Here is a 144179-nt window from a genome sequence, read left to right on the forward strand (position 1 = left end):
CTGTGGGAGAGACGGAGGAGATTGTTGATACCCACTGAAAGTCATGACTGCTTCATAATGATCACAGTCCTTGATCAGGCCGACTGATAAGGAAGGACTGTATTGTCTGAAGAATTCCTCTCATGGAAAGTCACTTGAATGATGTCACTGTGTCATGGCATGTTAGAGATAGCATCCCACGACAGTTCTCTTTGAGATGTGTGGTGTCTTGCAGCTCTCTGTCTAACGGTTCCAAATTACTCAGAAGATGCTGCACTAACCCACCAAGGCACAAGAAATTGAGGACGACTGATTGCCATGAGTAAACGTAGCCTTCCACTGATATCTTGGTATTTTGCCCATCTCTAATCTGTCAGAGAGGTACAGTAGAGGTATTGTATTGGTGGGTACCATACAGTAGTTTTACTGGCTTCATCATGGCCAACATTACAACACCAATTCAGGCCCCCATTGAAGGGAAATGAGAGCTGGCCACTAGATGTTGGTGTCCTTGTATCCAGGGTTGGGAAGTCTACCACCCACACTGTCTCCGAGCTTTGCTCCACTGATCCCCGTCAGCTACTGTCAGCCATCAGATAAGCTGGGTAACAGCGCTCCATCTATGGGGCAGGGTGGGGATGGACAACAGGGCCCAGTGATGTTCAGACAATGCCATGTTGCTCTGATGTCTCATTGTCTTCCCCACCAATCTGAGCTGTTGCCTGGAGTGGCCTCAAACAGAGATGACAGGCACAACTTACTAACACTGAGGCAGGTCATGTTCTTATTGTCCCTGGCCTGAGTTAGAGCCAAAAGGGGCAGCACTGCAGGAATGATGGGAGACTCTCTTTGCAAACCCTAACCCTAGACTGGAAATTCATTATACCTCCAGCCGTAACACCAACCCTAGCTCTAACCCTACACTGGTAATACATTGTATTTACAGCCGTAAGTAATACTAACCTTAACCGTAAAGACGTTGCCGGAGAAGATGGCTGACATTTTACTTGCTCCTAACCAATTGTGATTTTATGTTTGTTTTTTTGCATTTGCTTGTAACTTATTTTTTTACTTATTTTGTACATAGTGATGCTGCTACCATCTCTTATGACCAAAAATATATTCTGGACATCAGAACAGCAATTACTCACCACGAACTGGCAGAAGCTATGACGTGAACGACATACGGCTTTCCCGGGAACAGGCCCAAATCCCCGTCATTTGCGTGAGAGGACGGAGGTTGGGCAGACTTCTGAGAATTCGTACGTGATCAAATAAACCACCCTGCCTTCCGTTCTTCTAGCTAACATGCAATCATTGGAAAATAAAATTGACGACCTAAGAGGAAGATTACACTACCAACGGGACATCAAAAACTGTAATATCTTATGCTTCACAGAGTCATGGCTGAACGACAACATTATCAACATACAGCTTGCTGGTTATATGCTGTATTGGCAGGATAAAATCACGATATGCATCACGATATGCAACTTTTCAGGGAAGGCAGCAACCAATATACACAGTCAGTTAGGAAAGCTAAGGCTAGCTTTTTCAAACAGAAATGTACATCCTGTAGCACTAATTCCAGTGTTTGGTACACTGTAAAGTCCATGGAGAAAAAGAGCACCTCCTCCCTGCTGCCCACTGCACTGAGGCTAGGAAACACTGTCACCCCCGATAAATCTACGATAATCGATCATTTCAATAAGCATTTTTCTATGGCTGGCCACACTTTCCACCTGGCTACCCCTACCACGGTCAACAGCTCTACACCCCCCACAGCAACTTGTCCAAGCCCCCCTCCCGCTTCTCCTTCTCCCAAATCCAGACAGCGGATGTTCTGAAAGAGCTGAAAAATCTGGATCCCTACAAATCAGCTGGGCTAGACAATCTGGACCCTCTCTTTCTAAAATTATCCGCCGCAATTGTTGCAACCCCTATTACTAGCCTGTTCAAAAAGCTTCTGCGATCATCCCCCTCTTTAAGGAGGGAGACACTCCAGACCCAAAATGTTATAGACCTATATCCATCCTGCCTTGCCTTTTTAAAATCTTCGAAAGCCATGTTAACAAACAGATCACCGACCATTTCGAATCCCACAGTGTCCCTTCCTCTGGATGGTTGAGCTAACGTAGGCCAATGCGATTAGCGTGATGTTGTAAGTAACAGCAAAAAATTCCCAGGAAATAGACATATCTGATATTGGCAGAAAGCTTAAATTCTTGTTAATCTAACTGCACTGTCTAATTTACAGTAGCTATTACAGTGAAATAATGCCATGCTATTGTTTGAGGAGAGTGCATAATTTTGAACATGAAAAGTTATTAATAAACATATTAGGGGCATTTGAGCAGTCTTAATACAACATTTTTAACAGAAATTAAATGGTTCATTGGATCAGTCTAAAACTTTGCCCATACACTGCTGCCATCTAGTGGACACAATCTATATTGTACATGGGCTGGAATAATACATTATGGCCTTTCTCTTGCATTTCAAAGATGATGGTACAAAAAAATACAAAAGAACGGTTGTTTTTTTCTTTGTATTATGTTTTACCAGATCTATTCTGTTATATTATCCTACATTCCTTTCACATTTCCAAAAAGTTCAAAGTGTTTCGTTTCAAATGGTACCAATAATATGCATATTATTGCTTCAGGGCCTGAGGGCCAAACATACCCTCGTAAAACTGACTATCCTACCGATCCTTGACTTCGGTGATGTCATTTACAAAATAGCCTCCAACACTCTACTCAGCAAATTGGATGTAGTCTATCACAGTGCCATCCGTTTTGTCACCAAAGCCCCATATACAACCCATCACCACGGCGTGTATGCTCTCGTCGGCTGGCCCTCACTACATATTCATCGCCAAATCCACTGGCTCCAGGTCATCAATAAGTCTTTGCTAGGTAAAGCCCCACCTTATCTCAGCTCACTGGTCACCATAGCAACACCCACCCGTAGCACGCGCTCCACCTCCTTTGGCCGTCTTTCCTTCCATTTCTCTGCTGCCAAGGACTGGAACGAATTGCAAAGATCACTGAAGCTGGAGTCTTACATCTCCCACTCTAACTTTAAGCATCATCTGTCAGATCAGCTTACCGATCACTGTACCTGTACACAGCCCATCTGTAAATAGCACACCCAACTACCTCATCCCCATATTGTTTTTTTTTTGCACCCCAGTATCTCTACTTGTGTATCACTCCAGTGTTAATGCTAAATTGTAATTATTTCGCCTCTATGGCCTATTTATTGCCGTACCTCCCTAATCTTACTACATTTTCACACACTGTACATAGACTTTTTCTATTGTGTTATTGACTGTATGTTTGTTTATCCAATGTGTAACTCTATGTTGTTGTTTTTTTCGCACTGCTTTGCTTTATCTTGGCCTGGTCGCAGTTGTAAATTAGATCTTGTTCTCAACTGGCCTACCTGGTTAAATAAGGTGAAATCATTTTTTTTAAACTGCCAGGTATGGCAACTGCTTGGACTCCGACTGCAAGGCACTACAGAGGGTAGTGCGTACGATCCTACACATCACTGGGGCCAAGCTTCCTGCCATCCAGGACCCCTATACCAGGCGGTGTCAGAGGAAGGCCCTAAAAATTGTCAAAGACTACAGTCACCCCAGTCATAGACTGTTCTCTCTGCTACTGCACAACAAGCGGTACCGGAGTGCCAAGTCTAGGTCCAAGAGGCTTCTTAACAGCTTCTACCCACAAGCCATAAGACTGCTGAACATATAATCATGGCTACCGAGACTATTTGCATTGCCCCCTCTTTTACGCTGCTGCCACTCTCTGTTATTATAGTTACTATAATAACTCTACCTACATGTACATACTACCTCAATTATCTTGACTGTGCCCGCACACATTGACTCTGTACCGGTACCCCCTGTATATAGTCTCGCTATTGTTATTTTACTGCTGCTCTTTAACTACTTGTTACTTTTATTTCATATTCTTATTTGTGTTTTTTAAACTGTATTGTTGGTTAGGGGCTTGTAAGTAATTATTTCACTCTAAGGTCTGTTGTATTCGGCGTGAGCGACAAACACAATTTGATTAGATATGAAATTATCAATTTATGTAAGTGTCATATTGTTTTTACATCTGCATGGATGTTGCTACAGTTATTTAAATGTTGTATCTAGCTACCTCCTTCATCTCTTTAAGGGCTCTATTTAATTAACATCGCAGTTCAGCTTGACAGCATGATGTACATTTAAAGGCAATGTTCCTGCTTTAGTGGAGACCAGTGGAGGCTGGTGGGAGGAGCTATAGGAGGATAGGCTCATTAAAATGGCTGGAATGGAATTAATGAAACGGTACCAAACACATGGAAACCACGTTCCATTTATTCCATTCCAGCCATTATTACACAGAGCCCAGATCACAGAGCCGGTGATCTATAAATCTCAAAAATTGAAGTCACCTGCCCTTCAGCAGTCCAATAGTGTGCCCCACAACCGATCGTGTTCTTCCGTGCTGTCAAATTGTTGCGCATTTCCTCTGCTGTTCTGGGATTGGCAAAGCGAGTGAGAAGCTACGTTTTCAGTGGATAGCCCGGTCACCGAATAGGGTTAAACCATTGTGTTACATTATTTTTTGCCGAGAAGCCATCCGCCTTCACTCTCACCAGCTTCAAGACGCAAGGCTACTCTGCTCTGGCGCAGAATGAATGAGTCGTGCGTAGACCCTGGCCACTTTGAGCATACTTTGAGTAGTTGCATTGAACGGAAATTCCTCCTGTTAACATATACATGTTCACCTACATGTAACCGATGTGAAATGGCTAGCTAGTTAGCGGTGGTGCGCGCTAATAGCGTTTCAATCGGTAACGAAGTAGTTGTCAACTGATGAGCCTATCCTCCTGGGAAATTAACGCGCGCGCCTGTTCATCGGCTGTAAATGGGAAACGAATGTATCTCGTGGACAATAATGGGAGAATCGCCTCGATCACTCAATCACTTGTGGCAGGATGCGGCTGAGATATCACTAATTTCCCTCTGGAATGTCCCAAGTAGCAAGGAATCCCAGAGTGGACAGTAGGCTACTTGGACAGATATGGCATGATTGCAGCGTGTCTTCCTTTCCAGACTAGGGGCTAAATCCGTGCACAAATCTAACAGAACATTTCCTGGGAGACGATAGCGATCATCATGCGCAAAAAAAAGGCATTCACGTCTCTGAAAACTCTCTCCCTTCTAAAAGCACGGTTTTCAATATCTTCCAATTACGCAAGAACATGGTTACCTTTTATTTCATTTTACACTCTTTTTTACAGAACATGCACCCTGTTTTAATTCAAAATACCTTGCAATTAATTCCTCACACCTTTAATTGATAATTCCTAACAAATTGTTCATGAAGCTAATGCAAAGTTTACAACAGGCTTGGACGCATATGCGTCCCAAACTGCAATACCCCTACATAACCAGCAGAAAAATCACTTACGTCAAGTCTAGAATTTGCATAGAGATAAAATCATGTTCACGTCAAAGTAAGGTTTTATAAATAACTTATTGTAAGTGGTTTTCTGCGTAAGTCATACTTAAGATCAAAAAATTGTAAATCCGTTTTATAAATGAGGCCCCAGCTCTACAGATTGAATAGAGCCCTAAATCTGAAATAGCAATGTTTACACCGGTGTCTTTATTTACAGTATTCATCCCATACCCACACACTTCTAATTCTGAAAAGGGAAAGCATACCTGTGATGGGGGACACCCTGGTACTAGTTTCATGTTTTTATACAGTACCCAAGACCACTCTGAGTTAATTTGACCATTGGAAATCAGGCTACTGCGTAAATACTGCAATACAGGTTTGATTGAATAGAGCAGTAAGTGTGCTGATCCGAGAGAGGCACACAGCGAGCTGATAGTAGGAACAGCCTCAGTATTCATCTTACACTGTTCATCTCCTCATCTCCCTCCTCATCTATTGAGTCCCACCCATGTGGCTCAGTTGACAGAGCATGGCACTTGCAACACTAGGGTTGTGGGTTCAATTGATGTGGGAGACCAGTACAAAAATGTGCTTTGGATAAGACCCTCTGCTAAATTACTACAATGTAAATGTCTTTCCTCCTAGGGTTCTGTCTTAGATAATAATAGAGCATCGCTGTCAGTGATGCCCTTGTCTGCCACAAATGGCTAGTAGCTCATCATACTCTCTCTGAGGAAGCTTGGAACATTTAATCCCAAAAGGTCTGAGTGATATTTAAAATATAATATGGACACATCAGAATAAAAGTACACCATTCCATTCTTTATAAATATAGAGCTTTAATTTATTAGTCAGCAACAACAATGGAAAGGGAAGAGAAAGTAATTTACACAAGTCATTACAATAACGTCAGCTCTGTCTGTGCATTTAATCTTTTTTCAGAAAGTCTTAACCGAGCAGAACAAAACAAAAACACTCCAAAAGTAAAGACACATCTTAAAAATCCTTTTTTTGTTTGTTGCTGCAACACCCTGTTTTCAACTAGAGGAGAGTAACAGGGGCTGACTGGTTTTATTCTGGGAATGAATAGTATTCTATAGTGAAGAGTGGAAGGGCGAGCATGTCAATATCTGTAGGTACATTACACATAGTAGTTCTCATCCATTCAGTTTTTCTCTGTGCCACTGAGGCTGTCCCTCAGACCTTGGCTGAAGTTGACCCTACTGTACACTGGAAGAACAGAAAAACTTCAACATCGTTTTTTTGTTTGTTTTATAATTACAGTACAAATACATACTCATGCACACAATGAAAAGCCAGCTTCCCAAATATTTTGGTTAGTAAGTGTCACAACATTGTTCAATGCTCTGTTCTGTAAGGGCATGTTTATTTTTGTACATGTAAAGCCAAACTCACCAATAAATGAAAATAGATGGCTCCTAGTCAGAACAAAATGGCTGCTTAGTAAAAGGGATCTGGGCATCGCACCATCTCAAGCTGAATTGTGCTTTTGTTTTTGTCAACCAAAATAAAACGTATTTGGCCAAAGTGTGCTAGGTTTGGCCCTGGCCAATGTTTTGAATATCTAATACATTCCATAAGATTCAAGTCAATCTTTTAAAGATAAGAGAATAATGCCCTTTGTTCCAAAACCTTGACCCTTCCTTTACTGTCCCTCACACTCAATCCCATTGGATATTTAGATAAACCAAAGAAAGCCTTAGAATGTTTATTTGATAAGTATCTATGGTGTTTGTTTCTTTTTTACTTGACCATTTTCACAACTTAGTTTACCACAATTGAGCGGCTCAAAGGTAAGATTTGAATCCTTTTTTTCATCCTTTTGTTAAAATATCTATTTGATTGACCTGGCCATTCAATAACAATCATAGTGTCAACCTTCGCACTCACACAAATATGAATTGCCTTGGAAAAATTTGATATACTGATACCTACCCTGATCGTGGCCATGTAGAGCTGTTTTCATGCATACTGTAGGATACATAGCAACACAGCATTTAGTACAACTGGTTTGCCTGAGACAAAGGCATATACTGTATAGTGAGGAATAACAAATTAAGCCAGAAATAAAAACCATCAACCTATTTAGGGAGCCAATAAAATAGCATGGGTATTAAATATAGTCATTTAGACACCAGGTTCACAGGGATAGCTATCCAATGAGTGGAGGAATTTGTGCATCCTCTGCCATTGAACTTGCCCCCGAATCCCCCCTTCACTAAAACACTTGTAAACATTGGACAATAAATTGTGCCTTCCTGTATTATACTTATGCTAAAATGTTTATTCTATTCTACTGAGATATTTATTTTATGTTCGTATTCTTATCTTTAATATTTTCTTAATGTTGTTGCACTGTCGAGAAGGAACCTGCAAGTAAGCATTTGGTTGGATGGTGTATACCATGTGTATCCCGTACATAAGACAAATAAAACTTGAAACTTAAAGTGAGGAGTCTTTGTCCTTATGCAGTGATGGTGAGGTTACTCTATGTTCAAACAATTCCTGGCGAGCCCTTAATTTGAGTATTGAATTTCTGTCAAAGCAAACAACAGGCAAGATAGATATATCTCCATCTACCCCAGCCCTCAGTTAATTTCTCTGTTTATAATGACACCTTTCAGTTCACAATGAACAGCCTTTACATGCCAGTTTACACATTCCAAACAGAGGTGTCAATGTCGAAAGATGGAAAGATGAAGAATTTTGTAATGACAGTAATAACAATAATACAATTAATAACAATAATAACAACAACATTTGCCCAAAAGGTACCTATACACAAAGAGCATTTTTCTATAAGTACAAAGAAATCCACTGAATGATTCTATATACAACTTACAATAAATACTGTGTATCATATACTGTATTGTTCAAAGGGATGTGGGGTGTGTTTGTATGCCTCTTGTTTTTTACCACTTCTGTGTATTTTATTTGTGTTTTTAGATTTCTTTCACCTAGTCACTCTCTTAAGTTGAGTCTTTCCCAGTTTCCAAAGAGTGCCATTGAGGTTTGGGAGAGTTAAGGGACCCCTCATGTCTCCACCTCCTCCTCTCCCTCGCTGTGATGTCGGCGGTTGCGTGGTTTCTTCTGCTCCTTGAGTTCTTTCGTGTCTTTGCCCTTGATGGCTCCCATCATTGAGTCTCCCAGCTGCCAGTAGTCCTCACAGTACTGGTTGATGAGGCCCATCTCTGGCTGGCTCAGGATGGTCAGCAGGTCCTTGTACTGACCCGCGCTGGGCGGAGACGGCCCCAGCCCCCCACCCTCCACCGGGAGGTTGTTGACGGCTCGGCTGGACAGGACCACTAGCTGCAGCTTGACCAGCGTGTGTTTGAAGTTCTTCTCTGTGGCCGTGCACTGGTACACCCCGGAGTCTGAGGGCAGGAGAGAACGCAGCAGCAGACCCTGCTCTGTCTTCAGTACCCGCCCGTCAGAGCGCATCTGAGAGAGTGAGAGAGAGAATCTGAAGTCAAATGTATACTGTTTGCTTCTCTCCCCAACCAAGGAGGGCCTACAGCAGCATCTTCTGCACAGATTCTGTCAGACCTGGACCCTGACAGTAAATCTCAGAAAGACAAAAAATAATAGTATTCCAAAAAAAGTTACACTTGCCAGGACCACAAATACAAATTCCATCTAGCCACCGTTACCCTAGAGCACACAAAAAAATTATACATACCTCGGCCTAAACATCAGCGCCACAGGTAACTTCCACAAAGAAGGGCATTCTATGCCATCAAAAGGAACATAAAATTCCACATACCAATTAGGATCTGGCAAAAAATACTTTAATCAATTATGGAACCCATTGCCCTTTATGGTTGTGAGGTCTGGGGTCCGCTTACCAACCAAGAATTCAGAAAATGGGACAAACACCAAATTGAGACTGCATGCAGAATTCTTCAAAAATATTCTCAGTGTACAACGTAAAACACCAAATAATGCATGCAAAGCGGAAATAGGCTGATACCCGCTATTAATCAAAATCCAGAAAAGAGATGCTAAATTCTATAACCACCTTAAAGGAAGCGATTCCCAAACCTTCCATAACAAAGCCATCAGCTACAGAGAAATTAACCTGGAGAAGAGCCCCCTAAGAAAGCTGGTCCTGGGGCTCTATTCACAAACACAAACAGACCCCACAGAGCCCCAGGACAGCAACACAATTAGACCAAACCAAATCATGAGAAAACAGAAATATAATTACTTGACACATTGGAAAGTATTTACAAAAAAAACTGAGCAAACTAGAATTCTATTTGGCCCTAAACAGAGAGTACACAGTGGCAGAATACCTGACCATTAGTGAGTGACCCAAAATTAAGGAAATCTTTGACTATGTACAGACAGTGAGCAGAGCCTTGCCATTGAGAAAGGCTGCCGAAGGCAGACCTGGCTCTCAAGAGAAGACAGGCTATGTGCACACTGCCCACAAAATGAGGTGGAAACTAAGCTGCACTTCCTAACCTGCCAAATGTATGACCATATTAGGGACACATATTTCCCTGATTACACAGACCAACAAAGAATTCAAAAACAAATCCAACTCCCATATCTTGTGGGTGAAATACCACAGTGTGCAATCACAGCAGCAAGATATGTGACCTGTTGCCACAAGAAAAGGGCAACCAGTGAAGAACAAACACCATTGTAAATATATTTTATATTTTATATTTATGTATTTTTATTTGTACTTTAACTATTTGCACATCATTACAACACTGTATGTCTTTATTATTTTAGAACTTTTGTACGTGTAACGTTTACCGTGAATTTTTTATTGTTTATTATTTATTTCACTTATGCTTATGCTGTTCTTATGCTGTTTTATGTATGGGCCCATCCTTTGGATAATGGGAAAGTTTGGGCTTTACCATGCCAGGTTGAAGACCAACCACCTGGTTGTCATGTCTGGATGGATGTTGTCTCTTTATCACAGTAATACATCAATAGACTGACAACAGTAATACATCAATAGACTGACAACAGTAATACATCAACAGATTTCAGCTATCAGATGAAACATACAGCAGCCTGACAAAGACTCTTCACCATCATTATGTAACAGAATGAGAAGTGCTGTCGACAGAGAGGAACATCACGTCCTTCTAGAGAGATTTACTCCTAAACCTATAAACTCCCTGTCAGAGAGGTGATGTATGGTTCAAGTTAACTTAGTTCATGGTATCCCTTAATATGTCTGAGTATAAAGTTAAATTGTGCAGAAAGTATACCTGTAGATCTCAACAGTGTTTTGGGAAGAATACTAGTTTGAGTGATATTGCTTACCTCTTTACGGCGGTCACTGTTGTCCCTTTGCAGGTGCCACTTGATGGCGGCATGAGGTGAACGGGCCTGGCACTCCAGGAAGGTGCTGCTGCCCTCCACCCCATACTGCACCATTTCCAGGGTGTTCTTATTAGCTGAGAATGAAAGACACCATGGCAACCATAGATTCAGTATCAAGTCCCACAAAGACCAAAAATCCAAAAGAGCAATGTTTTATTTATATCTATTTGAAGAAAATGCTGGCATGTGGGGCCTCCCGAGATGCGCAGCAGTCTAAGGCACTGCATCACAGTGCTTGAGGCATTCTACAGACCGAGGTTCGATCCCAGGCTGTGTCACAAATGGCCGTGACCGGGAGTCCCAAAGGGCGGTGCACAATTGGCCAGCATCATCCAGGATAGGGGAATGTATGGCCGGGGGGGGGGGCTTTACTTTGCTCATAGCGCTCTAGCGACACCTTGTGGCTGGCCCGGGCGCCTGCAGGCTGACTCAGGTGGTCAGTTGAACGGTGTTTCCTCCGACACAATGGTGCAGCTGGCTTCCGGGTTAAGTGGGGAGGTGTTAAGAAGTGAGGTTTGGCAGGCCATGTTTCGAGGATGCATGACTTGACCTTCACCTCTACTGAGCCCATTGGGGAGTTGCAGAGTTGAGACAAGATCGTAATTGGGTCACAATTGGATATCACAAAATTGGGGAGAATTTTCTACAAATGCTGGCATGTGATGGCATAAATTAAGTCAGTCCTCTCAAAATGAATGAGATTAATTCACCGCCACTGAAAATCTCTAACCCATCCACCCACTAGAACTGGCAAATACTGGTCTTACCATTGGAGTTGAAGCCCCTGCACTGACGGATGGGATTCCCGTACTTGACGTCCTGCCTTCGGCTGCGTCTAAAGGGGTCAGACCAGTATTCCCGAATAAGAGAAGAGAATAAATTACCAAGCAAATGCAAAGCCATTCAACAATCCACCGAGCCAGTCAAAAATCCATACAGCCATAAAACTTTGCATATATTCATTCAACAACCTATAGAGCCATCCAATAACATATAGAGTTAGTCAACAATCTAAAGAGCCATTAAACAACCTATAGAATGAGTGAACAACCAAAAAGCCATTCAACAACCTATAGAATCAATCAACAACCTATAAAGCCATTCAAAAACCTATAGAGCCTTTCAACAACCTAAAGAGCCAGTCAACGACCTACTGCAGAAAGCCATTCAACAACCTAAAGAACCATTCAACAACCTACAGAGCCAGTCAACGACCTACTGCAGAAAGCCATTCAACAACCTAAAGAACCATTCAACAACCTAAAGAGCCAGTCAACGACCTACTGCAGAAAGCCATTCAACAACCTAAAGAACCATTCAACAACCTAAAGAGCCAGTCAACGACCTACTGCAGAAAGCCATTCAACAACCTAAAGAACCATTCAACAACCTAAAGAGCCAGTCAACAACCTACTGCAGAAAGCCATTCAACAACCTAAAGAGCCATTCAACAACCTAAAGAGCCAGTCAACGACCTACTGCAGAAAGCCATTCAACAACCTAAAGAACCATTCAACAACCTACAGAGCCAGTCAACGACCTACTGTAAGGAGGCACTCAACAATTTATACAGCCAGTCAACAATCCATGGAGCCATTCAACAATCTACACAGCTAGTCAACAATTTATAGAGCCAGCTAACAAAGTATAGAGCCAGTCAACAATATATAGAGCCAGTCAAAAATCTACAGAGCCAGTCAAAAAAAATATAAAGCAAGTCAACAATGTATAGAGCCAGTCAACAATGTATAGAGCCAGTCAAAACTCTATGGAGCCAGTCAACAGTGTATAGAGCCAGTCAACAATCTATGGAGCCAGTCAACAATCTATAGAGCCAGTCAACAATCTATGGAGCCAATCAAAAATATATGGAGCCAGTCAAAAATCTATGGAGCCAGTCAACAATCTATGGAGCCAATCAAAAATATATGGAGCCAGTCAACAATCTATGGAGCCAGTCAACAATCTATGGAGCCAATCAAAAATATATGGAGCCAGTCAACAATCTATGGAGCCAATCAACAACCTATAGAGTCAGTCAACATTGTATAGAGCCAGTAAACAATCTACAGAAACAGTCAACAAGATATCCAGCTAGTCATCAATGTATAGAGCCAATCAAAAATTTATAGAGCCAGTCAAAAATGTATAGAGCCAGTCAAAAATCTCTAGAGCCAGTCAACAATGTATAGAGCCAGTCAAAAATCTCTAGAGCCAGTCAACAATGTATAGAGCCAGTCAACAATCTATTGAGCCAGTCAAAAATCTATAGAGCAAGTCAACAATGTATAGAGCCACTCAACAATCTATAGAGCCAGTCAACAATGTATAGAGCCAGCCAACAATGTATAGAGCCAGCCAACAATCTAAACAGCTAGTCAACAATGTATAAATCCAGTCAACAATGTATAAATCCAGTCAACAATCTATAGAGCCAGTCAACACTGTATAAATCCAGTCATCAATCTATAGAGCCAGTCAACAATGTATAGAGCCAGTCAGAAATCTATAGAGCCAGTCAACAATGTATAGAACCAGTCAACAATCTATAGAGCCAGTCAACAATATATAGAGCCAGCCAACAACGTACAGAGCCAGTCATAAATCTATAGAGCCAGTCAACAATGTATAGAGCCAGTCAACAATCTATTGAGCCAGTCAAGAATCTAAACAGCTAGTCAACAATGTATAAATCCAGTCAACAATCTATAAAGCCAGTAAAAAATATATGGAGGCAGTCAACAATGTATAGAGCCAGTCAACAATGTATTGAGCCAGTCAACAATTTATAGAGCCAGTCAACAATGAATAGAGCCAGTCAACAATCTATAGAGCCGGTCAACAATGTATAGAGCCAGTCAGAAATCTATAGAGCCAGTCAACAATGTATAGAACCAGTCAACAATCTATGGAGCCAGTCAACAATATATAGAGCCAGCCAACAACGTACAGAGCCAGTCATAAATCTATAGAGCCAGTCAACAATGTATAGAGCCAGTCAACAATGTATAGAGGCAGTCAACAATCTATTGAGCCAGTCAAGAATCTAAACAGCTAGTCAACAATGTATAAATCCAGTCAACAATCTATAAAGCCAGTAAAAAATCTATGGAGCCAGTCAACAATGTATAGAGCCAGTCAACAATGTATAGAGCCAGTCAACAATCTATAGAGCCAGTCAACAATGTATAGAGCCAGTCAACAATGTATAGAGCCAGTCAACAATGTATAGAGGCAGTCAACAATCTATTGAGCCAGTCAAGAATCTAAACAGCTAGTCAACAATATATAAATCCAGTCAACAATCTATAAAGCCAGTAAAAAATCTATGGAGCCAGTCAACAATCTATAGAGCCAGTCAACACTGTATAAATCCAGTCATCAATCTATAGAGCCAGTCAACAATGTATAGAGCCAGTCAGAAATCTATAGAGCCAGTCAACAATGTATAGAACCAGTCAACAATCTATAGAGCCAGTCAACAATATATAGAGCCAGCCAACAACGTACAGAGCCAGTCATAAATCTATAGAGCCAGTCAACAGTGTATAGAGCCAGTCAACAATCTATTGAGCCAGTCAAGAATCTAAACAGCTAGTCAACAATGTATACATCCAGTCAACAATCTATAAAGCCAGTAAAAAATCTATGGAGGCAGTCAACAATGTATTGAGCCAGTCAAAACTCTATGGAGCCAGTCAACAGTGTATAGAGCCAGTCAACAATCTATAGAGCCAGTCAACAATCTATAGAGCCAGTCAACAATGTATAGAGCCAGTCAACAATGTATAGAGCCAGTCAACAATGTATAGAGGCAGTCAACAATCTATTGAGCCAGTCAAGAATCTAAACAGCTAGTCAACAATATATAAATCCAGTCAACAATCTATAAAGCCAGTAAAAAATCTATGGAGCCAGTCAACAATCTATAGAGCCAGTCAACACTGTATAAATCCAGTCATCAATCTATAGAGCCAGTCAACAATGTATAGAGCCAGTCAGAAATCTATAGAGCCAGTCAACAATGTATAGAACCAGTCAACAATCTATAGAGCCAGTCAACAATATATAGAGCCAGCCAACAACGTACAGAGCCAGTCATAAATCTATAGAGCCAGTCAACAGTATATAGAGCCAGTCAACAATCTATTGAGCCAGTCAAGAATCTAAACAGCTAGTCAACAATGTATACATCCAGTCAACAATCTATAAAGCCAGTAAAAAATCTATGGAGGCAGTCAACAATGTATTGAGCCAGTCAAAACTCTATGGAGCCAGTCAACAGTGTATAGAGCCAGTCAACAATCTATAGAGCCAGTCAACAATCTATAGAGCCGGTCAACAATGTATAGAGCCAGTCAGAAATCTATAGAGCCAGTCAACAATGTATAGAACCAGTCAACAATCTATAGAGCCAGTCAACAATATATAAAGCCAGCCAACAACGTACAGAGCCAGTCATAAATCTATAGAGCCAGTCAACAATGTATAGAGCCAGTCAACAATGTATAGAGGCAGTCAACAATCTATTGAGCCAGTCAAGAATCTAAACAGCTAGTCAACAATGTATAAATCCAGTCAACAATCTATAAAGCCAGTAAAAAATCTATGGAGCCAGTCAACAATGTATAGAGCCAGTCAACAATGTATAGAGCCAGTCAACAATCTATAGAGCCAGTCAACAATCTATAGAGCCAGTCAACAATGTATAGAGCCAGTCAACAATGTATAGAGGCAGTCAACAATCTATTGAGCCAGTCAAGAATCTAAGCAGCTAGTCAACAATGTATAAATCCAGTCAACAATCTATAAAGCCAGTAAAAAATCTATGGAGCCAGTCAACAATGTATAGAGCCAGTCAACAATGTATAGAGCCAGTCAACAATCTATAGAGCCAGTCAACAATGTATAGAGCCAGTCAACAATGTATAGAGCCAGTCAACAATGTATAGAGCCAGTCAGAAATCTATAGAGCCAGTCAACAATGTATAGAGCCAGTCAACAATGTATAGAGGCAGTCAACAATCTATTGAGCCAGTCAAGAATCTAAACAGCTAGTCAACAATGTATAAATCCAGTCAACAATCTATAAAGCCAGTAAAACATTTATGGAGGCAGTCAACAATGTATAGAGCCAGTCAACAATGTATTGAGCCAGTCAACAATTTATAGAGCCAGTCAACAATGTATAGAGCCAGTCAACAATCTATAGAGCCGGTCAACAATGTATAGAGCCAGTCAGAAATCTATAGAGCCAGTCAACAATGTATAGAACCAGTCAACAATGTACAGAGCCAGTCAACAATTTATAGAGCCAGTCAACAATGTATAGAGCCAGTCAACAATCTATAGAGCCGGTCAACAATGTATAGAGCCATTCAACAATCTGTAGAGCCAGTCAACAACATATCCAGCCAGGAAACAATATTTCGAGCCAGTAAACAATCAATGGATCCAGTCAACAATCTACAGAGAGGGTCAACAATGTATAGAGCCGGTCAACAAGCTATAGAGCCCGTCAACAATGTATAGAGCCAGCCAAAAATGTATTGAACCAGTCAACAATGCATAGAGCCAGTCAACAATCTATAGAGCCAGTAAACAATGTAGAGAGCCATTCAACAATCTGTAGAGCCAGTCAACAACATATCCAGCCAGGAACAATATATAGAGCCAGTCAACAATGTATAGAGCAAGTCAACAATCTATACAGTCAGTCAGTAATGTATAGAGCCAGTCAACAATCTATAGAGCCAGTCAATAATGTATAGAGCCAGTCAACAATCTATAGAGCCAGTCAATAATGTATAGAGCCAGTCAACAACCTGTAGAGCCAGTCAACAACCTATAGAGCCAGTCAATAATGTATAAAGCCAGTCAACAGTGTATAGAGCCAGTCAACAATGTACAGAGCCAGTCAACAATGTATAGAGCCAGTCAACAATCCATAAAGCCATTCTGAGCAGCTCATGCTGATGCTCACCTCTTTTGCGAGGCGGAGTAGCGGGAGCAGGACCTTCCATCCCAGGCGCAGTAGGGGTCCCGGGCCAGGCAGCAGTCAGCACATGCCTCCCCGTACACGTCACAGCGGTGGAGGGCCAGGTGGGTAACACCAAGCTCAGAAGACACGTAGAGCTGTTGCTGTGAGAGGAGGAAGCCATGGAGGATGTTAGATCACAGCTAGATAAAGTATCAGAGTATCAGTGAACAGAGGATGCAGAGAGGCTTCTATGAAGGCTCTCCATTTTTTCAGTGCAGAGGTTTACAGGGGATAAGAATCCATCAAAGCCATAACAATGTAATGTGATAATATAATTTGCTTATTGGAAGATTTGTGAGCACATTGGGAGAGCTCACCCTTTCTGTATAACAAAGATTTCCATTGTTCTAAGACAATATTCAGTTTTTAAGATCAGCTGTTGTAAAATTGCAACCCTTTCTAAGAATGATGTCATGTATCCATGGCCAACTATTTTAATCACAGTGAAAGACAAAACTAAAGTTGAATGCATTTTCCATATTTCTCTTTTCATTGTCTAAACCAGACTGCAGGCTTCTATGAACTATGAAGGGACACATTAGTTCCACAGCTGTTTACATGTAGTTCATGGCATTCCTAAATAATTTCCCTTCATTTAATTCAGCTCCTTGGCTCTTTATCCCAGGAAAGATATATAGGTCTATTAGGTAAGGTTTTATACAGATATGCTTACCCTTTTGGACGAGATCTTCATTGTTATAATCGGAGTAGGAACCTGAAATGGGAAGACAATGCATTGATCAGTCTTATAAAGTTGTTGAAAATATACATGGTTAAAAGCAGAGATAGAGGGAGAGAGAGGCACAGAGAGAGTCCGAGAAAGAGCGAAAGAAAGAGAAAGACAGAGGGAGAAAGAGAGAGAGACAGAGAGCGACAGGGAGTGACAGAGAGAGAGACATAGAGATAGACAGAGAGAGACAGAGAGCGACAGGGAGTGACAGAGAGAGAGACATAGAGATAGACAGAGAGAGACAGAGAGTGACATGGAGCGACATAGAGAGAGACATAGAGAGAGACATAGAGAGAGACATAGAGAGAGACATAGAGAGACAGAGAGCGACAGGGAGTGACAGAGAGAGAGACATAGAGATAGACAGAGAGAGACAGAGAGCGACATGGAGCGACATAGAGAGAGACATAGAGAGAGACATAGAGAGAGACAGAGAGAGACAGAGAGCGACAGAGAGCGACAGGGAGCGACAGAGAGAGAGACATAAAGATAGACAGAGAGAGAGACAGAGAGCGACATGGAGAGACAAAGAGGGAGACACGAGAAAGAAAGAGAAAGACAGAGACAGAGAGAGAGACACAGAGAGACATATAGAGAGACAGAGAGAGACAGAGAGCGACATGGAGAGACAAAGAGAGAGAACGAGAAAGAAAGAGAAAGACAGAGACAGAGAGAGAGACACAGAGAGACATAAAGAGAGACATAGAGCGACAGGGAGAGACAGAGACAGAGAGACAGAGAAAGAGAGAGAGACAGAGAGAGGCATAGAGAAAGACAGAGAGACAGAGAGAGACAGAGAAAGCCAAAGAGAAACGGAGAAAGATAGAAATAGAAAGAGAGAGACAGAGAGAGAAAATGAGAGAGAGAGAGGATAGAAAAATAAGAAAGACAGTTAGTGCTCACCTTGAACACCTCTACCTCCTCCAGGACCAGTTCTTCAGTCTGCAGGTCGTCTCTGGGCAACACAATCACCTTCTGAACCGTTCCCCTGTCTATGGCCCAAGGAAACACCTGAGACTTGTAACACTACATACCTGTTGTAACCTAACCTTGTCCCCAGACTATTGCACATAAATGCCTGGTACATCAATGATTCAATTTTGGTCTTAGTGGGAGTGATCATAGAATTATATGGGAGTGACCTTACTGAATATTTGTCATCAATTAATTTTAGCAAACCACACGACTATGAGGCGTGACTCAGTGCTTGTGTTGCGCTAGCGTGATTGGTTGGTAGATTAAGCCGATTAAGCCAATGCCTATGCACTGGGAGTTTATCCCAGTCTTTCTGTATTGGCTAAAGAAGGCCAAGTTTGACACATTGATCCATCAGACTCTTTGCGCATTTGGGCGGAAGTGTCTGGGAAGGAGATTAGTTGTCACCCAACACTACCCTGCCTTGCTGCCAGTTAATCAAACTGCCCTCGCTACATTCCTCTGCTAATGTAAAGGTTAATCCTCACTCATCATTCCATTAGGCCTTAGAACTACACTACAGTACTCTTCACCACTTTCAGACAGATCTCTCTGTGTTCACCTTTTGTCCTACATTTTACACTGACTCTGGGCATAGTGGAGCACGGTGTGCTCGTATAAAAATCCATTAGTCTCCCAGAGACGCAGAGCAGAACAAAAAACACACACAAAGGGGATAATGTGCTGCATGTATGGGCTTCATGCACTAGGGGAGTGATGTCACGTCAGCTTTTAAAAAGTTCAAAGAAAGGAGACAAACAGAAAAATCTCTACCGCTGCAATGTACCGGTGGTGAGATTTGTGTGATGGATTTCCTTACTGTAAGCCCCCTCCTCCTTTCCCTCTCCTCTCACCCCCCCCCCCCCCCCCCCCCCCCCTGCCCTGCCCTGCAGGTAGAGAACCCAAAAGCTTTTACTTAAAGTGAATGATGTGAAGAATGATCCTATTTATTGGTGAAACATCCATTTTGACAAAAAGGCATTCAAAAGCTTTGCTCCTGGGGTTAAATGATAGGGAGAAAGACAGCAGGTCCATCTGGCGGGACTGCCTTGGGATTATTTACACGTTTCTCCTTTGTTTTACTAACAGAAGGAACTCTGTTTGGCATCCTTGGACATTGTACAAAGAGTGATGTAGGCCTGCTATATTTCACATGAATATAGACTAGTGAGGACTCACCAGTTCCCAGGAACAGCACTTCATAGTTCCCGTCTACCGCGGCCACCTGGTCCACAGTGATGGTGGTGAACTCGTATTCCACGTTGGTCCGGACCACCAGGGGGCGCTTGTGTATTGGGTACACAGCATTGTACATATTGGGGTGGTTCCGCATGAAGTTGATCACCTCGTCTGGGTAGTCTTTGGTGGACTTCATGTTGGGGGTGAACGTACCACCGGGGCACTGTTGTTGAAAAGGAAACTAGCATTAAAACATTTGCCTCTCACCACAGAAATATCAACAACCACTTAAATTTTGGGTATGAAGGCTGATATGTGTCCTGCTTGAAAGACAAATGGTTTCTGTTTGATGTCTAAGTGTCTTTTATGCCACCTTGGTTTGGTATTAACACTCAGGGTCATGGGAGGGTGAGGCTCACCGTCCCAGGCCGAGGGTAGGGGATCTTCCCAGTGTAGGCCACCCACTGGTAGTTGGGCCCCTCCTTATGGGCAAAGGGTCCATTGAAGACCTGGCGGATGTCAGCCATGGAATAGACACAAACTGCTGAGCCCTTGAACACTGAGCTGTATGGAGAGGAGTGAGATAGACAGCTCAGTGTGTTAAGAACTGAAATAAACCCAAAAGGGACATAATATGACAATGAAAGTATATTTCAATAATTATTCTTAATATTTTCTAATAAAAGTGTCTGAACAGAAGTTTGGCCACTCACCCTGAGACAGAGAAGACTCCGTAGATAACAGGAGTCTTGGTATCCTGCGTCGGCTGTATGTAAACATCTCCTAAAAGACAGATACACAGAGACAATCAAGTCAGTGCAAAGAGGACAGACTAAAGAAACGTCCTGTTCCACAGCACACTCCTCATCACCGCTAATATTTACAGAGCTCCAGTCACTCATTCAAAAGTTACTCGGTGAAACACCCTTTGCCTTTCACAAAACCTGAACTCCCATCAGAACAGGCAGAACAGCTCTGCTCTTAGGGATCCAAAGGTGTCAAACAGGATGCGCAAATGTACACGTTTCTCCTCTCCTCTTTCAAACTGCAGGTCAGAGGCAAGTCAAGCTTTGTGTTGCTGAAAGAGGTTGTGACCGGATAACAGTCATGCAGTGGCTTGATGGAATTGGAGATAAACTAGCAGTGAGGATGGGGTCAAAGCCAAGAAGAAAGGAGAAGATGTGGCTAGCCTCCTCCTCCAGGGTTGTACTACTGAATTCCAGTATCCTGCTGTCGGAAATAGGAGGTGTAAGCCCATGGCACATCTCTATAGAGCAACAGGAAATGAACTGAGAGACATCTCCACAGGAAGGACTAGCAGGCCAAGGTGAAGGATTCAGTACTGTATTATACACAATGTAATAAAACACACAAAGAAAAGACCAAGAGCTTCAGAGACAACACCTTTGGAAAGTCACCATTCTATCCATGAGCGTATTCTAAGCCCTTAGAGGAAGATGGAATCATACCTCACAAGCCTCTGGGGGGCCCAGCAAGAACTCTACCTAAGATTTGGGCAGTTTGTCTCTCCCCGCTGGCCTGCTCTCTGACTGGCCCACATTCTCCTCTTAGGAGGCCCATCTACCTCACAGAACATAATTCAAGAGTAAGTGGCCAGCCTGCCAGTGTGTAGTAGGGGAATTTACATTGGCCAGAGGATAAAGACACTGCATGTCTACACATACCACGCTGTCAAGAACCTGTGAGAACTCTACAACTTGAATTGAAAGCAGTATATGGCATTTAATGGACAATGATCTGACGTATAATACATTCTACAAGTCTTATAGTCACAAATTACTCATTTTGCGTACACTGGACACATTTTTATTCACTAGTATTTGCAATGGGACATACTAAAAACAATAGTTGTCCGGTTGACATAGTTCTAACTGTATATACACAACAGAATGACAGTAGAGGTGAGCAGGCCTGGTGAGTCCAGTTGTATGACAGTAGAGGTGAGCAGGCCTGGTGAGTCCAGTTGTATGACAGTAGAGGTGAGCAGGCCTGGTGAGTCCAGTTGTATGACAGTAGAGGTGAGCAGGCCTGGTGAGTCCAGTTGTATGACAGTAGAGGTGAGCAGGCCTGGTGAGTCCAGTTGTATGACAGTAGAGGTGAGCAGGCCTGGTGAGTCCAGTTGTATGACAGTAGAGGTGAGCAGGCCTGGTGAGTCCAGTTGTATGACAGTAGAGGTGAGCAGGCCTGGTGAGTCCAGTTGTATGACAGTAGAGGTGAGCAGGCCTGGTGAGTCCAGTTGAATGACAGTAGAGGTGAGCAGGCCTGGTGAGTCCAGTTGTATGTGTACGCTCTGAATGTCACTCAAGGCTCTCTCAGGGGAGAGTCTGAGGTTATGATTTTATTCCCATAGCAAAGGATAAGGAGAGGGACTGAAACAGAGCATATGGTCCTTATTCCTCCTTAACCACCTTTTATCTCTAGACACACACATGCATACACATACGTATGCACACACACACACACATACACCCTCATCCAGAGCCCACAGCTGCTCAAGGCAGAACAGCGGAACGGTCATGGGTTACTACAGACACAGAGAGAAGGGCTGTCAGGGTTGTCATACAACAGATGAGCCCCACCAAGACACACAGCTGTTCCAGTACAGAAAGGGATGAATCAGATAAACTACACGGCAGTCACAAACAGACAGAAAACAGGAGCTATCATTAGCTCAATACATGTACAGCAGTCGGTTGCCCCCCAAAATATTATTATTATAAAGGGGAAAAGCTACTTGATTGGAAATATAAATATTCTGACAAGGCAGAGAAGAGTTGGCAACAGGAAGGCTTGTTAAAGAGATTCTCCGGTACATTTGTATACTTTTGAAAGTAGTCCCTGAAAATTGCGTACAACGTCACTACATTGCCAAAAGTTTGTGGGCACCTTCTCATCGAACATCTCATTGCAAAATCATGGGCATTGATAGGGAGTTGGTCCCCCCTTTGCTGATATAACAGCCTCCAATCTTCTGGGAAGGCTTTCCACTAGTTGTTGGAACATTGCTACGGGGACTTGCTTCCAATCAGCTACAAGAGCATTAGTGAGGTCGGGCACTGATATTGGGCAATTAGGCCTGGCTCGCTGTGGGTGTTCCAATTCATCCCAAAGGTGTTTTTGATGGGGTTGAGGTCGGTGCTCCGTTGCAGGCCGATCTCGACATACCATTTCTGTATGGACCTTACTTTGTTCACAAGGGCATTGTCATTGTATTGTCATTGTCATTATATGCTGTAGCATTAAGATTTAAATTCACTGGAACTAAGGGGCCTAACCCGAACAATGAAAAACAGCCCCAGACCATTATTTGTCTTCCACCAAACTTTACAGTTGGAACTATGCATTCGGACAGGTAGCGTTCTCCTGGCATGCGCCAAACCCAGATTCGTGATTCATCACTCCAGAGAATGCGTTTCCACTGCTCCAGAGTCCAATGGTGCGCGCGCTATACACCCCTTTAGCCAACGCTTGGCATTGCACATGGTGATCTTAGGCTTGTGTGCAGCTGTTGGGCCATAGACAGCCATTTCATGAAGCTCCCGACAAACAGTTATTGTGCTGACGTTGCTTCCAAAGGCAGTTTGGAACTCGGTAGTGAGAGTTGTCACCGAGGACAGATGATTTTTACGCACACGTTGCTTCAGCACACGTTCTGTGAGCTTGTGTGGCCTACCACTTCGCGGCTGAGCCGTTGTTGCCTAGACATTTCCACTTCACAATAACAGCACTTACAGTGGAACGTGGCAGCTCTAGCAGGGCAGAAATTTGACAAAAACTGACTTGTTGGAAAGGTGACATCCTATGATGGTGCCACGTTGAAAGTCACTGAGCTCTTCAGCCAATGTTTGTCTATGGAGATTGCATGGCTGTGTGCTCGATTTTATATACTTGTTAGCAACGGGTGTGGCTGCAATAGCCAAATACATTAATTTGAAGGGTGTCTACATAGTGCACGTGCAGATATGTGCACCACGTCATTGCTCTCTTTTCGGTCTGGTGTTGTTGCATGATGTACCTCTTGCTAGCTGTCACTCATATGGCGAGAGGCTAAAGCTCATTGGTTGAACTCGAATTGCTAGGGGGCTAACCAACGTGGGGGAAAGTGTAGGGAAAATGGCACAGCACAGGTTCTAGAAAAACAGTTGCTTTCAAACTCGGGATTCCGTGGCTAATTGAGGTAAGACGGTAATTCTGCTCATAGGTTATTTATGTATGAACTACACATTGACACATCAAGCCCAAATCAGGAGGTTTAAAAAATACTTAGTAGTTAAAAAATACTTAGTAGTAGCCACATTTCTGGAGCATGTCTTTAATAAGAGCTATGAATGGAACCAAAACTGCCCTTTCCTCTTTTCTAAAGCAATAAAAACTCAGTCTACACATTTTTTGATTCCTCAGAAAGAATGTATTTCTGCTGGAGCTTTGACTGATATCGCTCTCTCCCACTCCCCCCTTCTCTTTCTCTTTCACTCTTTCTATTTCTTTACCACTCTTGTTCATCTCTCATAAAGTCTTCTCTCTGAAGTCCATGAGCCATATTGTTGATCAAGCTCAAGCTCATGCAATGCACCTCTTAATTTATATCAAACCATACAATCTAAACCTTTATAGCATCTCTTTATTGTATATCTACAACCTATTTTCTTTGGCCTCTTAATTTTGACATAGAATACAACCACATGTGCCTGGATAAGGCCTCTACATTGTGTGTTTAAATTTACTGTGTGTAATGTGGATGCACAGAGCCAAGTAGAGCCAAGTCTTTTTCTCTTTCCAACTGCAAAAACTCCCTGGGTCTTTGGCGTCCCTCGCTAACCGCAGTCACACATAATACTGCTCCCAAACTACAAGGCCTAAAGCTGGGCTCAACGTTTTCAATAATGACCCCAATGTCCTCTTTACTTTACTACAACACTAATAGAGAGAAGGGAAATGTAAGTTAATCTGTTCTCTTTATCCAGGTACTTTCGTAACCAGTCCCGGCTTGCTGCAAAGTTCTTCTTACATCAAGGTAGGCTAAACCCAAATACTTTGGTGGCATGTACGTTTTAGAGATACTCAGAGTACATATTATCTAGATGGCACATAGATCTTGTTGTCTTGTATTACTGGAGTAATTCTACCAGTACGGAGTATGGTGCTTGCGGTTTGGATGTCCTTTCATTTACTTGGGTGAAATGGTTACCATTAACAAAAAAAGCCTTACCATTGCGCCATAGTGTTCAGGTAAGTCCAAGACTAATGCACACACGAGCAAAATTACTCAACCATAACCTAAAAGCAGAGGTCAAATAGAAAGTCACACAAGCTTTTTATTGCTGAGGTTAGGGCTTGAGTAACTGTAGACTCCGTCACAGAACCATCAGAAGCCTCATCATTCCAACGCTCTATTTGGAAGCAGTGAGACAGAGAGAGAGAAAGACATGGTAATGGACCTGACATTCCTGCCTGGCTACCTGATCTGTCTGCCACGAGGCAGCAAGCCCCTCATATCCAGTAAATTACAGGAGGGAAGAGCACCTCTTAATGCACAGCCAGGAAAAAGAGACATCTTGAAGGAAAATAATAAGTACACTACGGGAGTGTGTGCAATTCCCATTACAGCATGCAGTATGGGCCACAGGAGTATTGAGTGTAATGGAAGAGGCTGCCATATGGGACAAGGACTGGGCTGTGTGCAGTGCAGTCAGGCTCTGGGCAGGTGGTGGTATGCAGAGATAAAACTGGTCTGAGATCAGGCTGGATGGATAGTGCAAGCAGGATTATAAAGGACAGGCAACACCAACTAGTTCCTCTAGCTGGTCTGGAGTCAGTTCCATCATAATTTGTGGACTCTATTTGACACAGTATTAATACCAATGGGAAACCTCAAGACATGCCACAGGCTGTCTGGTTCCTCGCTCCTCACTTTAATGTGGATAACGGGTGACACCATATCAAGGGAAGGGAGGAGAACTCACGGAGCTCGTCGAAGTGTGTCTCGATCCCGTCGGCCCCCGGCACTGAACAGATGAGCCGAGCCTTCAGGAAAGTGCTCCACTTGTTGACCAGACAGCAGTGTCCACCGTCATCATTCTGCAGGGAGAAGAAGAGGGAGAGGGAAAGGGAGAGAGAGGGAGAAGCGGAGGGAGAGAGAGGGAGGGAGAGAGAGGAAGAAGTGGAGAGGGAGGGATAAGTGGAGGGAGAGAGAGGGAGAAGCAGAGGGAGAGGGAGAAGCGGAAGGAGAGAATGAGGGAGAAGCAGAGGGAGAGGGAGAATATGAGAGAGAGGTAGAAGTGGAGGGAGGGAGAGAGAGAGGGAGAAGTGGAGGGAGAGAGAGAGAGGGAGGGAGAAGGGTAGAGAGTGGGAGACGCGGACGGACAGAGAGCGGGGGAGAGAGAGGGACAAAACATGGTCTTCGTCACACACACACTCACATCCTCCCACCAAAAATAAACACAGGTGGAGTCACCCACACACACTGTACATATTTAAAAAGCAGCCCGGTTTGGAGAGCGAGCTGGCGAATCGTTGACAATTGGTTAGTTGTGAGGAGATGAGATGGTAAACACTGTCTCCTTTTATTTAGAGCCAAATTCTAGCCCAGTGAGGGAGAGCCAAACCCAGTAGATGTGATTTAGAGGCATCCTCCTCCTTAACCAACACATTCTCCTTAAAGCACATTCCACTTTTATGGGGAAACTACACTGTCAGGTCATACATGAATAAATATTGCTCTAACAAATTGTTTTCAACACATATATCATTGTAATGCCCACATGGTGGTTGTAGGCCTGTACATACTGCACACGACAGTCTACACATATTTATATGTAATAAGTCCCTAACTGGGATTTGAAATTGTTTTCATACATTTTGTGTTACATTATTTGAGCAAATACACTGTACATTTGTTCATATATTTGGGTACTAGGAGTGTGTAGAGACAATAAACCGAACAGCATTAAGAGCATCCAGATATGTATAGAAGTGAAAAAGAGAGAATAGCATAACTGGGGACCAGTGAATGATAGAACAGCATAACTGGGGACCATTGAATGATAGAAAGTATCACTGGGGACCAGTGAATGATAGAACAGCATAACTGGGGACCAGTGAATGATAGAACGTATCACTGGGGACCAGTGAATGATAGAACAGCATAACTGGGGACCAGTGAATGATAGAACGTATCACTGGGGACCAGTGAATGATAGAACGTATCACTGGGGACCAGTGAATGATAGAACGTATCACTGGGGACCAGTGAATGATAGAACGTATCACTGGGGACCAGTGAATGATAGAACACCATAACTGGGGACCAGTGAATGATAGAACGTATCACTGGGGACCAGTGAATGATAGAACGTATCACTGGGGACCAGTGAATGATAGAACGTATCACTGGGGACCAGTGAATGATAGAACAGTATCACTGGGGACCAGTGAATGATAGAACGTATCACTGGGGACCAGTGAATGATAGAACGTATCACTGGGGACCAGTGAATGATAGAACAGTATCACTGGGGACCAGTGAATGTTAGAAAGTATCACTGGGGACCAGTGAATGATAGAACGTATCACTGGGGACCAGTGAACGATAGAACGTATCACTGGGGACCAGTGAACGATAGAACGTATCACTGGGGACCAGTGAATGATATAACGTATCACTGGGGACCAGTGAATGATAGAACGTATCACTGGGGACCTGTGAATGATAGAACGTATCACTGGGGACCAGTGAATGATAGAACAGCATCACTGGGGACCAGTGAATGATATAAAGTATCACTGGGGACCAGTGAATGATAGAACAGTATCACTGGGGACCAGTGAATGATAGAAAGTATCACTGGGGACCAGTGAATGTTAGAAAGTATCACTGGGGACCAATGAATGATAGAACATATCACTGGGGACCAGTGAATGTTAGAAAGTATCACTGGGGACCAGTGAATGTTAGAAAGTATCACTGGGGACCAGTGAATGATAGAACGTATCACTGGGGACCAGTGAATGATAGAACGTATCACTGGGGACCAGTGAATGATAGAACAGCATAACTGGGGACCAGTGAATGATAGAACGTATCACTGGGGACCAGTGAATGATAGAACAGCATAACTGGGGACCAGTGAATGATAGAACATCATAACTGGGGACCAGTGAATGATAGAACAGCATAACTGGGGACCAGTGAATGATAGAACGTATCACTGGGGACCAGTGAATGATATAACGTATCACTGGGGACCAGTGAATGATAGAACGTATCACTGGGGACCAGTGAATGATAGAACGTATCACTGGGGACCAGTGAATGATAGAACGTATCACTGGGGACCAGTGAATGATAGAACAGTATCACTGGGGACCAGTGAATGATAGAACGTATCACTGGGGACCAGTGAATGATAGAACGTATCACTGGGGACCAGTGAATGATAGAACAGTATCACTGGGGACCAGTGAATGTTAGAAAGTATCACTGGGGACCAGTGAATGATAGAACGTATCACTGGGGACCAGTGAATGATAGAACAGTATCACTGGGGACCAGTGAATGATAGAACGTATCACTGGGGACCAGTGAATGATAGAACGTATCACTGGGGACCAGTGAATGATAGAACAGTATCACTGGGGACCAGTGAATGTTAGAAAGTATCACTGGGGACCAGTGAATGATAGAACGTATCACTGGGGACCAGTGAACGATAGAACGTATCACTGGGGACCAGTGAACGATAGAACGTATCACTGGGGACCAGTGAATGATATAACGTATCACTGGGGACCAGTGAATGATATAACGTATCACTGGGGACCTGTGAATGATAGAACGTATCACTGGGGACCAGTGAATGATAGAACAGCATCACTGGGGACCAGTGAATGATATAAAGTATCACTGGGGACCAGTGAATGATAGAACAGTATCACTGGGGACCAGTGAATGATAGAAAGTATCACTGGGGACCAGTGAATGTTAGAAAGTATCACTGGGGACCAATGAATGATAGAACATATCACTGGGGACCAGTGAATGTTAGAAAGTATCACTGGGGACCAGTGAATGTTAGAAAGTATCACTGGGGACCAGTGAATGATAGAACGTATCACTGGGGACCAGTGAATGATAGAACGTATCACTGGGGACCAGTGAATGATAGAACAGCATAACTGGGGACCAGTGAATGATAGAACGTATCACTGGGGACCAGTGAATGATAGAACAGCATAACTGGGGACCAGTGAATGATAGAACAGCATAACTGGGGACCAGTGAATGATAGAACAGCATAACTGGGGACCAGTGAATGATAGAACGTATCACTGGGGACCAGTGAATGATATAACGTATCACTGGGGACCAGTGAATGATAGAACGTATCACTGGGGACCAGTGAATGATAGAACGTATCACTGGGGACCAGTGAATGATAGAACAGCATAACTGGGGACCAGTGAATGATAGAACGTATCACTGGGGACCAGTGAACGATAGAACAGTATCACTGGGGACCAGTGAATGATAGAACAGTATCACTGGGGACCAGTGAATGATAGAACAGTATCACTGGGGACCAGTGAACGATGGACCAGTGAATGATAGAACAGTATCACTGGGGACCAGTGAATGATAGAACAGTATCACTGGGGACCACTGGGGACGAGAATAGTACAGAGTGTAGAACCCACTGATTGGGGGATGGGTGATTGTGTGCAGGGTCACTACCTGATCCACTCAAATAAACAGTTGTTAGCAGCTAAAGATCTGACACATGCACGTACATGCAAGCACACACCCACGGTGACTAACTGAATAAACACTATGCTTTCCATGTTTGTAAGCAAAGCCCAGAAAGATGCATCCTAAGCTCCAAGTTGACCCTACAGGGACAAACACATTCCCTGTTATTTGTTTTTGCTGATCCTCTCAATTTGCAGCTTTTGGGGAGAAGGTCAGGGAAATTACCACACGCTGTCTCAAACTCAACTCTGGACCTCAAAGCTAGATTCACTGCGTTTTTTTCATTAATCCCATCTAATCAGGAACTGATTTAGACCTGGGACACTAGGTGTGTGCAATTAATGATCAGGTAGAACTGGTTTAGGGGATCTGGCTTTTACCCTGCTGCTCTGTTACCTGAATACCTAATATATTACATCCTTTAATACGTTTTAAGACTACCAGTCGGGAGGTCAGACGATCATAGGGTCGTATGTCAGGGTTCCATCTCAAGGATAGAGACATGTATTGTACACATGGAGGTTAAATACACATGGATTTCAGCGAGTCAGTGTTAGACAAACATCAGTTCTACAGACCGAGACTGGTTCCTTTCCCTTTCTTAATGAAACTGGGGTATATTTGCTGTGCATGTCACATGCATTGTTATTTGTGAATGTGGTCTCATTATTAGTACAATCCATTCTGAGGGTGTGCTCACCAGGCAGATCCGACCGATGCGGGCCTGGGTCACAGGACTCTGGCCCATCTCAGCAGACTTCTCACGGAAGAAGAAGTACAGCTTGTCGTCATTCCTCTCTGCACTGTCAGGGATGAGCTGCACATGGATGAAGGAAGGGTCTGGGAGAAAGAGAGAGAGAGAAGGAGAGAAAGATGCGTAGGAGGATATGAAGATCACTGAACATCTGGTTGATATCATTTACAAACTGTTTGCATTTCCTGTTTATTAAAGAGTTGAGGATTTGTAAACATGAAATATTATTAAAGAAGATATTTATTTACCGTTTAACCATCTGGAGTTATACTGGTCTGTACGCATCGCGGTCTGTTTCCCAGTACGGAAGATGGCAGAGTCTGTTCCCATGAAGTCAATGTAGACCCCAGCATAGAGTTCACCATCTGAGAGAGAGGGGAGAGGGAAGGACAGAGGGAAAGAGATTCAAATGAAACCTTCAGTCCCTGGCAAGACCCCCTGGCGGACCCTAGCGCCCAATACTTTCAAATCAAAATCAAACTTTATTTGTCACATGCGCCAAATACAACAGGAAGACCTTACTGTGAAATGCTTACTTACAAGCCCTTAACCAACAGTACAGTTCAAGAAGAGTTAAGAAAATATTTACCAGATAATAAATAAAAAAGTAACACAATAAAATAAAAGTAACGAGGCTATATACAGGGGGTACCGATACCGAGTCAACGTGCAGGGGTACAGGTTAGTCCAGGTCATTTGTACATAGGGGTAGGGGTGAAGTGACTATGCATAGATAATAAACAGCAAGTAGCAGCAGTGTAAAAACAAATGGGGGGGGTAAAGGTAAATAGTCAGGGGGGCCATTTGATTAATTGTTCAGCAGTCTTATGACTTGGGGGTAGTTAAGGAGCCTTTCGGTCCTAGACTTGGCGCTCCGGTACCGCTTGCTGTGTAGGAGCAGAGAGAACAGTCAACGACTTGGGTGACTGAAGTCTTTGAACAATTTTTAGGGCTTTCCCTTACCCATGTCCAGCAAAATATCTTTAGACTGTCATCACCAGGGTGTCAATGTCAAAGACATCTTTAGCACACAGTGTGGACAAAGACAGATGAACAGCATACATCATAATACACACATAATAAAGATCACGCTGTTTGGCGAAACGGACTAGCCGCTTTTTAAAGATATGTGAAAAAGGCACACACAGGGTAGAAGGACCAGAGTCTTGTTAATCAGTGGGGAGACTGAATTTTGGTCCTCCAGTTGCTGTTTGGGCCTCATATCAGAGCAGGTGTTCCAGCAAGCATTTAGTAGCTACGGGGAGTTCTCAGGGGTGGGGTTAATGGGACAGCAGGGGCTTAGGGCAAAGGCAGCAACAGCTATACTACTAGTCTGTAACAGAATTAATTCAATTCTCCAGGTCTTTAATAAGTAAAGTCAACACAGGCCCTGATTTACAGTATAGAGCGTGTGTGATATCTAGGGGTAGGGGTGAGGGGGTAGACCTACATGTGTGACCTTTTAGGGGTCAAAGTAGTATCCAGTTCTTATTCCCTGCCATTAGTCACCCATAGCTGATGTTAACTAGTAGAGACTGGGGTTCATTCGTCCTGGTTCCCTGCTTCCCTGGTTCCGCCCTGTTCAGCTGGCAGTGTGCTAATGTGGGAAGGCCGTGCTGACGATTTACACAGACTTTCCCACTCCACAGTCAGGATCAATTTACACTGACTGTCCCACCCCACAGTCAGGATCAATTTACACGGGTGGCAACTATGAGGTCTGGCCCAGGCAGAATGACCATGAGTGGAGGGTGGAGGACACTCAACTACCTCATGGTTCCTTTTAGAAGATCCACCAACACCAACACCATACCTTACAACATGAAGTTACCACAAACCAAACATGTTGCAATGTGTCATGTGATTGATCTGCATGTATTGGCTAGAAAAGCACATGATTGGATTTCTCATGATAAATGACCACAACAAATCATATGAATATGTTCTTGGTATTTTTCCAATGAAAGTCACAAAGCTACCATGGAAAGGATTGGTTTATTAAAACTGTGAACCCACTGGTCTGTGCCCACAGCTCCTTAAATCTGATTCTTAACAAGGCATGATGCCTTCTGATTTTATCATCAGAGATGAGCTCAGCATTGCTCTGCTATCCATCTCAATGAAAATAGGCACAAAATGAAAAAGGATACTTTTTCTGCCTAGACAGATGTTAGGCAATACAAACATTTAAAAGTTGCCCCCCCAAAAATTGGAATAAAGGAGGTGGCCATTTGTAGCAGTGGGAGATAAAAGTAGGCGTACACAGGGGACATGGCCTCAGGGAGCGTCAGAGTCACTGAGAGAGCCATGGGGACAAACTGGGTGAACTGGAATGGACTGAGACTGGGACATTCCTGGGACATCTCCAGCCATGTGGCCAAGTGTGGCTTGGATGATGATACTCACTGATCAAAGCCGAGACACTGTTGAGCTTTGGGTCGTAGGAGCACTTTCCCTTCCCAGACTCCACTTTTCCCGGCTCCAAATGCCATATGTATTCCTGAAATGGAAAAATAATAAGAAAGAAGCAATAAATTCATAGTGGTCTTCCTCATGTCAGTGTGATTCCCTGGTGGAGGGAAAATTGAGGCAGTTCAATATTCTTCCAGTAGGTCCTCTGGGACCTATAAGGCATTGTGGTTTGTAAAGGATGAAACATAGACTAATGAGAGTGCCTGCATATAGAAAAAAAACAGGATCTCAATCCAACTCTTTTAATTCCTCTCTAGTGCACTAGAATGACTGAGGGCATAATGCGTCAAGGGGCTGTTCTCTGCACAACAATCTCTCATTGGCCAAATGTCTCTCATCCTCTCTTGGTTAAATCTGTATACTGTATATAGCCCTACTGCTGCTGAGACCTGTACTTCTGCTCAGCAAAAACATGCCTGGGATGGAGGCTGGATGACTGATGCTCATGACTCCTGGTGTCTCTATACACAGCACTGAAAGGTGATTGGCAGGTATTTGGAGTCGCGGATAGAAACAGCCAATGGCATGCGATGACATGCCCTGTAGCCTTGCCACAAACCAGAACAAGTAAAATCCCCCAATCCCTCACTCTCCAATCGAGGACTGAGGGGAGCAGAGAGACGAAGGCACCTTTGTCCTTGTCCGTCAACACAGGAGAAAGTGCAGCGCTTGCCAATGTTATTCTCCACTGGCTCCTGCGTGCACCCTTATGATATTCCCTCTCACCTTTGATTAAAATCAACCACACATGTAAATCTGAATGTGTTGGCAGCTCCCTGCAAGAGATGCCAGATGTTAATGAAAATGCGGTCACATGTGCCAAGGGATATTCTCTGAACATGTTTTTAAACCCTTTATGAAAGATGTTACCCGACAGAGGACTAAGTGTTGCATGCAACATATTCAAACATAAAGGCCCGGTCCTTCTAAGGGTTAAGAGTTCCTTCCTGTACTGTGAATGGTGTTGCTCAGCTGTGTGGATCTATTATTTCCTTTCTGCTTTAGCAGTTTGTGTTTGTCCTGAACCAACAGGGCTGCAGTGAGAGTGGGTCAGACGTTAACCGTGTGAGACCTGTGGGAGAGGTTGGCCCACATTCCTACAGAGGGAGAGGGCGGTGGGGTGGGGGTGGGGGGGGGGGTGAAGGACTGGAGGGTGGGGTGTTCTGTGTCCTATAACACAAGTGACAGGACAATGTAAGGAGGAGAGGAAAGAGATGAATTTATCGACCACAAATGGGCTTATTAGTTAGAAACACTGTCATACATCAGTCATCGATGGTGTCAGTGTTATACTGTATTAATCCTCAATTAAAGATCTATATTTGATTATGTAGTGTATTAACATGTTGTGTGACCTTGTGTAGAAAATCACAAAGTGCTGGACATTCATCTCTCTCATGCATAAGAAGCAGGTGACACAAATAGTGGACAATCAGTTCAACTGCACACCAAAAGAGTGTGAGAGAGAGAGAGAGAGAGAGAGAGAGAGAGAGAGAGAGAGAGAGAGAGAGAGAGAGAGAGTGAGTGAGTGAGTGAGTGAGTGAGTGAGCATGAGAAAGAGCGAGTGCTCAAAAGAGGAGGCTTACACAAAAATTGACAAATGAACAACGAGAGCAACGCACAACAGAAATATGACGGAGGAAACAAAAACAGACAAACATTTGAACAACCAATTTATTTTCTCCAAATGGACAGGGTCTAGAGAAGTAATGCTTAGCAGTGAAGAGATCAGCGGTCAACTACACTAGAGACCCAACTCAGTGGGACAATTCAACGGATGATGACAGAAGTGTTTCAAGACACAGAATGAGCACAGACAGAACAGAAGGGTCAGGAGACATGCACAGCCCTCCCCCTACAGAGAGAGAGGGAGAGAGGGAGAGAGGGGGAGAGAGAGTGCGCATGGCATGCAAGCTGAGGCCCAGAGTGGGTCGCCAGTGCACTCCCCAGCCCATAGGAGCAAGGCTCAGGGGCAGACAGGCAGAACTGTCCAGGCTAGTGACGGGCACCTGACCCACGTCCCACCTTCAGTCCCAGTGTCTCGAACACAGCGCTGGGTTGGGCCGCACGGTTAGCCCTCGCTCCAGTCTGGGGCATCTGCAGGTGCATGGCGGCCTAAAACAGGAGACAGCGACACATTCTGGATGTTACGCACCTGCAGTAGACGGGACATGACGTGAGCTCAGTAACTCTGTAAACTGGTCTGGGACTGATGTGACTGCATGACCGTTTGAATAATGTCATTCGGATAGTTTGTGAGGAAAATGTATGGATTTCTCATTCTCTACATTCTCTGTGAGATGAATGTTTGTGTAGCTTAACTTCACCAGATGGCACGAACATCAGCAAAATCCATTCTATACCCTGTCGTTGAGTCAATACAGTCTTTCACAGCATGGTACTTCCACTCAACTCTGGCCTGAGCCACTGCCAAGAACCAATATTTGGATTTTCCAGACAATACTAGCTATCATAGCCCCATGTAGGCTACTATCCTTTAGGTTTGTAAAAAGGAAATCACGCCTGAATAATGGCTTAAATGAAAATGAAAGAATTCTGAAATCTGGCAAGCTGTTATCAATTGATCTGCATGTCTTCAGTTACAAAAGCAGGTTCCTGACGTATGAGAAGGAGTGTCCATGTGTGTGTATACATCCACATTAGAAAATGAGCCGATTTCTGGCATTGAGCAGCGTTTCGCCTACTCATGGTTTCCCGTCTGAAAAGCTGTGTGTGTGTATGGTTGTACCATTTTACATCTCTGCTCCCATACTTAACTCCAGAGAGAGAGAGCGACTGACCTGTCTGTTCAATGTGAAGGGAAAATAAAAGCCATCTCATTAATGTACTATAACTAGGACATTTCACTGGCACCCCATAATGGGAGCTGCCATGGCCAATTACCCAACTCCTCACATGGTGAGGACTAGAGGCTGAGGGAGCAAAGAGGGAGCAGGCCAACTGAGAGGCACAGGGCTGCTAGAGCTATGAGTAGATGGATGGATGCCCTTTGTTAGTAAGGGTCATATGGATCCATATGAAATAGCAAAGGGGTGTGAAGAGTGAGTCCTCAGAGAGGAGGAAACAGGGAAATATTATTTATCCACAACCCTTTAATTATTCCCTCTTAAATGCCCCAGGAACATTGTTAAGGAACAAGTGTTGAATTTAAAGCAGCAGGGCTGGGGGTATTGGAGAGGGGCAATGAAACAGGGAAGTACTCTGTGGTGGTGATGCCCGGCTCCAGGAAACTCAAGACTTCCAATTAAGGAGTGAGACTAAACAGACAGCACCGTAACAGTAACGGTAACAGCAGCACTGCGCTGGGGACGACAGCTGTGTGCAGGCTGGGACTCCAATGGTTGTCTAGGCATGGGGGCAGGAGATGGAGCTGTGGATATCAGGAGGGGTAGAGGTTTGTGAAGGTAGGAATGAAAGTAGGATTGAGAGAGAGGTAGAGAGAGAAAGAGAGGTGTGGGGATGGAAAGAGAGAGCGAGAGAAAGATGGAAGGGAGGAAGGCTGGGTTAGAGGTGTGGGATGGAGACTAAAATGTTAGAGCAGTAGTCTCCCTCCTTCACCTCTTGACTGTGTACTGTAGCGTAGGGAACACACACCTAGTGTATTCCAAAATTCATGGAGCTCTAACCTGTGCTTTGTGTCCACGGTTGACGTAGGTACAGACGGGGTTGTAGGCTCCAGTCCCACAGACATACAGGTGGGTCCTGTTCCACGGCTCAATCAGACGGATGAAGTTCCCACACTCGCCCTGCTCGGGGACAAACATAGACAAACAAGAATGGATTATCAACATGAATGATACCCAGATAGAACAAGGTACAGAATGTCACTATTTCAATATACCAGTTTAACGGTCATCTATTAATCCAGACTTAACACTGGCCAAAGGGAGACAGTGAGGCTGGTTGGTCTCCTATGAGCTGTTCATTGCCAGTCCTGCCCTGTCTGCCTGGCCAGACAGAGGGGAAACAGGCTTTTACAGGGCCAAATGAAATCCACACAGGTGTGTGCCACTAGAATGGTTTCGCTTGAACCCTTTTTTCACTAAGCTAAAAACTCACATAAATACTTAGGCTGTATACACCTAGCAATACAGGCACACAAATATAAGTGAGTAAAAAAAATATATACTTTATAGATGTTCAATATATGAAGAAAATACATGACTTCATGTTACAGATGGCACAAATCACCTGACCTGAAACATAAATGCTGAATTAGTTGTGTGGAAATGGAGAGTCAACAGAAATACTTACATTGGTGTCCTTTCCACTTAGAAGACACTCAGTCTTCCTCTGCTGGGAGACAGGCCAGTGGAGCTAAAGGCAGGGGGGAAAACAGAGGTCATTTTATAGCAATAACCCAACCCATCGCACAACCCGTTCAACATCACTGGACTTTATAGCTGTGGGGCAAAACCTGCCACAGGGATATCCACCCACGGTAATATTAGCCGACTAGGAATGGTCATATCTAGACATGTTTTTGTAGTTTTACAACCCTCATCTCCAGAAAATGGTACAGTCAAATACAAACTGGAGGTGAGCTAATCAAAACATCCAACGCAGGGCAGCGGAATGGAACATATGACCCTCGGGGCCGTTTCTGAGAGCTGAGGTAAATGGTTAGCCTCACCCGGGCTTATAGAGCCCTGGAGAGGAGAGGGGAGGGAAGGGAGGAGATTTTTTTATTTTTTTATTTTACCTTTATTTAACCAGGTAGGCAAGTTGAGAACAAGTTCTCATTTACAATTGCGACCTGGCCAAGATAAAGCAAAGCAGTTCGACACATACAACGACACAGAGTTACACATGGAGTAAAACAAACATACAGTCAATAATACAGTAGAAACAAGTCTATATACGATGTGAGCAAATGAGGTGAGATAAGGGAGGTAAAGGCAAAAAAAAAGGCCATGGTGGCAAAGTAAATACAATATAGCAAGTAAAACACTAGAATGGTAGATTTGCAGTGGAAGAATGTGCAAAGTAGAAATAAAAATAATGGGGTGCAAAGGAGATAAATAAATAAATAAATAAATAAAATAAAATAAATACAGTAGGGAAAGAGGTAGTTGTTTGGGCTAAATTATAGGTGGGCTATGTACAGGTGCAGTAATCTGTGAGCTGCTCTGACAGCTGGTGCTTAAAGCTAGTGAGGGAGATAAGTGTTTCCAGTTTCTGAGATTTTTGTAGTTTGTTCCAGTCATTGGCAGCAGAGAACTGGAAAGAGAGGCGGCCAAAGAAAGAATTGGTTTTGGGGGTGACCAGAGAGATATACCTGCTGGAGCACGTGCTACAGGTGGGTGATGTTATGGTGACCAGCGAGCTGAGATAAGGGGAGACTTTGCCTAGTAGATGACCTGGAGCCAGTGGGTTAGGCGACTAGTATGAAGCGAGGGCCAGCCAACGAGAGCGGTGGGTAGTATATGGGGCTTTGATGATAAAACGGATGGCACTGTGATAGACTACACCCAATTTGTTGAGTAGGGTATTAGAGGTTATTTCGTAAATGACATCGCCGAAGTCGAGGATTGGTAGGATGGTCTGTTTTACAAGGGTATGTTTGGCAACATGAGTGAAGGATGCTTTGCTGCGAAATAGGAAGCCAATTCTAGATTTAACTTTGGATTGGAGATGTTTGATGTGGGTCTGGAAGGAGAGTTTACAGTCTAACCAGACACCTAGGTATTTGTAGTTGTCCACGTATTCTAAGTCAGAGCCGTCCAGAGTAGTGATGTTGGACAGGCAGATAGTTTTAGGTGCAGGCAGCGATCTGTTGAAGAGCATGCATTTAGTTTTACTTGTATTTAAGAGCAATCGGAGGCCACGGAAGGAGAGTTGTATGGCATTGAAGCTTGCCTGGAGGGTTGTTAACACAGTGTCCAAAGAAGGGCCAGAAGCATACAGAATGGTGTCGTCTGGGTAGAGGTTGATCAGAGACTCACCAGCAGCAAGAGCGACATCATTGATGTATACAGAGAAGAGAGTCGGTCCAAGAATTGAACCCTGTGGCACCCCTATTGAGACTGCCAGAGGTCCGGACAGCAGACCCTCCGATTTGACACACTGAACTCTATCAGAGAAGTAGTTGGTGAACCAGGCGAGGCAATCATTTGAGAAACCAAGGCTGTCGAGTCTGCCGATGAGGATGTGGTGATTGACAGAGTCGAAAGCCTTGGCCAGATCAATGAATACGTCTGCACAGTAATGTTTCTTATCGATGGTGGTTAAGATATAATTTAGGACCTTGAGCGTGGCTGAGGTGCACCCATGACCAGCTCTGAAACCAGATTGCATAGCAGAGAAGGTATGGTGAGATTCGAAATGGTCGGTAATCTGTTTGTTGACTTGGCTTTCGAAGACCTTAGAAAGGCAGGGTAGTCTGTAGCAGTTTGGGTCAAGAGTGTCCCCCCCTTTGAAGAGGGGGATGACCGCAGCTGCTTTCCAATCTTTGGGAATCTCAGATGACACGAAAGAGAGGTTGAACAGGCTAGTAATAGGGGTGGCAACAATTTCGGCAGATAGTTTTAGAAAGAAAGGGTCCAGATTGTCTAACCCGGCTGATTTATAGGGGCCCAGATTTTGCAGCTCTTTCAGAATATCAGCTGACTGGATTTGGGAGAAGGATGGGGTGACAGGAGGTAAGGGAAGGTGAAGAGGTGAAGCGTTAGTGACTGTAAGGTCTTACAATGAGCGGCTCCTTGTTGATGTCATGCAGGTCCAGGGACAGGATGTGGTCCTTGCTGCCCACGTACATGCGGTCGTCGTCCTCGTCCATACGCAGGATACGATAGTCAGACGTGTTCAGCAGGTAGGCAAAGTGTTGGGCAGTGCCAGTGGACCTCAGCTCTGCAGAGAGAGGGGGGAACAAGAGAGCAATGTATCCTTTTGGGGCATAAAATTGCTGTACACAAACACAGTAACACACACGCTCAACTGACACATTTCACAAACCACCCCTGTTAGGCATACCGATGTGTGGTTCATATGATGGTTTCAACTAATACTGTTGAAACCAAACACAGCAGATCAGTGACAAGTGCTAGAGAGGGTCTCATTGTGTTGTTGACATCTTAACACTGTCTAAGAGATGCTCCTTCTAAGAAAAGTATAATTATTATTGTCTTTCTTCCACATCTCTGTCAAATACTGCCATGGACATCTGCCAAGGATGCTTTTCTCTGGTCATCTGAAGGTCTGAGCTCTGACGAAATGAAGAATGCATTTAACAGACATTCCCAAGGAAACAGAAACAGGACGCTTCCTACAGAACCTTCCATGTGAGACTGGAGTGTTTGTTTGATTTGTTCTCTACGGTTCAGCACCAAACACAAACACTCTGTGGGACCCTACAGGGTAGGGCTTAGCAGGATGGTACTAATATACTGCTGCTTGACAAACATTGAGGTTTCACTAAATAAGCTGGAAGATCCTGTTAAATTTTACCTTTATTCTACTTAAACATTTCAGGAGACCACCAACAAACAACAGCTCTAAGATACCACATGTACTGTATGTTACTTTTAGTGGTTCAATTGTGGAGATAAAAAACAGTACAGGAAGCATGTAGGTCTAATTAAAGTCTAAGGTGTGCCTGCACGTAATCAGAGGAAGATGTTTGGCCATGTCCCCACTCTCTGAGGGTGTCATAGGGAGAGTGGGATATGCAAAAAAACACATTTCAAATTCGCACATTCATATTAATACACACTTATACCTGTGTGAAATAGGTCAAATATGAGCAGCCACCTAAAAATGATAATAATAATTATTATTATTAATATTGTTACGTCAACTTATGTCAACAAACAAAATGGTCCTGGTGTATCACAGCTTCAAAGTGAAAACAACACAGCATCGTAAAAATACATAAAATGTATCTGCTATTTCAAAAGTGTAAAAAGCAGTTTATTAATATCCATGTTTATGCAGGACCTGTTTCAAAACCAGTAACTCTACTCTGGTATGCCTGTCTAAAGCCAAAGCAGGCAAGTGCTGGTTTACATTCAAGTCCCTCTGTTGAACATAGTGAAAACTACATTCCTATGTAACTGTCTGACTGTCTCTCAGGAAGTTGTCTGAATACCAAGACAAGGCGGGAGTCATGCCCATGTCCCCCATCAAACCACAGGACCTTAAAATAAACTCTATCCACAGACATTTCTTAACATACTCACCACTGAATCTGATATTACCAGTCTTTCATACAGGATCTAAATATAACTCTGGGTTACGTCAATAATCAATGATTAATAGCATTAGATTTGCTATATTTATACAGTTTAATTTAATACGTGTGTCAGGCAAGCGTCTGTTTATAGGTCATATGTGTGATTGACAGCTGTCGGGGACCTACAGTGCCTTTGGAAAATATTCAGACCCTTTGACTTTTTCCACATTACAGCCTTCTTCTAAAATGGATTAACTATTATTTTTTTCTCAGCAATCTACACATAATACCCCATAATGACAAAGCGAAAAAATAGTTTACAAATCTAACAGAATTACCTTATTTCTATAAGCATTCAGACCCTTTGCTATGATACTCAAAATTGAGATGTTTCTACAACTTGATTGGAGTCTACCTGTGGTAAATTCAATTGATTGGAGATGATTTGGAAAGGTACACACCTGTCTATATAAAGGTCCCACAGTTGACAGTGAAGGTCAGAGCAAAAACCAAGCCATGAGGTCGAGGGAATTGTCAGTAGAGCTCCGAGACAGGATTGTGACGATGCACAGATCTGGGGAAGGGTACCAAAAAATGTCTGCAGCATTGAAGGTCCCCAGGAACACAGTGGCCTCCATCACTCTTAAATGGAAGACGTTTGGAACCTTCAAGACTCTTCCTAGAACTGGCCGCCCGGACAAACTGAGCAATCTGTCACTCTGACAGAGCTCCAGAGTTCCTCTGTGGAGATGGGAGAACCTGCCTGAAGGACAACCATTTTGGCAGGATTCCACCAATCAGGCCTTTATGGAACTGGGTGTTACATAACTTTGTTAAATAAATAAATAAAATAAGTATCCATCTTTTTTGTCATTTGTGAACTCAGGTTCCCTTTATCTAGTATTAGGTTTTGGTTGAAGATCTGATATTATTCAGGACCAAAAATATGCAAATAATTGTAGAAAGTCAGAAAGGGGGCAAATACTTTTTCACGGCACTTTATATCACTGGTGATGTGCTACTGAACAGGACGTTTAACACAGACACATTCCAGGGCAGTTCAAGCCCTTTCTGAACCAGCCTGTCGGCAACAACTCAACGTATGTTGGTTTTCAGAGGCTAGCTGGATGTGACCATCTGTTAGGTGAGGAGGGACTCAGAGAGCTACAGAGCAACAATATACCCTATAGAACACACATATCCAGCTCCAAAACATATGTAATCCAAAAGCATAATCACCTGATAATGTATGAATAATGGAGTGATAATGTACACCAAAGGGTGGCAACAAACACTACCACACCAAACATATGACCCATTTAAAACATCTATAGCTAGTTGCCATGTGTTTTTTTCTTCACCAAAACTATAACATAACACATTCAATATCTATTACACTTTAGTATACTGTTATGCATTAGATATGCATATTTATATAATAACACTGCTCCTTTGTCAGTGAAAAATAGTTATCTAAACAAATACAGAACATTTGCCAGGCTGTGTAGAAAATCCTATTCCATCAGTTCTCATCTGTTCTGGTTAAAGAATGGATCAGAGCTTTCTCTTTAGTCTCCCCTAATGCTCCTCCTGTAGCACTGAATTGAAGCGTTACTAAGAGGAGGAATCTACTGTTTCTATACCCGTATTAGAGGCCTTTCTCCTGGGGGTTTGGCATTGAGCTCATTGTAAACCCAACGTGCCATGGAACTTCCTGGTGTCTCGTCGAGGGTAAAACAAGAGAAAAAAAAGAGGAGGAAATCTGGAAGGAAAAGCACACCAGCCACTGTACATTATCCCCCTCTCCCCTCCCCGTCCACCCTCTCCCTTCCTCTCCTCTCCTCTCATCCTCTCCTCTCCCATCCCATCCTCTCCTCCCTTCAACCCCCTCTACTCTTTCCTCTCCTTCTCTCCCCTCCTCTCCTCTCCTCTCCTCTCCTCTCCTCTCCTCTCCTCTCCTCTCCTCTCCTCTCCTCTCCTCTCCTCTCCTCTCCCCCTTCCTCTCCCATCCCATCCTCTCTCCCCTTCTCCCCTCCTCTCCTCTCCTCTCCCATCCCCTCCACTCCTCTCCCCTCCTCTCCTCTCCCATCCCCTCCGCTCCTCTCTCCTCCTCTCCCCTCCCCTGCTCGGCCCTCTGCTCAGACAGACAGAGGCACCGGGGAGTGTGCTCATATTAAATGTTGATCCAGGGCTCATAATGGCGGCAGGCTCCGCCACACTGCCTCAGAGGTCAAGCCACCTGTGGAAACAAACCCAGAAGGCCTGCAAAAGGGAATGGGCAAACACCGAGCCACCATCAGAAAGCTAAGGCACACTAAGACAGAGGGGAAAATGTCCTGTGTGCATGATCAAGATGGATGGAGGTTTTTGACTGGGCTACTTCATTAGATGTCATACCATTTGGCAAGAAGGAGGAGAATGAGTTTTGGTCAGGCTTGTAGTGAACAGGGTGCTTCATGCCACAGTTTCTTAAAGATCTGCTTCTATCTATAGCCAATGTCAGGCCTATTACAAGACATGCTTGTGCAAGTTCTCTCTATAATACAGGACAGGTGCATGATCTCTGACAGCAGAGGGAGTGAAGCAGCTGGAACTAGGCCTCTGTGCAGACCAAGCCGGGGAGCTTTACTACATAATGGGCCTCCCAGGATGAACTCTGAGTGCTGTTTGCCAGCTGCATTAGGGCATGACAGCATTCTCACCACATAGACTTAGCCTGGAGATTTGGAGACCTGGTTCAGTCTATTAGAGCAAGATCAACTCTTAAAGGAGTCCATTACTAGGTGTAGCTGACTCTGGGGGGTCTGTAGGACACAGAGGGAGCAGAACAATTCCCCCCCGTGGAATGGCAATGCCTCTATTAGTGGGAAAAGTGAGACTGCCGATTGCCACTGAGAGATGCTGATCCATGTACTCCTGATCACTCAAACACACACATGCACGCAACGAGTGCAAACAGACAATATTGCCATGGGTAATGGTGTGCAGAGTGGTAGGTGAAACCTCTGTCGCTTGAGCTCAGAACTCTCAGTAAAGTCTTTGGTGGCGGTCCTGTCCATTCTCTCCAGTCTACTGAGCATGGACAATCCTCTCCATACTCCGTCCGGATATCTCTAGCTAGTGCTGGCTTACAGAGCCCGTGCCACTTCCTATTACTGAACATTCCATTCTATTAGCATAAAATGTTAGTGGATGTGGCTTGGAGTCATGTAAGAAGACGCCCAAACCCACTGTTTCTTAATGGCATATTCTCTGGCAGATGCTCCAAATCCCACCTTAACCACACTGCTAAACGTATGCCTAACCCTGACATTAAATTAAGACCAAAAAGCTATTTTCTTTAGCCAATTTGGACTTTGTGGCTGTGGTATTTAGTGAAACCCGCCAGAGAGCCAGCAGAGCCGTGTTTCTGCTGGCTAGGGGAGGAAGGCACAAATCAAAGGCAGATCTCAGAAGCCTGACAGTCAAACAGGGCCATCCATTCCACCTCCTGAGAGAATACTTGGCAACTGACGATGATCTCCCATGGCTGCAGGCACGCATGTTACAACATATCTCCCCTTCTTCAATGAATTGCCCATGGGTCCAGAGTACTTTGAAAATGTATGTTTGAGCATGATAATGTTGAGTTCAAGGGTGTATATTCTTGATATCCCCTGGGTATACTGCACATCTATATTTCAATGCAAAAATTATTAACATAGGTTAATGCTGTCTTATATAAAATAATGAACAATCCACTGTAGTATGAAATAACTAAAGGAAGAAGGATTTTGTAGATTTGTATTGTAGACTGTATTAATGAATCATGTTTTGTGGCGGGCTCAGAAACATGAGCGCTTCCTCTCATTAGGGAAAGATTACTGCATGATTTAAGCGTACCCGGCTCAACCCATATTAACTCTCCTGGCGAATCTACAAGTTGAATAAGGCGAATGACTGAATAATGGAAAACATTTGTATGTTTAAACATAACACAGGGGGGAAAGAATACTCCAGGCACCTGACTGTGCAGCTCACATTAGCTACATCAGCCTGATGTGGGTGTTCCACCCAGCTACATATTTCTCTGGTTTGAAACTGGGTACATTAAAAGTGTGGGCTCTGCCAAAGAAAGATGGAGCATAGCATGTTACTGCATGAATCCTGCCTGTGTCTCTGCGGGGCCTGGAAGAAGAGGAGGGTGGAGGGGTCATGGGTTGAGGGGGTGAATGGTTACATTAAATTTGTCTATTTGAGACTGTGGCGGAAATTGCAAAGAGGTTTGGCTCTAAACCACCTGAGCTAACTAGATTTTGTCTGTGGTTTCTCTTTTATAATTTTTTCATCATTAGAGTTATAGTGAAGACAAGAATACAAGCAGCGCCATCAGTTTATCCTGTTACATTGATTGGGGCGTATTTATTGCAAAGCAAACAATGCAGTTTGGGTAAACTGACACATGCCAATGCTTTATGGCTATGCAATAAAGCATAGAGACACATTTTCTGTGAGCTTGCTATGGGTGATCACAAAGAGCCTGTAGCCTACGATTACAGCCAGAGCCCCTCGGAGCGAGGCAAAGCTAGGTATGTGACTTCACGCACACTGGAGTGGCAGGAGTGATAATGGCAGTGTTTAAGAGGGGCTGGGAGAAATGGCATGCTCACCCACATGAAAGGAGGTGCACGTCAGAAACCCAGAATCATTTGAAAGCTGTCAACGTAGTGAAGAAAAATGTCAAAGTGGTCAGCATTCCTTCCCTACGCCCACTCCGTTCCAGTGATGGGATCTCAAACCCTATAGATTTAGGACCTAAGGAAAAACCTATCACCAATAGGAGGACAGAATGATGTTGGCAGCTCCATCCCCTTTTTACGAGGTGCAGTAATGTGTCCACCAGGCAACGGTGCCACAGGTTTAAAAGCTTTGCCCGTCATCCAATACCTTTTGGAAGTCTAAATCAGACCTTCTCATTAACGCCTGTGTTACTCTTTTCTACCTGCCATATTTAGGAAGTGTCTTCTGCCTGTAGCTCTGTACACAGTAAGAAAGGCTCATTTGTTCTTAGGCAGACTCAATATCATTGGTTGGTTAGACCTGCCAGTGGTATGATGGACCTGGGGATGGGCTCAGAGCTCAGGCTCTACTATCTGGAGATCAGAGCTACAATCATTCACTGTCATTCTGTCCTCATCTTGTTCTCCTCCATGGTACTACTGTAAACATGCTTCAACTAGTTTGCGGACACATATGAGAAAATGCTGCATCCAGTGTTTTGGTTGATTTATCATCTAGTAATAGATGTATCTAATCACTATAGACACTAAAATAATGTGAGAGAAGCTTTGTATCTAATCAGAGTTTTTCCAGAAGAGCTAATCAGCTGTCAGTGGCACAGCTTGTGTTTAACTTTAGAAATGCAGTGTGATATTTAGCGGTTGGGCTTGAATGAATTGTCACGTTGGTCGTATGAAGGAGACCAAGGCGCAGCGTGGTATGAGTACATTCTCTTTATTAAAAGAATGAACACCGAACAAACTAACAAAATAACAAACTAACCGTGACGCTATACAATATAGTGCTGACAGGCAACTACACATAGACAAGATCCCACACCAGAAAGTGGGGAAAAAGGCCTGCCTAAATATGATCCCCAATCAGAGACAACGATAAACAGCTGTCTCTGATTGGGAACCATAACAGGCCAACATAGATATACAAAAAACCCTAGACCTACAAAAATCCTAGACATACGAAAACCCTAGGCATTCAAAATACTAGAGTACCCACCTTAGTCACACCCTGACCTAAGCAAAATATATAGAAAACAGAGATATCTAAGGTCATGGTGTGACACTCGCAATTAGTGTCAGGACAAAGCAGCAAAAGCACATGTTCACACTGCACAGTAAACACTCTTAAAGACACCACAAAGTTACTCTGAGAGGGCTCTCTGAGTACTGTATGCAACCTGGTCCTAGCAGGGTGTGTTGCCACCATAACCATAACGGTGGGGAATCCGGTATATTTCCACAGATATGGCCCATCTCCAGATACCTGCATGTCTTAGACAGGTTGTTATTTCTCGGCTCTGAAAATCTGACACAGCTTTCACAACGGTGACTTCCTGTAGTGGGAAGATAAAGGGCCAGATGGTGTGACTGTAACTGAGCAGTATGACAGGTGACATGAACTGGATGTGTCCCCACTGCCCCTTCACAGCAGTAGGGTCCTCATTATATACAGTCCCCTGTATTAGAACTAGCTGCTCCACTGGCGTGGATCTCCAGCACACTGGTACAAGGTTATGTCTGACACCACCACTGACATCCCTTCAGTCCCAGCTTGCACACAGGGGAGAGCCTCTTCTAATCAGCAGCCCGGAGCGACCAGCGTCCTACAGCTAGCGTCCTCTTTGATTTACCTTCAACAGCTCCTTTCAACACGATTTGTCTTCATGTCAAAGATTAACAGGAGTTGTTTGGATTTGCGTTGGCTGCACGCATCAAAGCCCGAGGAGAGGTGACACAATGTTAAAAGAATGCCTGTGTGATTGCTGGAGGTTGGTCCTGTAGAGTACAGTGTGTACAAGTAGCTGTGCAGCTGCATTTAATGAAAATAAATGATGAGGGCATGGAGCATGGAAAAACAGCACCTGCTGCTTACTTACCTAGTGCTTCTAGAACAACACTGAGAGGTAAAGAAAAATGGACAGGGTCAGAGGGGCTGGCGGTGTCAGATCAGATAGCAAATATGAATCACCAGATAAGAGAAATACAAGAGCACGGCTTCACGATTATAATGAGGAGATATGATCAGACTTCCTTAGAGATGCCTACGCGCCCCATGGAGGGGGGGGGGGGTGGTAACCTGGCATATTTGTCTCTCAGTGGAGTGGTTATGCTTCCCTACATGTCTTAGTGCAGAGACAGCCCAACGCCTTGATGCCGAGAGGGGGGGGGGGGGGGGGGGGGGGGCTAACAAATAGAGACTTGACAGCATGCCTGTACCCTGTGCTGTGTATGTTACCAGACTGCTACCTCTTACACGTACAGCCACTATCATAAACTTTGTGATTTCATCTTCCAAGCTTAAAATATTATTACTGTAGTAGCCTACATGGATAGCAATGCTCGTCCTCCTTTATAGCGTATCTTGCAGGAAACATACCTGTATATTCAGCAAGAAAGACATGCTAGAAAAAGAGACCCCTATAAGCAAATAATCAGGTGTCTTGGATTTTGCAACTTCAAAAGTTACCTACTATCAGCCCACCCCATCCAGTCCACCCCATCTGCTGGCTCACAATAAAGCATACCTGCCCAGGTATTCACGACATGCTGTTGATAGTCCATTGCGGTAAGCTCCCTTTTTATGAAATAGGTGTGTCCCAGCACTGCTCAAGAATGTCTCAAACCATGGTGTGTGTGTGTGTGTGTGTGTGTGTGTGTGTGTGTGTGTGTGTGTGTGTGTGTGCGCGTGCGTGTGAGCGTGTTTGTCAGATGCATGCACATGTGTTACTCGATGAAGATCATTAGTGTACAGGTCTGACCCCACAGAATGTAGAGGATCATGTGCTGTGATGCCCATGTCACCCACTGCCTCTGATTTACCACCATCGCCAGCTTGTTATCACTCCTCTACCCCCCACCCCCGACCCCGGGGCCCACCCGCTCTATAATTAGAGCCAATTAATGGCTTCCCCACCTCCACCCCCCTCTCGCCCACTCTTTGCTAATGGTATCAATTTGTATACACTGTCAGCTCTGATGGGCTCTCATGCGGAGAGATGGCCCTTATCACTGGGGGCCTCTGGTTCCTGTCACCTAAGCCCTCTCCTCTTCGACAGGCTAGGGGAGAGAGGAGACAGGCTGGCTGGGGGAGAAATGTCTGGTTCTGGCAGGGTGTGTATGGGGAGGCATGTCTGGGTCTGGGAGGGTGTGTATGGGGGAGGCATGTCTGGGTCTGGGAGGGTGTGAATGGGGAGACATGTCTGGGTCTGGGAGGGTGTGTATGGGGGAGGCATGTCTGGTTCTGGGAAGGTGTGTATGAGGGAGGCATGCCTGGGTCTGGGAGGGTGTGTATGGGGGAGACATGTCTGGGTCTGGCAGGGCGTGTATGGGGAGGCATGTCTGGTTCTGGGAAGGTGTATATGAGGGAGGCATGACAGGGTCTGGGAGGGTGTGTATGGGGGAGACATGTCTGGGTCTGGGAGGGTGTGTATGGGGGAGGCATGTCTAGGTCTGGGAGGGTGTGAATGGGGAGACATGTCTGGGTCTGGGAGGGTGTGTATGGGGGAGGCATGTCTGGGTCTGGGAGGGTGTGTATAGGGCGGCATGTCTGGGTCTGGGAGGTTGGGAATGGAATCATCATCCTAAATGTTGCAGAAAGATGTGCCATACTTCAGTATCAGGCTAACACCATGGAGGAGAGGAGATGAGGGAACTCTGAGGGAGTTGTTCCTCATACTGTGAAGAAGAGACTCTGTCCTCTTTCATTGTTTCATCTTGTAGGAGAGGCTAATGTTTTCATTTCAGGCTCCTCCATCTCCACTAACTGAAACTAATTGTATGGATTTTTTTCCTAATAATATTGTAAAATTAACATCCGTACAGAAAGACTCATGTGAAGGCCAAATGACTGAGGAGGAACTGCTTGATGCAGTTGGGGCCTTTAAGGCTGGGAAAACTCCAGGGCTGGATGGCATACCAGTGGAAGAATACAAAACTTTTTGTGATATAATCAAAGGACCATTATTAGAATGTATTAACCAGTCCTATATAAATGGTAGATTATCAGACACGCATCAAGAAAGTCTAATACCATTATTACTGAAACAGGACCCAAGTGGGATATATGGAGCATAATAACCATAATTTGCAAATAAATTCATAAAAAATCCTACAATGTGATTTTCCGGATATTTTTTTCTCATTTTGTCTGTCATAGTTAAAGTGTACCTATGATGAAAATTACAGGCCTCTATCATCTTTTTAAGTGGGAGAACTTGCACAATTGGTGGCTGACTAAATACTTTTTTGCCCCACTGTATATTTACCAAAAAACTATATGGGGGATTGGAAATGATGCAGACAATTACATTGATGGAACCAATATTCTTTCCGCAATATTAAGCTGATCCACCCCTTTGTAAAGAAAAAAGAGAAAGAAAAAAAAGAGTAGGAGAGGGAAGGAGAAAGAGAAGGAGAAAGAGAATGAGAGGGAAGCAGAAAGAGAAGGAGAGGGAAGGAAAAGAGAAGGAGAAGGAGAAATAGAAGGAAAGGGAAGGAGAAAGAGAAGGAGAGGGAAGGAGATCATCTCTAGGGAGGCTTCATCTAATCACACACATCTGCAAAAACACGTCTCTTTCTGTGGCCATGTGTTTTACGAACAATCTCCTTCTCAACAGTGACGAATCCAAACCCTGCTCATATCCCAAACGTCCCCTCCCCATATCTCCCTCCTCCCCCAGACACTGTGTCTAAACCAGAGCCTGCTGTAAATCAGTTGCATTCCTCCCCTGTATCTCTCTCAGTAGATTTCAAACCAAATTTAACCTGATTATTGCACCCACACTCCTATGTCTGTGGCTTAGGCACTCATAGCTTGAGAGGACATCAATGCATTTTTACTTCTCTGAGAGATGACATGGCTTGTGTCTCTGGCCAACCTGCTTTGATAGCACTTTCCATCTCCCGGTGTTATGAGTGCTGGTCAACAGTGCTGAGCACAGTCCAGTATCGACTCTGAGACCGAGAGGAGGGAGGTCAGCAGTGGTCAGCAACGTCTGGCCATGCTCCAGTCTAATCTGGGATTAGCTCAGGGTAAGGGTTATCTCGCCTCTGCCTGACAGGAATCAGGAAACAGGGATTGTCCTGGGGTAAAGTGACATTACTGGCCGCCTGAAAATAATCCCAATGAGCCTGTGTTCTCTGTTCATCAGAGAGAGACACAGAGTCCAGACACAGAGACAAACGGGCAGAAAGTGTTACGGTGCGTGAATGAGGACCCAAAAGCGAATTAACGTAAACAGAGCTTCTTTAATGACAAAACATAGGTAGGCTCAGATGGACCGGCAGATTCCGACAGGACAGGACAAGGTTGCAGCAAACATGACGATAGTCTGGTTCAGGCATGAATAACACAAACAAGAATCCGACAAAGACAGGAACAAAAACAGAGAGAGATATAGAGGACTAATCAGAGGGAAAAAGGGAACAGGTGGGAAAAGGGGTGACGAGGTAGTTAGGAGGAGACAAGGAACAGCTGGGGGAAAGAGGGGGAGAAAAGGTAACCTAATAACGACCAGCAGAGGGAGACAGGGTGAAGGGAAAGGACAGAAACAAGACACAACATGACAATACATGACAGTACCCCCCCACTCACCGAGCGCCTCCTGGCGCACTCGAGGAGGAAACCTGGCGGCAACGGAGGAAATCATCGATCAGCGCACGGTCCAGCACGTCCCGAGAGGGAACCCAACTCCTCTCCTCAGGACCGTACCCCTCCCAATCTACTAGGTACTGATGACCACGGCCCCGAGGACGCATGTCCAAAATCCTACGGACCCTGTAGATGGGTGCGCCCTCGACAAGGATGGGGGGGGGGGGAAGATGAGCGGGGGCGCGAAGAACGGGCTTGATACAGGAGACATGGAAGACCGGGTGGACGCGACGAAGATATCGCGGAAGAAGAAGTCGAACTGCGACAGGATTAATGATCTGAGAAATACGGAACGGACCAATGAACTGCGGGGTCAACTTGCGAGAAGCGGTCTTAAGGGGAAGGTTCTGAGTGGAGAGCCAAACTCTCTGACCGCGACAATATCTAGGACTCTTAGTTCTACGCTTATTAGCAGCTCTCACAGTCTGCGCACTATAACGGCAAAGTGCAGACCTGACCCTCTTCCAGGTGCGCTCGCAACGTTGGACAAAAGCCTGAGCGGAGGGGACGCTGGACTCGGCGAACTGAGATGAGAACAGCGGAGGCTGGTACCCGAGGCTACTCTGAAAAGGAGATAGCCCGGTCGCAGACGAAGGAAGCGAGTTGTGGGCGTATTCTGCCCAGGGGAGCTGTTCTGACCAAGACGCAGGGTTGCGAAAAGAAAGACTGCGTAAGATGCGACCAATAGTCTGATTGGCCCGTTCTGCTTGACCGTTAGACTGGGGGTGAAAGCCGGAAGAGAGACTGACGGAAGCCCCAATCAAACGGCAAAACTCCCTCCAAAATTGAGACGTGAATTGCGGACCTCTGTCCGAAACGACGTCTGACGGAAGGCCATGAATTCTGAAAACATTCTCGATGATGATTTGTGCCGTCTCTTTAGCAGAAGGAAGCTTAGCAAGGGGAATAAAATGAGCCGCCTTAGAGAACCTGTCGACAACCGTAAGAATAACAGTCTTCCCCGCTGACGAAGGCAGTCCGGTGACAAAATCTAAGGCGATGTGAGACCACGGTCGAGAGGGAATGGGAAGCGGCCTGAGACGGCCGGCAGGAGGGGAGTTACCGGACTTAGTCTGCGCGCAGACCGAACAAGCAGCCACGAAGCGACGCGTGTCATGCTCCCGGGTGGGCCACCAAAAACGCTGGCGAATGGAAGCAAGCGTACCCCGAACGCCAGGGTGGCCGGCTAACTTGGCAGAGTGAGCCCACTGAAGAACGGCCAGACGAGTAGGAACGGGAACGAAAAGAAGGTTCCTAGGACAAGCGCGCGGCGACAGAGTTTGAGTGAGTGCTTGCTTTACCTGCCTCTCAATTCCCCAGACAGTCAACCCAACAACACGCCCCTCAGGGAGAATCCCCTCGGGGTCAGTGGAGGCTACTGAAGAACTGAAGAGGCGAGATAAAGCATCAGGCTTGGTGTTCTTAGAGCCCGGACGATAAGAAATCACGAACTCGAAACGAGCGAAAAACAGCGCCCAGCGCGCCTGACGCGCATTAAGTCGTTTGGCAGAACGGATGTACTCAAGGTTCCTATGGTCAGTCCAAACGACAAAAGGAACGGTCGCCCCCTCCAACCACTGTCGCCATTCGCCTAGGGCTAAGCGGATGGCAAGCAGTTCGCGGTTTCCCACATCATAGTTACGTTCCGACGGCGACAGGCGATGAGAAAAATACGCGCAAGGGTGGACCTTGTCGTCAGAGAGGGAGCGCTGAGAAAGAATGGCTCCCACGCCCACCTCTGACGCATCAACCTCGACAACGAACTGTCTAGTGACGTCAGGTGTAACAAGGATAGGTGCGGATGTAAAACGATTCTTGAGGAGATCAAAAGCTCCCTGGGCGGAAACGGACCACTTAAAGCACGTCTTGACAGAAGTAAGGGCTGTGAGAGGAGCTGCCACCTGACCGAAATTACGGATGAAACGACGATAGAAGTTCGCGAAGCCGAGAAAGCGCTGCAGCTCGACGCGTGACTTAGGGACGGGCCAATCAATGACAGCTTGGACCTTAGCGGGATCCATCTTAATGCCTTCAGCGGAAATAACAGAACCGAGAAATGTGACGGAGGAGGCATGAAAAGAGCACTTCTCAGCCTTCACAAAAAGACAATTCTCTAAAAGGCGCTGGAGGACACGTCGAACGTGCTGAACATGAATCTGGAGTGACGGTGAAAAAATCAGGATATCGTCAAGGTAAACGAAAACAAAGATGTTCAGCATGTCTCTCAGGACATCATTGACTAATGCCTGAAAGACAGCTGGAGCGTTAGCGAGGCCGAAAGGAAGAACCCGGTATTCAAAGTGCCCTAACGGAGTGTTAAACGCCGTCTTCCACTCGTCCCCCTCCCTGATGCGCACGAGATGGTAAGCGTTACGAAGGTCCAACTTAGTGAAAAACCTGGCTCCCTGCAGGATCTCGAAGGCTGAAGACATAAGAGGAAGCGGATAACGATTCTTCACTGTTATGTCATTCAGCCCTCGATAATCTATGCAGGGGCGCAGGGACCCGTCCTTCTTCTTAACAAAAAAAAACCCCGCTCCGGCGGGAGAGGAGGAGGGGACTATGGTACCGGCGGCAAGAGCTACAGACAAATAATCTTCGAGAGCCTTACGTTCGGGAGCCGACAGAGAGTATAGTCTACCCCGGGGGGGAGTGGTTCCCGGAAGGAGATCAATACTACAATCATACGACCGGTGTGGAGGAAGAGAGGTGGCCCTGGACCGACTGAACACCGTGCGCAGATCGTGATATTCCTCCGGCACCCCTGTCAAATCACCAGGCTCCTCCTGTGAAGAAGAGACAGAGGAAACAGGAGGGATAGCAGACATTAAACATTTCACATGACAAGAGACATTCCAGGAGAGGATAGAATTACTAGACCAATTAATGGAAGGATTATGACAAACTAGCCAGGGATGGCCCAAAACAACAGGTGTAAAAGGTGAACGAAAAATTAAAAAAGAAATGGTTTCGCTATGATTACCAGAAACAGTGAGGGTTAAAGGTAGCGTCTCACGCTGAATCCTGGGGAGAGGACTACCATCCAGGGCGAACAAGGCCGTGGACTCCCTTAACTGTCTGAGAGGAATGTCATGTTCCCGAGCCCAGGTCTCGTCCATAAAACAGCCCTCCGCCCCAGAGTCTATTAAGGCACTGCAGGAAGCTGACGAACCGGTCCAGCGTAGATGGACCGACAAGGTAGTGCAGGATCTTGAAGGAGAGACAGGAGTAGTAGCGCTCACCAGTAGCCCTCCGCTTACTGATGAGCTCTGGCTTTTACTGGACATGAAGTGACAAAATGACCAGCAGAACCGCAATAGAGACAGAGGCGGTTGGTGATTCTCCGTTCCCTCTCCTTAGTCGAGATGCGGATACCTCCCAGCTGCATAGGCTCAGCACCCGAGCCGGCAGAGGAAGATGGTAGTGATGCGGAGAGGGGGGCAACGGAGAACGCGAGCTCCTTTCCACGAGCTCGGTGACGAAGATCAACCCGTCGCTCAATGCGAATAGCGAGTTCAATCAAGGAATCCACGCTGGAAGGAACCTCCCGGGAGAGAATCTCATCCTTTACCTCTGCGCGGAGACCCTCCAGAAAACGAGCGAGCAAAGCCGGCTCGTTCCAGCCACTGGAGGCAGCAAGAGTGCGAAACTCAATAGAGTAGTCTGTTATGGATCGATTACCTTGACATAGGGAAGACAGGGCCCTGGAAGCCTCCTCCCCAAAAACAGATCGATCAAAAACCTGTATCATCTCCTCCTTAAAGTCCTGATACTGGTTAGTACACTCAGCCCTTGCCTCCCAGATTGCCGTGCCCCACTCACGAGCCCGTCCAGTAAGGAGAGATATGACGTAGGCGACACGAGCAGTGCTCCTGGAGTAAGTGTTGGGCTGGAGAGAAAACACAATATCACACTGGGTGAGGAACGAGCGGCATTCAGTGGGCTCCCCAGAGTAACACGGCGGGTTATTGATTCTGGGCTCCGGAGATTCGAAAGCCCTGGAAGTGGCCGGTGGATCGAGGCGGAGATGGTGAACCTGTTCTGTGAGGTTGGAGACTTGGGTGGCCAGGGTCTCAACGGCATGTCGAGCAGCAGACAATTCCTGCTCGTGTCTGCCTAGCATCGCTCCCTGGATCTCGACGGCTGAGTGGAGAGGATCCGAAGTCGCTGGGTCCTTTCTTGGTCGGATTCTTCTGTTACGGTGCGTGAATGAGGACCCAAAAGCGAATTAACGTAAACAGAGCTTCTTTAATGACAAAACATAGGTAGGCTCAGATGGACCGGCAGATTCCGACAGGACAGGACAAGGTTGCAGCAAACATGACGATAGTCTGGTTCAGGCATGAATAACACAAACAAGAATCCGACAAAGACAGGAACAAAAACAGAGAGAGATATAGAGGACTAATCAGAGGGAAAAAGGGAACAGGTGGGAAAAGGGGTGACGAGGTAGTTAGGAGGAGACAAGGAACAGCTGGGGGAAAGAGGGGGAGAAAAGGTAACCTAATAATGACCAGCAGAGGGAGACAGGGTGAAGGGAAAGGACAGAAACAAGACACAACATGACAATACATGACAGAAAGAGGGACCTCCATGTTTCACTGAGCCTAAGGTCGTGACCCCCTGCCATCACTCTAGAACACTCCCCGCCGTAAGATCCCTCTTACTGGAAGACAATGCGCACTATGTGTGTCTATGAATTACTATGCCCTGTGAACCCATTAATAATATGCATAATGTGTCTAGACATATTGAGCATAACTTCTGGTGTCCTGAATACATCGTAGTCTGGTACCATGAAAGTCGAGAGGCGTTGTATGAAAACTAAATTATATAGGCTACAGTAGCCAACAATTTGTAATATCCTAACCATACTTCTCCAATTGTGCAAAATTAATTTCTGTAATCAACATAAGTACTTCAACAGAAGTAAGACCAATGAATAATGGTAGGAATTTAAAGAAGCAGCAAAGCCTTCGGAACAAAACATGTAAAATAGTCAAATGTTCATTGGTATCTATGTCAAACTGGCTTGTCTCAACAACATGTACAGAACTAAGTTGAAATAGCCTGGAGTTCAATCTCTCCTCTCATTAATGGGGTCTTCACAAACACTTCCTCACCATAGGAATACGGTTTGCATATCAAAGGCACCATCAAACTCTGCCACTTAAATTGATTTAATTGAAGTGAATACGGCTGAAAAACGGTCAGATCCTAAAGGGACAAAATCCTGTTTTCACAAGTCAAAAATGATCAGTCGTCATATTTCACCTACAGAGCAATTGTCTGTGTTTCAATAACCCTATCTCTGCTGAATCAGTCAACTCTGTGTGAATTGGACAGGAGCTTCAATAACCCTATCTCTGCTGAATCAGTCAGCTCTGTGTGAATTGGACAGGAGCTTCAATAACCCTATCTCTGCTGAATCAGTCAGCTCTGTGTGATTTGGACAGGAGCTTCAATAACCCTATCTCTGCTGAATCAGTCAGCTCTGTGTGAATTGGACAGGAGCTTCAATAACCCTATCTCTGCTGAATCAGTCAACTCTGTGTGAATTGGACAGGAGCTTCAATGACCCTATCTCTGCTGAATCAGTCAGCTCTGTGTGAATTGGACAGGAGCTTCAATAACCCTATCTCTGCTGAATCAGTCAGCTCTGTGTGAATTGGACAGGAGCTTCAATGACCCTATCTCTGCTGAATCAGTCAACTCTGTGTGAATTGGACAGGAGCTTCAATGACCATATCTCTGCTGAATCAGTCAGCTCTGTGTGAATTGGACAGGAGTTTCAATAACCCCATATCTGCTGAATCAGTCAACTCTGTGTGAATTGCACAGGAGCTTCAATAACCCTATCTCTGCCGAATCAGTCAACTCTGTGTGAATTGCACAGGAGCTTCAATAACCCTATCTCTGCTGAATCAGTCAGCTCTGTGTGAATTGGACAGGAGCTTCAATAGGCCTATCTCTGCTGAATCAGTCAACTCTCTGTGAATTGGACAGGAGCTTCAATAGCCCTATCTCTGCTGAATCAGTCAACTCTGTGTGAATTGGACAGGAGCTTCAATAACCCTATCTCTGCTGAATCAGTCAACTCTGTGTGAATTGGACAGGAGCTTCAATAGCCCTATCTCTGCTGAATCAGTCAACTCTGTGTGAATTGGACAGGAGCTTCAATAGCCCTATCTCTGCTGAATCAGTCAACTCTGTGTGAATTGGACAGGAGCTTCAATGAAGAGGGGATTTTTATTTCCAAGCTGGACCACATTTACCCTAATGAATATCATTCAAAAGTGACTATTATGATATTACTGAAATTATAGATAACATCTTAAATTAAACTGCCAAACCAAAGCCGAAACGGACACAAAACTAAACTTTGATGGATATAATGTTTTTTTTTCAACTTTAGTCAAAGTAATTTGTGGTCTATCTAAATGATATTATTTTATCAGGAGGTCCCCCATTGGTCTTGTGCTATGCTGTAGGTTGGAAACTCTCAGAAAGTCCCAGAACGCAGGAAGGGTAAACCAGGAGATACTTAGCACTCTACTGAGTGGAGAATCCTCTGCTTTTGACAAAGAAAATTCATAAGAGAACAATTGACCGTTTTATTTGTGCGAAATACAGCAACTGCCTCCCCTCTATACACCATCAAACAATACTAAGAAAAACAAAGTGAATCAAAAGGAAAGTAAGAAGAGGTAGGGGGCTTCAACTGAGTAAGAGAATGAGGGCCATTCAGGAGACAATGTGCAGAGTTTAGGAAGACCATTGGAAGATAACGGTACATATCTCTCTCCTTTAAACTTTTAAACTTGTATCCTCGTGTCTGCAGTTGATTTAGAACCCAGAAGATAAGGATGGTAAACTAATGTGACCCCATGTGATGACCCATACATTTAAAGGTCCTATTTGTTTATCAGTGTGGGGTCACAGTGTAGGAGAGCATTATTGTTCCTCCTCATCCTGTAAAGGACAGGAAAAGCTGACAGAATGTGACAGAGGCCATTGTGACAAGGCTCTTCCTCCCACCAGCCACCTCCTGCTGCTACTTCACTTTGGGCCTCTACAGCACAGCGCTTATCTTCCTGACCCGCAGGAGGGAGGGTGGTGAGAATTGTTAGGTTAGATTACTCGTTGGTTACTACTGCATTGTCTTAACTAGAAGCACAAGCATTTCGCTACACTCGCATTAACATCTGCGAACCATGTGACAAATACGTTTGATTTGATTTGAGAGTGTTTGACCCTTTGTGTGATTATTTCTGTTTTTAGGGATAGAGGAATGGGGAAGGATACACTGGTTGCTATATAACCATTCCCTACCCATTTGTCCCCTACCTTGTCAGGGAGAAGTATCCAAGAGCTAAAGCCTGAAACCCTGACATGGGGTTTGGTTAGGAGAGTTGAGGGTTGGTTATGGGGGTTGGGGCCCCACCAATAGCAGCGGGTGCGGATCAGTCCACAGGCAAGTGCCCCGTTACCCAGGCCGGAAGGACAGGAAATGGGATTAGGAGTCAAAGCGGGTGTTTTCCCACGCTTATGTCAGCAGGGTCATGCATTTTGCCTCATAATTTTCTTTCTCTTTTGAGAGGGCGCTCATCTGAAATAAAAGCGATTAGCCCTTCACAAACAGCATGGTGTTTTGTCTGTTGTCTCCTCTCCGGGCCCCTCACCAAGCAGAATGCTGAAGTGCCCTACATCCCCAACACATGCGCTCATGGGAATGAGAGGCCACAGGGTTAACCCATCCAGCACAACCCAGTGACATACCAAGGGACAGAGAGCACTGAGCTAGTACCATGGTGGTTTGTGACTGTAAGCCTAATGACCGTCCTTTAAACATGCATGGCCGTGTTAAAGGGCCTTCCTAGGCTTGAGATGTCTGATCTGCATCAGAAGCCAGAAGGAGACAATACACTCCCTAAAGACACTAGCATTCCATCTGGTCAGAGAGCCTCTCTGTCCATTCAACATTTTTGTGTCAAAGCTCTTGTCCCTACACATCTTGGACAGTGATGTACATACTGTACAATTCTCATTGTCCATAAAAATTACAATAATTCATAACAAAACTGACTGAATTTCTAAGGCATTGACAATGATTCTACATCACTGTAAGAATTTTACAGAATAATTTTCACAAGTCTGCACATAAAAATGTGCTCTTTGTCTTATCAAATTTGTTGTCACAAATTGTTCAGATGGATTCCTGCAGTCCTGCTCTACTCCCAGTCCATGTGAGGTGGTGGTGTTGAGAAGATACAGGAGAAGAGGAATGGGAGCCCGGGTCAGTGAGTTGGAGTTTGCCAAGACGATTTAGTCCTCTCAGCTTGTCACTGGTAATCTCTCTGCAGCTAACAGGACGATTAAGAGACAGTGGGTGAAAAGTTCTCCAAGCTGATGATGACATGCTATCTCTGATTTCAACTCTCCCTCTCTGACACACACACACACACACACACACACACACACACACACACACACACAGACACAGACACAGACACAGACACAGACACAGACACACACAGACACACACACACACACACACACACACACACACACACACACACACACACACACACACACACACACACACACACAATATCCCAACCATTCCTAGTAAGTAATCAGAGACCAGAATGAGGTCAGAAAGAGAGTAAAGAAAGAAGTGTGTGATTGAGACAACATGCATATCAGGCCGGTTCCCCCGAGGTGGAATAGTGTTTAGTTTGTTTGTGCCAGCCCGAGTCCTAGGACCTCACAGCTAGCTACCATGCAAAAGTATCCGTCATTCCCTTCCCTTAATCGCCCCAACATGACCTCCCAACACCCCCATCGCCACGCCGTACATCCCTCATCTTACCGTGACCCCCGACAATTTGCTATCTTTTTTAAAAGCCTCAATCTCCATTCCAGAGTGAGAGAGAGATGGGGGTCTATGTGAACACGTCTCCATTCTGACTCCCAGTGAGCCGAGCCAACCACAGCCAAGTCTCCTCTGGCCCAGGGGAAACAAGGGATATTATTCTCAATAAAGAGGTCACGTGTGAGCGGCTAGCGTGCTCTTACATTTCATCACAGCCATGACAGGCCAACAGGTCCTCATCTGGAGCACCCAGATTAATTTCCTCACTTTCACAAAAATAAAAGTTCATTGTGTCAAAATGAATTTACCAACTGCAGTTTTAGCTGTGATGAGCAGTAGCTTCTAAGAGAAAATGTGCACCTCTGTGTGTTTTCATGCGAACCCTCTATACCCTCTATACATTTATTAAAAAATATATTAATTAACCTTTATTTAACCAGGTAAGCTAGTTGAGAACAAGTTCTCATTTACAACTGCGACCTGGCCAAGATAAAGCAAAGCAGTGCGACACAAACAACAATACAGAGTTACACATGGAATAAACAAGCGTACAGTCAATAACACAATAGAAAAAAAGAAAGTCTATATACAGTGTGTGCAAATGGCGTGAGGAGGTAAGGCAATAAATAGGCCATAGTAGCGAAGAAATTACAGTTTAGCAAATTAACACTGGTGTGATAGATGAGCAGATGATGATGTGCAAGCAGAAATACTGGTGTGCAAAAGAGCAGAAAAGTAAATAAAAACAATATGGGGATGAGGTAGGTAGATTGGGTGGGCTATTTACAGATGGGCTATGTACAGCTGCAGCGATCGGTTAGCTGCTCAGATAGCTGATGTTTAAAGTTAGTGAGGGAAATATAAGTCTCCAGCTTCAGCGATTTTTGCAATTCGTTCCAGTCATTGGCAGCAGAGAACTGGAAGGATAAGCGACCAAAGGACGTGTTGGCTTTGGGGATGACCAGTGAGATATATCTGCTGGAGCACGTGCTACGGGTGGGTGTTGTTATCGTGATCAGTGAGCTGAGATAAGGCGGAGATTTACCTAGCATAGACTTATAGATGACCTGGAGCCAGTGGGTCTGGCGACGAATATGTAGCGAGGGCCAGCCGACTAGAGCATACAGGTCGCAGTGGTGTGTGGTATAAGGGGCTTTGGTGACAAAACGGATGGCACTGTGATAGACTACATCCAGTTTGCTGAGTAGAGTATTGGAAGCTATTTTGTAAATGACATCGCCAAAGTCGAGGATTGGTAGGATAGTCAGTTTTACGAGGGTATGTTTGGCGGCGTGAGTGAAGGAGGCTTTGTTGCGAAATAGTAAGCCAATTCTAGATTTAATTTTAGATTGTAGATGTTTATTATGAGTCTGGAAGGAGAGTTTACAGTCTAGCCAGACACCTAGGTATCTGTAGTTGTCCACATATTCATTCAAGTCACATATTCCACATATTCATTCAAGTCAGAACCGCCCAGAGTAGTGATGCTAGTCGGGCGGGCGGGTGCGTGCAGCAAACGGGTGAAAAGCATGCATTTGGTTTTACTAGCCTTTAAGAGCAGTTGGAGGCCACGGAAGGAGTGTTGTATGCCATTGAAGCTCGTTTGGAGGTTAGTTAACACAGTGTCCAAAGAAGGGCCAGATGTATACAGAATGGTGTCGTCTGTGCATTGTCCAATAATGTGCATACGTTTCACAAAACATAACATACTGTGGCACTAGGATTTACTCATACTGACTGGATAAAATCCTATTTGACTACATGTAGCTGTATATTAACCAGCTAATCTATCAGACCTATGGCAGATTAAACAAAAACCCTGCAGCTAAATTGCATTTGTAGCAAGTAGAGATGGCAGAAACACAGAAACTCATTCTCCAGTTCTTCTCTCTCAGTTCTGTTCTGTCATGCTCATAGCTCTAAATCTTAGTCTGATTTACTGCTGCCCCCACCTATCTCCTTGCCTCTGGTACTAGAGAATCTGAAGAGACAAAACAAAGCTTCATCCACTCACCACTTGATTGGCCTACGGCTCTGACAGGCTAAAATTGGCTATGTGACCTTGATAGAGGAAAACCAAACTGTCAATCATTGATTGCAGATATTTTTTACACTTTCACTTAAGGGGTCCCCTTTCAACATTGATCAATCAGCCAAAACACAGACAGAAACCCACTGAGGCAGGTATATTAAGAGGACGTTGGACCAGGGGGGGACAGGGGTTATTAGTTCAGAGAATGAGAGAGAGAGAGCGAGAGAGAGAGAGCGAGAGAGCGAGAGAGCGAGAGAGAGAGACAGAGAGAGACAGAGAGAGAGAGAGAGAGAGAGAGAGACAGAGACAGAGAGAGAGAGAGAGAGAGACAGAGAGAGAGAGAGAGACAGAGAGAGAGAGAGAGAGAGAGAGAGAGAGAGAGAGAGAGAGAGAGAGAGAGAGAGAGAGAGAGCGAGAGAGCGAGAGAGCGAGAGAGAGAGAGAGAGAGAGAGAGAGAGAGAGAGAGAGAGAGAGAGAGAGAGAGAGACAGAGAGAGAGAGAGAGAGAGAGAGAGAGTTAATGCAACTGGTGCACGTATGGAGTTGTTTGTTGATCAGAATGGCAGGCATGTGATCAAAACCTACCAAACCCCACTTATACATTCTACAACAGTCCCTAAATCCAACCCACCTACACTTGACTCCTGGGTATGAAAGATGGGTTAACCTCTCAACCAAGCTAGTGCCAATACAGGGACATAGCAGGCCAGGCCAGCTTTTGACATTAATGTCATTGGACACGCATGATGAATACAAACAAAAGGCCACTGTCCTTTCACACAATGACATCACCAGGAAGACTGGATCCTCCCTTTCACTGGATGTGGGCAACAACACGCATTATTCTCAACACTCTTAATCAAGCATAATGTTATGAAACATCCCCTTTTATGGTAATATAATGCATATAATTGCTCCTTTAGAGGGATAAAACAACAGATCCAGCCATCTCTACACATCCTTCTCTATTAAAATAGAGCCACTGCCACAGTACAGTTTATGCGCTGGTTATGAAAATGTAATCACTGCCACAGAGCAAGGGGAGAAAAGCCTATTAATGTCAGAGAAAACAAGTCCTCCGTACTAAACAAACACATTCCTACATTAGCAATGGGATCACCGACATGACTCCACTGAATCAGTAACAGTTTATGCATCAGGCCTGACAAGACAAGCACTGAAAGATCTTCACCTGAGCAGGTTTCAATGTTCCTATATGAGCAGGAACTTTAATCCTACTACGAGGGCTATATCCCAGTGCTACCTGAGCCTTGGGTCTGTTTGTGTTCAGTAAGTGCTCAGTAAATGGTCTGAGGTAGATGCAGAAAGTTCTACACCAGAGCATTCCATAGTAAACTTGGAACCATAAGTGTAAATATACACAATGCACCTGAGGTTATCAAACTAATTCAGTGTTGTATCTATCCTCTAAAGTGTCAGGTTAAAATGCTGAAACGTTTGCTCATTATTCCTGGAGAGTATATTTGACATAGAATATGTGGTAAATCCCAGAGGGATCCTGCTGTGTTGTTGAACCAAGATGCCCTGACTGCAGGCTGGAAGGGGATTGGAGGGGGTTTTATAGGATTGTTGAGCTGACCAATAGCATCCCACTCTGTACATTGGCACAGAACTTCAGCCATAGACTACCCAAAATGAGTCATTGATCTTAGCTTCTCAATCCCTGCTGGGTTTATCTGAGCTAATGGGCCAAGCTCGGAATCTCTCATGCCGCTAAGTGCATTTAGAGTTCAGCAGCGGCGCTGAGGCTGCTTTCTGTAGCAGAGCACTCAGTCTGGGGGTAGAAGAAAAGAACCATCCATCTCTCTGGATGGAATGTACATCCCCACTGATTAGAGGGGTTCCCCTCTCCCTCTATCTCATCCATTATTTTCGACTTCCAGTGGAAGAGTGGTAACATACAGGTAACTGCCAAAATAAAGGCAACTCTTGAGTAAATGTATTAAGAGGCTTTATGTTGGTGTTTCCTTTATTTTGCCAGTTATCTGTACATTCTTTTATCATCTCAAACACTAAACTGTCATCTCACACCATGTGACATCCATTGCTCTTCCCTCATAATAACCCCAAACATTTGAAATTCACAATGGACTCCCTCTGCACACCCATGACAGGCTCACACATTTCCATTCAATTATAACCTTTGGGACTGGCATGACAACAGAAAGCAGCAGGTAGAGAGTGGGATGGGAGGGGGAGACTGTGAATAAAGACAATCTAGTAGAAAAAGAAAGAGCAGTGCACTCTACTACAAATACAATACTTCCCTCTGAAAGGTTCTGATTCCCTGAGCCTACTCTCCCTCTCACTTGGCCAACCACTGACAAGTTCAAAGTCTGATACTGTACAGCATGATTGCAAAAACAATCCTTTATTAACTCATGTGTGGATTATATACTAACATGAAGAGTACTCTTTCCTGGCAGTTCAACTGGAATGGAATGAAAAAACACAACCCTTGTCAGATTTTCTATTGGTCTGGACCAAGTCCATTAATCAAGGTCTTAGTGTTGAGTTCTAACACACATTAGGCCTGTCAGATACCAGCTAGCCTATTGGTCAACCACTCCAGCCACTCTAAATCCTATTGGTCAACCACTCCAGCCACTCTAAATCCTATTGGTCATCCACTCCAGAAACTCTAAATCCCCGGGTGCACTCTTAGAGAAGGGAAGAAAGCATTCTTAAGCACTTTGCAGCCGGCTAGCGTCCCGAGGTCTTAACATTAATCCCATATGAGCCCTGAGGGTTCAGGCCAGAGGCCTGAGAATGTCTAAGGAAAGTCAACTCCCTGATCTACACTCGTAACAGACAGGTAGACAACTCAGGAAAAATAATGAAATCAAGACTATTCCTCTCCCCCAGCTCTGACTGACCAGCCAGTCTCTCCACCAGCTCTGACTGACCAGCCAGTCTCTCCCCCAGCTCTGACTGACCAGCCAGACTCTCCCCAAGGAACTAAATCTTTAACTGCAGTCAAAACTGACAGTCATAATGTTTGATTGACATTCTATCCCATGACCTTGTAGCCCACCAGGAATTTTGGCAGTGGACGGGGTCGAAAGTGTACATTTCAACTTGTTTGAAAGACAGCTCTTCTCAGTGAATTTCTATATAGTAAGAAAGGCATTGGTTTGGTTGGGAGGAGGCAACATGACCTAAGACAAGCTCGATGAGAAGGTGCTCTCTCTTACTGTCACTGCAAATCCCATTTGAGAGACCTCACACCTGGTCGCAGAGAATGTTGGTGTATCCAGGGAGAAACTAAATAGATGGATAAAGACAGAGGGAGAAACTGAAAATATAAAGTAAAAAGGGATGAGGGAGGAAGAGTGGGAGAGAAGTAAAGGAACAAGCACCACGGACACCAGCGACTAAGATATTTTGGTCTGTCTATAATTGGGGTTATTGCAGCATTTCCTCAGCAGTGTTATGCTTTGATGGACCCAAACTGCTCTTTGGAGCTGAGAACTCTGTCATGCCTGGCCCTGTGTAAAAGGCCCAGCATGCTCCAGTACAGATGGAACTCCGTCTTTCTCGCACTCTTTTGTGGCCCTCCAGGTCTCCAGCAATTTACCATCAACTGGGAATGAAACCGTGGATAGAGACTACCCCTGGTTTGAGGGAAGAGATTAATGGATTCTCTGCACTGAGCCAAATGGAACAAAACCCAATCCCAGTGTGTAAGCAATTAATATGGCACGTTATTGTTGGCCCCATTCACACAAGGAAACATGAATACACTGAAAGGCGCGTCTCTAATCGTCACATCACTCACAATGAGGGGCCCCAGAGTCATTTTATGAGTTACAATTCACTTTGTATGAGTTATCAAAAAAATATACAGTAAAGGGGCTTTGTGAAAATCTGATCCAGTAAAACATGTAGTATGTAAAGGGTGTTCCACAAATGTAACTTCTGTGGTGTGTGGAACCATGACTTTCAAACCAGATAGCATAAATGAAGAGCTAACAATAGACAAAGGAAAAGGAGGCTGGAGTGAATGCTGAGAGGGTACTGGCCTACCAGGGGTTCTGTCCAGGGTCAGTGGCTCTGTCTCTGGCTGCACTGTGGTGCCATAGAAGCAGATGAAAACAAAACGTTTTAAGTGTGCGTGACAAAGTTGTTCTCTAGTTATGGACTTTCTCATTTGTTTTAACTCTCTCTTGTTTATAATTTGCCACGTCTACCTACAGTGCCTTGCGAAAGTATTCTGCCCCCTTGAACTTTGCGACCTTTTGCCACATTTCAGGCTTCAAACATAAAGATATAAAACTGTATTTTTTTGTGAAGAATCAACAACAAGTGGGACACAATCATGAAGTGGAACGACATTTATTGGATATTTCAAACTTTTTTAACAAATCAAAAACTGAAAAATTGGGCGTGCAAAATTATTCAGCCCCTTTACTTTCAGTGCAGCAAACTCTCTCCAGAAGTTCAGTGAGGATCTCTGAATGATCCAATGTTGACCTAAATGACTAATGATGATAAATACAATCCACCTGTGTGTAATCAAGGCTCTGTATAAATGCACCTGCACTGTGATAGTCTCAGAGGTCCGTTAAAAGCGCAGAGAGCATCATGAAGAACAAGGAACACACCAGGCAGGTCCGAGATACTGTTGTGAAGAAGTTTAAAGCCGGATTTGGATACAAAAAGATTTCCCAAGCTTTAAACATCCCAAGGAGCACTGTGCAAGCGATAATATTGAAATGGAAGGAGTATCAGACCACTGCAAATCTACCAAGACCTGGCCGTCCCTCTAAACTTTCAGCTCATACAAGGAGAAGACTGATCAGAGATGCAGCCAAGAGGCCCATGATCACTCTGGATGAACTACAGCTGAGGTGGGAGACTCTGTCCATAGGACAACAATCAGTCGTATATTGCACAAATCTGGCCTTTATGGAAGAGTGGCAAGAAGAAAGCCATTTCTTAAAGATATCCATAAAAAGTGTTGTTTAAAGTTTGCCACAAGCCACCTGGGAGACACACCAAACATGTGGAAGAAGGTGCTCTGGTCAGATGAAACCAAGATTTAACTTTTTGGCAACAATGCAAAACATTATGTTTGGCGTAAAAGCAACACAGCTGAACACACCATCCCCACTGTCAAACATGGTGGTGGCAGCATCATGGTTTGGGCCTGCTTTTCTTCAGCAGGGACAGGGAAGATGGTTATAATTGATGGGAAGATGGATGGAGCCAAATACAGGACCATTCTGGAAGAAAACCTGATGGAGTCTGCAAAAGACCTGAGACTGGGACGGAGATTTGTCTTCCAACAAGACAATGATCCAAAACATAAAGCAAAATCTACAATGGAATGGTTCAAAAATAAACATATCCAGGTGTTAGAATGGCCAAGTCAAAGTCCAGACCTGAATCCAATCGAGAATCTGTGGAAAGAACTGAAAACTGCTGTTCACAAATGCTCTCCATCCAACCTCACTGAGCTCGAGCTGTTTTGCAAGGAGGAATGGGAAAAGATTTCAGTCTCTCGATGTGTAAAACTGATAGAGACAAACCCCAAGCGACTTACAGCTGTAATCGCAGCAAAAGGTAGCGCTACAAAGTATTAACTTAAGGGGGCTGAAAAATTTTGCACACCCAATTTTTCAGTTTTTTATTTGTTAAAAAGGTTTGAAATATCCAATCAATGTCGTTCCACTTCATGATTGTGTCCCACTTGTTGATTCTTCACAAAAAAACACAGTTTTATATCTTTATGTTTGAAGCCTGAAATGTGGCAAAAGGTCGTAAAGTTCAAGGGGGCCGAATACTTTCGCAAGGCACTGTAATTGCTCTTCATTCACATACATTTTCAGTTGGTCTCAGTCTCAGCATTTCCGTGTGTAAAGGTCAAATAAAGAGAGTCAGGGGGTGATACCACCTGCAATTAATATTTGCTCAGCATAACATAATAAATCATATTTTTTTTTATCTCTTACCACGACTGCCAACCAAGGTCCACTCCACACCCATCTGCAGAGGGCCAGGCAGATGATATCAGGTCCAGGCAGATGATATCCCAGTAGCTCCAGGGAGAACCACCCCTCATATGTATGTCATGATAAAGGAGGTGCCTCTCCCTTACTGCAATCAGTTATATGATCATCTGATTTGGACTGGGACTACAGACATGATTCTTGGCCCATTGTTTGTTTTTGCTTGACAGCTTTTCTTCTCTACAGTAGCTACACAAGAGACGTTGCACAGCTGTGAACGAGATCGACATGTACCTTTCAGCGATTTCCCTGGCCCCTATCCCACACCCATGATGACTTCAGAAAAACTGTTTGCCACAGAAATTAAGCAAGACAAGTCAAAACAGAGCTCTTGTGGAAGCTCTTTGTGAGATAGAAGTTAATCGGATTCCCCAGGCAAGTTTCTCTTCCACAGAATGCTATTAGAGGATGCAGAATATCAGTCGGAGATCTATGGCTTACATCAATGCCAGAGAAAGTGCTCTTAAGGGAAAATATTTGGGTTGTGGGATGATGTGAATTGAACTGCAGTACAGCTAACGTACTTAATTGATTTTGTCCGATGCTTTATGCACTAAACCCACATGGTCTCAGCTATGATTTGATGTGGGACAACCGCTGTGTGGAGAAAAAAATAGATTTATTGGAATGTTCTTTTATGTCATTCAGAAATTGAGTTAATATACACTTCCATATGTGGGGAATTTCATTATTAAGCTTCAAGTTGAGATAGTACACGACTTTGACAGCATTCAAACATTTGAGAAATACAGCATGCAAATCTATCTGTTTTTATCCAGTGGGCAGATAGGGTTGGTTTACTGTAAAGCTGAGAATGGAGAGAGAACAACCTGGATTATCCATCCACTCTTAACCAGACTGTGTTGACATTGATACATAACCTGTGAAAACTCCTTATACAGACAATGTCTACTACCATCGACCTCCAGACCATTTCTATTCCCTCAAATGCTTCTAAATAATGAAGTGAGAACTTCAGTTTGAGTACCTTACACCAGGGTATCTCAAACATTTTGAGGTCAGCGACCCGTTGTCACGACTCCCGCCGAAGTTGGCTCCCCTGCCTGTTCGGGCGGTGCTCGGCGGTCGTCGTCACCGGCCTACTAGCCACCACCGATCCCTTTTTCTTTTTCTGTTAGTTTTGTCTTATTAGTTGCACCTGTTTCCATTTGTGTTTTCTTGACTTGCTCACCTATTTAAGTTTGTGAGGCCTGCTCTTGTTTGTGCGGGATTATTTTGTGTTCACGTTTTGAGTTGGAGGTGTTTTTGTGCTCCGGACCGTGTTACCCTGTGTTTTGGGTTGTTCAGTGTTTTCCGCCCTGTGTTTGGGCATGACCATTTGTGCCGGAGTAAATTGCCATTTTTCCTTGAACCCTCTGCTCTCTGCACCTGATTCCTACCTTTCACTCCTATTCATCCGTGACACCCCTTTTGTTATTGGGATAGCAAATTCATCAGGGACTCCCTTATTTTGTTTATTTAACTGGGCAAATCAGTTAAGAACAAATTCTTATTTACAATTACGGCCTAGGACCAGTGGGTTAACTGCCTTGTTCAGGGGCAGAATGACAGATTCGATCTAGCAACCTTTTGGTTACTGGCCCAACACTCTAACCCCTAGGCTACCTGCCACCTCATAATCTAAACATAGAATGACTATGACTTTGGCAGTGCATGGCTGGATGAACCGTCTCGGGCCCTGGGAAGGGAAACATTTTGCAAAATGTTTGAGTTTTCCAGCTAATTTCCTGCAGTTCTAAACATTTTGTCATGGGGCAGAGATAAATTTTGTTGTTGCAGCTTTAAAGCCAAAATCCTGAAATTCTACACATTTTGCCATGAGGCAGAGAGAAAACAAAACACTGTTTTAAAGCTTGAATTACAGTGCATTTATGTCAATTTGACAACAGGAGATTGTCTATCTTTTGTTGACCAATAAGATGGCTGAACTATTAGAATATAATTTTGTGTGTACCCAATAACATTTATGGTGAAAAAATATTGTGAAACACTATCACTTCCATTCCACTATTACTGTGGATATATTAAGGGCATTGCAATGCAAAAATATTACATATAGCTCCTTTAATATTATGACATTGCATTGTATTACACCCTATAAACATATTCCACGAATCCCTTAGCCAAAATATGTTTCATCTGTTGTTGTTAGAAATATTCATAAAATTAAAATAAAATGTTTTCTTTATATATATATATATATATATATACACACACAGTGGAGAGAACAAATATTTGATACACTGACGATTTTGCAGGTTTTCCTGCTTACAAAGCATGTAGAGGTCTGTAATTTTTATCATAGGTACACTTCAACTATGAGAGACGGAATCTAAAACAAAAATCCAGAAAATCACATTGTATGATTTTTAAGTAATTAATTAGAATTTTATTGCATGACATAAGTATTTGATCACCTACCAACCAGTAAGAATTCCGTCTCTCACAGACCTGTTAGTTTTTCTTTAAGAAGCTATTCTGTTCTCCACTCATTACCTGCATTAACTGCACCTGTTTGAACTCCTGTATAAAAGACACCTGGTACCACCTAGTACCTCAAGGTATATCATAACCACCATCGATAAAAGACAGTACTGTGCAGCCGTCTTCATCGACCTGGCCAAGGCTTTCGACTCTGTCAATCACCATATTCTTATCGGCAGACTCAGTAGCCTCGGTTTTTCTAATGACTGCCTTGCCTGGTTCACCAACTACTTTGCAGACAGAGTTCAGTGTGTCAAATCGGAGGGCATGTTGCCCGGTCCTCTGGCAGTCTCTATGGGGGTGCCACAGGGTTCAATTCTAGGGCTGACTCTTTTCTCTGTACATATCAATGATGTTGCTCTTGCTGCGGGTGATTCCCTCATCCACCTCTACGCAGACGACACCATTCTGTATACTTCCGGCCCTTCCTTGGACACTGTGCTATCTAACATCAAAACGAGCTTCAATGCCATACAACACTCCCTCTGTGGCCTCCAACTGCTCTTAAACGCTAGTAAAACCAAATGCATGCTTTTCAACCATTCGCATGCCTGCACCCGCACGCCCGACTAGCATCACCACGCTGGATGGTTCTGACCTAGAATATGTGGACATCTATAAGTACCTAGGTGTTTGGCTAGACTGTAAACTCTCCTTCCAGACTCATATCAAACATCTCCAATCTAAAATCAAATCTAGAGTCGGCTTTCTATTCCGCAACAAAGCCTCCTTCACTCACCTCGCCAAACTTACCCTAGTAAAACGGACTATCCCACCGATCCTCGACTTCAGCGATGTCTTCTACAAAATAGCTTCCAATACTCTACTCAGCAAACTGGATGCAGTTTATCACAGTGCCATCCGTTTTGTTACTAAAGCACCTTATACCACCCACAACTGCGACCTGTATGCTCTAGTCAGCTGGCCCTCGCTACATATTCGTCGCCAGACCCACTGGCTCCAGGTCATCTACAAGTCCATGCTAGGTAAAGCTCCGACTTATCTCAGTTCACTGGTCACGATGGCAACACCCACCCGTAGCACGTGCTCCAGCAGGTGTATCTCACTGATCAGCCCTAAAGCCAACACCTCATTTGGCCGCCTTTCGTTCCAGTTCTCTGCTGACTGTGACTGGAACAAATTGCAAAAATCGCTGAAGTTGGAGACTTTTATCTCCCTCACCAACTTCAAACATCTGCTATCTGAGCAGCTAACCAATCGCTGCAGCTGTACATAGTCTATCTGTAAATAGCCCACCCAATTTACCTACCTCATCCCCATACTGTTTATATTTATTTACTTTTCTGCTCTTTTGCACACCTGTATCTCTGCCTGTACATGACCATCTGATAATTTATCACTCCAGTGTTAATCTGCTAAATTGTAATTATTCGCCTACCTCCACATGCCTTTTGCACACAATGTATATAGACTCTTTTTTTTTCTTTCTACTGTGTTATTGACTTGTTAATTGTTTACTCCATGTGTAACTCTGTTTTGTCTGTTCACACTGCTATGCTTTATCTTGGCCAAGTTGCAGTTGTACATGAGAACTTGTTCTCAACTAGCCTACCTGGTTAAATAAAGGTGAAATAAAAATACATTTAAAAAACCTGTCCACACACAAAATCAAACATACTCCAACCTCTCCACAATGGCCAAGACCAGAGAGCTGTGTAAGGACATCAGGGATAAAATTGTATACCTGCACAAGGCTGGGATGGGCTACAGGACAATAGATAAGCAGCTTAGTGAGAAGGCAACATCTGTTGGCACAATTATTAGAAAAGGGAAAAACTTCAAGATGACGGTCAATCACCCTCGGTCTGGGGCTCCATGCAAGATCTCACCTCGTGGGGCATCAATGATCATGAGGAAGGTGAGGGATCAGCCCAGAACTACACGCCAGGACCTGGTCAATGACCTGAAGAGAGCTGGGACCACAGTCTCAAAGAAAACCATTAGTAACACACTACGCCGTCATGGATTGAAATCCTGCTGCGCAAGCAAGGTCCCCCTGCTCAAGCCAGCGCATGTCCAGGCCCATCTGAAGTTTGCCAATGACCATCTGGATGATCCAGAGGAGGAATGGGAGATGGTCATGTGGTCTCATGAGACAAAAATATGACTTTTTGGTCTAAACTCCACTCGCCGTGTTTGGAGGAAGAAGAAGGATGAGTACAACCCCAAGAACACCATCCCAACTGTGAAGCATGGAGGTGGAAACATTCTTTGGGGATGCTTTTCTGCAAAGGGGACAGGACGACTGCACCGTATTGAGGTGTGGATCGATCGGGCCATGTATCGCGAGATCTTGGCCAACAACCTCCTTCCCTCAGTAAGAGCATTGAAGATGGGTCGTGGCTGGCTCTTCCATCATGACATTGACCTGAAACACACAGCCAGGGCAACTAGGGAGTGGCTCCGTAAGAAGCATCTGAGTGGCTTAGCCAGTCTCCAGACCTGATTCCAATAAAAAATCTTTGGAGGGAGCTGAAAGTCCGTATTGCCCAGCGACAGCCCCGGAACCTGAAGGATCTGGAGAAGGTCTGTATGGAGGAGTGGGCCAAAGTCCCTGCTGCAGTGTGTGCAAATCTGGTCAACAACTACAGGAAACGTATGATCTCTGTAATTGCAAACAAAAGTTTCTGTACCAAATATTAAGTTCTGCTTTTCTGATGTATCAAATACTTATGTCATGCAATAAAATGCAAATTAATTACTTTAATTACCAAACCATGATGCTACCACCACCATGTTTGACAGTGGGTATGGTGTGTTCAGAGTGATGAGCTGTGTTGCTTTTACGCCAAACATAACGTTTTGCATTGTTGCCAAAAAAGTTCAATTTTGGTTTCATCTGACCAGAGCACCTTCTTCCACATGTTTGGTGTGTCTCCCAGGTGGCTTGTGGCAAACTTTAAACTACACTTTTTATGGATATCTTTAAGAAATGGCTTTCTTCTTGCGACTCTTCCATAAAGGCCAGATTTGTGCAATATACGACTGATTGTTGTCCTATGGACAGAGTCTCCCACCTCAGCTGTAGATCTCTGCAGTTCATCCAGAGTGATCATGGGCCTTTTGGCTGCATCTCTGATCAGTCTTCTCCTTGTATGAGCTGAAAGTTTAGAGGGACGGCCAGGTCTTGCAGTGGTCTGATACTCCTTCCATTTCAATATTATCGCTTGCACAGTGCTCCTTGGGATGTTTAAAGCTTGGGAAATCTTTTTGTATCCAAATCCGGCTTTAAACTTCTTCACAACAGTATCTCGGACCTGCCTGGTGTGTTCCTTGTTCTTCATGGTGCTCTCTGCGCTTTTGACGGACCTCTGAGACTATCACAGTGCAGGTGCATTTATACGGAGACTTGATTACACACAGGTGGATTGTATTTATCATCATTAGTCATTTATGTCAACATTGGATCATTCAGAGATCCTCACTGAACTTCTGGAGAGAGTTTGCTGCACTGAAAGTAAAGGGGCTGAATAATTTTGCACGCCCAATTTTTCAGTTTTTGATTTGTTAAAAAAGTTTGAAATATCCAATAAATGTCGTTCCACTTCATGATTGTGTCCCACTTGTTGTTGATACAGTTTTATATCTTTATGTTTGAAGCCTGAAATGTGGCAAAAGGTCGCAAAGTTCAAGGGGGCCGAATACTTTCGCAAGGCACTGTAGCTGTTTGAATGTAATTACTCCATGTTAAAAATTTCCCATTGCTATTGCCTTCATGACACTAAAACCACTGGGCTGAAGCCTCAGCTGCCTTTGGTTTCCACAACAAGATACTCTTTCTCTTTTCTAATAACACCACATAAATCATAACAAGTTGAACCATAATAAAGTCATTTGAGTTGTTTGGGAGATTTCGCAAATCTGCCAGACTCTCTTTTCATAATGGCCCGTTATTTTTTCCAGCTCTTAGTCTGAGCCAGACCTGGGCGTTCCTGGCAATGACAACGAACGTGTAACATGGAGAGAGTTGGCTGGTATAGGGACGGGCATGGAGAGAGCTAGCTAGTATAGGGACGGGCATGGAGAGAGCTAGCTAGTATAGGGACGGGCATGGAGAGAGCTAGCTAGTATAGGGACGGGCATGGAGAGAGCTAGCTAGTATAGGGACGGGCATGGAGAGAGCTAGCTAGTATAGGGACGGGCATGGAGAGAGCTGGCTGGTATAGGGACGGGCATGGAGAGAGCTAGCTAGTATAGGGACGGGCATGGAGAGAGCTGGCTAGTATAGGGACAGGCATTGAGAGAGCTAGCTAGTATAGGGACGGGCATGGAGAGAGCTGGCTAGTATAGGGACGGGCATGGAGAGAGCTAGCTAGTATAGGGACGGGCATGGAGAGAGCTGGCTGGTATAGGGACTGGCATAGAGAGAGAGCTGGCTTATTAAAATAATAGTGAAGACATCAAAACTGATGAAATAACACATATGGAATCATATAGTAACCAAAAAAGCGATAAACAAATCAAAATATATTTTATATTTGAGATTCTTCAAAGTACCTACCATTTGCCTTGATGACAGCTTTGCACACTCTTGGCATTCTCTGGTGGTAGTCACCTGGAATGCATTTATGTTTGAGATTCTATAGGGAATGGCATGGAGAGAGCTGGCTTCTATAGGGACTGCATGGAGAGAGCTGGCTTCTATAGGGACTGGCCTGGGGAGAGCTGGCTTCTATAGGGACTGGCATGGAGAGAGCTGGCTGGTATAGGGACTGGCATGGAGTGAGCTGGCTGGTATAGGGACTGGCATGGGGAAAGCTGGCTGGTATAGCGACTGGCATGGGGAAAGCTGGCTGGTATAGCGACTAACATGGGGAAAGCTGGCTAGTATAGGGACTGGCATGGAGAGAGCTGGCTGGTATCGGGACTGGCATGGAGAGAGCTGGCTGTTGTAGGGACTGGCATGGAGAAAGCTGGTTGGTATAGCGACTGGCATGGGGAAAGCTGGCTGGTATAGCGACTGGCATGGGGAAAGCTGGCTAGTATAGGGACTGGCATGGAGAGAGCTGGCTGGTATCGGGACGGGCATGGAGAGAGCTGGCTGTTGTAGGGACTGGCATGGAGAAAGCTGGCTGGTATAGGGACTAGCATAGAGAGAGCTGGCTTATTAAAATAATAGTGAAGACATCAAAACTGATGTAATAACACATATGGAATCATATAGTAACCAAAAAAGCGATAAACAAATCAAAATATATTTTATATTTGAGATTTTTCAAAGTACCTACCATTTGCCTTGATGACAGCTTTGCACACTCTTGGCATTCTCTGGTGGTAGTCACCTGGAATGCATTTATGTTTGAGATTCTATAGGGAATAGCATGGAGAGAGCTGGCTTCTATAGGGACTGCATGGAGAGAGCTGGCTTCTATAGGGACTGGCATGGAGAGAGCTGGCTGGTATAGGGACTGGCATGGAGTGAGCTGGCTGGTATAGGGACTGGCATGGGGAAAGCTGGCTGGCATGGAGAGAGCTGGCTGGTATCGGGACTGGCATGGAGAGAGCTGGCTGTTGTAGGGACTGGCATGGAGAAAACTGGCTGCTATAGGGACTGGCATGACTGGCATACCTTCATGAGGTAGTCACCTGGAATGCATTTCAATTAACAGGTGTGCCTTGTTAAAACTTAATTTGTGGAAATGATTTTGTTCTTAATGGATTTGAGCCAATCAGTTGTGTTGTGACAAGGTGACAAGGCAAAGGGTGGCTACTTTGAAGAATCTCAAATCTCAAACATACAGTATTTGGACTTGTTTAACACTTTTTTGGTTAATACATGACTCTGTATGTTTCATAGTTTTGATGTTGTCAAACTTTTCACTGGTACTGAATATAATTTTTTTTTTAATTTTTCAGTGGCAGTCACAATTTCTACAAGCTCAACTCGGCCTTATTTCTGCTGAGAGGATGGGTTGCATTCAAAAGACATGGACAGAGTCCACCCGGGCACCTTCCTCTGCATGGTCACACACCCTCCTCCCCGTAACGGAAAATGACGAGGTGCACTTAGTTAATAACATTGATTAAAATAGTCAATGGTCATCCTTACAGCCATGAAATGTAATTTAACTTAAGCTGACAGAGTTATGTATCATAGTTTTCTCAATGGCGGCAGAGAAAAAGCAACATTACAAAGTGGGTGATGATATCTGTCAACCGAAATTGAAAAATAATGAGGTTGAGTTGAGTAGTTTGTTAATACTGGCACTAAAGGCAGCATAAATAAAACCTCAATGGTGAGAAACACATGGACTTTTGCCTGATTACACACCAGTAGAGTTTAACTCCAGGGGTGACTGCATGCAGCCACTATGTACAGTTACAGACAAGGCTACAGTTGAATCCCAATGCAATCAGTACTCCCAATTCTCTGCACCCAAACAGCTTATTCACTCCATCCCTATCCTCCTCCAATCGTTTACACTCTCTCTCTCTCACCCTGTTCTCTCACTATTTCTCTCTAGTCATATCCTGTAAGATACAGCATAAACATGTCTAAACTGGGCAAGTGTAAAAGTGTAAAAGGAGAACTGTGGATGAAATGATATCCACACTGTATCAAGAGAGAGAGCGAGTCTGTGAACCAACACTGACTGAGAGGGAGTGGGAGAGTGTTATCCTTATACTCTCTCCAGTGGTGGAAAAAGTACTCAATTGTCATACTTGAGTAAAAGTAAAGATACCTTAATAGTAAATGACTCAAGTAAAAGTGAAAGTCACCCAATAAAATGTTACTTGAGTAAAAGTCTAAAAGTACGTGGTTTTAAATATACTTAAGTATCAAAAGTAAATGTAATTGCTAATATATACTTAAGCATTAAAAGTATAAATCATTTCAAATACCTTATATTAAGCAAACTAGATGGCACAATTTTCTTAATTTACGGATAACACTACAACAATTAACATTTGTAAAAAAAATAAAAAATAAAAGCATCTGTGTTTAGTGAATCCACCACATCAGAGGAGTTAGGAATGACCAGGGATGTTCTCTCTCTATCTCTCAGCGTATGGGTGAGTGTTTTTTCTCGGACTCTGGATCCGTTTGTATTCACACAGAAAGGAAATGCAAAAGAGGCTGTCGTGATACTCTGGGAAACTCAACGGGACATCTCTGGGGGGAAGGCGGGGGGGGGGGGGGGGGGGGGGGGGGATACACACAGTAAAGTGGCAATAAAGTATTCATTAACCCCCATTCAGAGGGGAAGTGGGGGAAACAAGCAGCCAAGTTAAGTTTTCGAACAGAGACTTAACATTGTAAACTGACCCAAGTTTCTATCTGTAAAACAATGGGAAGCCTTTGATGAGCTCAGGTTTGGAGTGCACCTGAGGGGGTAAGATAATAGAGAAAACTCCAGAGCTGGACCTAATTAAAAGGAAAACAGATGAGTGAAATCTCCTGGGGTTAAGTGGAGCACTATCCCAAAGCATTTCAAAAACATGATCTTTTCCCTTCACACCCATAATATCCAAAGATATTCCCAATTACAACACAGTTGTTGACATGGCGATAGGCCAGCCAGGGGAGAGTGTAAACTATCCCCCCGGCTCCTGTGACTCCCAGCACCCCCATATCCATCAAATCATCACCCAGCACCCCCATGTCCATCAAATCATCACCCAGCACCCCCATGTCCATCAAATCATCACTCAGCACCCCCATATCCATCAAATCATCACCCAGCACCCCCATGTCCATCAAATCATCACCCAGCACCCCCATGTCCATCAAATCATCACCCAGCACCACCATGTCCATCAAATCATCACCCAGCACCCCCATGTCCATCAAATCATCACCCAGCACCCCCATGTCCATCAAATCATCACCCAGCACCCCCATGTCCATCAAATCATCACCCAGCACCCCCATGTCCATCAAATCATCACCCAGCACCCCCATATCCATCAAATCATCACCCAGCACCCCCATGTCCATCAAATCATCACCCAGCACCCCCATGTCCATCAAATCATCACCCAGCACCCCCATGTCCATCAAATCATCACCCAGCACCCCCATGTCCATCAAATCATCACCCAGCACCCCCATGTCCATCAAATCATCACCCAGCACCCCCATGTCCATCAAATCATCACCCAGTACCCCCATGTCCATCAAATCATCACACAGCACCCCCATGTCCATCAAATCATCACCCAGTACCCCCATGTCCATCAAATCATCACCCAGTACCCCCATGTCCATCAAATCATCACCCAGCACCCCCATATCCATCAAATCATCACCCAGCACCCCCATATCCATCAAATCATCACCCAGCACCCCCATGTCCATCAAATCATCACCCAGCACCCCCATGCCCGTCAATTTTTCAAAAAGCAGTCCTGGGCATGGCCTATAGAATATACAGGCAGCACAGAGAGAGGCCTGTGGGATGGTGTGCAGGGCATTCATTGACAAAAAGGCCTGCTGACAGTTTGACACCCACCCCCAGGTCTCCCAGAATGTGAATGTAGTTCTGTGAATGGGAGGCAGACCTACACAAACGCCGCTGTGGCTCGAGAGGCCTGCAGGACCTTCACAGGGGGAAGAGTGTGTGGGCGACACAGAACAACAACAAGGGGATTGCAAGCCGGGGTCCCCCCTTTCTCTCCCCCACCAATGGAGAGGAGGCACCATCACGGGGGTCCTTGAAAAGATGGGCCACAAACAAAAACAAAACCGAACTGGGTAAGAGCTGCCCTGGCCTGGCCTCAAACTCCTCACGTAACAATTAACACCTACCTAACTACTTCCTATCTACTCCCTACCTACTACTTACCTACCTCCTCCCTACTTACTACCTACCTACTACTTACCTACCTACTCCCTACCTACTCCCTACTTACTACCTGCTTAACTACTCCCTACCTACTACTTACCTACCTACTCCCTACTTACCTACCTACTCCCTACCTACTACTTACCTACCTACCTATTCCCTACCTACTACTTCCCTACCTACCTATTCCCTACCTACTACTTCCCTACCTACTACTCCCTACCTACTCCCTACCTACTACTTACCTACCTACTCCCTACTTACTACCTACCTACTCCCTACCTACTACTTACCTACCTACCTATTCCCTACCTACTACTTCCCTACCTACTACTCCCTACCTACTCCCTACCTACTACTTACCTACCTACTACTCCCTACCTACTACTTACCTAACTACTACTCCCTACCTACTACTTACCTACCTACTCCCCATCTACTCCCTACCTACCTACCTATTCCCTACCTACTACTTCCCTACCTACTACTTACCTACCTACCTACTCCCTACCTACTAGTTCCCTACCTACTACTCCCTACCTACTCCCTACCTACTACTTACCTACATACTACTCCCTACCTACTACTTACCTACCTACTACTCCCTACCTACTACTTACCTACCTACCTATTCCCTACCTACTACTTCCCTACCTACTACTTCCCTACCTACTACTCCCTACCTACTACTTACCTACCTACTACTCCCTACCTACTACTTACCTACCTACCTACTCCCCATCTACTCCCTACCTACCTACTCCCTACCTACTCCATACCTACTACTTGCCTACCTACTACACCCTACCTACTCCCTACCTACTACTTACCTACCTACCTACTCCCTACCTACTACTTACCTACCTACTACTCCCACCTACTCCCTACCTACTACTTGCCTACCTACTACACCCTACCTACTCCCTACCTACTACTTACCTACCTACCTACTCCCCACCTACTCCCTACTCCCTATATACTCCCTACTTACTACTTACCTACCTACTCCCTATCTACTACTCCCTACCTACTCCCTACCTACTACTTACCTACCTACTCTCTACCTACTAGTTACCTACCTACTCCCTACCCACTACTTACCTACCTACTCTCAACCTACAACTTACCTACCTACTCCCTACCTACTACTTCCGTACCTACTCCCTGCCTACTACTTACCTACCTACTCTCTACCTACTAATCACCTACCTACTACTTACCTACCTACTCCCTACCTACTCCCTACCTACTACATACTTACCTACTCCCTACCTACTACTTACCTACCTACTCTCTACCTACTACTTACCTACCTACTCTCAACCTACAACTTACCTACCTACTCTCAACCTACAACTTACCTACCTACTCCCTACCTACTACTTCCGTACCTACTCCCTGCCTACTACTTACCTACTCTCTACCTACTACTCACCTACCTACTACTTACCTACCTACTCCCTACCTACTCCCTACTTACTACCTGCCTAACTACTCCCTACCTACTACTTACCTACCTACTCCCTACTTACTACCTACCTACCTACCTACCTACTCCCTACCTACTACTTACCTACCTACCTATTCCCTACCTACTACTTCCCTACCTACTACTCCCTACCTACTCCCTACCTACTACTTACCTACCTACTACTCCCTACCTACTACTTACCTACCTACTACTCCCTACCTACTACTTACCTACCTACCTACCTACTCCCCATCTACTCCCTACCTACCTACCTACTCCCTACCTACTCCCTACCTACTACTTACCTACCTACTACTTACCTACCTACCTATTCCCTACCTACTACTTACCTACCTACTACTCCCACCTACTCCCTACCTACTACTTACCTACCTACCTACTCCCCACCTACTCCCTACTCCCTATATACTCCCTACTTACTACTTACCTACCTACTCCCTATCTACTACTTACCTACCTACTCCCTACCTACTCCCTACCTACTACTTACCTACCTACTCTCTACCTACTAGTTACCTACCTACTCCCTACCTACTACTTATCTACCTACTACATACCTACCTACTCCCTACCTACTACTTACCTACCTACGCTCTACCTACTACTTACCTACCTACTCTCAACCTACAACTTACCTACCTACTCTCAACCTACAACTTACCTACCTACTCCCTACCTACTACTTCCGTACCTACTCCCTGCCTACTACTTACCTACCTACTCTCTACCTACTACTCACCTACCTACTACTTACCTACCTACTCCCTACCTACTACTCACCTACCTACTCCCTACCTACTACTTACCTACCTACTACTTACCTAGCTACTAGCTACTCCCTACCTACTCCCTACCTACTCCATACCTACTACTTGCCTACCTACTACTTACCTACCTACTACTTACCTACCGACCTACTCCCTACCTACTACTTACCTATCTACTACTCCCTACCTACTACTTACCTACCTACCTACTACCCACCTACATACCTATCTACTCTCTACATACTCCCTACCTACTACTTACCTATCTACTACTCCCTACCTACTACTTACCTACCTACCTACTACCCACCTACATACCTATCTACTCTCTACATACTCCCTACCTACTACTTACCTACTACTTACATATTTAATCCCTACCTGAAAATGATATATTACGTATTGTTCCAACAAGTTGCCTTTATCCTTTGCATGCATTGGAAAACACTTAGTTGGTGTTTTGGTTTTACTTTAAAACAATATCTGACCTCAGTCCTTGGCATTTGTAACATTAATGATGTAGTTTGAATTTTGATCAAAAAATGTAATGCACAGAAATGTACATTTACAGCTGAGACATGGAGTCTTCTCTTTTAGCAGTCAGTTTGCAACACTGTAATATGGCCAACTAATCTAAACTTTAGTTCCTGAGGTAAACTCAGTTGAGTCCATTTGGTTCAAATCTAAACTATAGTCTCCCACTCTCATAACTCAGCTTGGTGACTACATTGTATGGTGTTCCCAGTCTCTGCCCAGAGAGAGGGGGTGAGAGAAAGAGAGAGATAGATAGAGAGAGAGAATACGAGAGAGAACTCAGTAACAGAATCTCCAACTGACAGAAGAGGAGAGGAAGAGCGACCGTTGACCTCCTCAGTCCCTCTTCAGGCCCTCTGGTATGACATTTCTGAGGAACTCCCACACAGCTGACCTCTTGTGAGAGTTGTGTACATGTATGTAAGAGGCCTGTACCATCCTATTTGTTTACGACAGATAGGGTATGGGGTAAGTCCATACCCCATGTTACGTGCCATAACTCCTGAAATATAATGACAAACATCAACTAATAAATGGATAATCCAGCTGGACACATTTTCAGAGGATAATGTTTTTGCCCTTAACGTGTTCCCCATACTGCTGAGAGAGAAAGAGAGAGAGAGACAAGTTTGAGATTTAGCCAATTACTAACTGGTAAAAACAACAGAAGGAGCGATATGCAACAATCTTCTTCCCGCCCTGAAATAAACAAGAGAGAGAGAGATTCCCTTGAGCAGTTGGAGGATAAAAATGATTCAAATGTATCACCATCACCACGTCATGAATATTGTCCCCAACACTACACTCATTACCACCTCACAATTTTCCCAGTGCATTACCATCTCCCCTCCAATTCCAGTGCTCTGTGCAGTACAGTGAGACGGCGGCCTCTTGATCTAAGGAAGCACTAGACTGCTGTCATGAGCCATTGTGGTAATTTGAGTTGGAGTAGAGCTGGAGATGCATTCTCCCTGTATCCAAATGACAAGACAAAGAAACCTGTGAAGGTCATGGCTCAGTCAAGCTGCACTTGATCTCTGTCTGGGTCACTGCATACAGGCTCTCTCACTCTGTCTCTCTCACTCTCCCTGTCTGTCCCTCCCTCATTCTCTCTTTTTCCCACCATTCCAGTAAATCGGAGCACTTCAAGATGATCCTGTTATAATAGCCTCACTTGCACCGGGGTTCTGTTTTCAGATAGCCTTCTAGCCTCAGCTCAGGTTTAGGGGGGATTATTAGACAACTAATCCCTCTGTACTATTATTCTTGCTGACAGGTAAATCTTATCTTCCACAGGGGCAGCGCCACGTCCAAGAATACACCGTGGTTTGGATCTCAATCTGAGAACAGAGAGTTCTGTACAATGGGACAAGAATACACCGTGGTTTGGATCTCAATCTGAGAACAGAGCGTTGTGTACAATGGGACAAGAATACACCGTGGTTTGGATCTCAATCTGAGAACAGAGAGTTCTGTACAATGGGACAAGAATACACCGTGGTTTGGATCTCAATCTGAGAACAAAGAGTTCTGTACAATGGGACAAGAATACACCGTGGTTTGGATCTCAATCTGAGAACAGAGCGCTGTGTACAATGGGACAAGAATACACCGTGGTTTGGATCTCAATCTGAGAACAGAGCGTTGTGTACAATGGGACAAGAATACACCGTGGTTTGGATCTCAATCTGAGAACAGAGCGTTGTGTACAATGGGACAAGAATACACCGTGGTTTGGATCTCAATCTGAGAACAGAGAGTTGTGTACAATGGGACAAGAATACACCGTGGTTTGGATCTCAATCTGAGAACAGAGAGTTGTGTACAATGGGACAAGAATACACCGTGGTTTGGATCTCAATCTGAGAACAGAGCGTTGTGTACAATGGGACAAGAATACACCGTGGTTTGGATCTCAATCTGAGAACAGAGCGTTGTGTACAATGGGACAAGGCCATACAGGATTTCTAGACCTGTTTATCCAGTGAGCACTAATGCTCTGTTTTCACTGGTGAGGAAAGCCACCAAATCCCACAGGAAGTGCCACTTATGCCACCTAGAAAAGAGTGACCTTCAAGGGTGAAACCCTGTGGGTCTGTTAGACAGTTTAGTCTCACTGCTTCAGTTTAACCCAACCAGCTGGTGCTGAAAGAAAGGTAGTTTCTGGAAACAATCAATTATCTATCAATGTCTGTATTGTATTTTTGGTGAGAATAAAATCACTTGCTCTCTACACAAGTCTGTCTACATACAACCCATCTCTGAGTACTGTAGACTGACTTAGCTAGCAGACTGCTTGGATTTCAGCTCTGAGAAAACTGAATCCACTGAAGAAAACCATAGCAACCATTTTGATTAAAGGAAACAATGAGGTAGAGTCTTAATAGCATTCATTTGGAACATGTGCCATCATTTACCCTTCAAAAGTCTGCGTATGTTCTCTGTAAGAGGCTCAGTGTAATCTCACAATATCAAAGGCTAACACTGTTTCTGCTAACCATGTGTATGTGACAAATAAATTTGATTTGATTTGATTTGATTTGATTTGCTAACACTGTTTCTGCTCTGCTTTTACTTGATGGTCTGGTTCTGTTTTTCTGTTATTCTAGTTGAATAAAGAGTGAAACTGTGTGAGTGCGTATTTTAAAATAAAAACAAAGGTGTACAGGCCCCACTGGTCTGGTCCCATAGGGAAAAAGTCATTCATATTATCTGGGTAGATGTTATTTTCCAACATGGCGAGGGAGCAACAGATGCAACAACATGGCCGTGAAAGAGGAGCCAGACAGATAGACAGACAACATTGGGCCTCGGTTTCAATCAAGACAGGGCTCTGACAGAATCAGGAACCCGAGCCCAGAGGATGTCCACAGGTGAAAGTCTCACCAGGGAGGGAACACCACACACACTGCAGCTCGGTTCCCTTGTGTGCTAAAAGAGAGCACCATTGCCACTCCAGGAATTCCAAACACTCCACTCCCTTTGCATTTGCCGCTGTTCCCTTGTCAATGGAAGAGAGAGGGAGTGGGAGAAGAAGATAGGGAGTGGGAGAAGGAGAGAGGGAGAAGGAGAGAGGGCAGGGCACCAGAAAACTGAACCCCCGAGACAGGCTGGACTATATTTAGACGATACACTGTCACCTTCAGTTTCCCTCCCCAGAATAATCCTTCCGCTACAAGTTAAGTTCCATGCCGAGCACAGTGGGGATTGACCCTGCCTGCGTCTCCTGTTCCTCCATAGAATCTGTTTACACACTCAATGAAAAACACACTCACTCACACACGTGTGCATGTGCACAGACACCCAAGAGATTACACAATGCGACAGAAAGTGTCAACAAGAGACTTTATCAGCATCAATCATTCCGAAGTTCGGCCCAGATGTTCACACATTGAGCAACGCTGCTAACTCTTATTTAACCCCAATAGATTCCAGAGGGAAGCTCCAACACTTTATCAGCATAAAAAAGTTGGACCACCTAAGTAAGTGAATTCTGATACATATTCTCTTAAAAACTACATGGCCACATGGCCTTAGGTAAGCTACTTGCAGACTCAAGTGCCAACCGGCAAGATTCTATAACAGCAATTCTATAACCCTGCACTACAATGACCGCAATTCATGGACAGTCTACAAACTACAATGTGCTTTTAATGACCAACACATGAAGATGAGTGAACAGAACAGATTGGCCAAGTCCAGAGGAGTCAGAAGCTGATAGTAGGGGTGCAGTACTAATGGCTGGCTGGCACAGATATGAAATGACATCGTGACCGCTGTAATGTTTTATTTTGAGAGAGAAAGTAGCATCATGACACAGTATTACAACTGGATTAAGGACAGTGTGTGCAGAATCACTCCCCCACGTGTGACCCTGCTGGGATCACAAACCCATCTACCACCTGACGTGGGCGGGGTGAGGGCTGAGGAGGTAAGGGGGTGAGGGGGTAGGGGGTAAGGGGGTAAGGGGGTGAGGTCAGGGAGCAGGTGTAAGGGGGGGGGACTCATGCCACCCTTCCCTCCCTCCTGTGGGTAATGTGGACCACAATGGAGGATTAACACTGGTTTTGGAATACAAGAGCTCAATCTACTGACCTCACAACATAGAGCTTCAACACTCTCTCTCTCTCCGCCTCTCATACACACATGCACACACACATTTTTGCATGCACACAATATGCATCTGACACAATGAGACTTGCTTTCCTGACAGAAGTAACACTATTGATGAGTGTATTATGAATCCGAACCTACAGCCCAGAGAGAAGGGAAAGACCAGGCAGTGTTTCCATATAACCACTGGCCTCCAGCGGCCAATGTTCAATAGTTAAAAATTGTATTACAGATGGGCGCTGTGTGCCTGACATTTAATGGAGCACAGTATTTCTCAACAAGTATAGCTGCTGTGGGGGGAAACTGAGGTCTGGGTCAGGGCCAAAGTTATAGCGTTTTTTAATGCTTTGTCAGTCATTACCTCTCCACCACTGCAATAGGGACCAGGAAGGCCTGCTAAATGTAATTCGACAATATAGCCAAACGTTTTCATCTGTGCCAGATGCAAGGAAGCGTGGTTTGGTTTCATAGGATCAACAACACATCTTGTGGTCCATTCGAGTGATAAGACCCAGTCAGCCAGTGTGAAGGTGTGGCTGTAAGTGAACACTTGTCCTCTAATGTATTCCTAAATGAACAATGGGGCTGCTGTCTGTATTCTGTATGAATATTGTAATGGTGTAAACATTGACTAGTGGAGGCGGTGAGAGGGAGCCACTGGGGGGTCAGCTGGAAGATGAACTGACACTCAGATTTATAAAAACGAAAACAACTACTGGTAAACAGCGCGGACGGTATTAAGCTGCTTCTAATCCTCCTCTGTTGTTGTTCAGGTTCTGCGGCGTTAACACACTGGCAAATAACACTTTACATTACAGATACAACACTACTGTACTTCAAGGGCATTGAAAGTCCTGAGTGCAGGGCTATAAACCCTGAAAGGAAGTTTACAACCCCGGCAGCACCCGAAATAGACAGAAAGACGGAGCCAGAGAGTAAAAATAGAAGCGTGCTGCTACCTCCGGGCTAGACGGGGAGGGTGCAGAGGAGAAGTGTGAATGAAAGACGGGGGCAGTCCGTCAGTGTAGCTTCCTCCTGCTCTGAGACACCGACCAATGGTATTCCCGATCCCAACCACGGTGGTCAGTCAGTGTAGTTTCCTCCTGCTCTGAGACACCTACCAATGGTATTCCCGATCCCAACGACGGTGGTCAGTCAGTGTAGCTTCCTCCTGCTCTGAGACACCTACCAATGGTATTCCCGATCCCAACCACGGTGGTCAGTCAGTGTAGCTTCCTCCTGCTCTGAGACACCTACCAATGGTATTCCCGATCCCAACGACAGTGGTCAGTCAGTGTAGCTTCCTCCTGCTCTGAGACACCTACCAATGGTATTCCCGATCCCAACCACAGTGGTCAGTCAGTGTAGCTTCCTCCTGCTCTGAGACACCTACCAATGGTATTCCCGATCCCAACCACGGTGGTCAGTCAGTGTAGCTTCCTCCTGCTCTGAGACACCTACCAATGGTATTCCCGATCCCAACCACGGTGGTCAGTCAGTGTAGCTTCCTCCTGCTCTGAGACACCTACCAATGGTATTCCCGATCCCAACCACAGTGGTCACAGTGACCAACATTCCTGCTCCTCTTCGTGGATTTGGTCCTGGATGCCAAAAAGGGAGTAATCCCATGTGATGTCACAGCATTCCCAAGCATTCCCACCATACCCCATAACTCCTACTACACTTGAGAACAACTGTTTCAAATTCCATTAACACCGCCAGGGAAAAGGTGAGAGGGAGACCGTGTGTAGAGGTAGATAACTTCAAAAATATTGCAGTTAACAGGAAGCTAGAAACAGCAAACACAACCAATGATATGTTAATATACATACCAATGTGTACACCATGGTCTTGTCAGCACATCTCTGTGGAGGTGGTTGCGGGGGAGGGACATGTCATCACCACCTAGCCCAGGTCCTGTCATGTTATTTACAACTGTGGTACCTCTTGACCCTGTCCCTTTGTTTATTCTCACCTTAAGTTTACCTTGCCTCCTTATATTAGCAGACAAATGTAAAGAGCCTGTGTCCTAGAGGCCTTGCTGGGATAATATAGACACTAATGGCTTTTATTCACAACTCACACTTTCTGTAAACACATGCATACAGCATATGAAATGGTTTTACAATAACAATAAACAAAAGCTGACGTTCTATTTGACTACAATGAGTATTTAGTGAGTCATACGTATTAAACAGCACAGCTGTAGCCAGGGTTCATGTGCGGTTTAAAACCTCAAAAGGCTGAGCCATAAGCAAGGATCACTCCATAATGGATGAACAATAACATGTCTCTGTAGCTCAGTTGGTATAGCATGGTGGATGCAACGCCAGGATAGTGGGTTCAATTCCAGGGCCCACCCATACCTAAAAGAAACATATGCACGCATGCCTCTTTGTATAAAAGTGTCTGCTAAACAGCATATATTGCTACTAGTGTCATAAATAGTGTTATTACATTATGTCAGAGGGGGGATATAAGCCAACAAAGTAGTTACGCTCATCTGTCATGCAGGGGAATTCTATACCAAAACATGAGAAGAATCGCTGGAGCAATGCCTATCAGTGCATTTGTTCGTAAAAATGATTTGTCATTCTCCATGGGTATTGTCAATCTGCATTTCAACACGGGTAAGGGCTAAATCTGTTGTAATCTGCTGTAAATGGATTTACAAGGAGCCTTACATATAAACAATCACTTATTAGTTGTCATGTTGGAGGCCTGTATTCTCTCAAACAATACTTTTGCATGGTAATTCATTGGCTTTCACTTTAGTAGTGGTTTATCTTAACTTTCTCCAAAAAAACCAAATCTGGAATAATGCCTTTACACTGAATGTACAGTGCATTCAGAAAATATTCAGACCCCTTGACTTCTTACACATTTTGTTACGTTACAGCCTTATTCTAAAATTGATTAAACTGTCTTTTTCCTCAATAATCTACACACAATACCCCAGAATGACAAAGCAAAAAAAAGATTTTTAGATTTTTTTTTTAGCAAATTTATAAAAAATTAAATATCACATTTACATAGGTTTTCAGACCATTTACTCATTACTTTATTGAAGCACCTTTGGCAGCGATTACAGCCTCAAGTTTTCTTGGGTATGACACTACAAGCTTGGCACACATGTATTTGGGGAGTTTCTCCCATTCTTCTCTGCAGATCCTCTCAAGCTCTGTCAGGTTGGATGGGGAGCGTCACTGCACAGCTATATTCAGGTCTCTCCAGCGATGTTTGATCAGGTTCAATCCGGGGTCTGGCTAGACCACTCAAGGACATTCAGAGATTTGTCCAGAAACCACTCCTGTGTTGTCTTGGCTGTGTGCTTCGGGTCATTGTCCTGTTGGAAAGTGAACCTTCGTCCCAGTCTGAGGACCTGAACGCTCTGGAGCAGGTTTTGATTAAGGATCTCTGTTCTTTGCTCCGTTCATCTTTGCCTCGATCCTGTCTAGTCTCCCAGTCCCTGCCACTGACAAGCATACTGACAGCATAATGATACCACCACCATGCATCATCGTAGGGATGGTGTGAGGTTTCCTCCAGACATGACGCTTGGCATTCAGGCCAAAGTGTTCAATCTAGGTTTCATCAGACCAGAGAATCTTGTTTCTCATGGTCTGAGAGTCCTTTAGGTGCCTTTTGGCTTCCGTCTGGCCACTCTACCATAAAGGCCTGATTGGTGGAGTGCTGAAGAGATGTTTGTCCTTCTGGAAGGTTCTCCCATCACCACAGAGGAACTCTGGAGCTCTGTCAGAGTGACCATCGGGTTCTTGGTCAATTCCCTGTCCAAGACCCTTCTTCCCCGATTGCTCAATTTGGCCAAGGGGCCAGCTCTAAGAAGATTATTGGTGGTTCCAAACGTCTTCCATTTAAGAATGATGGAGGCCTCTGTGTTCCTGGGGACCTTCAATGCTGCAGACATTTTTTGGTACCCTTCCCCAGATCTGTGCCTCGATGAAATCCTATCTCAGAGCTCTACGGACAATTCCGTCGACCTCATGGCTTGGTTTTTGCTCTGAAATGCACTGTTAACTGTATATAGACAGGTGTGTGCCTTTCCAAATCATGTTCAGTCAATAAAATTTACCACAGGTGGACTTCAATCCAGATTGTAGAAACATCTCAAGGATGATCAATGGAAACAGGATGCACCTGAGATCAATTTCGAGTCGCATAGCAAAGGGTCTGAATACTTATGTAAATAAGGGGTTTTTTGGCAAAAAATTCTAAAAACCTGTTTTCGCTTTGTCACTATGGGGTACTGTGTGTAGATTGAAGCAAGTTGTATTTGTATTTATCCATTTTAGATAAAGGCTGTAACATAACAAAATGTGAAAAAAGTCAAGAGGTCATGCAACAATTTCTAAGATTTTATTTAGTGCCAGTTCATATAAGGAAATCAGTTAATTTAATAAATTAGGGCCTAATCTATGGATATCACAGGACTGGGAATACAAATATGCATCTGTTGGTCACAGATACCTTCTAAAAAAAAGTAGGGTCGTGGATAAGAAAACCAGTCTGTCTCCTTCGCATGGAGTTGATCAGGCTGTTGTTTGTGGCCTGTTGTCCCACTCCTCTTCAATGGCTGTGATAAATTGTTGGATATTGGTAGGAACTGGAACACACTCTCGTACATATTGATCCAGAGCAGCCCAAACATTCTCAATGGGTGACACGTCTGGTGAGTATGCAGGCCATGGAAGAACGGGGAAATGTTCAGCTTCCAGGAATTGTATATACATCCTTGCGACATGCTGAAACATGAGGTGATGGCAGCGGATGAATCTCGTCACGGTATCTCTGTGCATTCAAATTGGCATCAATAAAATGCAATTATGTTTGTTGTCTGTAGCTTATGCCTGGTCATACCATAACCCCACCGCCACCATGGGGCACTCAATTCACAAGTTAACATCAGCAAAGCGCTCACCCTCACACGATGCCATACACGTGGTCCGTGGTTGTGAGGCCGGTCGGACGTACTGTCAAATTACCTAAAACTTAGTTGATACAGAAATTAATATTAAATTCTCTGGCAACAGCTCTGGTGGACATTCCTGCAGTCAGCCTGCCCATTGCATGCTCCCTCATCATTTTAGATATCTGTGGCATTGGGTTGTGTGACAAAACTGAACATTTTAGCATGGCCTTTTATTGTCCCCAGCACAAGGTGCATCTGTTTAGATTCAAAACAAAGGAGATGATCGTGGACTTCAGGAAACAGCAGAGGGAGCAGCCCCCTATCCACATCGACGGGACAGTAGTGGAGAAGGTGGAAAGTTTTAATTTCCTCGGCGTACACATCACGGACAAACTGAAATGGTCCACCCACACAGACAGCATCGTGAAGAAGGCGCAGCAGCGCCTCTTCAACCTCAGGAGGCTGAAGAAATTTGGCTTGTCACCAAAGACACTCACAAACTTTTACAGATGCACAATCGAGAGCATCCTGTCGGGCTGTATCACCGCCTGGTATGGCAACTGCTCCGCCCACAACCGTAAGGCTCTCCCAGAGGGTAGTGAGGTCTGCACAACGCATCACCGGGGGAAAACTACCTGCCCTCCAGGACACCTACACCACCCGATGTCACAGGAAGGCCAAAAAGATCATCAAGGACAACAACCACCTGAGCCACTGCCTGTTCACCCCGCTATCATCCAGAAGGCGAGGTCAGGTGCAGGTGTACAGGTGTACAGGTGCATCAAAGCAGGGACCGAGAGACTGAAAAACAGCTTCTATCTCAAGGCCATCAGACTGTTAAACAGCCATCACTAACTTTGAGTTGCTGCTGCCAACATACTGACTCGTCTCTAGCCACTTTAATAAGGAAAAATGTATGTAATAAATATATCACTAGCCCCTTTAAACAATGCCACTTTATATAATGTTTACATACATTACTCATCTCATATGTATATACTGTACTCTATACCGTCTACTGCATCTTGCCTATGCCGTTCGGCCATCGTTCATTCATATATCTTTATGTACATATTAGTTTTACACTTGTGTGTAAGGTAGTTGTTGTGAAATTGTTAGATTACTTGTTAGATATTACTGCATGGTCGGAACTAGAAGCACAAGCATTTCGCTACACTCGCATTAACATCTGCTAACCATGTGTTGCACCCTCGACAACCACTGTGATTATTATTATTATTTGACCCTGTTGGTCATCTATGAACATTTGAACATCTTGGCCATGTTCTGTTATAATCTCCACCCGGCACAGCCAGAAGAGGACTGGCCACCCCTCATAGCCTGGATCCTCTCTAGGTTTCTTCCTAGGTTCTGGCATTTCTAGGGAGTTTTTCCTAGCCACCGTGCTTCTATACCTGCCTTGCTTGCTGTTTTGGGGTTTTAGGCTGGGTTTCTGTTCAGCACTTTGAGATATCAGCTGATTTAAGAATGGCTTTATAAATCAATTTGATTTGATTTGATGTGTATGTGACAAATTAAATTTGATTTGATTTGATTTGATGATCACGCTGTTTAATCAGCTTATTGATATGCCACACCTGTCAGGTGGATGGATTATCTTGGCAAAGAAGAAATGCTCACTAACAGGGATGTAAACAAATGTGTGCACAAGATTTGAGAGAAATAATTGTTTTATGCGTATGGAACATTTCTGAGATATTTTATTTCAGCTCATGAACACTTTACATGTTGCAGTTATATTTTTGTTCAGTATAATTTACTGTATTCTCCAGTTTTCCAGGTCTGACTTATGGGGGTAGACGGGTGGAGACATTCCCCTCTTGGGGATTGTTGGCGACAGCAGTCTTGTCTGAGCTACCCCCATAGAGTGCAATTGATTATCTATGGCGACTCACTTCTCTTTATGCCTAAATTAGGTTGGCCATTTAAATGAGCTGTGAGGTATTGATTACACAGATTCCTATTAGCTTTCCTAACTGAAGCAGACTTCACAGCTCTGGCTATCAAAGTCCTTCACCATGGCTGTGATCGTGCAGGGCAGGAGACAGTGATAACCCTGACCGAAGTCTACCCTTTCAAGGCTCTTACCTCATGCTTTCACTGGCTACAGATGATGGCTAGACTTGAAATATCCTCACTATTGTGGTTCAAACGATTTAGTTCCAAAACATACCGTTTGTGCAATACGTAAACCTTTCTAACATTCAAGTTTTAGAGTGAATATCTTGAGACATACTAATGCTGAACATTTTCTTATTTACAAAAGCAGAGCTTCATGCTCCACATTTGGCTGCATATAATTGACACTCAGTCAGTAGGCCAGACCAGACTGCATCATAGAGATGTAGGATCTTAATTCCACCAGTATTGTCGTAGCAAAATAATCCTGCAGCAACAGAATTTGAATATGTAGTCCATAATGTTGCTTGATGGGTGGTTAAGCGATTAGCTGGATAAAAGTAGGCTACATGAAAAGTGCAATCATGTTAATATAACCGTGTGTTAGTGCTGGTTTTCTGTGAATTTATGTAAATCATGAAGCTCATCTGCATTTCGTTAAGTGGAGGAAAATTCTCAGCAACAAAAGAGTGATCAAATTAAGAGCCTGCATCTGTAGGTGAAGTTCCCTGGGGAAGCATTTCACTAAAGTAGAAAGAAAAAAACAATTAAGAGGTTCTTGACTTACTCTCCACGTAGGTACGACCTGTTTAATGGGGAAGTGAGGGCCTCTTGTGTACGAGGTCACGGTCCTTAGCGCTTCTCAGGAGCAGCAGAGTAAGCAGGTTTTGGCAAGCAACCAACCTCACAATAGTTAGAGACCAGACCATTAAATAACCAAGAAGGGATGTCAGCTTAAAGTTTTTAATTTGGGATACGTTTAATATGATACGGCACCATTATACGGCACTTTCATAATGAGCATATTATACATAAAAGTATATCAATATAACACCGGCAGTCGATGCCGTTTAAGATGAGGGAGGACGGTTTATTGGATGACTGTAATTCATATTCCATTCACACAGTTCAATGTAATAGATAGATTTAGGCTACTAAAAGATATTACAATTTTCCTATAACCATGATGAGGTTGCTACAAACTAGGCTATGAATTAAAGTTTAAAACGTAGGTGCACACATTCAATACCGCCTTGCACTCTCTTGCCTGTATTTAACTGATCTAGGGTGTAATCATTAGTCCAACAGTTGCAAACAAGAGTTTCTATTGGACAAATTCAGGTATGCTTATTCCCGTTTCATTCTGCTTGCTTCCGTTTAAGAAAGTTTTTTAACAGAACCGGCAGAATAAATACACCCCTGATCAAGAGTAAACACAGTTCACTTTCATAGCAGCCGCGTTGTATTCCTTCTTGCATCAATGCGCTCTACTCCTCTAACCTTATCCCTTTGCTTGTGAACTTCAATGCACAACACATCAGCTGTATGTGACCAGACAAAAAACTATACCATAACCTCTACACACAGCCTACATCATTATCACCATATTAGCAAACGTCATACTCAACATAGCTAATATAACTAATGCATTAGTAAACCACCTAGAATCATGCAGTAACGTTACAGTGTACAGTCAGTAAGCAGTTTAGCACATACACCGGCGGGGCCCGGTGGCAAAAAATTAGTCAAACCAAAATCTTTACTTGACTTGGAAAAGTTTCAGTGTTGTGTTGAATAGTCATAGCCAGCTAGCTAACATAGCATCCCTCTGTTTGAGCAGGGGTTTGAGTAGGCTAAACTAGCTAGAAGTATTTGCTAGATAAGTAAGTGAACCCACGACCGTATGGCCAGGTAAGACTCCAACACCATCATTAAGTTTGCAGATGACACAACAGTGGTAGATCACCTGATCACAGGTGAGACAGCCTATAGAGAGAAGGTCAGAGACCTGGCCAGGTGGTGTCAGAATAACAACCTATCCCTCAACGTAACCAAGACTAAGGAGATGATTGTGGACTACAGGAAAAGGAGGAACGAGCACGCCCCTATTCTCATCGACGGGGCTGAAGTGGAGCAGGTTGAGAGCTTCGAGTTCCTTGGTGTCCACATCAACAACAAACTAGAATGGTCCAAACACACCAAGAAGCCTATTCCCCATCAGGAAATTAAAAAGATTTGGCATGGGTCCTGAGATCCTCAAAAGGTTCTACAGCTGCAGCATCGGGAGCTGGTTGCATCCCTGCCTGGAACGGCAATTGCTCGGCCTCTGACCGCAAGGCACTACAGTGGGTAGTGCGTACGGCCCAGTACATCACTGGGGCTAAGCTTCCTGCCATCCAGAACCTCTACACCACTCAGTGTCAGAGGAAGGCCCTGAAAATTGTCCAAGACCCCAGCCACCCCAGTCATAGACTGTTCTCTCTACTACCTCATGGCAAGCGGTACCGGAGTGCCAAGTCTAGGACAAAAAGGCTTCTCCACAGTTTTTACCCCAATGCCATAAGACTCCTGAACAGGTATTCAAATGGCTACACGTACTATTTGCATTGCGTGCCCCCCCTGCCCCAACCGCTCTTTTATGCTGCTGCTACTACTCTCTGTTTACCATACAGTGGGGCAAAAAAGTATTTAGTCAGCCACCGATTGTGCAAGTTTTCCCACTTAAAAAGATGAGAGAGGCTTGTAATTTTCATTATAGGTACACTTCAACTATGACAGACAAAATGAGGAAATAAATCCAGAAAATTACATTGTAGGATTTTTTATTAATTTATTTGCAAATAATGGTGGAAAATAAGTATTTGGTCAATAAAAATACGTTTATCTCAATACTTTGTTATATACCCTTTGTTGGCAATGACAGAGGTCAAACGTTTTCTGTAAGTCTTCACAAGGTTTTCACACACTGTTGCTGGTATTTTGGCCCATTCCTCCATGCAGATCTCCTCTAGAGCAGTGATGTTTTGGGGCTGTTGCTGGGCAACACGGACTTTCAACTCCCTCCAAAGATTGTCTATGGGGTTGAGATCTGGAGACAGGCCAGGCCACTCCAGGACCTTGAAATGCTTCTTACGAAGCCACTCCTTCGTTGCCCGGGCGGTGTGTTTGGGATCATTGTCATGCTGAAAGACCCAGCCACGTTTCATCGTCAATGCCCTTGCTGATGGAAGGAGGTTTTCACTCAAAATCTCACGATACATGGACCCATTCATTCTTTCCTTTACACGGATCAGTCGTCCTGGTTCCTTTGCAGAAAAACAGCCCCAAAGCATGATGTTTCCACCCCCATGCTTCACGGTAGGTATGGTGTGCTTTGGATGCAACTCAGCATTCTTTGTCCTCCAAACACGATGGTTTCATCTGACCATATGACATTCTCCCAATCTTCTTCTGGATCATCCAAATGCTCTCTAGCAAACTTCAGACGGGCCTGGCATGTACTGGCTTAAGCAGGGGGACACGTCTGGCACTGCAGGATTTGAGTCCCTGGCGGCGTAGTGTGTTACTGATGGTAGGCTTTGTTACTTTGGTCCCAGCTCTCTGCAGGTCTTTCACTAGGTCCCTCCGTGTGGTTCTGGGATTTTTGCTCACCGTTCTTGTGATCCTTTTGACCCCACGGGGTGAGATCTTGCGTGGATCTCCAGATCGAGGGAGATTATCAGCGGTCTTGTATGTCTTCCATTTCCTAATAATTGCTCCCACAGTTGATTTCTTCAAACCAAGCTGCTTACCTATTGCAGATTCAGTCTTCCCAGCCTGGTGCAGGTCTACAATTTTGTTTCTGGTGTCCTTTGACAGCTCTTTGGTCTTGGCCATAGTGGAGTTTGGAGTGTGACTGTTTGAGGTTGTGGACAGGTGTCTTTTATACTGATAACAAGTTCAAACAGGTGCCATTAATACAGGTAACGAGTGGAGGACAGAGGAGCCTCTTAAAGAAGAAGTTACAGGTCTGTGAGAGCCAGAAATCTTGCTTGTTTGTAGGTGACCAAATACTTATTTTCCACCATCATTTGCAAATAAATTCATTAAAAATCCTACAATGTGATTTTCTGGATTTTTTTTCTCATTTTGTCTGTCATAGTTGAAGTGTACCTATGATGAAAATTACAGGCCTCTCTCATCTTTTTAAGTGGGAGAACTTGCACAATTGGTGGCTGACTAAATACCTTTTTGCCCCACTGTATATGCATAGTCACTTTAACTATACATTAATGTACATACTACCTCAATTGTGCCGACCAACCAGTGCTCCCGCACCTTGGCTAACCAGGCTATCTGCATTGTTTCCCGCCACCCACCACCCACCAACCCCTCCTTTACATTACTGCTACTCTCTGTTCATCATATATGCATAGTCACTTTAACCATATCTACATGTACATACTATCTCAATCAGCCTGACTAACCGGTGTCTGTATGTAGCCTCGCTACTTTTATAGCCTCGCTACCGTATATAGCCTGTCTTTTTACTGTTGTTTTATTTCTTTACTTACCTATTGTTCACCTAATACCTTTTTTGCACTATTGGTTAGAGCCTGTAAGTAAGCATTTCACTGCAAGGTCTACACCTGTTGTACTCAGTGCAAGTGACAAATACACTTTGATTTAATTTGAAACTGATAGTGAAACAAAATTATGAAATCTCTCTCTCTCTCTCTTGCTTCTCCTTCATTTTGGAAGAAATTAATTTGTTCAAAACTATTGTCTTTCTCTTTGAGTCAACTACTCACCACATTTTATGCACTGTAGTGTTAGCTAGCTGTAGCTTATGCTTTCAGTACAAGATTCATTCTCTGATCCTTTGATTGGGTGGACAACATGTCAGTTCATGCTGCAAGAGCTCTGATAGATTGGAGGACGTCCTCCGGAAGTTGTCATAATTACTGTGTAAGTCTATGAAAGGGTGTGAGAACCATGAGCCGCCTAGGCTTTGTATTGAACTCAACGTACCCAGAGGAGGACGAAAGCTATCTGTTCTCCGGCTAGACCGTTGTGCTACGATACAGACTGCTGCTGAGGCTACTGTCGACCTTCATTGCAAAAAAGTGTTTTAATCAATTATTTGGTGATGTGAATATATTTTGTATAGTTTAATCTAAAAAGGATACATTTTTAAATGTTTTACCATTTTTTTATGAAATTCACTCAGGAGGTTGGTCCTCCCCTTCCTCCTCTGAGGAGCCTCCACTGCAATATACATTTTATGCTGTGTCAAAGCCCATAGCCCATAGCACCCTTTGATGCCCAAAACATCAAAGGGTGCCATAAAGAGAAATCTCAAACTTGTTGCTAAAAATCTAGTTAGTAAGTACGATCTATAAAAATAACCTACATCGCCAGTCAATAGTAAAATGCATCCCTGAAACTGTAGTGAATAATTAAAACACTATAATGCAAGGTAGAAAGTGCAGCTGCTTTGTCAATGTGGGGTTTACAAGGTACTAGAAAAGCAATTAAGTGGGTGAATCACAATATTGAAGGTGGAAAAGGCTCTCTCCAGAGCTTAGGAGAAAAGCAGAGTCAGTAGACTGTGAAATGCAACATGACTGGGTAGCAAAACAAACAGGTAAGCAAGAGAGCCAGGTTCTCCTCTGTGTCTGCTCATCAGCAAACAATACTGCTGGATTTGCCAAAAAAGTATTGCAGCTAATATAAAGAGCAGGCCACAATTTCAAACGACACACTTCCATTCTAAGAAAAACAATCAACCGAAAAACGAAAAAAACAACTTTGTTGATGCAGTTGAGTAAAAGCAATATATTTGAAGATATTCAACTAGAGAACTGGGTATATTGATATTTGGGGGAAAAATAATGAAAGAAATGCTGAGTTCTGGATACGTGTTCAGTGATGTGTTTAATCTGACTTGATTAAAGAGGGAAAGAACCTTTAATATTGAACTGTGCCAGCCCAGGAGTCCTGGGAAATGGAAGCCAAAGCAAACAGGGGCACTGCTCAGTCCCTTAGCGCTGCTACGGCTGCTAATCGCCGGCTAGATTGGAGAGAGGGACAGACCTTAGGGACAAACAGCGCTCTGCTTGGTTGAACCAGGCAATTTGATCTCAGTAATACCCGCTACACGCTCCCTCCAAACCCCACAACCCCCAAGCCCTACCCCACCTCATCTACATGGCCACTGAAGTGCATGAACAAAGCCCTGAGATGTGTCATTCTGTAGAGGGACCCTGATCTGATAATGACCATGATAGTGTTATCATTACATGCTAAAATGCTGCAGGCAAAGTCTTTTTAATGCATCACTTTCACCTTTAGATTGTTCCTTCTCCATTACAAAAAACATCAGATAATATAATCTTGTTGATTCAAGGACACCTTATAACTATCATTCTGTATCAGAGGGAAAATTGTTCTAAAAAATACACTGTTGTCTTTGTTAACATCAATTTGAAGCTTTTTTTTCTCCTTTGTTTGTGTTTTTAATTATTCGTTCAATATAGTAAAGTGGAAGCAGTTGCTGAGAATGACCCTGCCAGAATATTTAAGAGAGGAAGCAAATTAGAATCGCATGATTTGTTAGTGGTCATTATGATGGATCTGCGGTGCAACATGACTTATGACTATGCTGTAAGTTCTTCCTATGGAATCTAGAGCACTTATCAAGGCCAGAATCATCCCATTTATCTGATTATCATATCATCAGTCACACAAAGGGTGCACACACAGTGCAGAGCAGTAGAAAACAGAAAATGCGGTGATTATTTTTATGACGCCACACAACGGGAGGAAGCTATTAGAGGAGAGAGCTACATAAATTCAAGACTCCAGATAGAAACCACTAGGGGGTAGACCAGAGATGTTTGCCTCTTACCTTTGAAGGAGATGAAGACGCGGGGTGAAGCATGAGGGTCGTTGATGTTGTGATTGCACAGAGCCCCAACAACCAGGGCCAGGAGCATGTGGACCGTCCACAGACCTGCCAACAGCATGGTGAACCAACCTCCAGGTAAAGAACAATCACAGAACACTGGAGGTAAGAAGAGGTCAACAATTAAACATTTAAAAACATTAGCTGCTAAAAGTATTACACAGTGGTATTTACGATGATAGCTTCCTTGTGAGAGCTGTGAACATCTGATGTTCCATCACTGATGTTTAGGGATTACACCCAGACCATTGGACCTTTGAAAAGTAGAGAGTCCAATTCCATTTGGCCAGAGTCATATTTGACCTTGATGTATGCGAGACAAAATTATGGAAAAATCAAGCTGTCTCCTCCATTGTTCCCTGCCTCTTGTGCAAGAATATGCTGTTATCTTCTAGTCCCACCAAACACATTCCTCTTTCAAGATCACAAACCCCGTGCACTACTCTGTAATTATGTAGTCACCTAATGTAAGGTTATACATTGTCTTCACACAATCCAGAGTGATTTTTTTTTAGTCACTGGTGTAATCTCACCTCTACAAAATAGAATACAGTATTGAAGATAAAAATCAACCAGAGTCTTACCAGAACCACTGGGATTGTTGATTGAAACTGTAATAACATTGTGATCAAATGTAGCAATGGAGCCATACCTAAAAGGAACTCAAGTTAAAAAGGGTAAGCAGAATACTGCATGCTTTATTAATGGTCCAATGCAGCCATTTTTATCTCAATATCAAATCATTTCTGGGTAACAATAATGTACCTTACTGTGATTGTTTTCAATTAAATGGTAAAGAATGATCAAAAATAGCTTCTTAGCAAAAAGCTATTTTTCAAGCAAGAATTTTGCTAGAATGTCTGGGCGTGGCCTGAGTGAGGGGTCTAATTGGACTAGCCTAATGGAAGGGATATGTAACCTGAAACCTGGCTGCTATTTGCAGAGAGGAAGGCAAACTCTCTTTGTTATTGGCCTATTAACTTACCTGACTTCACCAGGTGGTCCAATTTTTTTTTTTATTGCAAACAAGCTGAAATGTTTGGTGGTATTTTCAAACAACTCTTACACTAAAAGGGAATTATGCTCTTTTTTACAAATTCCCAGTATTATTCCAAGCCTCATAGTGTGGAAATATATATAAAACGCAGGAAAATCAAGTTTCGACTGTAATGCCCCTTTAAAGGTAGTATGGTGTTGCCTAGACTTGATATAACAACAAAAAAACTGACAAACTCAAATCTAGGATAAGTATTGTTATTAGTCTTATTTCATGGCTTTAACAGTGTAGATGCCACTGTGGTTAATAAACCACGGATCCATGGATGTTCAGGCTTGGCCAACAGGTTCATGCCATCTACTAGATACAGTGCCCTGCTCTTATGGACACTGTCAACCTTCACATTATCCTGATTCCCACAGTCAAGGAGCTATAGCGCTATTACTTCAGCTGTAACAGGCAGTTTCTGTGTCCCATAGCCCAGGGTGCTACGACATCACATGCACCTTGGATTCAGTGAATACACATCATCAATAAACAACGTTTACATTTTCATGGCTATACAACCACTCTGCATGCGATTGCAAGTGACCACAGTGTAAAGGGCACTTCAACCACAAACACAACAGGCAGACTGCTGGAGAGCTGGGGCCAGAGCCTACAGCTCAAAAGAGATAATTTAACCAAACGGGTTGGTTAGGGTGGATTTATGAGTATAACCAGCTGTTCAAACCTCAGCTATTTGTGGACAATTTGTTAACTGGGCAGCTGTTTATTCTGAGTCAGGGTCCGATTCCTTCACACAAGCAAATTAAATTAAACAATGAACTATTTACAAATAACATTTAAACAGACACAGACACACACCAACACACGCAGGTGCATACACACACACACACACACAGTTACACACAGACCTGCATGATTTTCCATTTGTACAATATCCTAGGAATTCTAATTTGATTAAATGATCTAACAGGTCCAGATCCAATGTCTTCCTCTTTATGTTCTTGAAGTGCAACAAGTGTAATAGCAGTGTAAAAGCTGGGCCTACACTTGAAAACATAAACATAAATTCGTTAGAGCTAAATATAGGAATGACGCTCAGTAGCCTTGGCATGGATCTCATCAAAGGATCGAAAATGTATAATAAACATGACACCTAATAAAGGCATCTCATCCCCCACCCACCCCATCGGTTCATTGGCATGTCATCACTTTTACATTAGATAAGCATTTTTGTTCAAATGTCGACAAACTAGCCTATAATAATACATAATTTTGGACGGTTCCTCGTTAATGCATTTTATCAGAGGTGTTGCCTAATTGTCTGTTCTCAGTACTTGCATGTGTTTTTGACAGCAAACATTACTTATTGCTGTATCGTGAATCAAGACAATTGCCACGTTGAGCATGATTTACTGGCCGAAAGACGGTAAAGACCACTATTAAAACTCGCTTTTAGCCACTCGCCCTCTTTCTGCTTGGTCCAGCGGCAGCCGCGCTTGAAAATTCAGCGGGCTATTAGGATCATATTCTAAGAGTAGGATTTCATACTTTCTGCATTCTTTCGGGCGTGGGTATGCTACATTGCTTTCTTAGAGAGACGCGTGCGCTTCTAATGATTTGTGCACTTTTACCAGAGACAAAATAACCTTTGTGGATGACTAAATCCCGTACGTATGTTAATTCTAAAAATAAAACACCTAGGCTATTGCAGAATCAATGTGAGACACTCATTATCAATACTACCTGTGTTGAGTTGTGCGACATAAAGCAACTAATTTGTCAGATAGAACTGCAGCTGGTAACGTTAGCTAGTTGTTCCAGCACGAGTGAACAGAAAAAAAGGAAAACAAATTTAAAGCATGGCACGGCTCCCGAGTGGCGCAGTGGTCTAAGGCAAAAGCATCTCAGTGCAAAAGGCGTCACTACAGTCCCTGGTTCGATTCCAGGATGTATCACATCCGGCCGTGTTTGGGAGTCCCATAGGGCTGAGCACAATTGGCCCATCGTTGTCTGGGTTTGGCCGGGGTAGGCCTTCATTGTAAATAAGACTGACATGCCTAGTTAAATAAAGGTAAAATTTTAAAAATGGTAAAACTGACATGACATGCCATACACGTTTATAACAAAGTCGAATTGGCCTTGGCTGTCACACTTAAATTCAAATGTTCATTAACAAGCCACATTAAGCTGTTTTTCATACAGGCTAACCTAATAAAATAAAAATGTAACAGTTGTACTTATTAGACCCATTTTGTCACAGCTCTTTTGGAGAAACAACATGTCAAATGTAACCCACCAGTAAATAATGTCAGTGCTGTGTGCAAATTGTAGGCTGTTTGAATGCAAAGCATTACCCTTACAAAAATAAAAGTGCAGTAACTGCAGTCGACTGTGGTATTTTGGACGCAGTTGAACTGCAGTTATATTGCACTCTAACTATAGTTACACTGCAGTTATAACTGTAGTACACTAAACATGTTTTATTTTTGGACGCAGTATTTGCAGCATACTGCAGTAATGATTCACTGTACTACATTTATAATGCACTCAGACTGCAATCTTTTTTCGTAAGGTTAACGTTATGAATAATTACCTGATTGTCACTTTACTCTCCACAAATAACTTTGAGTCCAAGTCCAACCTTACAAGTCATCGAAAAAACCAACAGAATTCCACGAAATCGTTCGCCTCTCGTCTCTCGTTTCCAAGTTTAAAATGTATAAGATCCGGGTTCCGTTGCAGGTCAGTCTTTAGAGATACACCTGAGCCCGGTGTGTTTATTGCTGCCCAGTACAATGCTCATGAGGAGCAGCTGAAAACGTCTCTCCAAATCAATTTTGTGAAAGTTTAATGACAAGTTGTGACAAGTCCAATGTGACAGATTCCGGAAAACAGACAATTTTAAGTATTCCTCTTTGTCTGAAATTCATCTATACACGCAGAAAGTGTTCCTGGTAAAAGTGTATTCGCTTCTGACTGCTAGGGAAACGCGTTGGCAGGTGGATGCAATGCCTACACTTGCGTTAAACACACCCACGGGGAGGGAAGTACCTTAGCTGCCACCGCCCATTCCTCCCGCCTCTAGATAATCAGTCTGATAGAACAGACCGGACTATTGTGGTGATTCATTGGTCAACAATATCAGTATCCCTCAAACCAGATTGACTCCACATTTATGAAAAACACACACACATTTAACGCATTTAAACTTTTAGAAAATGATATACTAAAATATCACATTCACATAAGTATTCAGACCCCTTACTCAGTACTTTGTTTAAGCACCTTTTGCAGCGATTACAGCTGTCATTGTAAATAATAATTTGTTCTTAATTGACTTGCCTAGTTAAATAAAGTTTAAATATATATATATATTTATAATCTTCTAGGCTATGACACTACAAGCTTTGCACACCTGTATTTGGGGAGTTTCTCCCATTCTTCTCTGCAGATCCTCTCAAGCTCTGTCAGATGGATGGGGAGTGTTGCTGCACAACTATTTTCAGGTCTCCACAGAGATGTTTGATCCGATACAAGTCCGGGCTCTGGCTGGAGCACTCAAGGACATTCAGAGACTTGTCTCAAAGCCATTCCTGCGTTGTCTTGGCTGTGTGCTTAGGGTCATTGTCCTGTTGGAAGGTGAACCTTCATGGTCTGAAAGTCCTTTAGGTGACTTTTGGCAAACTCCAAGAGGGCTGTCATGTACCTTTTACTGAGGAGTGGCTGCCGTCTGGCCACTCTAGCATAAAGATCTGATTGGTGGAGTGCTGCAGAGATGGTTGTCCCTCTGGAAGGTTCTCCCATTGCCACAGAGGAACTCTGAAGCTCTATCGGTCTATCGGGTTCTTGTCTATCGGGTTCTTGGTCACCTCCCTGACCAAGGCCCTTCTCCTAACGATTTCTCAGTTTGGCCGAGCGGCCAGCTCTAGGAAGAGTCTTGGTGGTTCCAAACTTCTGCCATTTAAGAATGATGGAGGCCATTGTGTTCTTGAGGACATTCAATGCTGCAGACATTTTTTGGTACCCTTCCCCAGATCTGTGCCTCCTTCAATCTCATGGCTTCGTTTTTGCTCTGACATGCACTGTCGCTGTGGGACCTTATATGGACAGGTGTGTGCCTTTCCAAATCATGTCCAACCAATTGAATTTACCATAGGTGGACTCCAATCAAGTTGTAGAAACATCTCAAGGATGATCAATGGAAACTGGATGCACCTGAGCTCAATTGCAAGTCTCATAGCAAAGGGTCTGAATACGTGTATGTAAGGTATTACAGTTTAAAATTTTTAATATATAAGCAACATTTTCTAAAAACCGTTTTTTTCTTAGTCATTATGGGGTATTGTGTGTAGATTAATGAATCATATTTTATCCATTTTAGATTAAGGCGTAACAAACGTAACAAAATGTGGAAAAAGGGAAGGGGTCTGAATATTTATACCGAATGCACTGTATATCATATGACCTTATGTTATCCTATATAAGCGGCTAGTCAGCTACTGTAATTACAGTGTTGTAGCCTACACATTGTATGGGCCTAGGTGTAGACCGTACCTGGTAGACCTTACCTGCCCACAGGGCTGACTGCCTAGTCCTTAGGATAATAATATGATAAGAAAATATCAGCAATTTTTTACCCTCTAAAGACACCCAAATCTAACTACCTGTAGCTCAGGACCAGAAGCAAGGCTATGCATATTCTTGATACCATTTGAAAGGAAACACTTTGAAGTTTGTGTAAATGTGAAATGAATGTAGGAGAATATAACACATTAGATCTGGTAAAAGATAATACAAAGAAAAAAAACATGGATTATTTATTGTTGTTGTTTTGTTCCATCATCTTTGAAATGCAAGACAAAGGCCACAATGTGTTATTCCAGTTTAGGTGCAATTTAGAAGTGTATGTGCAAAGTTTTAAACTGATCCAATGAACCATTGCATTTCTTCTCAAAATGTTGTATCAAGTCTGGCCAGATGTGCCTAATTGGTTTATTGATACATTTTCAAGTTCATAACTGTGCACTCTCCTCAAACAATAGCATGGTATTCTTTCACTGTAATAGCTACTGTAAATTGGACAGTGCAATTAGATTAACAAGAATTTAAGCTTTCTGCCCATATCAGATACAGTATGTCTATGTCCTGGGAAATGTTATTGTTACTTACAACCTCATGCTAATCACATTAGTGCACGTTAGCTCAACCGTCCCGTGGGGGGGTCACCAATCCCATACTTTCTTACTGTATGTTGAAACATACTGTACCTGACTGACTGACTGCAAAACAATCTTGGTCTTTGTTTTCCTGATGTTGGAATGTGGTATATGGACACAAGTGAAGAGAGACAAACACTAACTATATAGTAGGAAGGCATACACCATGCCATACTGTACATCAACAACAACAAAGTTAAAATACAGGTAAAAGGATATTGTTGCAAACGTCAGACTTTTGGCAGAATTGCCTTAGGTCTGTAGGCCTAGAGTAGCCTGTAGGCAGTATTTCATAAAAAACAACAGGAGTATCCTCCTGTTACAATAACAGCTGAGACAAACTGAAAAGATGACCTTATATTCTACATTGTCCTTTGAATGGCTCCTTTCAATTGCTAGCAAATGAAGCAATTCTGCACATCAGAGACTTGCCTATGGAACAGAAATGATCTACACTGAGTATTCCTAATATTGAGTTGAACCCCCCTCCTTGACTTCAATCCTTCCCACAGTTGTGTCAAATTGGCTGGATGTCCTTTGTGTGGTGGACCATACAAACAGGAAACAGTCGCATGTGAAAAACCTAGCAGTGTTGCAGTTCCTGACACTCAAACCGGTGCACCAGGCACCTACCAGGCACCTACCTTGTTGAAAGGCACTTTGTCTTGCCCATTCACCCTCTGAATACCACACATACACAATCCATGTCTCAATTGTCTCAAGGCATAAAATCCTTATTTAACCTGTCTCCTCCCCTTCATCTACACTGATTGAAGTGGATTTAACAAGTGACAAACAAGGGTTCATAGCTTTCACCTGGATTCACCTGGTCAGTCTATGCCATGGAAAGATAGGCATTCTTGATATTTTGTACACTCAGTGTATGTTGCCCCATTCATGTTGCTATAGCACAGAAATCTGCATTATTCCATTGTTAAAAAATAGTTGTCGAAACTGTAATGATATGAAAAAGATGTTACAAAACGTCACTCTAACATCTTTGTTTTCAGCACTTTGGAATGGGAATGACTCAAAATCCCCAAGGTTGTCTTTTTATTACTGTATCTCTTCTCTTGGAATTTGAAATGATACAATGACTATGAAGTTAAAGTAAAGACTGTCAGCATTAATTTGAGGGTATTTTCATCCATGTCGGGAAAGTTACAGATGCAGAAATGTCAGACCCCCAAGACATGCTAACTTCTTACCATCACAATAACATTTCATGTTAGCATTTTTGGGGGGGTATGATATTTTTGCATCTGCAACTTTCTCACTCATCATTATTCACGATTCATTCAGGATTATCCAAATCATGGTAGCATCCACATTAATGTAGAAGTGTTTAGAAACATAATCGATTCTTATTTACAATAAAAGTGACTCCAAAATGACACAATACATTCATATTAATTTCTATTGGGCAGAAAATAATCTGAAACACAAGCAAAACAAACAACAAATGCATCCAATACGTTTTTAGAGTAACAAGATTGATGTAATCATTGCGTGCTAGGAATATGGGACCAAATGCTAAACTACTTTAATACACATACTGTATAAGTGAATTTGTCCCAATACTTTTGGTCAAATCGAATCAAATTTTATTTGTCAGATGTTAATGCGAGTGTAGCGAAATGCTTGTGCTTCTAGTTCCGACAATGCAGTAATAACCAATGAGTAATCTAACCTAACAATTCCACAACTACTACATTATACACACAAGTGTAAAGGGATAAAGAATATGTACATAAAGATATATGAATGAGTGATGGTACAGAACGGCATAGGCAAGATGCAGTAGATGGTATAGAGTACAGTATATACATATGAGATGAGTAATGTAGGGTATTTAAACATAAAGTGGCATAGTTTAAAGTGGCTAGTGATACATGTATAACATAAAGATGGCAAGATGAAGTAGTTAAAATGCAGCAGTTTAAATGAGAACAGTATATACATATACATATGAGATGAATAATGTAGGGTATGTAAACATGGCATTGTTTAAAGTGGCTAGTGATACATTTTTACATACATTTCCATTATTAAAGTGGCTGGAGTTGAGTCAGTATGTTGACAGCAGCCACTCAATGTTAGTGGTGGCTGTTTAACAGCCTTGAGATAGAAGCTGTTTTTCAGTCTCTCGGTCCCTGCTTTGATGCACCTGTACTGACCTCGCCTTCTGGATGATAGTGGGGTGAACAGGTGGCTCGGGTGGTTGTTGTCCTTGATGATCTTTATGGCCTTCCTGTGACATCAGGTGGTGTAGGTGTCCTGGAGGGCAGGTAGTTTGCCCCCGGTGATGCGTTGTGCAGACCTCACTACCCCCTGGAGAGTCTTACAGTTGTGGGCAGAGCAGTTGCCGTACCAGGCGGTGATACAGCCCGACAGGATGCTATCGATTGTGCATCTGTAGAAGTTTGTGAGTGCTTTTGGTGACAAGCCAAAATTCATCAAGCCTCCTGAGGTTGAAGAGGCGCTGCTGCGCCTTCTTCACCACGCTGTCTGTGTGGGTGGACCAATTCAGTTTGTCCATGATGTGTACGCAGAGGAACTTAAAACTTACTACCCTCTCCACTACTGTCCCGTTGATGTGGATAGGGGGGTGCTCCCTCTGCTTTTTCCTGAAGTCCACAATCATCTCCTTTGTTTTGTTGACTTTGAGTGTGAGGTTATTTTCCTGACACCACACTCCGAGGGCCCTCACTTCCTCCCTGTAGGCCGTCTCGTCGATGTTGGTAATCAAGCCTACCACTGTAGTGTCGTTCGCAAACTTGATGATTGAGTTGGAGGCGTGCATGGCCACACAGTCGTGGGTGAACAGGGAGTACAGGAGAGGGATCAGAACGCACCCTTGTGGGGCCCCAGTGTTGAGGATCAGCGGGGTGGAGATGTTGTTACCTACCCTCACCACCTGGGGGCGGCCCGTCAGGAAGTCTAGTACCCAGTTGCACAGGGCGGGGTCGAGACCCAGGGTCTCGAGCTTGGTGACGAGTTTGGAGGTTACTATGGTGTTAAATGCTGAGCTGTAGTCGATGAACAGCATTCTCACATAGGTATTCCTCTTGTCCAGATGGGTTAGGGCAGTGTGCAGTGTGGTTGCGATTGCGTCGTCTGTGGACCTATTGGGGCGGTACGCAAATTGGAGTGGGTCTAAGGTGTCAGGTAGGGTGGAGGTGATATGGTCCTTGACTAGTCTCTCAAAGCACTTCATGATGACGGGAGTGAGTGCTACGTGGCGGTAGTCGTTAACTCAGTTACCTTAGCGTTCTTGAAAACAGGAACAATGGTGGCCCTCTAGAAGCATGTGGGAACAGCAGACTGGGATAAGGATTGATTGAATATGTCCGTAAACACATCAGCCAGCTTTTCTGCGCATGCTCTGAGGACACGGCTGGGGATGCCGTCTGGGCCTGCAGCCTTGCGAGGGTTAACACGTTTAAAAATTTTACTTACGTTGGTTGCAGTGGAGGAGAGCCTGCAGGTTTTGGTAACGGGCCGTGTCAGTGGCACTGTATTGTCCTCAAAGCGAGCAAAAAAGTGATTTAGTCTGTCTGGGAGCAATACTTTTGGTCCCCTAAAATGGGGGGAAAGTACAGAAAGTGCTCTAATTTCTAAACTTTTTCAAACGATATGGATGAAAATACCCTCAAATTAAAGCTGAAAGTCTGCACTTTAACCTCATAGTCATTGTATCATTTCAACTTCAAAGTTTTGCCAAAATAAAAACAAAAATTCATTGTCACAACACTTTTGGAGCTCACTGTATATCACCATATTTGACTCTCACTATTTAGAGGGTGTTTATTTGCTTTTAATCAACTGCTTGTATTATTTCCATTTCCCAACAACAGCCAGAGACTTACCATCTGCCACCCTCACATGACATGTGGAAGGATAATATTCAACAGGATTTGGCTGAGGAAAACATTACATACTTGCTAATAATATGTGTTCTATATTCCTACGGATTTAAATGCTTGATCAATCCACAAGCGGGAAAAAGTATACGTTTTTACAAATTTTATTATTGGAACTTCATGCAAGAAGAAACAGACAAATTAATACCTATTGCAAATCACTGGTAATGCACATGTTGTATATGTTCAGTTTGCCAACTCTATGGCCATAAAGACTGACACCACATACTAAGTTGACCTTAAAGCCATTGAACATAATTCACATCGCTTTCCAATTAATGTTTGACTTTCACTTCCACTAATATGACCAAGCACAAAGAACACTTTAACAGCTGCTGATTAATAAACCCATTGCAAATGTCCAAAAAAACAATGTTATCTTCGTCATGTACTTGTGATGATAATTTGAATAATAATTGTCAGAGGGCAACTGATGTAATTTATTTTACAGAGCTTAGGAAATGATCATTAATATGGTTAATTTCCCCCTCCGTTCAAACTGATAGAATCCAATGCATTAACTAAGTTACTGCTGTTAATTTTCAAAAAGGAGACTCATTATTTTCACTGTCCTTTCCTACCTGCTTTATAATTTTCTTCTTCAATCTCATCCCTTTAAATGTCATGCATTCATTTCCCAATTAAGCATGCCAATGAGTTAGGGAAGTTAGCTAGATGTACTGGAGTTGAATCAATGGAGTCAAAATAAACTGTATAAAGTATGTCAAGTTTTCACACATAAAAAGCCATGAAATTCAATCTATACTCCTCAATCGCCAATGTATTCTGGCCTTCCATAATAAAGGTCCCTTTTACAAAGTGACTTGGCAGAGGTCAAATGGAAAAGATCTCCCTGATGACTTCAAACTGACTTCTTCCTCTTCAGCTCTTCAGGTAGGGTCTGAGGCTGAGGGCAGAATGGATTTGCTGTCTGAGATGAGAAATGTGCCTGAGAGTTCTGCAAAGCCATCTCTACATTCCTCACCTCATCCATTCTGCTGAAAGAAGAACATATGGGGTGTCAGAACGAGTTCCACACTGCCCATGTGTGAGTTGTGCTTTTCTGCTTGATCAAAATGCAAGATGAGTTGTAGACATTTTGCAGCCAAAAGGACTTTCTGTTTTTAAATGGGCCTGAACTATAATATTTGGGATAAAATCTTGCCGGGAGGTGATTTAATGATGCTGTTGACATCTAAGTGGTGTATGACGTTGTTTTTAGTGTTCTGCAGAATATACTGCATTCCAAAGGGAGAGTGAAGAACCTGCTCAGGTGTCACGTTCGTCGTAAGAATTATCGGACCAAGGTGCAGCGTGATATGGTTTCCACATGTTTAATAACTGAAACACACAAAAACAATAAAGAATGAACGAAACGTGACGACAATGGAGTGCTAACAGGCAACTACACATAAACAAGATCCCACAAATACAGGTGGGAAAAATAACTACATAAATATGATCTCCAATTTGAGACAACAATTACCAGCTGCCTCTAATTGGGAATCATACAAAACACCAACATAGAAAAAGAAACTAGAACACAACATAGACAGAATATACAGAACACCCCCTAGTCACGCCCTGACCTACTACACCATAGAGAAACAATGGCTCTCTATGGTCAGGGCGTGACATCATGGGCATTGCTTGCCTGTGGGACTGGGATGGATTGCAAGCATTGGATGTCACCCTGCATGATTCAATAAAGGAAAATTCCACCCCAAAAATCTAGTTTTCAAGATATGTAACTTCCAAAATACAGAAATACTCTCAGTAAGATACATTTCACAACATATGATGTTATAGGAATATTTCTATTTTGCCCTGTTTCTCAAAAGTGTTGGAAAAACGTGTCAATAATCAACTGATTGGCTTTCTTGATGTCTGTAGTTCTCTCTGGTATGCAATCTGGTTTCCGCTCAGGTTATGGATGTCACTGCAACCTTAAATGTCCTCAATGATGTCACCTTTGCCCTTAATTCTGAGCAATGTTGTGCAGCTATTTTTGACTTGGCCAAAGCTTTTGATACTGTAGACCACATATGTCAGAGTCAAGGCCCGCGGGCCACATCCGGCCCGCAAGAAGGTTTTTTACGGCCCCTGGGATGATCTTGATTTATTATTAGAACCGGCCCGCAGCAAGCCGGCAGCCCGCAGATCTTTTACACGCACCAATACTACATTTCCCACAATGCAAAGGTGACGCACCGAGCAGTAGGCTGCTTCATTTCAATATTTATTGGCACAGCAGTCGTCAGCATCACAGTAAAATTAACTTTCAGATACCCATCAAAAATGGCAAAACGGAAGGTGGATACTGAGAACCGGGGGTTTCAAACAAGGTGGGAGTCGGAGTATATGTTCACGAAGGTAGCTGGAAAACCTGTGTGTCTTCTGTGTGGAGAAAGTGTGGCGGTACTGAAAGAGTATAATCTGAGACGACATTATGAAACGAAACACGCGGACAAAAACAAGAATATGGACATGGAACAAAGGCTACAAAAGGCCAGTTTTATTTTGGCAGAAGAGATCGCTAAATCAGCCCGGCCATTTACGGAGGGGGATTTCATCAAAAACTGCATGATTAAAGTTTGTGACGAAGTTTGCCCAGAAAAAAGGCAACTCTTTTTAAATGTGAGTCTGAGCAGAAACACCATTGCCGAGAGAGTAGACCAGTTGTCCATCAATCTAAAAGAGCAGCTTGTGAAAAAGGGAAAAGATTTTATTGCATATTCCTTGGCTGTGGATGAGAGCACCGACATTTCTGACATTGCCCAGTTGTCAATTTTCATCCGCGGAGTGGACTCCAACCTAAGCGTGACAGAGGAGTTTTTGGCTTTACGTCCTATGCATGGCACAACTACGGGGCATGATTTGTATGAAGAGGTGTCAAGATGTGTAAATGAGATGGAGCTGCCTTGGGAAAAACTCGTGGGTTTGACAACCGACGGAGCACCTGCGATGTGTGGACACAGGAGCGGACTGGTGGCGAAGATACGGGAAAAGATGCAAGAGGAAAACGCGACAGGTGAGCTGACAGCTTATCATTGTATCATACACCAGGAAGCGTTGTGCGGTAAAGCCTTGAAAATGGAGCATGTAATGAGCATCATCACGCGCACAGTTAACTTTATCAGAGCCAAAGGTTTGAATCACCGCCAGTTCAAGGCATTTCTGACGGAGTTAGAAACGGAGCATGGTGATTTGCCTTATCACACAGAGGTGCGATGGCTAAACCAGGGAAAGGTGCTTCAAAGATGTTTCGAGCTTCGTGAGGAGATTTGTCTGTTCTTGGACAGCAAAGGGAAAGACACAACACAACTCCGAGACGAAATGTTTCTGTGTGAAATGGCTTTTCTGTGTGACATTACGAGTCATCTGAATGCAATAAACTTGCAGCTGCAGGGTCGGGATCGTGTCATCTCTGATATGTACAGTACAGTGAAGGCATTTAAAACCAAACTGACTCTGTGGGAGACGCAGATGCGGAAAGAAAATTTGAGCCACTTTCCCAGCTGCCAGACCATGAAAGAGAAGCTCTCTACCAGTGCGTTCCCGAGCACACAGTTGGCTGATAAAATAGGTATGCTTGCCGCTGACTTTCGACGCCGATTTGCTGACTTTGAAGCACAAAAAAGCAGGTTGGAACTGCTCGGTAACCCATTTGCTGTTGACGTGGAAAGCTCACCACCAAACCTCCAAATGGAGTTGATTGACCTCCAATGCAATGATGCACTGAGGGCAAAATATGCGGCAGTGGGTGCTGCGGAGTTCGCCCGTTTCCTCCCCGGCACAATGCCCCAGCTGCGCATCCAGGCTGCTCAAACGTTGTCTATGTTTGGCAGCACATACCTGTGTGAACAACTGTTTTCTTTGATGAACCTGAACAAAACATCACACAGAAGTCGACTTACTGCTGAACACCTCCACTCAATTCTGAGGATTTCTTCAGCTCAGAGCCTTACCCCGAACATTGATGAACTTGTGGAAAAGATGGGACACCACCAAGTATCACCCTCAACCTCAAACAAGTGAACATTACTGTGCAATCACATATTTAGAGTTTTTACTCAGTTCAAGTTTAAAAGTTAAAATTTAATATTTGTTTTCACTGCATGTTACTTCTCCTTAAACAAAGTGTTGTTTTTGATTAATAGATTTTTGCACTTTATTTTTTTGTATTTCAATCCAATTATATTTTAAAAATATTTCAGTTGAGTGGATGATAGAAAATTGCTATTATTGTTTTTTCTTTGAAGTAAATTTAGCCCACTTTTGCTAAAATAGAAAATATAGTCTACTGATGGTGCCTTGAATACCGGTTTCTTTCATTTAATGTTCATGTTATGGGGATATTTATATAAAGGAAATTTGTCTTTTGTGTCTGTTGAAAATTAAAGATTACTGACAGAGCCATAAGAAAATATTGCTTTATTTATCTGATCATATTGTAATATATTTGTTAGGTTTTCAGTAGGTTCAATTAGGTTCACTAGACTATATGCGTCATTTAAAAATTTTTCAATGAACATTCGAACAGTCCGGCCCTCGTCTTGTAGCTGATTTTTTTATTTGGCCCTCCGTCCATTTGACTTTGACACCCCTGCTGTAGACCATTCCATTCTTGTGGGCCGGCTAAGGAGTATTGGCAGTAGTATAAAGTACTTAAGTAAAAATACTTTAAAATACTACTTAAGTAGTTTTTTGGGGGTATCTGGTCTATACTATTTATAATTTTGACAACTTTTAATTTTTATTCACTACATTCCTAAAAAAAATATTGTACTTTTTACACCCAAATTACTCGTTACATTTTGAATGATTAGCAGAACAGGAAAATTGTAAAATTCACAGACCTATCAAGAGAACACGTGGTCATCCCTATTGCCTTATGTTCTGGTGGACTCACATACACAAATGCATGTTTTGTTGGAGTGTTGGCTATCCATACATTTTAAAAACAAGAAAATGGTGCCGTCTGGTTTGCTTAATATAAGGATTTTGAAATTATTTATACTTTTACTTTTGATACTTAAGTATATTTGAGCAATTAAATGTACTTTTGATACTTAAGTATATTTAAAACCAAGTACTTTTAGACTTTACGTGAGTAGTACTTTATTGGGTGACTTTCACTTTTACTTGAGTAACTTTCTATTAAGGTATCTATACTTTACTCAAGTATGACAATTGGGTACTTTTTCCACAACTGAGTATTGGTGTCTCTGAGGGGTCTTTGGCCTGGTTTTGCTAACTACCTCTCTCAAAGAGTGAAGTGTATAAAGTCAGAACATCTGCTGTCTCAGCCACAGCCTGTCACCAATGGTGTACCCCAAGGCTCGATCCTAGGTCCCATGCTCTTCTGAGTTTACATCAACAGCATAGCTCAGGTAGTAGGAAGCTCTCTCATCCATTTATATGCAGATGATACTGGCCCTCGCTACATATTCGTTGCCAGACCCACTGGCTCCAGGTCATCTACAAGTCCATGCTAGGTAAAGCTCCACCTTATCTCAGTTCACTGGTCACGATGGCAACACCCACCCGTAGCACACGCTCCAGCAGGTGTATCTCACCGATCATCCCTAAAGCCAACACCTCATTTGGCCGCCTTTCGTTCCAGTTCTCTGCTGCCTGTGACTGGAACAAATTGCAAAAATCGCTGAAGTTGGAGAATTTTATCTCCCTCACCAACTTCAAACATCTGCTATCTGAGCAGCTAACCGATCGCTGCAGCTGTACATAGTCTATCGGTAAATAGCCCACCCAATTTACCTACCTCATCCCCATACTGTTTATATTTATTTACTTTTCTGCTCTTTTGCACACCAGTATCTCTACCTGTACATGACCATCTGATCATTTATCACTCCAGTGTTAATCTGCAAAATTGTAATTATTCACCTACCTCCTCATGCCTTTTGCACACAATGTATATAGACTCTCTTTTTTTTTCTTTTTTTTTTTGTACTGTGTTATTGACTTGTTAATTGTTTACTCCATGTGTAACTCTGTGTTGTCTGTTCACACTGCTATGCTTTATCTTGGCCAGGTCGCAGTTGTAAATGAGAACTTGTTCTCAACTAGCCTACCTGGTTAAATAAAGGTGAAATAAAAATAAAATAAAAAATACAGTTTTATACTCAGCTGGCCCCTCCCCAGATTTTGTGTTAAACGCTCTACAACAAAGCTTCTTAGTGTCCAACAAGTTTTCTGTGCCCTTAATTAACCTTGTTCTGAACGCCTCCAAAACAAAGGTCATGTGGTTTGGCAAGAAGAATGCCCCTTTCCCCACAGGTGTGATTACTACCTCTGAGTGTTTAGAGCTTGAGGTAGTCCTCATAAAAGTACTTGGGAGTATGGCTAGACGGTGCACTGTCCTTCTCTCAGCACATATGAAAGCTGCAGGCTAAAGTTAAATCAAGACTTGGTTTCCTGTATCGTAATCTCTCGTCTTTCACCCCAGCTGCCAAACTAACCCTGATTCAGATGACCCTCCTACCCATGTTAGATTACGGAGACATCATTTATAGATTGTCAGGAAAGGGTGTTCTTGAGCGGCTAGATGTACTTTATCATTCGGTCATCAGATTTGCCACTAATGCTCCTTATAGGACACAGCACTGCACTCTGTACTCCTCTGTAAACTGGTCATCTCTGTGTATCCATCACAAGACCCACTGGTTGATGCTTGTATATAAAACCCTCTTAGGCCTCACTCCCCCCATCTGAGATATCTACTGCAGCCCTCATCCTCAACATACAACACCCGTTATGCTAGCCCCAAACATTCCCTAAAGGTCCCCACACATCCCTGGGTTGCTCGTGTTTTCAGTTTGCTGCAGCTAGCGACTGGAACGAGATGCAACAAATACTCAAACTGGACAGTTCTATCTCAATCTCCTCATTCAAAGACTCAATCATGGACACTCTTGCTGACAGTTGTGTCTGCTTTGCGTTATGTATTGTTGTCTCTACCTTCTTGCCCTTTGTGCTGTTGTCTGTTCCCAATAATGTTTGTACCCTGTCTTGTGCTGCTACCATGTTGTGCTGCTGCCATGTTGTGTTACTACCATGTTGTTGTCATGTTGTGTTTCTACCATGCTGTGCTGTCATGTGTTGCTGCCATGCAATGTTGTTGTCTTAGGTCTCTCTTTATGTAGTGTTGTGTTTTCTCTCTTGTTGTGATGTGTGTTTTGTCATATGTTTTTTATTTAATTTATTTTTAATCCCAGCCCCGTCCCCAAAGGAGGCCTTTTGCCTTTTGGTAGGCCGTGATTGTAAAAAATAACTTGTTCTCAACTGACTTGCCTAGTTAAATAAAGGTTCAATAAAACATGTAAAAGTGGATTGTAATGATGGGCAGTGCTCGAGTGCCAGAGAGCAGGATGATCCCGCTGAGGTGTGGGAACCTGACGAGCCAGGTGAGGCATGACATGGGATGGGAGCCCGAGGATCCGGCTGAGGCCTGATGTGGGATGGGAGCCTGCGAGCTAACCAAGGCAAGGAAACCTCTCGAGCCAGCTAAGGTATAGGCAACTTTTCAGGGAAGATAGGAACCAATATACACAGGCAGTTAGGAAAGCGAAGGCTAGCTTTTTCAAACAGAAATGTGCATGATGTAGCACAAACTCAAGAAAGTTCTGGGACACTGTAAAGTCCATGGAGAATAAGAGCAGCTCCTCCCTGCTGCCCACTGCACTAAGGCTAGGAAGCACTGTCACGACTGATAAATCCACTATAATTGAACATTTCAATAAGCATTTTTCTACGGCTGGCCATGCTTTCCACCTGGCTACCCCTGCCCTGATCAACAGCCTTCCACCCCACACAGCAGCTCGCCCAGGCCTCCCCATTTCTCCTACACCCAAATCCAGATAGCTGATGTTCTGAAAGAGCTGCAAAATCTGGACCCCTACAAATCAGCCGGGCTAGACAATCTGGACCCTCTCTTTCTAAAATTATCTGCCGAAATTGTTGCAACCCCTATTAATAGCCTGTTCAACCTCTCTTCAGGATCATCTGAGATTCCCAAAGATTGGAAAGTTGCCGTGGTCACCCCCTATTCAAAGAGGGAGACACTCTAGACACAAACTGCTACAGACCTATATCTATCCTACCATGCCTTTCTAAGGTCTTTGAAAGCCAAGTTAACAAACAGATTACCGACCATTTAGAATCCCACCGTATCTTCTCTGGAATGCTATCTGGTTTCAGAGCTGGTCATGGGTGAACCTCAGCCACGCTCAAGGTCTTACAGGATATCATAACCGCCATCAATAGGAGACATTACTGTGGAGCCGTCTTCATCGACCCGGCCAAGACTTTTGACTCTGTCAATCACTGCATTCTTATCGGCAGACTCAACAGCCTTGGTTTCTCAAATGACCGCCTCGCCTGGTTCACCAACTACTTTGCAGACAGAGTTCAGTGTGTCAAATCGGAGGGCCTGTTGTCCGGACCACTGGCAGTCTCTATGGGGGTGCCATAGGGTTCAATTGTTGGGCTGACTCTCTTCTGTATACATCAATGATGTCGCTCTTGCTGCTGGTGATACTCTGATCCACCTCAACGCAGACGACACCATTCTGTATACATCTGGCCCTTCTTTGGACACTGTGTTAACTAACCTCCAGATGGGCTTCAATGCCAAACAACTCTCCTCCCATGGCCTCCAACTGCCCTTAAATGCAAGTAAAACTAAATGCATGATCTTCAACCGATCGCTACCCGCACCTGCCCACATGTACAGCATCACTACTTGGTTGTGACGGTTCTGACTTAGAATATGTGGACAACTACAAATACCTAGGTGTCTGGTTAGACTGTAAACTCTCCTACCAGACTCACATTAAGCATCTCCAATCCAAAATTAAATCTAGAATCAGCTTCCTATTTCGCAACAAAGCATCCTTCACTCATGCTGTCAAACATACCCTCGTAAAACTGACCATCCTACGGTTCCTTGACTTCGGCAATGTCATTTACAAAATAGCCTCCAACACTCTACTAAACAAATAGGATGCAGTCTATCACAGTGCTGTCCGTTGTGTCACCAAAGCCAACCATATACTAACCACCACTGCGACCTGTACGCTCTCGTTGGCTGGCCCTCGCTTCATGCTCGTTGTCAAACCCACTGGCTCCAGGTCATCTACAAGTCTCTGCTAGTTAAGCCCCGCCTTATCTCAGCTCACTGGTCACCATAGCAGCACCCACCCGTAGCACTCGCTCCAGCAGGTATTGCTGGTCACCCCCAAAGCCAATTCTTCCTTTGGCTGCCTTTCCTTCCAGTTCTCTGCTGCCAATAACTGTGACAAACTACAAAAATCCCTGAAGCTGGAGACTCATATCCCCATTCACTAGCTTTAAGCACCAGCTGTCAGAGCAGCTCACAGATCACTGCACTTGTGCATAGCACATCTGTAAATAAACCATCTGTCACGATCGTCGTAAGGAGCGGACCAAAATGCAGCGTGGTATGTGTTCATGATGATTTTTTAATTAAAGAAAGCACTGAACACTGAATACAACTATACAAAACAATAAACGAATAACGACCGTGAAGCTAGGCCTCCCGGGTGGCACAGTGGTTAAGGGCGCTGTACTGCAGCGCCAGCTGTGCCATCAGAGTCCCTGGGTTCGCGCCCAGGCTCTGTCGTAACCGGCCACGACCGGGAGGTCTGTGGGGCGACGCACAATTGGCCTAGCGTCGTCCGGGTTAGGGAGGGCTTGGTCGGTAGGGATGTCCTTGTCTCATCGCGCACCAGCGACTCCTGTGGCGGGCCGGGCGCAGTGCGCGCTAACCAAGGTTGCCAGGTGCACGGTGTATCCTCCGACACATTGGTGCGGCTGGCTTCCGGGTTGGAGGCGCGCTGTGTTAAGAAGCTGGATGGGTTGTGTATCGGAGGACGCATGACTTTCAACCTTCGTCTCTCCCGAGTCCGTACGGGAGTTGTAGCGATGAGACAAGATAGTAGCTTCTACAACAATTGGATACCACGAAAATTGGGGAGAAAAAGGGGTCAAAAAAAATTAATATAAAAAATAAAAATAAACGACTGTGAAGCTATAATGAGAACTGTGCTGACAAAAGCAACTAACATAGACAATCACCCACAACCCACAATGACAAAACAGGCTAACTAAATATGGCTCCCAATCAGAGACAATGACTAACACCTGCCTCTGATTGAGAACCATATCAGGCCAAACACAGAAACAGACAAACTTGACATCCAACATAGAATGCCCACTCAGATCACACCCTGACCAAACAAAACATAGAAACATACAAAACAAACTATGGTCAGGGTGTGACACCATCCAACTGCTTCATCTACCATTCCAGTGTTTAATTGCTATATTGTAATTACTTCGCCACCATGGCCTATTTATTGCCTTTACCTCCCTTATGCTACCTCATTTGCTCTCACTGTATATAGACTTTTCTACTGTATTATTGATTGTATGTTTTTTATTCCATGCTTTATCTTGGCCAGGTCACAGTTGCAAATGAGAACTTGTTCTCAACTAGCCTACCTGGTTAAATAAAGGTGAAATAAAAAAGGTTAAAAAAGGCTTGGAAGCCCAACGAGCCAGCTGAGGCATCCCTTGTTCCATCGGCAGCGGCACCCGGACCCGACGTCACCACCAAAACCAAAAAACACGAACTCCCTGATGCTTCAAATAGTGGTGTCAGCGTTCTGTAAGGACAGATGATGGAGACGAGAAGGAAGTACAGGGAGTGAACATTTAATGAAACAACGGACATATAACAAAAGAAGAACAGCGTCTGGACAGGGGGAACAAAACGACATTTCAAAAATAATGCTGACACAGGGAACCAACTGAGGAACAGACATATATAGATAGAGGGGCAATCAACAAAGTGAAGGAGTCCAGGTGAGTCCAATGAGCACTGATCTGTGTAATGATGGTGACAGGTGTGCGTAATGATGGGCAGCCTGGCACCCTCGAGCGCCAGAGAGAGGAGCGGGAGTAGGCGTGACATCCACATTGTGTTCATCTTCACAGTCCCATTGTATAGAGAGATGTAACAACCCTGGTGTGTGTCTGGCTCTCCACTCTTTGTGACTGCATGCTTTACAGTGCTGCTGGCATTCAGATGAACAATGCAGGTTTCAGAATCCACCTGGTGTTGGTGCTGCTGAGCTGAAAGGTGTAGTTGTCAGCACTGAACTGTCTCTGTCTGGATGTTTCAGGCAAGTTGTGGGAATTGTTTTAGTAATTTTGTGGGAAACACATGAGGTGTCTTGTTCATCCTGGAAATAGGTATTACGGTCTTCACATGCTGTGTTGCCATTTCAAAACACTCTGTTTCAGGACATCTACCTCATTGCTTGGCAACTAGTTCCTTATTGTAAAACATATGACATAATTTAACCTCTTGAGAGCCTGAAGTCCCTGTCAATAAGCCTAAAGGTAAAGCATAATCACAGACACATCTCCAAGGGAGGAATAATGACGAGGCAAAAAGGTTGGCTGTACATATGGGTGTTAGGTCATTGGTCTTTGACCATGTTTAATGTGTTTAACATTGCACCTTCCGACCTGAAACCCATAACTACGCACACACGCGCACACGCGCGCACACACACACAACCTTGCTGAGTTTAAGGGCTGCACATGTAGTAATCTTTCAACTTCAGTAGAAAAGCTGTAGCCTTATGGTGTGACAAGATATGACAAAAAATGCTGGTCTGAAGTCGATGTTCTCAGTGTTATTAGCATTTAAATGGAAAAATAGGTTATTGCAGTAGACAGCATCTCACCTTGATCATGGAATAATCTTTCTCCTATACTGCTTTTGTCATTGGTAAGTAGTTATAGTCCACCTGCAGTACAGACGTAATAACTTTTGCTGAAAATACTTTTCAAATTAAACACACATGCAGTATTTTACAGAACCAAGTGAATGAGTTAGAGAGTGGGTTAGAGAGTGAGTGGGTTAGAGAGTGAGTTACTTAGAGAGTGAGTGAATTAGAAAGTGAGTGAATTACAGAGTGAGTGAATTACAGAGTGAGTGAGTTAGATAGTGAGTGAGTTAAAACATGAATGAGTGAGTTAATTAGAGAGTGAGTGAGTGAGTGAGTGAGTTAGAGAATTGAGTGAGTGAGTGTGTTAGAGAGTGAGTGAGTGAGTGAGAGACTGAGTGAGTGAGTGATATAGTGAGTGACTTAGAGAGTGAGTGAGTTAGAGAGTGAGTCTTAGAGAGTGAGTGAGTGAGTGAGTGAGTGAGTGAGTGAGTGAGTGAGTGAGTGAGTGAGTTAGATAGTTAGTGATTTAAAGAATGAATGAGTGAGTTAGTTAGAGAGTGAGTGAATTACAGAGTGAGTGAGTGGGTTAGATAGTGAGTGAGTTAAATGAATGAGTGAGTTAGTTAGTTAGAGAATGAATGAGTGCTGTAGAGAGAGTGAGTGAATTAGTGAGTTGGAGAGTGAGTTAGAGAGTGAGTGAGTGAATTAGAGAGTGAGTGAGTTAGAGACTGAGTGAGTGATATAGAGAGCAAGTGAGTGAGTGAGTGAGTGAGTGAGTGAGTGAGTGAGTGAGTTAGAGAGTGAGTTAGAGAGCAAGTGAGTGAGTGAGTAAGTGAGTGAGTGAGTGACTTAGAGAGTGTGTGAGTTAGAGGGGGAGTGAGTGAGTTAAAGAGTGAGTGAGTGAGTGAGTTAGAGAGTGAGTGAGTGAGTTAGAGAGTAAATGAGTGCATTTGAAAGTGAGTTGAAGAGTGAGTAAGTGAGTTAGAGAGTGAGTGAGTGAGTTAAAAAATGAATGAGTGAGTTAGTTAGAGAGTGAGTGAGTGATTTAGAGAGTGAGTTAAAGAGTGAGTGAATTAGATAGTGAGTGAGTGAGTTAGAGAGTGAGTAAGTTAGTTAGAGAGTGAGTGAGTGAGTTAGAGGGTGAGTGACTGAGTTAGAGAGTGAGTGACTTAGTTAGAGTGAGTGAGTGTGTTAGAGTTAGCGAATGAGTGAGTTAGAGAGTGAGTTACTGTAGTGAGTGAGTTAGAGAGTGAGCGAGATAGAGAGTGTGTGAGTCAGTGAGTGAGTAAGTTAGAGAGTGAGTGAAATAGAGAGTTGAAGAGTGAGTGAGTAAGCAAGCTAGCAAGAGAGTGAATGTCTAAGTGATGGAGTGAGTGGGGCCTGGCAGCAGTGATGAACAGGGCAACTGGCTGTGTGTTGGCCCCTTTAGCAACAGACCACAACCCTCTGCAGCTTTCACCACACAACCATGCCATTTTGGTCAACTGCCCCCTCAGCTCGAACAGTGCCAAAAATCAAATTTGAAAGATTATTTGGATTGATAATGTTTTCTGAATGCCCTTAATAGCATGGTCCTCACAAGAACACTAATGTTACAGGACCACCTTTCCCCGTACCTGTGGTTGGAGTGATTCAGCCACAGTTTCCTCTGTTGTTTTTGGCAGCATGTTGAGATTTTCACGAAGCACACCTCCCTCCTTCCCTCCCTCGCTCCCTCCCAGACTCTAACTGCAGCCCCTTATGTTTCCTTACTGCCAGTATCTAAGAGGAGCCACAACCCATTGTGGCCAGAATCTGAGGCCATTTTAGGGAAATGGCTTTGATTTCCTTCCACCTTTCACACATCAAATAGGAAAGGGAAGGAGTACTGTAAACTTCTCTCTTCCAAGCTGCACAAATAAATCAGTATCCCAGTGAGACCACTGGACCACTGCCCATGATGTATGCGTGTGTGCGTGTGTGCGTGTGTGCGTGTGTGTGTGTGTGCGTGCGTGCGTGCGTGCGTGTGTGTGCGTGTGCTTGTGTGTGCATGGAGGAAAAGGTGAGCTCATTTTTACCCACGACCGCCCTACATCAATGCTGAAATGCTGATATGTCTAAGGTAAATAGTCTGATAATTAAACAAAGTCACAACTCTACAGTGCTAGGGCGGAGAATATCTCAGTATCCACTAACTCAATGTTGCTCAATAAACCTATTTTCTTTGGGACAGGACCTCAAATTCTGTGGTCCTTCTTGGCTGCTAAAGTCAAGTCAAGGGGCAGAACTTTGTAAAAAAGAATCCATCTTTCAAACTTTGAGTGGTGATTTCAATCTGCGGAAAGGGAAATAAGCACAATTAGAGGTGGGTCATTCATGATTCATGCATAGTATGCGTCATGCTTTGATGCAATTTAAAGGGACGTTTCAGGGGAGTAACAGCAAGTAGGGACTGTGCATTGTGCTGGCTGGTAGTACCTTAGAGTACAGTCAAAAACTCCTCTATTATGTCACTACCGCATTGTTATTGGATGGACGGCATCGTTGGGAGTGCCTATTTACAACAACTGAATTTAAATAAGAGTATATCACCATACATTGATATCTTATTGTGATATCACCAGACATTTTTTATTTGCTAATGCCCCCAACAAAGAAAACCACCAATGAAGATGTTATATTGGACAAGTTTTATTGTATTGTATCGTATTGCTGCACTACACATTGTGGTGCCCATGTCTATCAGACAGACAGAGAATGTGCAAGGGCACTGAAAGGTATGGGTACATTTAAAAACAGATTAGCAGCTCAATGCTGCCGGCCCCACCACTTTGCCAATGCCACGCTGTCTCACTGCCAGCTACTGTGGTTATTGTGTGGAAACCACTGCATCTCCCCCAGAGGAATGCTGGGCTATTCTCTACACCAAGCTTTCTATTCAATGAGGACAGGAATTATTAGTGTTGTCATATGACCCTGTATGATTGCATACCATTACAAAAAGATAAACATCAGTATTATTGAATATTGGAAACTTTGTGTGCTCAGCCCACCTCACCCCTCTGCTGTCCCCTTTCCCCTCCTCTCCCTGGGAGTGGGTGTCTGTCATCACTGGGGCTGACAGGCCCATGGAGCAGGTGGCTGTGGCGGTCAGGTCAGAGAGGTCACTGAGACCATGCAGGTACTCTGTCGGGTAGAGTGCATGTTAACTCCTCACCACCATCTGCTTAAATGTTAGATTTAGGCTTACTGGAGTCTATTTCCCTCCACTTTGTCCTCAACACAATCACTTACTGCTGATTATATCCCTACCTTTATGATGTCTTTCTTCTACCCTCTGTCTTTTACCAGTTATCTGTTTACTTCATTTGAATTGACAGAAAATATGTAATAAAACTCTGAAGTTCAGTATCGTCTTTTACTTAATCCATCTCTTGAGCAAAAGGACGTCAGCGGCTTCTCTCCCCAAGTGGTCTATTGTGCTGTAGGCTTGGCGTTGCCCAGCCCATTGATACTTCCTGAGGATATTGTGGGAAGGCAGCAGGCTTCTACTGGGTAAGAGCGCACCAGTTCCTCTATGTGTTCATCTACTTCCTGCCTTGCTACTGGGCAGTTGGGTTATGACCTCAGTCTCCATGACACTCACATCCTACAAGGGCACTAACTAGGGCTGGGAATTGCCAGGGACCTCACAATATGATATTATCATGATACTTAGGTGCCAATACGATATATATTGCGATTCTCAAGATCTATTTGGCTTGCAATTCGATACTGTGATTTTTCTGCGTTTCGATGTTCCAAACATATTGCTAAGCATATGTCTGTTGCACAGGGACAAGAGAGAGCCATGAGAAATTGAGTTTTGATCAGTAACATAAATACATGTGCTGAAAACAAATTGGCTCCCTATTTAAAAAGAATATGGAGTTTTTGGTGCAGGTACAGCCAACAAGAGCAAAAATAATATTGCAATATTGTCAAAACGATACGACATAAAATCAAAAATAATGTCCTGATGTATTACTGTATCTATTTTTTCCTCCATCACTAGGCACTACCAGGAGGTTGCTGTGCCAGAGGTCAGAGATGACACCAGCCTACATCAGAACCTCTACTGGGATGGATAGGCTTAGTTCAAGAATACTGCATCCCAATACTCTATTGTAAATACCACATGGCAGGGATTAATGACAGACATGACAACGAAAGACACAGAAAAGGAATTGTAAAAAATATTTAGAGAGAATAGAAAAGCAACTTCTAATTGTTCATCGAAGAACATTAGAAAAAAAATAAAAAATGTAATAGCTGTTAGTCACAAATTGGTGGTTAAGGTGCATGATTAAGCACGCATAATTAGGCTGTTTGAAAGGAGAATGAACTCAATGTGTTTGATACTTGAAGCTCTTTTTTGAGAAGAGAAAGCTTTGAATTCACAGAACGCATTCATGAAGTTTCTTACAGCATAATATCTACATTTCAAATACTGACAGGAGTCTGTGAAATGTGTTCAAACTAATGTATTCACAAGTTTACCATTCTCTCAATGCAAACCTCTCCTGCATACTGCACAGTCATGATAGTAATGGAATGGGTCGACTGTTTTGCTGAATATGTCTTCATATCCAGTCTTGTCACTATGAGTTGGGCCTGTAAGGGTTGCCAGAGGTGAAGGGTTATCTAGAAGGGTCCATGGGAACCAAGCTTGAGAGGATCTCACTGGCTGTCCTATCAGCTATTGCAGCAGCAGAGACAGAGCACTCCCTTCCTCTAATTGATGAGGTGCAACCCCCAACGAGTGAGCAGAGAGTAGACATGGGAGACATTAGACACAACTGCTGTGAATGCTGTTGTCCCACACCAGAATAAAACAACAACTGACATTATTCACACTGCAAATTAGGTGTGCTGTGCTGATACTTTGGCTGCTTTGTCTGCTGTCTTTGGATGCTGGTTGGAGAATGCATTAGACCTATGAGAGGAATGTATTAACAGTCCCTTATCTGATTCATATACTACACCACTGGTGGGGGAGTATCCCTCATGTTCACAACCTCATTAAACACATTGCCATGGTGATTTGTATGGGTAATGTGTAAGGAACATACAGTACTAGTGTCTGTGTTTTACCATAAGGATTCTGTGGAAAGGCTGTGTGTTTGACAGTCATTCATGACAGTGGCACACACCTCATCACGTCATTCCATAGTAAAGGAAACCTGCTCCCATGTAGTTGCTCTTTCCTTTTCCTGCTGAAGCTTGCCTGTTTCCCCCGTGCCAGCCCACAGGAAGCCAGGCAAAGCCCAGGGCGTGCTCTCCAAATGTCACTCTATGACATAACTCTCACATGCACACCACCCAAAAGTTCTGGAAACTCACTCTAATATCTTTCACAGGAAATATCAGCAGTCATGATTTCGCATCATGAAACCACCTGCTTCCTTGCAACCAACTGGAGCCAGCACTGAATCATGCTGTTTCTGCAGAGTCATGATGTATGACGAAGGTGTTTAATAGGAAGATTGACAAAAGCTGTCAGAAAATGGGCTGTCAGAACAAGCGTGTGCGTACTTCAGCTATTCTCAGGATAAATGTATCCTCTGTCCAGCACCTACTAGTGCAAATGACCCACAGAGGTAGTGAAATTAGTAGCTGGTCAACTCTGAAAACATCCCTCAGAACAACTCCACAGCACTTGTTTGCTTGGTGAATCAGCTCTTTGATGTTGAGAAGGGAGGAAGAAGACTGAGTGGTGAAAGGTGCTTCAGGATAATTACCCCTCAGTGCCAGAGGCTAGTTGGATAGACAACATACACACACACACACACACATGATAGTTCTCCAGGTGACAGACAGCTTGACACTTAGTGAAATTGTGTTTGGGTGTTTTTAGGAAGGGGAGAAGCTTTTGATGCTATTAGAGGCACTTGTACTTGTCTGCCATAGAGCTGGAGGGGCTGAGGGACCTGCACGTCTGGGCTCCTCTGCTTCTCTGTGTAGACTACTACGCAAACCCCGTAGAACGGCTCTAAGGCTTTAGCCCTTTTTCTGCCGGTCACTGAAAAAGTTTTCCTAAAACACAGTGCGGCATTGGTTGCTATATGTAACTTAAATGCCTTGCCAAGCTAAGTCTTTGTTTCTAAAGCCTCACTGACAGAAATCAGATGCTAAAATTGTTTTATTATTTTGTCGTCTTTTGCCAGGATCACGTTTGAGTGATCTCTCTCACCCCCTGCTACAAACAAACACTGATGCCGCACAGTGCCAGGAAACCATTGCTGAATGATTTATGTGCTTTAAACTCTAATTCCAGTGAAATCAAGACCATGTCTGATGCAATAAATCATTCTCATATCTACAGACCACATCGCCGAATTGACATGATGTGGCGATAGGAGACCAGAGCTGACCAGACCACTCTGCCACCCTCTCCATGCCACTAGAACCCGGCACTGCATTTCCTGTTGGGTGGAAACAAACAGACAAATCCCCAGCAGAGCATGTTCTTTGGATGAGACTCTCCTTAGTAAATCACAGGTGTGGCACACCTCTTAACTTGTCAGGCTGTTGATCAGTCTACCAAACAGGTCATCCTGTGATCTTGTGTCGATGACATAACTGATTAAGGATTGTTTGGAACCCTGGTGCTTCTAAACCTCACAGGTGGAAAACACATCCAGCTCAAGTGTCATCACAGACCGGCAGAGATCCCAGGAGGATCAGCCCAGGAAAGTTCACTCAGTAAAGGTGGTTAAACCACAGGTTCTACCCAGCCAAGCTCACCCAGTAGAGGTGTTTAAACCACAGGTTCTACCCAGCCAAGCTCACCCAGCCAAACAAACAGAGGTATTTTGGATATAAAAATAATCTTTATGGAACAAAAGGACATTGATTGTGTAACTGGGAGTCTCGTGAGTGGAAACATCCGAAGATCATCAAAGGTAAACGATTAATTTGATTGCTTTTCTGATTTTCGTGACCAAGCTACTTGATGCTAGGTGTACATAATGTTGTGTCGAGCGATCGATGAACTTACACAAACGCTTGGATTGCTTTCGCTGTAAAGCATATTTTCAAAATTTGACACGACAGGTGGATTAACAAAAGGCTACGCTGTGTTTTGCTATATTGCACTTGTGATTTCATGAATATAAATATTTTTTGTAATATTATTTGAATGTGGCGCTATGCAATTCAGCGGTTGTTGATGACAATTATCCCGTTAACGAGATGGCAGCCATAAGAAGTTAAACCACAGGTTCTACCCAGCCCAGCTCACCCAGTAGAGGTGTTAAACCACAGGTTCTACACATCCCAGCCCACCCAGTAGAGATGGTTAAACCACAGGTTCTACCCAGCCCAGCTCACCCAGTAGAGATGGTTAAACCACAGGTTCTACCCAGCCCAGCTCACCCAGTAGAGGTGTTAAAGCACAAGTTCTACCCAGCCCAGCTCACCCAGTAGAGGTGTTAAACCACAGGTTCTCTCTAGAGCTCCAGGGCTCTATACTCCAGGTGACAAACTCATTAGGTCTCATGTACGGCTAATGACTAGGAGTGCTGAGTGCCATAGCCGACACCCTTTAAACTCAGACGATTTATGACCTGTTTAAGTATAGATGTTTGCCAACTGGACCCTGTACAATTCCCCTGAGACTGTCGCTAAAGTCCAATGATATGTTTGAACTGAGTATCAATTCAGCCACCATCAAGCTATTAAAACATAGATTTCACAGCTTGATTTTAGCTCCAGCTGGATTTATGGCCTACCCTGAACCCTCATGTTTTCTCCATTATGCTCTATTGCAGGGGTACTCAAGTAATATTTTAAAAGTTCTGGTCACACTAATTTCCTAGATGGCAAAGGTCTAGATGGATATTGTCATTTATCGACGCAGCAACAAACCTCCACCTCGCAATCCATGCAACACCAAACTGTTCACACCCCTTTTCTTGACCAATATTTTTTCTGTTTTAATGCTAAATTCTCACAAATCTACAATTTTGCATGGGGAGATACTTTTTTTTGCTGTTTTAAAGCGCATTTCCTGCTATTTCATCTGTTTGTTTATATGATATGTCATCTGTTTGTTTATATGATACCAGGGGTCGAAGCCCGAGACCGCCTCCCCCCAAAAAACTACAAACAATATATATTATATATATTGTATACTACCGGGTTCTACTCCAATCAGCTAAATACAAGAAGAAGCGACTCCAGTGGGCAACCGATCACCAACACAGCACAACTGAGGAGTGGAAAAACATTACCTGGAACATGATAGCGAGTTGCCAATAGAGGATCTTTGGGATGAGATGGCTGTTGGCAGCATGAATGTACCGCCATCCAATCTGTAGCAACTGCGTGACACCATCAAGTCAGCGTGGACCACCATCCCTGTGGAACATTTTTGAAATCTTGTAAAAATGCCCTGAACAATTCAGGCTGTTCTGAACCCGGTACTACATGGGTGTACCTAATAAACTGTCTGATGAGGTTATATATACACAGTATATACACTGAACAAAAATATAAACGCAATATAAACGTAAAGTGTTGGTCCCATGTTTCATGAACTGAAATTTAAAAAATCCCAGAAGTGTATCATACGCACAAAAAGCTTAATTCTCTAAAATATTGTGCTGAAATTTGTTTAAATGCCTGTTAGTGAGAATTTCTCATTTGCCAAGATAATCCATCAACCTGACAGGTGTGGCATATCAGGAAGCTGATTAAACAGCATGATCATTACACAGGGGCACCTTGTGCTAGGGACAATAAAAGGCCACCTTAAAATGTGCAGTTTTGTCGCACAACACAATGCCACAGATGAGGGACCACGTGTGACCACGCCAGCCCCAGCACCTCCACATCTGGCTTATGTGTGTGTGGGGAGGCCTTTTGTGAGGAAAAACTGATTTGCTGAGCCTGGCTGCCAAATGGTTGGGGCTATAACCTCCAAGGTCCACCTATGGCCTAATGAATTTATTTCAATTGACTGACACTAGATACTGACTTGTGGATGGATTATCCTAGCAAAGCAGAAATGCTCACTAGCAGGGATGTAAACAAATGCGTGACTCGTTTCAGGAAGCTAGGCGTATGTCACGCTTCACTTGTTCACAGGAGAGACATTTGAATGTAAACTTTTTTTTGTGGATCAAAATGTGTATTTTGGCAGAAATGCCATCTGGAACCTGTGAACTTTCATGTGCCTTAACAACACATTTGTATGCCATCTGTAAATACAAATTAAATTGTTAAATTACGAGCCTAGTTGGTTTAGCCATGGAAAAAGCCAGGAACCTTCCCGCTATCTTGTTCTAATTCAAATAAACATGAGCTGATTCTCTAGGATTAGAACATCTAACATGCTGTATCTTTGTACAGCTTAGAGGTACACAAGTGTCCAACCCACAGACAGGTCATTTGGATGTGATTTATCCTGGGATTCATATTTGGTTTCTGACTAACGGCAAGCCCTGGCTATACCACTGCCAGACAAAGAGCACAGTGTGGCAATAACTAAACTGCAGTAATGATACCTTCCTATAATTGACATGAACCTGTTATTTCATCCCGCTGTGATTTATTTAAAATGTTGTAATTGGCAGTTGCATTGCATGTCACACAGAGACACTTGACTTCACCAGTGAAACTTCAGTTTAACAGAGGACTCCACTGTAAACAGGGGACACCACTGTAAATGTCCAACAGTAACAATAACTAGAGTCACCTGACCTCCCAACTCTCTGAGAACCCACCAGAGTTTATTGGTTAGCTCGTAAAGGTGCAGCAATAGGAAAGGCCTCACCACAGGTAGGTGGGGGTATGTTAATGCCTGCGGTGCACAGACTGTTTCCTTCCCAATAAGAAAAGATGAAAGGGCCCTTTGTCATCATTATTAAAGGGGGAAACATAGGTAACAATTCTGATTGGCTAGCTACTATTTATTGCTGCTCAATTAGTAATAGGTCCTTCCACAGAACTGTCCTCCATAAAAACAAAGCACCTGGAGGGACAAGCACAATATCGAGGTCTTAGTATTGACTCACTAGACATAAATGACCTTCAATGGCCTGGGAAATGCGTAGCCACGCACGACTCCAACACCATCATTAAGTTTGCTGATGACACGACTGTGGTAGGCAGTGTGGCGACATGACTCAACAACCTCTCCCTCAACATCCGCAAGACAAAGGAGCTGATCGTAAACTACAGGAAACAGAGGTCCGAGCACGCCCCTATCCACATCAACGGGGCTGTAGTGGAGTGGGTCAAGAGTTTCAAGTTCCTCGGTCCACGTCACTAAGAATTAAAATTGTCCACACACACCAACACAGTCATGCAGAAGGCACAACAATGCCTCTACCCCTCGGGAGCCTGAAAATATTTGGCATGGGCCCTCAGATCATCAAAAAGTTATACAGCTGCACCCTTGAGAGCATCTTGACTGGCTGCATCTCTGCATGTTATGGCAACTGCTTGGCATCTGACAGCAAGACGCTACAGAGGGAGATGCGTACAACCCAGTACACCAACAGGACCTTGAACACCTTCTACCCCCAAGCCATAAGACTACTAAATAGTTAACCAAATAGCTACCTGGACAATCTGCATTGACCCTCTTTGCTCTAAATGTTTCGACTCATCACATAAGCTGCTGCTACTGCTTATTATCTATCCTGTTGCATAGTGACTTTACCCCCACCTTTAAATGCACATACAGTATCTACCTCAATTACCTTGTACCCCTGCACATAGACTTGGTACTGGTACCCCGTGTAAATATCCATGGTATCTTCACTCAATGTGCATTTATCCTTGTGTCATTGTATTTATATAATTGTCTCTCTGCATTGTTGGGAAGCTCTGTAAGTTAGCGTTTCACTGTTAGTCTACACATGTTGTTTACAAAGCATGTGACAAATAAATTGTTATATGAATTTGATGAGATTTTTTGAATTGGAGGGACATCTCAATTAAGAGGAGGTGAGAAAGAGTGATTTTAGGCGAGAGAGGGAAAAGAGGGAAGGAGGGAGGCAACTGATAGACACCACCTGCAGCTTGTCGCCCCATTCCGCTGGAGCCAGAATATTGGAGTTAAATCCCCCTATCCCACACAGCAGCCACACAGCCCAGAGCCCAGTACTCAGGCATTAGAAGATGGAGGTCTGGACAGTGACAAAGAGCCCACTCAGAGCAGATAAGTAAGCCGGAGATAACACAGAGAGACACGATAATGTCTCATAACAAAAGGTTGAGAGAGAGACACGGGCCTTAGTTGGGCATGTTAAGCAGGCCTTTGAGATGTTCTTCTCCACATTGGTACTGTGAGAGGGAGAGGCATGGTGGCTGAATGATTTGTTATTTAGTAGACCTCGCCCTCTCCCCCAAGTAGGCTGGTGTGTCAACCCCCCCCCCCCCCCCCCCCCCCCACACACACATACACACTCTAGTATGGCATCATTATAACCTGCTTCTTGGTATGATTCCAGAAAAACTAACTGCAGATTTTTTTACATATTTTTTTTAAATTTAACCTTCATTTAACAAGGCAATTCAGTTAAGAACAAATTCTTATTTACAATGACGGCCTACCTGATACTGCTTACAGTTATGTGCAGTGAAGCAGGATAAGCAACATCAATTAATGTTTCTAGGAGTCCTGTCTTGGGTTTATGGTGTGAACATCCTTGGTGCGTATGCAACTTCTGGAGAAGTATGAATGCGATCTGTAAGATGGCTCAAATATGTACAGTAGAAGTCGGAAGTTTATATATTACCTTAGACAAATACATTTAAACTCAGTTTTTCACAATTCCTGACATTTAATCCTTTTAAAAATTCCCTGTCTTAGGTCAGTTAGGATCAACACTTTATTTTAAGAATGTGAAACGTCAGAATAATAGTAGAGATAATTATTTCTTTCAGCTTTTATTTCTTTCATCACATTCCCAGTGGATCAGAAGTTTAGATACACTCAATTAATATTTGGTAGCATTGCCTTTAAATTGTTTATCTTGGCTCAAACATTTCGGTTAGCCTTCCACATGCTTCCCACAATGAGTTGGGTGAATTTTGGCCCATTCCTCCTGACAGTGCTGGTGTCACTGAGTCAGGTTTGTAGGCCTCCTTGCTCGCACACACTTTTTCAGTTCTGCCAACAAATGTTTTATGGTATTGAGGTCAGGGCTTTGTGATGGCCACTTTGTTGTCCTTAAGCCATTTTGCCATAACTTTGGAAGTATTGCTGGGGTCATTGTCCATTTGGAAGACCCATTTGAGACCAAGTTTTGATATCCTGACTGATGTCTTGAGATGTTACTTCAATATGTTCACCTCATTTTCCAACCTCATGATGCCATCTAGTTTGTGAAGTACACCAGTCCCTCCTGCAACAAATCACGCCCACAACATGATGCTGTCACCCCCGTGCTTCACGTTTGGGATAGTGTTCTTCGGCTTGCAAGCCTCCCCCGGTTTCCTCCAAACATAACGATGGCCATTATAGCCAAATAGCTATTTTTTTCGTTTCATCAGATCAGAGGACATTTCTCCAAAAAGTACGATCTTTGTCCCCATGTGCATTTGCAAACCGTAGTCTGGCTTTTTTTATTGCGGTTTTGGAGCAGTGGCTTCTTTCTTGCTGAGCGGCCTTTCAGGTTATGTCGATATAGGACTCGTTTTACTGTGAATATAGATACTTTTGTACCTGTTTCCCCCAGCATCTTCACAAGGTCCTTTGCTGTTGTTCTGGGATTGATTCGCACTTTTCGCACCAAAGTACGTTCATCTCTAGGAGACAGAACGCGTCATCTTCCTGAGTGGTGTGACGGCTGCGTGGTCCCATAGTGTTTATACTTGCGTACTATTGTTTGTTCAGATGAACATGGTACCTTCAGGCGTGTGGAAATTGCTCCCAAGGATGAACCAGGCTTGTGGAGGTCTACACTTTTTTTTGAGGTCTTGGCCGATTTCTTTTGATTTTCCCATGTTGTCAAGTAAAGAGGCACTGAGTTTGAAGGTAGAACTTGAAATACAACCACAGGTTGTACACCTCCAATTGACTCAAATGATGTCAATTAGCCTATTGGAAGCTTCTAAAGCCATGACCTCATTTTCTGTTTAAAGAAAATGAGTGTAAATGAATGAATGTAAACTTCTGACCCACTGGAATTGTGATGAAGTGAATTATATGTTAAGTAATCTGTCTGTTAACAATTGTTGGAAAAATGACTTGTGAGGCGTAGATGTCCTTGACTTGCCAAAACTATAGGTTTAACAAGACATTTGTGGAGTGGTTGAATTTTAATTTATATAATTTGAACCCCTTTTTTCTCCTCAATTTCATGGTATCCAAGCTACTATCTTGTCTCATCGCTACAACTCCCGTACAGGCTCGGGAGAGACGAAGGTTGAAAGTCATGCGTCCTCCGATACACAACCCAACCAATGTGTCGGAGGAAACACCGTGCAACCTTGGTTAGTGCGCACTGCACCCGGCCCGCCACAGGAGTCGCTGGTGCGTGATGAGACGAGGACATCCCTACCAGCCAAGCCCTCCCTAACCCGGATGACGCTAGGCCAATTGACCTCCCAGTGACGACAGAGCCTGGGCGCAAACACAGTCTCTGATGGCACAGCTGCCGCTGCAGCACAGCACCCTTAACCACTGCGCCACCCGGGAGGCAATGAAAAACCAGTTTTAATGACTCCAACCTAAGTGTATGTAAACTTCCCGAATTCAACTGTATATAAACATTATATTTGGGAGCAGTTTAACGGAGTGGACATTCTCGCTTTCTCTTTATATTAGATTTTTGTCCAGCTACTGTGAATAGTTTGGATGTGCGTAAAACCCCTCAATAGTCTATTTAGTTTTAATATTATATACCCAAGGGGAGCAATTATGGTGCTTGTAAGTTCATTTAGAGATAGCCTATTTAAAATAAGTTGTTTAGTTGTTTACAATTTGATTAGAATTACTCTCTTTTTAGGCCTTAGCAATAATGCATTTTATCTTGCTTATTAACAACATTTGGCATGTCCATGCTCAACCATAATGCAATTTACAGTAGGCCTATATCAGTGTGAATGCTATGTATATATTTCCACATTCAAGCGATGCATTTACTTTGAACAATGTTGACTGCAAACAGGTTCAAGTTCAAGTTAACATATTTAGCAAAGATGGATTAGGTCTACATTTTGCTCTTCCATTTCTGTAAGCTGTTTATTAACAAACTATAATGGACTAACATTGGAATCGGACTAACATTGGATTTGGAGTTGATTCCAAGGTACTATATAAAAGACCATAAATACACAATTTGAAGCAACCACATATTTAGCCATGGTGCACGTTCTGATTGGCCACAAAGGGGCAAAGTCTCAACACACCCACAACTGGATTATTCATCAAAAGCCACTGTCAGCACTGCGCCAAAAACATGTTGGTTTCGAAAATAGCAAAAATATTTCAGACACACTCCCGAACCTATAGCGCTACTGTCACTACGTTATGTTGATTAAAATAGAGCCCAAACACACACACAACAGAGAGTCATATTCTTAGCATAAAATAACAGACCTCTATAGGCCCTTAAAAAAGTAAAGGTATCTTATCCCAGTGCTGTTGGCATTTGCATCACAAGCACCTTGAGAACACAGGTGGTCTATTGATGGGGAAATGTAGGCTACACAAGTCACCAGGAGATGGTGTATCATTGACACCTTCACACAGAGATCTTTTAAAGTTTGTCTTTATGAGCAGTGTATCATCATATAGTCAGCCAGCCTTGAGGGCATGTCATCCAGCAGAGCCCTGGGGATCTGACAACTTACACTGAGAATGGAATGGAATGGTTGGCCACATCAAATCTATTGTGTTGTCTACAATGTCCCTGCGACCTGATGACATACAGACTGCCCCTCTGTGCTACTATTACAGTGGGCCTGCTACTCCACTCACCTTTATGGAACATCATAAAGAGTCTTCACCTCCTTTTCCCTGGTGACATACAAACCCCTCTACATTGTGACCAAGTTATGTTATCTCCAGCACTCTGATGGATTGACATTAATAAGACATGCAGGCCTCTTCTTTGGAAATAAATTATTAGGGGAATGGAAATAATGTTGGCAGTTTTGCACAGAGGAGCCATTGTTTGGGTAAGCTCAACGGCCAACAAATACCTGACATATTTTCAAAGTCCAACCTAGAATCTTACTTCCCACTTTCCAAAATGAACTACAAACTCCTTGAATTACTTGAACTTTGGACATGTCATGCTTTGAGAGTGTGAGCTGAGGAGAAGCCATCATTTGAGGCAAACTGACAAGGAGCTTGAGGAAAAAATGAATAAAACACACAAGGTTCTTAAGTCTTTCTCTGTCTCACTCTCTGTTAAAACAGAGAGAAACAGACTGAACTTTGGGGTGTAAATTATTAAGACTTTGGTGTGATTTGAGTCTGTTTCGGTTGTGTGTGTGGTGTATGCCTGTGTGTGCGTGCATGTGTGTATGGTGTATGTATGTATGTACAGTATGTCTGTGCGTTTGCATGTGTGTTGAATGTTAACCTTGAATGCTCCTTCTCTCCAGAATGCTAATACACATGCAAGTGGTCCTAGAATGTTGTGAAGATGAACACACCACTGATGACCACTTCAACTCCCTTATGCTGCCAGTCAAAATATTCCTCTTGCTAACAACACACAGTAAGAGTAAACAAAATACTTTGGAATATCAAACCAGTAAAAGATCCCAACTTCATCCTGGTTGAACTACTGAGTGCCCATCGGAGGACTGGCCAGTGGACTCTCATAAAGATGCAGAATCTTAATTTGAGCCAGTTTGCTACTGCAGGAAAATCCTGCAGCAACAGGACATTTTAATTATTATGTGGATTATAATTAATGGAAATTGTTGTAGGGGTTGATTCATTTTTCATAAGGGAAAATCAAGTCAGAAGTTTCCAAGTGGAAATTACAAACTTACGTAGCCTTTTTAAACTTTAACGTTTTAAGTTCTCCTGCAACAGGGTGATGATCAAATTAAGATTCTACATCTGTAAGGCATGACAGACAACGTTATGGGAGTAAGAGGAAGGCAGGACATAGGGGTCTATCTCCATGGAGACCATACCATGTGGGAGAGAGGGAACCTCAGTGAGAGTTGTTTGTCTAGACTAAGTAAGCATCTAGTTCTGGGTGAAACCCAAGGCAAGGCTTTGGGGTTGTCCCCTTCATGCGCTTGACTAGGATGCTAACATTTCTGACACCAGTATTAGCACTGCCCAGCTTAGCCCAGCTCTAACAGAAGTATCCATAGCAAACTGGTGATACTGTAAAACACTGTTGGCTATCTACAGTACAGCAACAGAGAATAGTGCTTCATGGAGCAGAGCCAAAAACCTGCTGATGTTTTTGCTTTTGTCTTTAGAAGGAACAAAATTACAGGAGCAAATGAGGGAATGATTGATATGGAATGCTTGTTCTGCGTGTCCAACCTATTAGACCACTGAGCTCCAATTAGAGAGCAGCTGCTTTGAATTATTACCTGCTACCAAAATGGGAAACGTGTTGTCCCTAAGGACCTTGGGAGCTTGGGATGCAGAGTCACTACAGAAGCCACTACATTCAGAGTCTCTGTCACCTGATGCCAGAAGCCACAGCAGCAAAATACCTGGAGAGTCAATGCAATGATGTGAGAATTCAATTCTTATTTTGGAAACTCTGGACTGGCAAGCTACAATGAGCATGTAAGCCTAGCTAGCATCTCTCACTAAAGGTTAATGGATACTGTTAGAGAGAGGATTCATAATGTGTAAATAAACCTGTTCATTGCAGATGTCTGTGATAAAGCATGCCAACAGATGCTCTCAAGTAAATCATCTACACGCAATTGAACTTTAAATAAAAGTTAATGGTTCCTTATTAATGTGAAATTATATTTTCACTTTACAGAATTATGTTTGACTTGTCCAATAAAAATAAAATAAAATCACACTTTTAGCACCTCATCACAACCCAGCAGAGGTCCGCTGTGGCTTTCCTCACTTCAAAGACGGCCTAATGGGAGATAATTTACAGCCTCTTGAGTTAGAGGTGATTTTTTCTGCTGTAAACTGCCATTATTCATGGTCCTGTCATCTTAGGAGCTGCCTAACACTCCCCTGACCATGAGCATGTCCAAAAGTGTGTGTTTTAGTCTGTGTGTTTGTGTTCAGGCACCCTGGTGTATGCTGACATAGATTCCCATGCAGCAGAGGAAACATATTATCACACTAAGACAAATTCTTGGTATGTGTAAATGTACTTGGTGAAAAAAGGTGATTCTGATCTGAATATAGTGTTGAAGACAAGGTCCACTGAGTAAATGGAGTACAGTTCAGACCAGTTGGGGTAATTTTAAATAACTTGAAATGTTGACAGCCTACCCCAGCCAAACCCTAATGACACTGGGACAATTGTGTGCTGACCTATGGGACTCCCAATCACGGCAGTTGTGATACAGCCTGGATTCAAACCAGGGTCTGTAGTGACGCCTCTAGCACTGAGATACAGTGCCTTAGACCACTGCGCCACTCAGGGGCCCATTACATAGGAATGTATTATATAACATTTGTTTTGGAGAATCATCAGCTCGGAAGACATTTTAAAATGCTAACAAAGACTTGAATGGATAATGACATATATATATATATATTTTTTTTAAGCCAAGTGCAAGTTTAGTTTTAAAGAGTAACAATGTTGGTTGCAAGAGAAAGGATACAAAAATAAGAACTAATGTGGAAAGCGAGTATCTACAGATCTACAGTATCTGAGACAAACAACAGTATATAAAGGACTGGGCACTTGGACCTCTGGGCACTCATTAGAAAGGACCACCTGTTCCCCAGAGCTATGGAGCATGAAAGTAGATAGGGGGTCAATCAACAACACAGTGCTGGTATTTGGCAGCATTAGAGGGTGACAGATAATCCCGTCATTGTCCTGTATCAATGACCTGGCCACTGCTCCACAGCAGAAAATAACAGAACAGAGAGGTTGGGTCTGGTACTGTATATTTGTACCCCTTAGCGGCTCCTAATCTAGCTACTCTGACATGATATCTCATTAGCTATCTGGTTAGAAGGTATTCAGGGCAGCTACAGCTGGGCAGGCTTGTTGGGGAAGCTGAGTGACGTCCCTCTTCATCTGTGAAGGCTGCTCCCTTTCATGTGACCAGGTCACGTAAAAAGGGGCTCCAGAAAATGAGAGATTGATCAGCAAGGCACCAGTGACAACATATGTCGTCTTTCTGTCCTACCTGTCTCGCCCAGTCTGAGATGACAGATGTTCTTCTACCACAGCGTATCATTGGCGGGGCAAAAAAAATAAACAATTCTTAGAAAAGACACAATTGATGTGGATTCCTCCTGTGTTTGCAATGCTTTCTTATGATATGAGGTATCTGAGCTGCATGGCAACCTGGATTAAAAAGTATCAGTAACCTTTTCACTTTTCTCAAGTACATTTTGCGAGGTGCCATGATTTCACCTCCGCTTGTCCCTGGGGATATGTCTGTATGTGATATCATTGGGAAATGCAATCTGTGTTGATGATCTAATGATCTGATGGATGTTCAGAGAAGAAGACTCCATTAAAGAAGTCCCTGGCAGGAATGTGTCTCTATTAATACTAGGGTGTTTTGTTTCCCCTATCTTGATAAAATAAGTATCTCCTCACACAAAATATGTCACTCCTCACATGTCTTCTCTCAACTGGTAGAGTTACAGTACATCAAACCAGAGACACCAGTTCCAAGATGGCTGTGGAAGGCAACAAAAAATATAATTAGTTTCCTCACAAGCCTGAGTGGCCTGCCCACAAAAGAGGCATAGCCTTCATCTCTATGTTATGCTCTTAGAAAAAACGGTTCCAAAAGGGTTATTTGGCTACCCCCATAGGATAAACCTTTTTGCTTCCAGGAAGAACCCATTTTGGTTCCAGGTAGAACGCTACATGGAACCCAAAATAGTTCTACCTGGAACCAAAAAGGGTTATTCAAAGTGTTCTCCAATCAGGACAGCTGAATAACCTTTTTGGTTCTAGATAGCACCTTTTTTTCTAAGAGGGTAGGGGTGGGATGCCTTCTTGTGCTTCTCTATGGAAAATGAACAATCAAAGGGAGCACACACACAGCCATCATGGCACAGGGGGTTAGCCACTCTAGGAGCATGCCACACACGCACACCGTGACACGTTTTCCCGTTTTGGTTCTACACTGGGCACACTCATTACAGTGCTTTGTCAGAGTCACTTAAAGCCAAATGACAGCCGTGGGCCAGCATCTCAGTCACACTCAGAACGGCCCAGCCCTAACTCAGCTACATGACAAATCACCAGCCCCCACACACCAACGAGGTGACCATAAATAACACCAGGGCCAGGTGGAAATGAACACCTCCACCTCTCAATGAACTGTTTTACATTTCATTTAGGCTACTCAATTTTCAGATTCATTCTTTTTGTGGTAAAGTACAGTACTAAGGATTAGATTGAAAGAAACAGGAACATACAAAACATTTATTCCTTCAACGACTGCATAAGAATGGACGTAATTATCAACAAGTGGACTCTAAACCATCTTGTCTTTAAGATGTCTCTAAGGTGTGTTTGGATGGGAAGGTAGTGATTGATGTAATTGCATTTCTCCCTGTCAGCCACTGGATCCAAGGTCCCTGAGCCCAAACACTCTGGGCAGGCAGGCAGTGAAGTATCAGTCTGGCTCTGTCAGTTAGTGGCATCAAACCAAACCACCAAAGAAGATGTGACCTCCCAACCCCTGTCTGGGTGTTGAGTGCTCCTCATTTATGAACTGCTCTTAACAATGGCCTTTAGCTGTCCATCGACCTGAGCGCCATATTTCTACCACTAGAGTGACTCCAGTATTGACAGGCTTACACAACACATAGCGAGAGTGACATTGATCAATGCAAATAGGGGTTATTCATTCATACATTCATCAATTCATTCAAACAACTGTAGGCACATAATCTATAATGAAAGCATAACATGCACTAATAAACAAAATGTATTTCATAATTTGCCTTTTAGAGAGGTATCCCTCATCATGACCCCTTTTCAAGTTGATGTTGACCCAGATTTGTCACATTATGAATGACTGACTCTGACAACGTGTTACAAATCGGCACAAAACTTCATGAATCACCCGAGGGGCATGAAGATTTTCAAAACAGCCTAAATGGAAACTCATTATTTGTATAAATGCATCACTAGCTGGCTCACTGGGGCCTCCATATATCTTAGCCCTTATCTGATGAAAGAATTTTTGAATATTTTACATACTGAAGGATTTGTTTTCCTGGAGTGCAGTATCACTTGGTGGTTTTGGTTATTGTAGAATGTCGAAGCCTTGGAAAACTTTGTGGAAGACTCTCTTCAACTGTTTAACTAAAAGTGTTTTGCAAGTATAAACAATCCTTTGGACCATGGTTTGACAATATTTCTCAAAAGTCCAAAGACACACAGCTCGGCCCCACCCCGCACCCTCTGGCCTTTCTCACTTGGCCTCTCTGTAATTACTTAGTCCTCCACAGATTGACTGACAGGCCCTGTCCTTCATACTTCAAAGGAAAGCACCCTTCTCAAGTTTATACCATTTTCCCAACTAGAAAGAGAAGTACAGCTGTTGCAATATCACTTGAACTAAACCCCTCGAAAAAGGGTCAAATTCCTGAAGGACCGAGGGTTCATGGGGATGTAACTTGTTTCTCCTGGCTTTTCATTAAATATGCCCGGTTCATTTTCACATCAGACCTCTTGGAGGTTAAACAGACATTTTAAGTCAGTCAACTAAATCCAAACAGCCATTAATCATGTTTGGAATGCTAAGGATCATCACGCTACTGTCTCTTTAATCAAAGCAGTAATTATATACCAAACTGTGCTTTTCAACTGGCTCTACTGCAGGAGTGGAGCGATTAGCTAAATCCACATTCTAAGTTGTAAGCCATTGGGTGAATGTGCCCTAGTTGGCACCAATGTCCGTTTCCAGGCAGCACTGTGGCCAATGCAGTTTAAAGTATAGAGATGCTGTGACTGGTCATAACATACTTTACTGTTGGAACAGAGCAACTGCCAGGTTGGAGAATGGGAGAGGGAAGTTTTGAAACAGAAGAAGGTTGATTCATACAGTGGATGGTGGTATGTGTAGGCCTATTGGTATGGGGGCTATGGTCTTACGCCAAGATGCTTATGCCCCTGCATGTTTATGTTAGTGGAAGCAAAGTGTGTCAGGCCTCCCCTGGAAACTGTGGTCACTACAAGGCCCTATAAATTCTCATGAATTAAAGTTGCGTCACTCTAAGATATACTTCCATCGTTATCCTCTCACACACAACTGTAGTAAAATAGTACTACAGCACAATGAATGGGAGGTAGTTAAACATGACTTGCGATATATCTGAGTAGGAAATGTTCCCGGGTGCAGGCGTAGCGGAGGTCATGCCATCTGTGACATCACACCAAAAACTCTCAGCCAGAATTATAAGAGGCATTATGAGTGGAAAACCACTTACTGCTTTGACCACACATCTTTCCCCAAAAAGTTCAGCCATATTTAGCAAAATAGCAAAACAATCCTACACTACAGTGATTTTTCTTATGACAGGCACATTACAGCATGGCTTAATGAGAAGTTCATTCAAGGAAGAGCGGATTACAGGATAATTAAAATGATCAAGCTGATGTCATCTCAACTCTTTGTGTGGCGGCATGGTGGGTACAGGCTGAATCTAGCTCATAATCCTGTGTACTGTGTTTACTCTGCTTCTCTGTGTGACAACATTTCAGGATCAGTTTAGATGAGGCACAGCAGGGTCCAGTCTCACTCTCTTCAAAGCCAGTTTCCTTCTCTTTGACAGCTGAGCAACACCCCCAGTACACCTGGCCCCACTT

At 43.7% G+C, this 144179-nt stretch overlaps 1 protein-coding gene across 5 annotated transcripts; it reads right to left on the reverse strand.

Annotated features, from left to right (window-relative positions):
• Window positions 1-6269: 6269 nt before the first annotated feature.
• On the reverse strand, window positions 6270-104308 carry LOC110494581 (semaphorin-3F). Of its 5 annotated transcripts, none has more exons than XM_021569770.2 (19): window positions 103901-104308; window positions 100245-100373; window positions 39443-39603; window positions 37009-37071; window positions 36381-36500; window positions 34759-34848; window positions 32668-32761; window positions 30510-30626; window positions 30208-30347; window positions 25726-25840; window positions 20455-20524; window positions 20161-20305; window positions 19742-19964; window positions 18491-18579; window positions 17531-17572; window positions 16801-16958; window positions 11585-11667; window positions 10758-10891; window positions 6270-8909 (listed from the first exon to the last, which is right to left on the reverse strand). In XM_021569770.2, exons 2-19 carry the CDS (start codon window positions 100360-100362, stop codon window positions 8502-8504), a joined length of 2370 nt encoding a protein of 789 aa, XP_021425445.2. In that variant the 5' UTR covers window positions 100363-100373; window positions 103901-104308; the 3' UTR covers window positions 6270-8501. The 5 variants fall into 5 exon arrangements, with proteins under 5 accessions (XP_021425445.2, XP_021425446.2, XP_021425444.2 ...); XM_021569771.2 differs by having other exon boundaries at window positions 11585-11652; window positions 100245-100400; XM_021569769.2 differs by having other exon boundaries at window positions 100245-100400.
• Window positions 104309-144179: the final 39871 nt, after the last annotated feature.

The sequence above is a fragment of the Oncorhynchus mykiss genome, chromosome 17 (genome assembly GCF_013265735.2).
Source record: "Oncorhynchus mykiss isolate Arlee chromosome 17, USDA_OmykA_1.1, whole genome shotgun sequence".
In the NCBI taxonomy this organism is placed as follows: domain Eukaryota; kingdom Metazoa; phylum Chordata; class Actinopteri; order Salmoniformes; family Salmonidae; genus Oncorhynchus; species Oncorhynchus mykiss.

What these genes read in the sequence shown, in the direction of transcription:
- LOC110494581 (XM_021569770.2), bottom strand. Translation starts at nt 100,362, where the DNA reads ATGCTGTTGGCAGGTCTGTGGACGGTCCACATGCTCCTGGCCCTGGTT. An exon ending in GACACACTTCGACGAGCTCC is followed by an intron (nt 20,525 to 25,725) that starts GTGAGTTCTCCT and finishes TCTGTCTTTTAG; the next exon opens with GAGATGTTTACATACAGCCG. An exon ending in AGTGCTGTTCCTGGGAACTG is followed by an intron (nt 18,580 to 19,741) that starts GTGAGTCCTCAC and finishes CTTGGGCCATAG; the next exon opens with ACAGGGGAACGGTTCAGAAG.